General features: G+C 36.0%; 4 protein-coding genes and 1 non-coding gene across 6 annotated transcripts; 4 read left to right on the top strand and 1 right to left on the bottom strand.

The window, feature by feature from the left end:
- Positions 1–2,459: 2,459 nt before the first annotated feature.
- LOC140141803 (CREB/ATF bZIP transcription factor-like) lies at positions 2,460–7,816 on the top strand. 2 transcript variants are annotated; one of them, XR_011857460.1, is made up of 3 exons: positions 2,460–2,521; positions 4,394–4,486; positions 5,599–7,816. XR_011857460.1 is itself a non-coding variant. In XM_072163665.1 (2 exons), exon 1 carries the CDS (start codon positions 3,120–3,122, stop codon positions 3,711–3,713), a length of 594 nt encoding a protein of 197 aa, XP_072019766.1. In that variant the 5' UTR covers positions 2,466–3,119; the 3' UTR covers positions 3,714–4,486; positions 5,599–7,816. The 2 variants fall into 2 exon arrangements, 1 of the variants encoding a protein (XP_072019766.1); XM_072163665.1 differs by having other exon boundaries at positions 2,466–4,486.
- A 10,761-nt stretch (positions 7,817–18,577) lies between these two features.
- Trnaq-uug (transfer RNA glutamine (anticodon UUG)) lies at positions 18,578–18,649 on the bottom strand. The gene has a single exon. It is a non-coding gene; the product is annotated as a tRNA-Gln (tRNA).
- Positions 18,650–19,092: 443 nt separating this feature from the next.
- On the top strand, positions 19,093–70,736 carry LOC140142875 (cullin-1-like). Its single transcript, XM_072164895.1, has 20 exons — positions 19,093–19,234; positions 38,685–39,139; positions 40,486–40,651; positions 42,549–42,716; positions 44,288–44,338; positions 45,244–45,334; positions 46,570–46,733; positions 47,096–47,258; positions 48,340–48,470; positions 49,923–50,030; positions 50,366–50,521; positions 51,358–51,489; positions 53,557–53,751; positions 54,420–54,551; positions 55,898–55,990; positions 56,845–56,892; positions 58,528–58,595; positions 59,826–59,931; positions 60,654–60,767; positions 62,147–70,736. Exons 2-20 carry the CDS (start codon positions 38,997–38,999, stop codon positions 62,225–62,227), a joined length of 2,310 nt encoding a protein of 769 aa, XP_072020996.1. The 5' UTR covers positions 19,093–19,234; positions 38,685–38,996; the 3' UTR covers positions 62,228–70,736.
- Positions 70,737–81,330: 10,594 nt separating this feature from the next.
- LOC140143026 (uncharacterized) lies at positions 81,331–85,537 on the top strand. Its single transcript, XM_072165057.1, has 2 exons — positions 81,331–81,346; positions 84,885–85,537. The coding sequence occupies exons 1-2, from the start codon at positions 81,331–81,333 to the stop codon at positions 85,535–85,537; spliced, it is 669 nt and encodes a 222-aa protein (XP_072021158.1).
- A 14,037-nt stretch (positions 85,538–99,574) lies between these two features.
- Positions 99,575–102,766, top strand: LOC140142835 (uncharacterized). Its single transcript, XM_072164851.1, has 3 exons — positions 99,575–100,615; positions 101,316–102,108; positions 102,490–102,766. The coding sequence occupies exons 1-2, from the start codon at positions 100,093–100,095 to the stop codon at positions 101,825–101,827; spliced, it is 1,035 nt and encodes a 344-aa protein (XP_072020952.1). The 5' UTR covers positions 99,575–100,092; the 3' UTR covers positions 101,828–102,108; positions 102,490–102,766.
- Positions 102,767–116,398: the final 13,632 nt, after the last annotated feature.

The raw sequence follows: 116,398 nt of genomic DNA, 5'->3' as shown, positions 1-116,398 counted from the left end.
ACACGTACAGCCCTATTCGCTATAGTAAAGTGGCACAATTGTGATGTTACCCTTTCGTTCTTAACTAAACATATCTCGAGATTAAAAAGAGCAAATTGAACAGAACAAACGGTATTTGAGAGCTAAGACTGTGTCCGACGTTGAAGCATCATATCACAACGGTATTTTCTAATTGCCAAAGAGGGCGCTTTTCACTTGCACAACTTTTTTTGAGACAGGCTGTATATCAACTTTTACTTCAAATAGTATGAAATGGAATGAATGTTTGCGCACTACGCGCACGTATCTCATAACATTGGGCCGAACAAAATTTTAAATTTTGTTCTTACTGTCCTCCCGACAAAAATTCAGATTTCATCTCTTTACCATTGGGCCCCCAGGATATTTTGCTGACAGGGCCCTTTTCCTTAATTTCCTTAAATCCGCCTCTGGTCCTTTCTGGAATTCCTCAGGGCTCTGTTCTTGGCCCCCTCCTCTTCACCATTTATGCCAATGATCTAGGCCAGCACTTGACCTCTGGTATCGGGCAATTTGCTGATGATAGGCCTACATTTCTTTATCGTGCAATTTACGATGCTAATGATGTAAGGGATTTACAAATGGATCTTGACAAGCTTTCGGTATGGTCGTCTCGTATTTAATTCACTTCAATTGAATCCTATGTAAATTTATATCTATCACTCGTAAACGTACTTCATATCCATCAGTGTACAGTATTAACAACATCAATCTTGATCATGTAAATAATCTTCCGGATCCCCTCTTGGGTGTCATCATCTCAGATAAGCTTAATTGGGATGCTCATGTTAAGGATGTTATAGCAAGAAGCAACAAACTTCTTGGTTTTATTCGCCATGTGGCCGGGGAATCTCCCCCTGTCTGGAGTGCCCCACACAAAGCGTCTCAAAAATGCTCTTGAACGCGTTCAAAGGACAGCCACCAGGGCTATTCTCCATCAGAAGCGTCGCGAGGAGGAAAACAAATTATGTTCGTTTGGAGCGTCTTGACCTCAGTTATTTGTCCCAAAGACGTGAATACATGTCCATTTCACTTGTTTCCAAATGCCTCCTCAATGTTGACTGCTACAATGCGGCCTGCTTTAAATAAAATCCGTCCAAATAGTAGGCATCCCGATCACCTTATTTTTCACCATCTCAAAGCCAAAACTAATGCTTTTCTTTATCATTCCATCCAACGCTTCCCTAAAAAATGGTCTGACCTCCCCCGTCACATCACTGATATTATTTATTTGTGCAATAGCTTTAACTGCTTCAAATCCCACTTGAGAGACTACTTTCAGTCCATTCAAGAAATTTAATACTAGGTGCCATTGTTTTGTTGTGGTGATAGGGGTGGGAGGGGGGCATTATCTCATTATGTTGTGGTGTGTTTTATTCTGCTTGGCTAAGTGCAATATATTGTGTCTCTTGTATCTTCGGGCTTCATACTTTTAATATAGTGCTGTTTTTAAAAAATGTTTGTACTAAAATGTGTTAATAATCTTTGTAATTTTTATGTGTATTTATAGTGCAATACTTTGTTTATTTTCATGACCAGCTTGCAAGGGTGGGGTCCACTCATCTTTTAGATGTTAGTGCTTTATTTGCCACTTTTGTTGGGCCCTGGCAGCCCTTGCTTGCTGGTCTAATTTTGCTGTAGGCCTATATTTTTGTTGAAATGCCTAATGAATAATAAATAAATGAATAATAAACAAAAAATACTGTCGAAACGCTCATTCCAGACCGGGATTCCAGATCCCTTAATGTTATTTATCAGCTTTTTAAAATTTACACGGTTGACGATGGAAATTTATTTAGAGAATGCACGGCGCATACCGGTAGCCTACCATCTGTAACCAACTGCCATATTTTTTATATTTTTATTAATTAAAAAAAATTTTTTTTTAAAGAAATGAGAGAACGTGGAGAGAACCGGACAGTCTTCTGACCTGGACTCACTCAGCCTGACTCACTCTATCAAAGGAACTAGCGCCATCTGTGAGCAGGGTCTGTGAGCAAAGTAAACTAGCGCCATCAGTGTGCAAAGTGTGGAAATTCACCTGTCGCGAAAATCAATCAATTAAAACCGCTGCACAGTTGTCATTTTTAGGAAGTGCTACGCGAAAGCTAGTTTACAATACTTTTTACAAATGTTCACATAGTAAGAAGAAAATGTTGTTATAGGCCCCCCAATTAAACTTTGGCAATCTTTGACGCTTCTCGCTACCAAAATCTCATAAATTACATTAGAACTCATTTTGTTGCGCTCATGAATACTATGGTCATGTGGTTTCAGACGTCGAAATTACGTTTTGGGAAATACCAATGATGTAGTGGGCTATAAATAAACAGCCAATCACCGACTTGAAATTATATCACGTGATAAAAATCCACCAATCAAAAGAGGCATCCTGACCCAGATTTCTGATAGTTCTTACTTACATTTTTATTGCACAACCAAACCAAATTTCAGCACGGAGAGCTACGGAAGCAATCGCCCTGTCGATTCTTTGCATATTTTGGTAAGAAAAGCGAATTGCATATTGTTCTCAGGAGCACTACTGCAATTCATGAATTGTGTAAAAACATTCAAGGGATTTTGAATGTAAATCGTAACTTCTGAGTGAAACTTGCGGGAGATAAACCACTCCGAGTTCAGCTCCAAAAAACTACATATATCGTCGTGTGCAACACGCATTGTCAACGCTGGAAATTGGGAAACGGCACTGACTTTCATTGATTCATGACATTAGTAACTTCAGCAAAAATGGCCAACGAATTGGGGAACATTTTAACCAGTTTTGGCTGCTTCGACGATTCAGATGTACCAAGTCTATTTGACGACTTGGAGACACTGAATAACCTAAATTCTCCGGAGCAAAATTTGGGCGAAACTAACCCGGAAGTGGGTTCATCATCGCCCGATTATGAATCCGAATTGATGAGTATCGGGAGTTGCTGCAGCCCTCAATATCAAGCTTCCAGCCCCGAACCAGATGCTCTTGATCATACATACGCAGGTGGCAAGAACAACCCTGTTATGACGGGGCAGTTTCCCTGAATATGAGAGAAGTCCCTCACGAGGAGGATCGTTGACTTCTGATCAAGAAGAGTCAGGAAATGACCTTCTTTTTGTACTTGATGAATGAAACTGGTGTCAACATCTCAGAAATAGACTCTGAAACAAAGAGAAGTCAACAAAGAGCTACGATATCTTCAGCGACAAACAGCAGAGGGAAAAAGAGACAGCACGTCGATGATGATGATCACGATGTGCAAGAAAAGAATCGCAGAAATGCAATTGCTGCACGTGAGAACAGACAAAAGAAGAAACTCTACATCGAAGGTCTGGAAACAGAAAACAAATCTCTGGCATCTGAAAATGCTAGACTCACCAAAGACAATAAAGGCATGAAAGACAGGGTTTCATCCTTGGAAGCAGAAGTAGACTATTTGAAAAGTGTGCTGTACAATCAGAGTGCTTTGTCTGGACTTCTGAAGAAACTTGGACCTGAATCGCAAGTACGACTATCGTCGTCTTTCCATACGAGAAAGCAAACATTGCAGAAGCAACTTTTGAAACCAAACAGTGGCAGCAGTGGTGGTGTTTGTCTTCATGTGAACGGAAAAGATGCTTCTTTAGAATTCTGTGCACAGTGTGCACTGATGGCTGAGGGGCATCTCATCAGTCTTAAAAAAACTTATTTAAAATGAAATGTACAAAAGTGTATCATATTCATGACATGTGTATATTTTGTATTCAATCTATTCATGTACAGAAGATTGTATAAATTACAACTGGTAAGATGTAATAAGCTTTTGCATGAACAGGATTGTTTTCTGTGTAAGATAATTCTATTCATGCTAGAAAAGATATCTTGGGGAGTGTATTTATGATGCTACATGTATATGAAAATAGGCCATCATTTCTTGACCAGATCAATGATTGAATTTGGAAATTTTGAACGGAACATTTTGAAGAAAAAGGAGCAACTGTTTCTTATGATTTTAGAATATCAGTTCCAATTTTTAGTTCTTGACTTCTACCAAGTCTACTTGAAAAAGCAGCAAGAAGTAGTCAACAAGAGGTCAATGCTCCTGGTCAAGAGTCTTGGATGGTGGGTGAAAACTGGTGAAAAAAAAAGCCCAGACCACCGACCAAGAAATCTGGTATACGGCAGAAGTGATGGTATTGCCGAGAAAAAAAAAGCTGCTTGGGGAACTTGGCTAAGCATCTTGGTAAGTGTGAATAGTTAAAAGTTCACATAGCAGGATAAAGAGATGTGAGTGGTAACTTGAATGGATTGTACATGTACATATTAATTGTATTCAGAACACCCTATACTAATGCACAAAGTGTCGCAAGAGACTCAATATTTTTTTTAATTTTGCAGGTATGCAGAGATGAGACTTTGAAGATGAGAACTAGAGACCTTTTCCTGCTGGCTTGCACTTCCTGCCGGCACTTTCTCTTTTTCTTAAATCTGGTAAGCTAGTCTTGCAAATTTGTGTGTATTATAACATACTTGATAAACATGACTGCATAATTGGTTGCTTTTATTCTGGTGAATTGATATTTGGGATGCACCATTAGATTTTATCGGGAGAGGGGGGCTAGGGAGTTTTCTGGGAAAAAAAACTTTGGTAACTAGTGAGAAGAAAAATCTCACTAATGAAAAATGTTTCCATACTCAACTCTGTATAAAAATATACAGTAAAACCTCATAACGAAATCTGATACAAGAAAAACCCTGTTATAAAGAAGTATTTTTCCAGAAACAAGATAACCAAATTTTTTGTTAATAATTGTTTTTACAACCCTGATATAACACGAAATTTGGATATAAAGAACTAATTTCTCTGTCCCTGACATTCAAATTGAGTGTAGGCCGTTTAAAAAAAATATCCCCCCTCCCACCCTGATAATATCTAAAGGTGTGTCCCAAATAATACTTCTTCAAATGTGATACAAAAGAGGATGAACTTTATTGAAGTCAATTCACTGAACAGAATTAATGTGCATGCAGGCATTTACCACCAGTTGCAGTTGGGTATGAATGATTTGAAATTTATTGTAGATTTGATTTTGTTTAATATTATGCTCATCATTTAGAAAATAAAATAAAGGGGGCAACTTAGGAAATTTCATATAAATTCCACTTAAAAAAATGTTTACTACATGCACAGTGTTCCCATTCTACCAAGTGGAATATTTACGATGGACTTGTTATAATATAAACTTACATGTATAAATGAAATGTGCATATGATGCATTATTTGTTGACTTGATCTAGTTGTAGATAGTATTTGCTTCTTAAAAATCAAATTTTGCATTAAAATGTAATGTAAGAAATACATTTGTACAGTGGAAACTTGTTGACACAAAATCCGTCTGGTATCTTGGAAAGATAGACAGGGCCAAATACCTTGTATTCATAGTACGTATGATAATTTCTGTTACAACACACAGTGAAGCAGGGAAATCTCAAACCCTGATGAATTTTGTATTGACAAGGCTCCACTGTACAGCTGAAATATGTTTAGGAAAATGTACTATTAATTTTATTCCCCATTTTTTCCTACTGGTGGTGTCATGAAGGAAGGAGAGGAGAGGAGTGATACAGGAGTTGTGTTCCGACTAGATGATAGGGACTATACACACTAGCTTCTAAATAAAGGTATATGACAGGGTAAGGGCAGGTTGGATGGAGTGAAGGTGAGAAAAGCAGAGGCTCATAATTATGTTGAACCCACTTACCAGGAGTCTGCATGTATTTGATTTTTACTTACAATGTAGGCTGTCAAAATTTAACGTTTGGGAGCTATTTAAACATTCAGAGAATTTGCTAAACATGTAAACATACAAAAATGGTTGATAACCAAGACTAGGCCCTTTTTTTAAAACATTTTGGAAGTTATGAAAGTAAAGGGATACAAAATTGTCACAGAACTGGCAATAAATAGTTTAAGAATGTTAATGAATAGAAAAGTTAATTATACCCTGTGGTAAACTAAAGTCAGTGCATATTGAACAATTTAAAAGTCACTAAGAATTTTTAAAGTATGGACTGTTCATGAAAAAGTTTTTCTCTTTTCTGGTCCTTTGGAGATCACTGATGATACCTGCAATTTGTATCCCTTAGAGTGATCGAGGGCTATCCTATCATTCAGCTTGGTAGTGCCGCATGCTGTACTTTTACTTTAAAAACAAAGATGACAACCCCAATCAATTCATAAAATAAATATCATGCGAGATTTGGATCAGATTCCTGGCAAGTTGGGTGACATTGACCCCCCTCGGAGAAAAGACTTTGTAAGTGTAAACATGGTAAAGCAGAGCTGGTTTTTATTTGTGCATGAAATTCCACATGTACCATATTCATTCCAATTAGCGCCCACCCAGGGTATTTGCTAAAGGGTGCCATCAATGTTGAAGTGACGGATCTAGACGTTGATACAGTGAAAGAGCTGGAGGACATCAGAAAAGCTACTAGAACGTCTCAGACCCCTTTTATAGTATAAATTTGTCTCTAATAAACGCCCCTAACAAAAAAAAATTAGGCAAACCAGCCGGTAAAAAGTAAGCGACCTGGGCGCTTATTAGAATGAATACGGTAAGTACTCCCCATTCCTTGTTTTTTGGGATTATAAAATATTATCAAGTTCTGCTAAATGACACCGCTCAATCCTAATCATTCATTCAGTACTAACTGGAGATAAAAGAAAAAGTTTTTTGCTAATTTCTTGGAGAAAGCCAAAAAACATGCATTTTCGTTATATTTTCAGACTTGGAACAAGTATTTAGCATTCAAAATTTTGAGTATAATTATGTACATACTGAAATTTTGCTATAATTTTTCTTTTTTAAATGGTTGGTTATAAGAATGAAACATGTCTTTTCCATTGGACTTTGTACAGTAAAACCTCGTTATAACGAAATCTGATACAAGAAAAACCCTGTTATAAAGAAGTATTTTTCCAGAACCAAGATAGTAAGATACATAATTCTTTTGTTATTTCTTGTTTTTACAACTCGAATATAACGAAATTTGGATATAAAGGATTGAGCTCCATTTCATTTGGCACAAGTTGATATATTTAAAAAATTATGTGTATTTTCAGGAATGGGGAGTAGTTCTTGTTGCCCCATTAATTTTCTGTGAGGCAAGCTTTTTTACTTTCCAGATAAAAAACAAGACATGCCTCCTGAATAGCTTTTAAGATTGTGAAGAAAATGAAACATAGAAAGTGTGATACTGTCAAATAAACAAGAGGCAATACATTTGACTCTTCTCATGGTCATCTCAAAAACAAGGTTCTACCCACAAAAGTCTTCTGTCACATTGCTAGAAAAGGACAAGAAACTAAATTATAGTTAGTCTATACTTCTGCGTTGGCTGGGAGAGCCTTGTTTGAGTAGCAAGATGGCGGATCCATGCAAAGAGGGTATTATTGCCCATTGTTTTTTCAGTTCTCTTTTCAGCATGCTACATTTATGGAGATGTTAATGGATTGGTAGCAGAAATTTTACCTCGGTGTTGGTAGTGACATCAGTGGTTTTACATGGTTGTGCTGCAAACGGGCTGACAAACCACCCATGTACATATGTGTGCGTGCTCTTTGGGATTGCGATATCATGCGTGCAGGGCCGGATTTAGCTTTTGGGGGGCCCTGGGCCAGGCCCCCAAACGTGCCATGAGGAAGGCATGGGCACTCAAGTGGCCAAATTTTGATTTACGAATAGGGGACCTAATATAAGATCGACAGTTGCGGATTTGCGGCAGAAGCATTGCAATTTGGAGGTAGAGGGCCACATTTTGTTCCACTTTTCTTTCTTTTTTTTGCGCACAAATTTTTTTCTCAAATTTAGACAATTTTAGTCCAAGATGGAAGGTGAATTTTACTATGCAAAGGGCCATTGTGCGTGAAGCACACACAAATTTTGCAATATTACCATATTGTGGTCCAAAACATGTTGTTTTCGGGGCTAAATTTTGGAGGCCATGACCCATCTGGCCCAATGGTAAATCCGGCCCTGCATGCGTGATTAGATGCTGTGCCCAGCAAAATATGTCACTACCAACTCGAGGTAAAAATATGGCATGTGGTAAAAGGTAGATTTCAAAATGGGGAAATTGTGTGATGAAAAATTAGCACAAAATGGATACTAGTACTTATTGTTAAAATAATTAATTCATTATGACCATGTAAATGCCACATGTTCCACTTCGTAAAAGGGATGTGGGGGATTATGTCACTTTAATGCATGTATGAGCTGATTTAAAACTGAACACCCTCTCTCACTCAAATGGAGTGAGTGGGTGTAACAGTAATGAATGAATAGATAATAATGCTGATATCATTATCAAGTCCCTTCTTGACTCAAAAAGAATGATTTGCTTTATGAGATCCAGAAAGAGTTTCCAAGCAAATCTGGTCGCACAAAAATGTGACATCAATCACAAAAAGGTTAAAAATACAGGCGATTTGACATTTACAGTACAAATTGATATGTCCAGGGGCTGTGATGAAAGGCGCAGGGCAAAAGGTACTTTTACATGTACATACTAATTACTATGTTTGTGCATTTACTTTTGTTTAAAGCAAATAATGCCAAAAATATTATCAAACTTGCTCACAAGCTACAAAATTTCACAGAATTAAAACAAATGTTTTGCAGGTTGGTTTTTGAAAAGATTTGATGTGGTCTGTCTGCCATGTATGATGTATTATTTTGCCCTGCATGAAATGGGGGGGGGTCTGAATTTAAACATGTGATATCATGGGTCAACTTATCTATACTAGATATCCATTTTTTGCGAACGTTTCATGCATCTAAACACTTCAGTGAGCCCTGCATAGCAAGTGTGAAACCTACAAAATAATGGTATTTAATGCAATATGACGAGATTTTGTAATATGAAATCTATTTTTAAGTGAAAAAGTTTGAGTGTTATCAATGATGGAGGACAATTTTAAAACAAGTATTGAGTTTCTTGCGATCACTATGTGCATACATACAATGCATTGTGTAATGGTAAAGGTTTATAGAGTGGTTTTATGAAGCAAAGTTGAGTTCAAAATCTTGTACGGAAAAAAAACATGTGAGAGGTTATAATATTTCAATAGTTGAGGAGGGTGAGGACTGAAAAGCACATAGTTAAGTAGCTAAAATTTAGCACTTCAACCAGGACCTTTAATACTTGGCCAAGTCATCGTCCTGAGTGGGTGACGTGACCGTATGAAGAGTCAACTTTTTTGGTTTCAATGAAACGGAATCACAATTTTGCCTCATAATGCCACTCACACCTTATAACTATCTTGTATTTGTAATTGTTAAAAATTTATAATGTACTTGTATAAATAAATTGCGAAATTGTAGTACTTGACAAAAAATAATGCTGGAACCAAAAACAACTGGAGGCAATTGCAATTTATGCAAACGTTCTGACAAAATACAAGAATAAATGGTGCCATTTGGCAATATCTACATTTTTGGTCTTGAAACAAAAACGCATTGTAACCATTGACCATTTGTTAAGAACTATAGTTGCCTCTAAAATTGTGTACATTTGTAATATAGCCTAATACATACGTAATATTTTTGTAAGAAATTGAAACAAAGCTTGTAACAATTAAAATATCATGAAAAGAAAACATCCTTGCTGTTCGTGTTGATTTCTTGTAGTTGTTGGCATATAATACTTGTAGTCAATTCTGTCATAATTAAGGATCGGTAGACTTTGCCTTTTACTTGAATGCCCTTGTATTGTTTCATGTTATGATATCGTTTCTTCCAAGTAGCCATAATATAAGCATAGGGAAATGCGCTATTTTTGAGAGTAAAATGCGCATGGCAGTTTTTGAAAATGCGCAAACCAAAATGCGTGTTTTGTCTCCCCAAAAGTTCCAAATACCGTGTATGCAATATAAAAAAAAAATACTGTTTATCTTCTATATTTTCTTGTAAATTTTTGGGACTGCCTTATTTTCTATACTTTTTAAACATGGATCGCGTTGCAGATCATGGATTCTTTGATTTTAGTGAAAACTTAGGGTTTTTGAAAAATGATTGTTTTGGGCAAATCTTTAAAATGCGCAGTTTTTTGCGCATCGCGCATTTTCCCTGTCCTTAATTACCATAATATTTGTCGAACCATGAAGTGGTATCGCCCTTTATTAGTGTATGATATACTTCCTAACTCGAACTTACTTACCGACTCTCCTTTTGGTTTGAAATGGACATATCTGGAAGTTATACCCCCCGGTGTCAAATGAATGAAAGGTAAAGAATATAATGAAAATATTTCCCCACCCGGGGTGACACTCGATCATAAGACCTTTTTATATAGAATGCGAAGAAGGTTAGGTATATGACCCCTGATAGATTGGTTCTATTTTGGAAATTACATGTATATTCGCTGTCGTAGTGCACGTTACAATATGACCGTTGCTAGGCCAACTGGATCACGCTTTCTTTGTTATGGACCACTGATCGAAATGATCACAACACAAAGCCTATGGCATATCAAAATTCGGAACAGGTGTATGAGCCCAGGCTTGGAGCAGTAACCAATGGTTACTAACGTGCACTACGACAGCGGGTTTATTGGCCCCCCAATATGATTACCCACCCTATAACGGCCACTATTCGGGTACTACATTTAGTATGCAAAGCTGTATTTGAACCCCGTGACCCTAAAAAAGATAATTGATCATACAGGGGGAAAATTACACGCTTTAAATTCACTAAATAAAAAAAAAGGAATGGGGCGCCCAATGTGAGCTTGGTCGTGATGTGGTGAATTTCATGGTGTTTAGATTTGGTATTATTATCTCTTGCAAACCCGGTGACACCTCATTATAGAAATCAGACCTGTTCATAGGTTGTAAGAGGGGATAGCCTTTTCCAGGCACAAATTGCGCCATATATAAAGAAAGTTTTGCTACTTTGCAACACAAAAACTCAAATGCAAAATGAGATCCTGTAGGTGGCTCCCGAGGGGGCTTAAAAACTAAATGCAAAATGAGGTTTTTAAAAAATATTGTTTTCCAGAGTCGAGATGCAGGTATCATATAACGAAAATGTAATATTTGCGCATAGGGTCGTCTAAACTTAATGAGGCTTAACAGGTCCAAGGTCAATTTGCATGTTGTACAGGGCTGAAAAATTCAAGTTGCTCCAATTTTCGTTAAAATGGATGCAAACTTTATGTTCCAATGGATTTAGATAAAGAATAGTTATCACTATCTGCAATGTGAAGTTTAGAAGAGGGATGATACAGTGGAAACTCGTTAATACAAGCTCTGATAATACAAAAAAAAACTGATAAGACAAGCTTGATTTTCAGGTCCCTGGTAGTGGCACTGAATCCCTATGTAATGTGTGATGGATAACTTTAATAGACAAAATCCTGATTAAGACGTTAGACAAACTAAATTTTGCGCCCCCACAAATTTTGTATTAAAGAGTTTCCACTGTATGTAAATACAAATGCCATTAAATCCTGTGGAATCCTACATAACTCTTAGTTGTGTAAAATGCGAACTAGACATTGCAGATAGTGCAAACTATTCTTTTTCTGAAACCTCCAAGCTAGGCGAACAAAAGTAGCAACTTTTGACTTTTGATGTATACACAGCAAGCAAATTTACCTTTTATGACCCATAACTGCTTAACTATAGATCGTACACGCACAAACTTTACATTTCTGGGATCTGTGGGGCCATGTTGAAACTGTTGTTGGAATAAAATTGATTACTATGGAGTCAAGTTTTTGGGAAGCTTAGAGGGCCATGGTCTCAAAATTTTGCTTGGCATACAACACATTCGAATTCAGCATGTACACGATCCCGGGTACACGATGTACACCCAAAACAAGAAATGTCTTTAAAAAAGACCCAAAAAGACCGTTGGAACGCGATTTTTCCAAAATAGAACGGGGTCAATATTCATATTTGCGGTTCTTTTCATTATGACAAGAAGATATATGACCATCCTTCCCGTGTGGTGTCAAATGAAGATTGTGTAAGAATATAAAAATAATTTCCCCAGCGGGTGTGACTGTTCACATGCATGATAAGCCCTGGGTCCTTTTCATATCTCGAAATGCCAAAAAGTATAACCCCCGAGTGGTGCCAAATGAAAGAGAAAGAAGTAAAAAACGCATTTAAATTATTTTCCCCACCGGGGGTGACACTCCTCGTAAGACCCGGGTCAATATACCTATTTTGGGTCCTTTTTATTATCTCGAAACCCCAAGAAGGTATGACCTCCCGAGTGGTAATATAGAGAACATGCAGAAAGAATAGGCCTATAACTATAGAAACGTCGCGGTTTTCGACGAAAAGCGTCGATTTGGGATGCTTCCACTATGGGGCGATTTAAATTAAAGTGATTTTATAGTTGGGGACCGTTTACGAACACTTGTTAGGGAGCTGATGCAAAACAATTCATCGCAAAAAATTTCAGCCCCCCCTTTACAGTCTCAAAAGTTTCAAACCCCGCCCCCCCCCTTTTTTTTTGTTGACATGAACATTATGCAGTTATGGGTCAACGTCAACCCCATTGAAAAGCATATAAACATATGAAAGGGGTCATTTTTTCAGGGTCCCCTTAGGGGGGTCAAAACTTTTAAGGAAGGGTCCCCTTTTTGCATCAGACCCCTCACCAACAAGTATTTGTAAACGGTCCTATAGATGGTTGATTCTGCTATCAACTGAAGCATTTTGACCAAATACATATTAATACCTTATACTATTTAATCGAGTGGCAATTTTCGAACTATCAACTGTACACCCTCTATATTGGCACATTTTATGGTCAATACGACACGTAAGTTTTAAAGAATTTGATTTTCCAAATATTTTGGGTCACCTTCCTTTAAAATGCTGACCAATTTTAATTCTAATTTTTTTGACAAATTATAAAAATTAATATTTTTTTTGAATTTCTTATATTATATTTAACAGTCCTCGAAGTAAACTTAATAAATCTTAATGATGTACAAGTGTGTGTAGCTGAGATATGAAAAACCGGCGATCAATTGAAAATTTTGACCTTTCATATTGGAGATACAGGCTCATACAGCCTACAATTTCCCCCCAAAATGCCAACATTTTTTGGTGTTTTTGGCAAAAGAAAACTATATCTTCAAATATACGAAAGGTTAACATTTTCATATGATGGGCGGCTTTTTATACCAGCTACATACACTTGCAGTAGGCCTACATTAGATTTATACAATTTACTTTGAGGAATATTTTATTTCAAAAATATCAATTTTTAATCATTTGCCATAAAATATATATTATATCGCGAATTTAAAAAAAAATTGATATCAGAAGGACATTCCTTGTAGTCCTATTCAGAATGCAATTCGATAGGCCTATGTCTGATGTGCTCCCATGTCCCACAAAAAACATCGCTATCCAATGAAAAATGACCAAAGTAAAAATAATGTCCAATTCTATAGCATTGAAAGAACATAATTTCAAATTTGCAACATAACTTGTTTCTATAATGCTAATCATGGGAGTGTACAGAAAAACTCGTAGGTAGGCCTGTATGTGCGGATTATAGGCGGGCAACTTGTGCGCTTGCACGTATAAAAACTTTTTCACCCCCCTGTAAACATGGTAAAATCTTTTTTTTTCCCGACCCACCTCCCTTCAAAGAATGTAAACCTCTTTCAAAAAGTGTTTCTGTACCGGTTTTTAGTTGATGTAGGCATTAGCTATCTGAAGATTATAATAGGAAGTTACGATGTTACCTGACTACTACTAGCCACACCAAAACAGCACACCAAACCAACGAAAATAAAATCAAACCAATTAATCAATAATTATTTTGCTGCAAGTCCTCAGAGAAAATCACATTGGTGATACCGTCCATCACTAAAATATCAATCTTAGACGTGTAAGAATTCTTAGGCGTCTAAGATTTCATTAATCAATAATTGAATACGCCTAAGATGATTGGTTGTTTGGGATTTCTGGTCCTGTGATTCGTTGATTTAAGTCTACCGCAAATTTCTTAGACGCCTAAGATTGCATCTTAGACGCCTAAGAATGCATCTTAGACGTCTAAGATTGCATCTTAGACGTCTAAGGTTAGGCGTATTCTTAGGCGTATTCTTAGGCGTATTTTGAAGGTTTCCGCCATCCATACAGTACAGCTTAGTGCGGTAGTAGGCCTACTATAGGGTCATTCAAAAAGTTCTACCATGTAGATCCCGGAGGGCTGGGGGGGGGAGGAAAAAAATCCCCCCAATATTTTGCCAGGGGTATGGTCCACACAATCATCCCTCCCCTGATAATGGGTTTCTGACCAAATTCGCGCTTCGCGCCCATTTATTCTACTTTTACACCATATTTCATCAGTTTAGCTTCAAAATAGCACAAAAAAAATTCCGCGCTTCGCGCGCAATTGAAAAGGTGCTGGATTGACAATATACTTGAAGAATTTTTTTTCCAACTCCATCCCCGATCCCCCCCAATGTCAAAAAGAAATCTACGACACTGTCCCAACAAACACAAAAACGTTTTAAAAACGTTATATTTTGGCTTTTGGTTTAGGTAAAAACGTTTTTTAAAATAACATTAAAATGTCGGGTTATATAAAGGTCATGAAAACGTTTTAAAACGTTTTGTATGAAAACACACTACAACAATATTTTTTAAATGTTTTCAAAATGCTATTGTAAACTATTGTTGCAAACATATTTTGCCTAATATTTTTTCAACACTTACATAATATAATTTTAAAATATTTGCACCCAGCAAACACGGAAATGTTCTTAAGATGTTATTTTCAAAACGTTTTAATAACATTTAAATGTCGGGTTATATACAGGTCATGGAAACATTTTTAAAACGTTATTGCAAATATTTTGGGCAAACATATTTCGCAAAATATTTTTTCAACCCCAAAGCTAACATTCTGTTTAGAATGTTTTGTATCAAGTTTTCAAAAATGTTTTTGTAATGTTATTAAAACGTTTTATACCCTTTATATAACCCGACATTTAAACGTTTTCTGTAAAACATTTTGTGTTTGCTGGGCAGTAGATTATCATCAAATGTTTTTTAATGTTATGAACACGTTTTATACCCTTAATATACCCTTTATATAACCCGACATTTTAACGTTTTCTGACAACCTTTTATAACCTTTTGCGAATGATGTCGAAAACGTTTTGTGTTTGCTGGGTATCATATCTCTGATATCTTGCATGCCAGGATATTGAAATTACCCATGGTTATACTTTTAAATCTTGGCTACAAAATAAAAGCAATTTGATGAAAATGTGATTTTTTCACGGTAGTGAAATGATGCCACTTGCCCCCACATCTCATATGCACAGTTTATCCCTTACATATCCTGTGTCTTGTTATAGCTATATAGCCCACCAACCCTGTGGTTAAGAGGCTAGGAAATAATTCCTAATATCTCATACCCTAGTTTGTATGCCTTTATCTAATCTTGCCCCACTGCATGACAACTTGCTATTTAGCCCTTAAACCTGACAAAGAGTCTGTTTAGTGTAGGAATTTTTTAGCCTTTTTTATAAACATGTTTGCAATTGGCTTATAGTTATCACATGCTGACAATACACATAACTGATTGGTAAAATCAAAACTAGCAGGTCATGGCCAGGCCTAAATCACAAAGTAAACATATCATCTGTAGGCCTATTAGAAAACTATGCAGCAGGCGATTTACTTCAGAAAAAGTTCAATATAACTACATTGCACAAAACTAAGCTAGTCCATTATCTATAGTACTAGTTAATTGAATGTTTATTGACTCTTGTAATAACCCATGTGTATAAACCTGTATAATATTGGTGTTCATAAATATCCCTGACCCTGACAAAAGTTATAGCAAGAGCAAATGGCTGTGTAATTTGTTTACTTTAGTGATAAGGCATCTTGAATACAATTTTCTTCGTAGTTATATAGCCAAATTTGTTTTTGTAGGTGCATGGCTTAATAAAAATTCCTTTAAAAAAGGAATGGGCGCCCAATGGTCTTTGAGCTTAGTCGTGATGTGGTGAATTTCATGGTGTTTAGATTTTGGTATTATTATCTCTTGCAAACCCGGTGAAACCTCATTATAGAAATCAGACCTGTCGATAGGTTGTAAGAGGGATAGCCTTTTCCAGGCACGAATTGGGCCATATATATGCCTAAAGCAAGTTTTGCTACTTTGCAACGCAATGAAAACCTAAATGCAAAATGAGATCCTGTATAGGTGGCTCCCGAGGTGGCTTAAAAAATGCAAAATGAGGTTTTGGAAATATTATTTTCCAGAGTCGACGCAGGTATCATTATTAAGCCTCATATCACTTATTTATTGTCGAATAAGTGCAGAGTATGTTAGATATGAATCATGTTAGAGTTAGACCACAGTAGCTCAAAGTACATGTGCTACACCTGGTCCGTGAACTTGTCTTTTTTAAAGACAAATTCATGTTTGGTTGTTAAACGGTTACCGGTACGTAGCTTTGGATAATGTCCATAACATGAAAAATGTTTTCAAGATGTGGTTGTTCAACTGCTTACTCAGGATAAATATTTTCGTATTTGAGCTCCCTGTCACAGCTTTGGGACTTCAAAACAAAACAAACGTTAAACATTTTCATGATGGATTGATAGTTCAAGTTGTAGGCCTACATGGTAATTATAGTGGTTGATCGATGAGCGGTGGTATAGTGCACTCAAATATTGAGAATAAGCAGACATACAAGAGGACTTTAAGGAAGGGGTATGAACTATGAACGTTTGGACAGTATTTATTGTGGGACATTAGAGCACATCAGACATATCGAATTTCATTCTGAATACGAAGAATGTCCTTCTGATATCAAATAATTTTGATTTTTTGAAATTCGCAATGTAATAGGCCCTACACATTTTATGGCAATTATTAAAAATTGATATTTTTGATATTTAACAGTACTCGAAGTAAACTTTATAAATCTGATGATTTCTACGTAAAGTGTATGTAGGTGGGATGAAAAGCCGACGATCAATTGAAAATTGTGACCTTTCGTATTGAAGATATGGATTTTTTTCCCAAAAACACCAAAAAAAATTAGGTCTTTTTGGAAACAAAATCCATATCTTCAATATGAAAGGTCAAAATTTTCAATTGATCGTCGGCTTTTCCTCCCAGCTACATACACTTTAAGACTATATCATTAAATTTATAAAATTTACTTCGAGGACTGTTATATCTCCAAAATTTGAAAAATATCAAATTTTAATAATTTGCCATACAATTTGTATTATATCGTGAATTTCATAAAATGAAAATTACTTGATATCAGAAAGACATTCTTCGTATAATGCAATTCGATAGGTCTGATGTGCTCTCATGTCCCACAAAAAATGCTGTCGAAACGCTCAAAACGCTCATTCCAGTTCCCTTAATGCTACATAAATTTAGGTTATAGGCCCAAAGACTGAGATACCAAGGCTTGATCATTGGCTTTATCACTTAAGAAGTAGCCCCCCCCCCCCCACGCTGCACTTTGGCATATCATTGCCTATAGCGTGCTAAAACTGGACAAAATGGCATGGAGTCCAATATAATCAACACTTGGACTCAAAACTTGGACTGTGTTGGATAGGCTCACCCTTTCCACTAAAATTTTGTTTTCTACAATTTTTTGACCAAAACTCATTTTTGACTTGCTTATTTTTGAACAAAATCACCTTATTGACCAAAAATCACACTTTGACCCAAAATCACATTTTTGAAAAAAAATCACATTTTTTGACCAATAAATTTGTGTATTGGGTTCAAACCATCCAATTTTATATCATAATTGTACTCCCCAAAAAAAAAAAAATAATCACCATGATATACTCATGATCACATTTTACAACGATTGTTTAAAATTGCCCATCTTAAGCCATAATGTAGGCCTACTTTAATGATTTTGTTGTTTTTTATTCAAAATGTTGAAATAAAATTAGTAGGCCCTAATAACTGACGGGAAGGATCCATTTTAGGTTGAAATAGCAAGGTAAATTGACTAGAACCCCCACTGGTTATTTTGGCCATGCAGTTCAATGGGAGGACATCTATCATCATTTTTAAATTATGATATGTGAAACTTTGCTCTGTTGACCTAAAAAGACAACAAATTTGGCCGGTTCCATTTAGGTGCAAGTTGGGACATGTGTAAACATTAAAAATATGCAAAAAAAAATCGGGTTTGAAAAAAATTAACCGTAGATCGTACATTATGGCTTTAAGACCGACCAGATGGTTCAAGATTCAACTCAATTCAGTCACTTTTGCTATAATAAGACTATAAATAAGACACGAAAGGGCCAAACTGCATGTTTTGGAACTCACTAGTCACTACACAATTGGCCCTCCCCTTCGCTTGTAGGCCTATTTTATTGACAAGAAAAATATGGGGGGCAAGTGCCCCTTTTCCCCGCGTAGCACCGCCACTGGAGAAAAAAACAGGAAAAAGTGCTTTCCTAAAGAAAAAAAAATTACAAGAAATATCAGCATCTGGGCTGAAGAGCAAGTTCAGAGCAAGAAAAAAAAATAAACGAGGTCCCGCCGAGACTTGAACTCGGATCGCTGGATTCAAAGTCCAGAGTGCTAACCATTACACCACGGGACCGCTGGATGTTGGGCGGCACTTCTTTTGTATTAGTCCAATTTACAAATTTACGAAGAATAGAAACATTGATTTAAACAGTTAACTGTTATTTTTATGATAATTGTGTTAACAAAAACTGTATTAAATTATGAATTGTACCAAGAATGAGAGACTGATGAATTATTTTTTATGAATAAAAGGTTTCTTTTCATTTCCGCTTTCCAACACTTAATCGCTGAGGGCGCTACGCGAATTACGTTGATTCTATTTTTTATCTCTTTAATAGGTCAATAAAACAACTATTTGTTATTTTTCGGGTATTACGTTGTGATTAAGATTTGTTTTCAACTCCAAGTAATGCTGAAATCAAAGATGTATAAAACATTGTCAGCGAAATGATATTTCTTTTACAATCCTGGTGCATCATAATTATGACTTTTTCAAGTGAATACAATGAAGTATAATGAGAAATGGTCGACTACAGAGAAACATGATGCGAAATAATTGAAACTTTGTTGGCCCTTTATTTTATCTTAAGGGTTTTAAATAACCACAAAGATATCTAGTTTAGATGCCAATACTTCAGTTTCTCCTCCAATCGAGCAGGTATGTAATTAAGCTTGGGTTTACGTTATTTGTAGCGTGGTACTAAACCGTAATTTGTTACGCACAATGGACTAGAATCTATTTTTATGCACTGACTGATGCATGTACATGCACCGTCCATGGGCTAGCTGTCTGTCCTTACTGTACATGGTACACTGCCATAACTGCACTGTATTCAATATAATACTGTACTCAAGTACTACTTCTACTAGAAATGTATACGTACATATTTATATGCTTAGTTATGATTCATTCTAAATCAATCATGATATTTTATTTTTATTTTAAATTAAAATTTAATTTAATTTAAATTATTGTAATTTTGTAAACAACTTCTGAACCTTCTGAATGTTTAGTCAGCAGGGCGGTTTTCCGCAAATCGCTAACTTAAAATAACTATAAAATATTATAATCATGATAATCAAATTAAGTATTTCTTGGCCAAACTGGAACTTGATCGAGAAATCTATCTACTATCCATAGAAGATTGCTAGTATAACACGGTCAGTCATCGACATCGTAGCGTCTTCAGTTTTAAAACGCAGCAAAACAATTTTTAGATTGTCCAGTTTGGCTTCAATTTAGCTTGGCTAACATTTATGTATCTTAGCTGAAGTGTTTGCTTACTTTTAAACCAGAAACACAGGCCACGTCTTTAGCGTCCCGTAATAAACTTTTTAGGCTTCTTGTGAGAAACACGCCATCTCGCGATGACCTCATGGCATGTGAACCAATCAAAATCCAGCTACTATCCAACCTGAAAAGGACGTGCGCTTGATGTAAAAAAAAGGGATAAAGTCAATACGTGATTCTGATAATGTGTACGCATGGTGGTGATTGTATTAAAGTATATTGTAAAACGCCGTCGCAAATTCGACGCTGCCAACATTATAGGCTATCAGCAGTTTTTGCCTGCCTGCATTATAACAATGCATAGCAACGATTATGGGACTGGCTCAACAAATCAGATACCGGTACCATAGGATTTAATAAAGTTCAAAGTTCATACAAAGTAAAATCGTTCGACGATTGTCATGGATAAGAATTTACGCACTGGAAACATACATGTAGGCCTATCATAGCTGAATAGCTCTCAAAAATGATGACATGATAATCGATAATTAGCATGATCAAACTCAGAACTGCAAAAGTCAGATATCTGATAGTATGATGCAGCAGCAGGATGTCATGTCTTAATTTATTCTTTATGATTACGATTTAAAAAATAACAACGAAATAATAATTATAATTAAACGATAATATTATATACTATAATGTATAGGATTTTGTTTTAAATTAAAGAAATTATAAACATTTTTTTTATCATAGGCCTAATTTAACATGTTAAATATAGGCCTAGGCCTATATATCATTTCGCAACATCTTATAGGCCACACAAACAGCATGAACATGATGAATATTATAAACTTGTCAAATAACTTAAAAACACTCAGTTGAAAACGTTTGTCATTTTGTCTTTATTTATACAATATTGCTTCTCGTATCATTTGTTTTTGTGTAGTTATTTTAACAAAACAATAGCCTACCAATCCAATTTAGCAGAAAAATGTTATATTAAAATGCGCTTTGCGATATTTGTAGGCCCTAAATTCAATTAAAACGCCATATAGGCCTAACTGCACGCGTTGGTATAGGCTGAGAGAGAAGCTTTTTCAGCCTACAATGAAATTATTATTATTATTATTATTATTTTTGGTTAAAAAGCAGGACAATAAATCTGAAGTGTTTTCCAATTTATACAAATACATTTTTGTAGTAGGCCCTAACCCAGCGAACACAAAACATTAATTTTTAAAACGTTGGAAGCAGGTTGTATTTTGGGTTTTGGTTTTGGTAAAACCTTTAATAACATTAAAGGAGTATTTCGTGATCATAGCACTGATGATCCTCTTTTTATGACAATTTTCAGTATAGATATCCACGAAAAAAGCTTATTCCCAAAATTTCAGTTGATTCCAATTTTGCGCTTATGAAGTTATGCATGATTATACTGCTCCATAGACTGTGTTGTAATTTCGTTCTGGTATACCAGAATGAAATTCATATCTTTTGCTAAACTAATTAATCTGCAAGAATTTTTTGTACATAAACATTATGTAAAAGTCTCAACTTTTTTTTTGAAAATAGTGGGGAGATGATGCTGTGGATCACTTAAATGCCCCTTTAAATGTCGGATTATATAATAGTCATTAAAACGTTTTAAAATGTTTTGTTATGAAAACACACAACAACTATATTTTTAAAATGTTTTCAAAATGTTATTTTCAATAAAAATTCCAAACATTTCTTTTGTGAAATATTTTGTCAACACTTAAATAACATAATGTTAGAATATTTTTGAATGTTATGAAAAACGTTTTATATATCGCCTGTAACCCGACATTTAAACATGTTCTGACAACCTTTTCTAACCGCTGGCGAATGATCTCGAAAATGTTTTGTGTTTGCTGAGAAGGTTGCTTCATTTTAGTAATACGTTTTATTTATTTTCATATATTTAGTGTAGCAACATTGAATAGTATTGTTATTATTTTATATTGTTTTATTAAATTTTGAACTATATATGTTCAAAATCTCACCTTCTCTGGTTCAACTATGGTCTTTCAGACTTTCACATTAAAATGTAGATTATGTGGTATCTTTATACTATAGGCTATATAAATAAATGGCCAATGATTTAACATAAAAGTGGGAATATTTTAACTTTATAACATTAAGTTTTAAAGTTTTAATATTTATTTAATATTATTATTATTGTTATTATTATTAGTGTTATTTTCTTTAGCTAATGAGTTAATGACCATAGGGGTAGATCCCGGGGAGAAGGGGGATAAATCCTCCTAATATTTTAATCATCCCCCAATGTTGTGGCCTGTATATGGGTTTCTAACCAAAATTAACCCCATATTTCGTAATTTTAAACTAAAAAGTGTTAATTTTTGCGCTTTATGCAAATTAATTCGTTTTGTACTATATTTCACCAGTTTAGCTTCAATATAGCAATTTTTTTAAAGGCTTCATGCAAGCATTTGTACCATAAACTTATTTTGTCGGCAAAAGGTGCTGCATTCACTAGACTTTAAGAAATTTTCTCCAACCCCAAAAAGAAATCTATGCTACTGTTAGTGATGTATATTTTGGTTTCTTTTTAGGACATGAAGGGGGATCAAAAAATTTTAGACCATAAAATGGGGAATAAAAAATCCACCTTTTTAGGGGGGATCAAAAAAATTTTTGACGTCCGAGGTTCCAACTTTTCCAACCATCCCCTCCCGAATGATCCCGAATCACACATAAATTCGCCCAGTCCCATTTCCCAAATATGAAAGTGAAAAAAAATAAGTGAATTTCAGTTTGGCAGAGGTAGGACTCGAACATACGCCGCAGCTGCATACAGTATCTCCAAGTCCAGCGCGCTAATCCATTGGACCACATGAGTTGCTGGTAGCCATATTGAATTTTAAACATAAAGCTTATAGGCAACTCCAACATTTCTGGGTAAAGAATAGAAATACAACAATACGTGTATTGTGCTGAGCACAATAGATATTATCAACTTTGACTGCATCGTGCATCATGGTATTGATATATCGGTCCGCATACAATGTAGGCCTATAGGGAATCAGCCATTTTCTGTAGGCCTATAGTCCCCGGAGTATAGACGTTGGGTTTCCCCAGTTTATTCAAGATTTTCACATAGAACCCCAAGATGTTTTTTAGAAAATAGAAGATTAGATTACCATAAAAACGACACAGTAATCTTTATCGGGTTCTATGTAAAAATTACATTAGATTTTTCATCATTTTTGAGCGTTTATTTTCAGTAATTTCAAAAAATATTTTGACGTATATAAAATTGAAATAAAATTCTCCCCCCTGCTAAATAACACCAACTGTACCACAATTGGGTATCACGAATCGTTCTACATGTTGTGCAGTTAATATTCATATATTCCTTTATACATAGAATGCTGCAGTTTTTACACAAAAAATATTTCAGCGAAAACCCGCCCACTCGGCTATTTTATAATGACAATCAGACTTCCTTGGAACGCAATAATTAGCATTAAAACCAAGTTGTTTTTATGCATTTTAAAAACACTGCCGGCTGGGCTGGACGGCTAATGCCGCCTGTGATTCGAATATAGAGTGCTTGCACGAAAAGTCATTAGTTCAAATCATCATCAGACACGCTCCAGAAGATATGCAAATGCATGGAGTACAAAAGAATTACTTTGATCAATACCAGTTAAACAGGCAATTGGTATTGTACTCCATGCATTTGCATGTCTTCTGGAGCGTGTCTGGAGGATGATTTGAACTAATGACCTTCCGTGCAAGCACCCTATAATTATGATAGGGTTAGGCCTGGCATTTTCGGGTAATTTTGTAATTTTTTTTTTTTTAAGTTTTTTATTTTTTCGGTTTTGTAGTGTCTCTGGACCTAGACCTAAATGCCAGGATCATTCATGGTTGACCTAAAAAAAAAAAAATAAATAAAAAAAAATTCAAGATACTTTGTTATTTTTTATATGAAAATTGATAATTTGTATTCATGTCATAGTCTATTAATGATTTCAAAATGTATTGAATTTGAATGCATTTTGAAATCATTAATAGACTATGACATGAATACAAATTATCAATTTTCATATTAAAAATAACAAAATATCTTGAAATTTTTTTTTTTTTTTGAATTTGGTACCGGGAGGGTATTTCCTACCCGGTAATGTAATCTCGGCGGTACCCGTTTATCCGACCGAAAATGCCAGCCTTAGATAGGGTCACGCATAAATTCAGCGCACACTTTAAATTTTCGTCTTGGGTAAAGACTATGCTGCAGGGATCGTTTTAAATGTAAATACCTAAATAAATCATGCAAGTGGCCATATTTTTGGGAATTTGTTGTGACGCACCATGATCTTTTCGAAGGTTGCATTCATAGAACACCTCAATGAAATATGATATGTCCCATATATATGTTTACTTTAAAGTCGAAACTAAAATATAGGCAAAAAAAAATTAAAATTTACTGGCCAAAAATGTGATATTTTTGGCATTTTTCTAGTAACATTTTTATGGAAACAAAAATTACAAAAAACCTCGGTAAATCTGTCAATTTACAACCAATTCTACCACCCGAAAGAAAAAACTGTCTGTGTTATTTTGCTCACACAATAGTTCTTGTTCAAAAAAGCAAAACAGCAGAATGCGTGTTATCTCTAATTTTAAAAGAAATGTTCGGGACTTTTTATCACGATTATCGTAACACGGCAAAAGAAGTACAGTACATACATCCGACACGTAGCATACATCCTTTTGGTCTGATAACATACCAACATAGCACCCGGCTATATGGCCACATAAATTTTTAATTAGTTCGCATCCCAGTTGGAAAAGTGAGGAGGAGGGGCTGTTGATTTATTTATTTTTTTTTTTTTGCTGAATTGTCAAAATAAAGCAGTTTTCATGTAAAATTGACATTGCTAGCAGTTTTCGGGCATTTCAGCATATGCCATGAAAAACGACGAAACCATCATTAATGAGTGGTAAGATCCCTTAGAGTTCCACAAAAACACTAGCAAGTGATTCATGCTGACTAATAATCTTGTTTATACGCATTAACATTTCACTCATGTATTGAAACCTTTTAATGTAATATGAAAATTGAAAAATGAAAAAATATAGACTGATCCCAGAAAGTGAGGAAGGAGGTGGGCGTACAACAAATAATTTTTTTTATTTGGCTTAGCATGGACTAACCGGTGTATGTCTATTATTCTTAACCGTAATGGGGTCAACAGTACATCCGATTTATAGTGATCTACAATCAGTCGCTAAGCTGTGAGTTATTGATTAGCAATCAATCAAGTAAAAGCACTTTCCTACAATAACAAAAGCTTCTAGTCCTGTCTCGCAGTTGAAATCGCAATAATCTTAAGCGACCAGTAAGTATAAACTCAGCGCCATGGGTTGTTCCTGGGATATTATATATAGAGGGAGACATTCCAAACCCAGAAAGATTATCGCTGTAGGACCTATGCTATGAAACACTTGTGAGGCGCTGAAGTACAAATATTATGAGTCCGTTTAATTCTGCAACCTTGCTTGATCAAAGATGTTAACTTACAACTGCCAACTGCGTTGGTGATTAAAGATTTGAGAAATTCCAGTGCTGGGCAAATCAATCCATCTCCCGATTTGCAAAGGTTGACTTCTTCTTCTTCTTTTTGTACAGTTCAACACCCCTGGTGGGGAAGACGAACCGGGTTGTGGTGTGCGCATAAATGTTGAGCTACTGGTAATTAATGACTTGCGTCTTGAATTGTTTAGGGTTTTCTATGTTAACTATCTCCTCTGGTAAACTGTTCCACTCCTTCAGAGTTCTAGGCAGAAAAGAATGCTTGTAACAGTCTTTGGTTGTACTTCAATAAAAGCTTTGCTGTGTGAGCGACGCGTTGTACGTGTGACCGGGCGTAGCAGTGTTCGGATAGGGATGGACAGGTAACCCTGGTATGCTTTCTGGAAAGTTGACAGTCTTGCTATCTTGCGCCTTTGCTGTAGTGACGACCAGTTTGAGTTCTTTAACATTTCAGTTACGCTAGCTCTCTTGTCATAGTTGTTCTTGACTTAAACGTATGGCCCTTCTCTGTACTGCTTCTAGTTGGTAGATTTTTTCAGCAGTATAAGGGTCCCATACTGATGAGCTGTACTCCAGGGATGGTCTAACTAGAGACTGGTACGCTATTTGTTTGATGTCCTCTGTACATGAGCGTAAATTTCTTTTGACAAAACCCAGAGCCCTATTTCCCTTTGCTGCAATGTTATTGATGTGTTTGTTCCATTTTAAGTCGTTGGCGATCTCGACGCCAAGGTATGTGTGAGAATTTGTTTCCTGGAGGATAGTATTTGCAAGTGAGTATGTGTGGGTCTTAGGATTATGAGAATGAGTCATTTTGAGTACAAAACATTTATCTGGATTGAATTTCATTTGCCATTTTTCCTCCCACTCGGACAACCGGTCAAGGTCTGTCTGGAGTTAAATCAGCGTCAAAGTCGTTCGTAATAGTCCGTAAATAACACAGTCGCCGGCGAATAGTCGAACCGTGGAGGTGATGTTGTCTGGTAGGTCATTTATGTATAAAAGGAAAAGTAAAGGACCAAGTACAGTGCCCTGCGGTACGCCTGATTGGACATGTACCCAGTCCGAGTTCTCACCCCCAATGACAACCCTCTGCTTTCTTCGCATTAGGAAGTCGGAGATCCAAGCGTGGATGGGTCCGCGTATACCATAGTGGTCAAGCTTCAGCATAAGCCTATTGTGTGGTACAACATCAAAGGCTTTGCTGAAGTCCATGATGATAACATCAGTCTGTTGCTTACTGTCGAGGGACAGGGCAAAGTCGTGTATTGTCAGTATAAGCTGGGACTCGCACGATCTATTTTGGCGAAAGCCGTGTTGCTGGTCGGTCAAGATATTAAATTGGTTAAGATGGCGCATGATACTTGAAAAAATAACACATGTTCCATAACCTTGCAGCTTATAGACGTAAGGGAAACCGGTCTATAGTTTGCAGGTGTCGTGCGGTCCCCTTTCTTGAAGATTGGAGATATATTCGCACATCTCCAATCATCAGGCAGAATGCCTGTTTCAAGAGAGCGTCTGAAGATGGTTGTGAGTGCTGGTGCGATTTCCGCCGCTCCCATCTTCAAGATACACGCAGGTATTTCGTCCGGTCCAGTCGCTTTGGTCATGTCAAGGTCAAGCAAAAGCTTTGTCACACCGTCGGTACTAATGTCAATGTCAGGCATGGGAGGGAATTGAGTTGAGGTGATGCTAGGTACATTGTTCATATTCTCCTGTGTGAATACTGACTGGAATTGATCATTCATCACTTCAGCTTTCTCTTTGTTTTCAGTGATGTTACAGCCTACTACGGATTTTAAAGTAGGAATGCCAAAACTATCATTTTTCAAACTTTTTATCAGAGACCAGAATTTTTTGTTGGATTCAGCGCAAACATCTCTGATGTATCTCCTGTATTTACTTCTGGTGAGACTTGTCATTGCAAACTGATGGTGACCGTGATACCCTTCCGGTTCTTGAACATGTGAGCCCAGCACTACACGTGTTGATCACCTATTTACAATGGGGACTGCGCGATGTCTGGTAATCAATCACTCGAGAAAAATGGGCACAAAATGATGTTTTTCGTGAGTAAAGTCATGATGAATTGATGAAGGAATATAGCATATGGTGTCACTAAGGTCGTGTTCTCACTACAGACATGGGGTCTCGTACCTAGGTCCGAGTCCACATACAAGTGGACTCAGTCCACATTGATTTCGCGTTCTCACTAACACCAAAATGCTGATGTAGGATCGACTCCACTTACCCGGATGTTATAATATCAATGCATGACGCCACAAATTCTGTTGCAATGCATGTTTTGAGCCGAACTCACAGCACAAATCAAACTTTACTAGACTATCAATTTTGGAAGATCATTTTTTATTTCCAGGCCCCCTGATATATTTCTGCAATCTATGGATATATATATATGTTATTTTGTGATATGTATAATTTGGATCTGAAATAAAACGCTCTAAAAACTATTATTTTATATTAGGCCTATAGGCCTACGTGTAAAATGAGAGAAATACATCGGGTTGTTATTTCTGATTTTGGTCAAGCACACCGATTTACATGCAACACAACCTCTAAATCACCATCAAACATACTATTTTTGATTGGTAATTTTGACTCAGTCTAGCAAAATGTACACCTCAAAAACGAATATACACCTGAATAATATCCTAATAAGTTCAAAGTCATTTTGTTTAATTCTGAAACTGGATAAAATCTGTATCTTGCCGCGATGCCGTTGTTTTCACGCTGCACGAGAGAAGCATGCTGCTCATCAAACTACGGCAAGCATCTCGAACGAACTTCCGTGTATGGCCACTTTCCCCGAGCTTTTTCCACATAAAAAATAAATTTTGTAAATTACTACATGAAATAAAGCCTGGAGAAATTTGTTCTATACATGTGTACTACATGTACCAGCTGGTCGCATGTCATACATGTAAGTTGGGTACAATTTCCATTACATGGTCAAAAATGACAAAAAATGTATTTTTTGATATGTTGTATATATTGACAATCTTTAATAATTAACACCATTTTTAACCTTATCACATGCTTAATTTGTGAGATAATGCTTAATTACTAATTAATTAATGCACAGGCGTCTATGGAAATCTCAATTTTCAAATGCGTTTTTCTCAAATCTGACCTCAATTACAAAAATGACTGTAAAACTTTTATTTTATGCAAGAATGTCATCAGATTTGGAGGATATGTTCTCAATACATTAATGCTTCAATTAAACTATTTAAAATTTTACGTATGTTAATTACATTGTGAAGGTCAATGACCTTTTTACGAGTAATTAGCAAGATGGTTATTCTATTATTGAGGAAATGAATATCAAGAAGAGAAATGTACATTAGCATATTGCTAAAAATACTGAAATTCAACTAGGATTTCATTAAAAATGAAAAAATGGAACATAAATAACCCTTTAAGGTGGTACTACACACCTTGATAAATTTGTGACTATTTTTGCATTTTTTTGACAAAATATATCACACTGGTAACAAAAGTTATGTATAATTATTATAGGGGTATTAAAAGAATCCAGTACATTACTACACTGGAATTTCAGTGACCCAAGACAAGCGGTAAGTTTATTTATGATAAGAAAAGAGGTACCGCTAGAATGTACCTCATTTCTTAAGGGCGTACTACACCCATATATTGGTTTGATTGGTCTAAATAAATATTTTTTCATTTATACCTAGGCGATATATGCACGGATCATGTGAAATAAAAACAAATATGAAAAAAAGAAAAAAAAAAGTGCTTTTAAACAATTGTAGTAAGTCATTTTAGCCCTATATATATTTTGTTTACTGTATCCTAGTTACTCAGATGCGTGTTTCATAACAAACCATGATTTATTCTATTCAACATGTTCAAGTAGGGTACATGAATAGAATACATTAAATCCTTTGTTATACTCTCTATAGAAAATCTAGTGGTGCATGCAAAATATATAAACACTTACACAATGGATCTATAGTCATTAGTCAATAATACTATAATGTGTTGTTAGGAGAAGAAAAGGCTATTAGGTCACCATATGTCAGGTTATAGGTCAATTGGTTCAGGTCAAATTTAAGCATCAATTTTGAATACACATGTGAGAGTTTGTGATATCATAATGAGGAATAATGTTGATATTCTGTCTTTAACTGGATATATATCGAGAAGTGCAAGGTGGATACTAATATAACTTGGGATGTAAATGGTGAGTACAATTTAGAATGCCTAGTTGAGATAGATTTCACAAATAAATATAAAATAGTTACCAAAATCACAAACGTTAAGCTTACGGAAAACTACCCAATATGGTGGTACAGGTGACAAGAAATACAATTTTTTCAACATTGCTGTAGTATGGTTGTGGTAACCTGTTACCTGTGGCTTAATTAAGTTTCGTGAAATAATGTCGCAAGTTAAAAATACAAAATATAGCTCAACATTGAAAATAGAAGCATTTTAACCAGTTCCTTTTTGATAGTTGTGGAGCACCAAGTTCATGAAGTCATAAAAGAAATCAGGAACCACTTATTCCCATTTTACATATCAACTTTATTTCCCTAACATGTTAGCAACACATATCCAAAATTTTAACGAAATCCGTTGATAGTAAGCTTTCCAAAATGAAGTGAATTTAAATCATCAGTGATGTACCACCTTTTGGCTTCTACTTTTAAAAGCATGTAAGCTACGTTGATACCGATGCCACCAATAAAACGAGAAGATTTGCCCTTCATTTTGCATACCACTTTGTCCAATTTTTTTTTTTTTATTTCTTCACAAAATGCAAAAAATGCAAAAAAAAATCAATGGGTGTAGTACCCCCTTAACATATATATGAAACCCTTGTCTTGAATCACCATGACTGAAATTTCAGTGAAGTAATTGGATTCCTTGCCCCTATAATATACATAATAACTTTTGTTACCAGTATGTAGTTACTTTTTGAGAAAAATGCAAAATTGATCAGAGGGTGTAGTACCACCTTAAGTAGTCAGTATTTGTTTTAGTTGTAAAAATTCGACATTCAAAGCTGTCAATACATCATATCCTCCCTAGATTTGAAAAAGTAACCAGTAGTTTTGACATGCTGACTTGTGAATTTCCACATAGGCCCTATTGCACACTCCCGCATCCGCCTGCTCCACATCCGCCTGCTCCTCCACCCCTGGCATTTTTCATTTCAACTGATGTGATTTTTTTACGAAATAATGTATAATTATATGCTTCAGTAGACTGAAAGAGTATAATATTAGGCTTAAAATGAGGTATCAACCACTGCTGTAGGATATGGGGTTACGGAAATCCAATCAAATTTGTATCGCAATTTTCAGAAAAGTGTAATCCCTCCACCCTTTTAGCATACCCAACTTATGACATGCGACCAGCTATGAATGTTTAAATTTTATAATGGAAAATTATAAAATGTAGACTGTATATTGTATAGGCCTATAGTACAACGCCGGCCATCAAGGTCGTGCATAGAGCATTTCCGGTATAAGTTGATCGAGTCCACTTGTAAACGCGTTCTCACTATATGCTGTTTGATACCACGTCCTAGGTATGAGACTACCTCAATGAGGTGGTCTCGATGCTACATCCTGGATGTAGGATCGAGACCACTTATTTCGCGTTCTCACTATGCTTGGAAGTGGACTCGATGTAGGATCGAGTCCACGTCCTGGTATCAAACAGGCATAGTGAGAACGCGCCCTAAGTAATATGTCAAGAATAATATCGTCATATTTTTGAGACAAAACTTGAGGAAGAAGTTTTTATTCATATGCATGATATTGGGACTTGAATGCCAACAATGTATGTACCAAACAAGGTACGTTACATGAGCGTTACATTCTAGGCTAGCCTAGAGACCATTGCATTCAAAATCTAGTCAGATTCGATGAAGCATGACACCGTGTAAAGCAATGGAAGTTCAGAAGTAAACACAGCTGATCACAACAGGTGATTGCATCAAAAGTGTTGCTAAAATTACACTTCAGCAAAATTTTAGACTGTCCAGATTTGGTAAATCTTGCTCTAAAGATACAGTCGACTCATCAAAATAACTTTCATCAAAATTTCAACATTAACAGAATATAAAACCTCCGGTGCAAATAATTGCACCGCTGTCCGAAAAACCACAGCAAAGTACTCTAGCTAGCATCGAATGCGTAACTACATGTATATTGTGTGCAAATTCAACGCTAGGGTTCTTGAGTATGCCAAGAATTTGCTCACCGATAGCTAAGGGTGTAAATTAACGGTTATTTTTCTAACCGTTTAAACGAACCACAATCCGGTTGATTAACCGTGTAAACGTATGTAAAAACAAAAAAATCTAAAGATTATCATTATTATTTTTTTTTTCAAAGTTTACGGCGACTTTGGAGAAAACACTCCCCCTCTGATAAACGCCCCCTCCAATTTTTCAATGAAAAATTGACAAAAATGATGTGTATCATTTCAGTGTATCAACTACATGTACATGTAGGGGGCAATCTTTTCAAGACCTTTAGGTGGGCCTTTGCCTCTACTTTACACTGACAAGGGTTTTTTTTATGTGCTATGGTTTAGATGATTACATATTTTTGAGGAGAGAGTACTTGTTAACATCATTTCCATGCATACAAGGATTTGCATAGGCTTAAGACTTGCCCCTACTGAAATTTAAATGCCATATTTGGAAATATGGGACATTTTCCTTTCAGCAACTGGTAGGGGCACCAAGCCAATTGCCTTCAGTGCCTCCAGTTATTTTGCAACCTCCACACCATCTGGTGCAACATGGTCAGACGTGCTGCTGTTCTTCTGTCTTGAAGAGAAGACCAATTCAGCTCCTGAAGCATGCCGGAAACGTGGGCCTTCCGCTGATAATTCCCTTACACAAAGCGGGCCGCTTTCTTCTGGACTGATTCAAGGTCTGAAATGTGCTTCTTGGCAAACTCTCAAATTATGAGTCCAAGGCTGTAACCACTGAGCCACCGTGTCCTATGCTGTACATGAATATGGTACCGGTACTCCAAGATTGGTCTTACTATAGAAGTGTATGCCTGCTGTTTGATATTCTCTGGACATTTGTTGAGGTTGCGTTGTAAGAAGTTGAGAGATTTCCGGGCTGTGTCTGCGATTTTATCTGTGGACCCCAGTCTAGCTTTGATACGAGTACCACACCCAGGTACGATAGTTATATATAATTTTTATCTCACGCTTTCCATTGATATAATATTGGTGTGATTTTGAAACTTTGTACTCTGGTAATAGCGAATGCGAGAATTTCCCCACAACCATGTGTGTACTCATAACACAGGCGCAGTTCATGCTTACCACCAGTGTTCGAAATAAGCACTTAATCCTCTTGTCCTTTTGTCCAAAAATCACTAGGGACAACCATATTGAGCTATGTACTTATCCCCTGGACAACCACTATATGGATTCTTTGCACTCAAAAACATGACATATATTTTGGGGACTACCAAAATGTTTTGAGGACAAGCAGAATTCATGCTTTAGTTGTCCTTGGGACAACCTCCATATTTTCCTTATTGCAGACACTGCTTACCACGATCGGCATTCGGGTAATGCGGAAGTAGTAATTGCGTACGCGAGTGATTGTTGTGTGAACGAACGATGACTCGTCAAAAGAGAACTTCCCCTGTGATGCATAAACTGATTTTTTTCCAGTATCGAGAGGCTTGATAAAAATAGTTTCAAATTTTAAATATTACCATCGGCTAAAAGATACACATGTATACAAAGGTGAGTTTTGGCTACAGATGTACATGTATGTATGGTTGTCTGGTGGACAACCAAATCAGTATTTTTGGTTGTTCAGCGACTTTTTTAGTTGTCCCGGGCGAACGGACTTGACCAAAATTTTGAACGCTGCTCACTATCACTGGTTCTCCAAGTTTTCTATAGTGAAACTCTTGGTGTTTTGTCATCTTTAGGTAAGGACAGGGAAAATGCGCCGAAATTTGCGCGTTTTGGGTATAATCGCGCATTATAGATCCGAATTTTAAGATTTTCCCAAAATAACCATTTTTCAAGTGCTCAATTCCAAAAACTTTTCAAAAAGTTTTCACTAAAATCAAAGACTCCATAGAATGATCTACAACACAATCCATGTTTTTTTTAAAAATAGATTGTCGCCAAAAAAACTATATTGTGTGCAAATTCAACGTTAGGGTTCTTGAGTATGCCAAGAATTTGCTCACCGATAGCTAAGGGTATAAATTAACGGTTATTTTTCTAACCGTTTAACGAACCACAATCCGGTTGATTAACCGTGTAACGTATGTAAAAACAAAAAATCTAAAAATTATCATATTTTTTTTTTTTTTTTTTTCAAAGTTTTCGGCGACTTTGGAGAAAACACTCCCCCTCTGATAAACGCCCCCTCCAATTTTTCAATGAAAAATTGACAAAAATGATGTGTATCATTTCAGTGTATCAACTACATGTACATGTAGGGGGCAATCTTTTCAAGACCTTTAGGTGGGCCTTTGCCTCTACTTTACACTGACAAGGTTTTTTTTTTATGTGCTATGGTTTAGATGTTACATATTTTTGAGGAGAGAGTACTTGTTAACATCATTTCCATGCATACAAGGATTTGCATAGGCTTAAGACTTGCCCCTACTGAAATTTAAATGCCATATTTGGAAATATGGGACATTTTCCTTTCAGCAACTGGTAGGGGCACCGAAGCCAATTGCCTTCAGTGCCTCCAGTTATTTTGCAACCTCCACACCATCTGGTGCAACATGGTCAGACGTGCTGCTGTTCTTCTGTCTTGAAGAGAAGGCCAATTCAGCTCCTGAAGCATGCCGGAAACGTGGGCCTTCCGCTGATAATTCCCTTACACAAAGCGGGCCGCTTTCTTCTGGACTGATTCAAGGTCTGAAATGTGCTTCTTGGCAAACTCTCAAATTATGAGTCCAGGCTGTAACCACTGAGCCACTGTGTCCTATGCTGTACATGAATATGGTACCGGTACTCCAAGATTGGTCTTACTATAGAAGTGTATGCCTGCTGTTTGATATTCTCTGGACATTTGTTGAGGTCGCGTTGTAAGAAGTTGAGAGATTTCCGGGCTGTGTCTGCGATTTTATCTGTGGACCCCAGTCTAGCTTTGATACGAGTACCACACCCAGGTACGATAGTTATATATAATTTTATCTCACGCTTTCCATTGATATAATATTGGTGTGATTTTGAAACTTTGTACTCTGGTAATAGCGAATGCGAGAATTTCCCCACAACCATGTGTGTACTCATAACACAGGCGCAGTTCATGCTTACCACCAGTGTTCGAAATAAGCACTTAATCCTCTTGTCCAAAAATCACTAGGGACAACCATATTGAGCTATGTACTTATCCCCTGGACAACCACTATATGGATTCTTTGCACTCAAAAACATGACATATATTTTGGGGACAACCAAAATGTTTTGAGGACAAGCAGAATTCATGCTTTAGTTGTCCTTGGGACAACCTCCATATTTTCCTTATTGCAGACACTGCTTACCACGATCGGCATTCGGGTAATGCGGAAGTAGTAATTGCGTACGCGAGTGATTGTTGTGTGAACAAACGATGACTCGTCAAAAGAGAACTTCCCCCGTGATGCATAAACTGATTTTTTTTTCCAGTATCGAGAGGCTTGATAAAAATAGTTTCAAATTTTAAATATTACCATTGGCTAAAAGATACACATGTATACAAAGGTGAGTTTTGGCTACAGATGTACATGTATGTATGGTTGTCTGGTGGACAACCAAATCAGTATTTTTGGTTGTTCAGCAACTTTTTTAGTTGTCCTGGGCGAACGGACTTGACCAAAATTTTGAACGCTGCTCACTATCACTGGTTCTCCAAGTTTTCTATAGTGAAACTCTTGGTGTTTTGTCATCTTTAGGTAAAAAAAAGAAAAATGCGCCGAAATTTGTGCGTTTTGGGTATAATCGCGCATTATAGATCCGAATTTTAAGATTTTCCCAAAATAACCATTTTTCAAGTGCTCAATTCCAAAAACTTTTCAAAAAGTTTTCACTAAAATCAAAGACTCCATAGAATGATCTACAATGTACAACACAATCCATGTTTTTTTTTTTAAATAGAATAAAAAAAAAAAAAGCAAGAAATTAAAGAAGAAAGTAAAATTAAAAAAAATATTTTTAATTAGGCCCCAAAAAAAAAGGTTTGTCTCAAAGCTCACGAGAAATTTAAAACAAATGCGAAATGCATTTTTTTTTTTTTTTTTTTTTTTATTCCGACTTTTTTCATGGTATTTTGAGAAAAAGTCTGATTTTCGCCGATTTTTCTGGAAAAAGTATAAAAAAATTTTTTTTGAAATATAAAAAATTTCGATTTGTTTTTTGTCAAATCGTGGGATTTTACAAAACGCTGCATAAAGCTTTAATTTGAGACGAACCTTTTTTTTTTTGGCCTTATATATACAAACTTTTTGTGGAGAAGTACAAAGTACCGACGCGGATGCACACATTGTGCCGACTTTGAAGGCACGCAGTCGCATACCTCAGCAGAGACACAGCACTGTGCACTGTTTATGCACTGTATACGCGCACGTTGTCACTTTGTACTTCAGAGTGGACAAATTGTAGTAAGCTGTGACTAGGTCCGGGCTATGGAGGATTCCAACAATATCATCAGCGAAATCCAGGTCATTCAGCATCTAGCTAGTAGCAGGATACCTCCTTGACCGACGTGGCATGGGTAGGTAACAATTCTATCATCAATTCCAGAAGTGGATTTCTTCAGAAGCTAGTCTACTATACAAGTATAGGCTACTATAAAGCCAGCCTGGTTGCTTCTCAGTAAAGGATCAATGTGAGGTTGAATCCGTTTCAGAAGAATTTTGTTCTACACTTTTGCATCAACAGACCACAGTATTTTGTCATGAGAAAGATTTTGCCTTTCTTTGGTAGAGGAATGACTACATAATTTGTAACCCACTGACGTAGTGATGTCACGATCATCAGCGTTGAGAATACTTCCATACAGAATTTGAGAATCATATCCATCATGCTATCCCCTCCTTCCTGAAGTGCTTTGACAGCACTGCCATTATAGCACAGGTCAATGCTGCTGCCTTGTTGGTCTCCATATTACTGTCGAAGCACAAGTTCCAATATCTGTGGTTGAAGGTTTAGCGAACTTCACATTTAAAACGTGGACCACTCTGCAATGAGGGACCGTCCTCGGGTTTCTGGAGGTCTGCAAATGACCGCAAAAATGCATGCATAATGTATTTGCGAAATACATCCTCTATCGTTATGAGATATAATGTCCGCATTAGCTAGGTTAAATTCATATACATAAAAACAGATTTGGACGACCATGTTTTGGAGGCGATTACACAATGGGTTTGTGTGTGGGGGGAGGGGGTTTTTGTGTGTAATTTTTCTTGTTCTTTGCTATAATAAATGCAGCCACTTTTTTAAAAACAAAAAATATAATGAAACATAAAAAGGCCCAGCCCATACATGTAGAACTGTGTATGCTTCCACATACACACAGGTTTTAGAGACAAACCCTTCTGTTTTGGCCTAAGGCTAGACACACTCATGCTTTTCCTGTTGTTTTTTTACAATATATTTTTCATGGCCTGATATTTTTGTACAACATGTACCCCGGTATCCAGAAACCCATTTGTGAAATTGTAGTTACTTGTAAAGTTAGTAAAATATAATGTCATGCACACATTTCTTGTGCAGTGCAGAGTTCGGGTTATATGAACTTTGCTGCAACATAATTGTGTGTGAAATGAGATGATTCACAGTGTAAAGTGATCACAGCAGTGTGATGTGCAGATTGGATGACTTATTTTGTTGATGTCAGATGGGGAAATAATTGCATGTTCTTGAATGGTATAATAATGCTCAAATGAGAGTGGTCATTTTCCACATGATCAAAGGAAATGTAATGATGATATAAATAATAACAGAAGTTTTTAAAGCACAAAATACAAGAATTTAAAAAAAAAAATCAAAATTATTTAATATAGGAAGGACATTACTAGTTTTCAATTATGCAATTCAATATGTCTGATGTGCTTTCCAATAAAAAAATATGTGATAACATCGCTATCAGAGCCCTTAATGAAAATCCTAGTTTTGAGCATACATTGTAGGGGCCTAAATAATCCTTCACTGTATATTAATGATATTTATGTTTTGAGTGGACTGCACTACAAGTAATAGCATGATGCACTAGTAAAAGGGCACAAAATACAACTTTGATGCGGTTGTGCTTGTGCCTGAAGCTAAATGGAGAGTAATGTCATAATATTTATGATATGTATCACAAGAGCCGTTATCCGGTTGATGGCCAGAGTTATAATGAAAAATGTAAATGTGTGGGAAGAAGATGTGAGAAAATTATTGACTTTGAGATACTGTAAACAGTGCACAAATTGCAAGTCATTTATTTTCTAGAGTTAATAAACAAGCTGGCACAAACATAAGTACCGGTATAAGAAATGATGGATTGATATGGATCAGCTGCATATAAAATGTATTTATTCATCGAATATATCCTGTGGAAAAAAGACAGAAATTACAAATTAGACTTTGGTCATCATTTCATGTCATAACATCATGACTAAATATAGGATACTGACTCAAGGTAAACCCAAATTGATCGGTTGCTCTGCATTATCAAGAATAAACAATACTATATAAGGCCAAAAGACTGAATTTTGCAAGGTCTTTTTTATGACAAATGCATGCATTTGACATCATTTTTAAGGATAATAAAAAAATGTTCATGTGTACAGTGTATGTATTATGTCCCTGGGATGTAGGTAGATTTCAATTTTGACTTTTGCTGCTAACATTGGATTTCTGGTTGCAAAGTTATTGGCAGTTTGCTAGCTTTAAAAACAAAGTAACATGATTGTTATTATCAATAACTCAACATCAGCATTAGTCACATTAATATTCATTCCTCCTGCAGCTTGTGTCACAGGTACATTGTATAATTTTGTATTTGACATGTTTTACATGCATGCATGCAACAACAAAAAAAGTATGGCTAATAATGATTGTTTAATATGTGCATTTAACTTTAATGTTATGATATATTTTGACAGATTTCCCTACAAATTTATGCCAATGTGTCACAGTGATGCCTTCTGTGACTGTTAATTTAACACTTGTCAGACATTTGACACATAAGTTGCAAAATTTTGAGAAATTATTGAAACATTATTGCTGATTATTATTCTCTGTGTTTGATTTCAGATTCTTCAAGTATGATGGGAGAAATAATTGACAAATAAGCTTTAAGAGGAGCATTTCATTTCACATCTATATTCTAAATCACCAGTGCTGTATTCAACCAGTGCAGTAGCAGTCCAATTTGACAACCTTTTGATGACAAGGGAGTACTCAGGAACTACTTCAGGACATCACTAACCAGCTCAAAGTCCCCATAGAGTATTAATCAACTTACCATTAACTGGTAAATTTCTGACTGTGCCTCCCTGCGAGAGGGATTCAAAAGCAAAACTGTCTGCCAGCGGTCGTAGAGGCGAGAAACGAGGCACGACAGTCATGTCGCGGGCCCCGAATCGACAGAACCCGCACGGACTCAAGCTGACCAGCTTAGATCAGATTTGGGATGATCTTAAATCTGGGATACAACAGGTGTATTCCAGACAGGGGATGGCAAAGAAGAGATATATGGAACTTTACACGTATCCTTGCTTTGAGTGAATTAGACATATATGTAGCCAGAGAAGTGCTAGATAGTGCCACGCAGCACAACATGGCCACTTTCATATATACTATTGTGCTCTTTGTAAAGTCACCAACTGGTGCATCGCCAGGGCTTGAAGTTCCTGGAGGCCACACAGGCCCTTACCTCCATTGCCCTTAGATTTGGCTTAGTGCCCCACACTTTCAAATTGTTTCTTCAGTACATATTGGCCTTTGTCACTGTGCCCTTTGCTCACCGGCCTTGAAGTGAGGGCCCTTTAAAATTTGAATTTTGAGTCCTGTTCATCACGCCTTGCTATCATAGTTGGGCTACTTCTTGCATGCTTTCTGACAATGGGTCTTCTGAACAAAGTACATTCCATCATTATGCTGGAATTATTCTCCTGATCACACTTTAGGCAAATGACCATCATCTGCATTTTTCCAATTGTGTGAAGTTGAACACAGAAAACACATTTTGTATAATTATATTGAATGTGTTGTAGTGCTATAATGTACCCAGCAATGCTATAGTTTTTGGGCTAGAGATGCTTCAAATTTTACACATACTACCCTGTAGCCCATGACCTTTGACCTCTGGGGTCGAGACTACCCTACGAAATTTTTAGGGGCATGGGCTATCGTTATACCAAGTATGGGCCCTGAGGCTACTTTTAATTCTTAAGCTAGAGGAGGGCAAAGAAGTGGTCTTAAGAAGATGAAGGAGGAGAAGAAGTCGAAGACTAAACACAACAAATACAATATCTATGCCCCGTTGCAAGATTAAAGAATCTAAAAAGTTGGGTGTGACAAAAAATAATTTACAATCAACTATTTTAACCTAATTTGATATTGCAATACACAGGCATGAAAATTTTCCTTTTAAAAGGACCCCCCCAAAAAAAAAAAAATCTGTTTTTATTTCTTTTTAGCCTCTTTTTGAGCATTTTTTCCATATTTTATGTGCCTTTTCCTTTTTTCCCAGAATTTTCGTTTTTTTTCATTGAAATGTATTCTCATGCCTGAATACAACTTCCTATGCCCATAGCAAAGCAGATTTAACATTTTTGATACATTATAATTTGCCAATGAGTGCATTATCATACTAACAATTGCTTACTTTTAGCCAATAAATTTAGACATTGGGGTGTCTTACCCCATATAACCCCCCCATGCTACGATCCTGCAAAAATCTTTGCGAGAATCAATTCATGGATCATCTCCAAAATTCTAGCCCTGAACTATAGAGCTTCAAACTGCTGTCTTTCATTTGTTTTGTATCTTTCTCGAACAGTTACATACTTTCTTTTATTCAGTTCCATTCCTTAATCTGAACCATATTCAGACATGTATATAACTACTGCACAAATGTCCACCAATTACAACAAGCCAGAAACACATCAGCAAAGAAGAAAGGCGGCCCCAGTCAAGGCGGAGCACAGTTTGTAGGGCTGGAGCTATACAAACGGCTCAAAGATTTCCTCAAGACATATTTAGTCAACCTCCTCAAGGTAAGAACTTGCAGATATTGGAATCTAAACCATTTGCAGCAGGGTTCAAATTTGTTAAGTACTTGTTCGTTAGCCGATGAGAGTTGAAAATGCAGCAGGCAAATGAGAAAATTAATGTTGATTGGCTATGCATCTACAATCTACATGTAGTTGAAAACCTGAAGGTAAAATCTCAACTAAATGCATTGAAATCCAGTGGTGAACTGTACCAAAGTTTAACATTTTAACTGTATATCATTGTACAGGGTGTCCCCAAAAAAAGAGGCCCCTCAATGCGCCCTCTTTTTTGCCTATTTCTAAAAAGTTGATCAAATATATTTTGGTATGTAAAGAAACCTTTAATTGTTAGCTTTAATAAACCAAAGCAATTATTTCAATCGGCTCACAACTTTTGAAGATATGCCCTTTTAAAGACAAGTACCTGTTTTTCACTCTGTCCACGGATAGCAAACAGAGTGGTTGGGATGGGTCATGCTGTGGAGTAGCCTGCAAGATCACCAGACCTCACACCACTTGATTTCTTCATTTGTGGCAAAATCCAAGATCTTTGCAAACGTATTACTGCTATATTCGCAAGTATCCGGCTCAAAAGGTTGGTACGCAACGCAATGGATGGACTAGGGCTAAAACCTGTATTCGTCAAGGAGGCAACCAGGTAGAGGGCAGAGCAGCACAGTAAACTCACTTCAAAAGAGCCAAAGACAAACTAAACAGCCCTTTTCAGGGCTACCTTTTATTCCAAAAAGAGAAATGACTTATGTTGTCAATAAAAAGAAAGCAAGAAACAATAAAGTAAGAAACACAATAAAACAAAAAGGCATAAAATAACCGAGAAAAACATAAGTAATTGCAAGTATGAAAAGAAGTCCCATCCCACATCAATTTCGCCCAAATTAATGACACTTAAGGTTATTAATTATTTTAAACTGTTGTGATTTGGTAGTTCACAGCATCTTACGAATGGTAGTGAGCTTTGGCAAAAACTGCATCGCTCAATTCGTAGCGAGCGTGTAGAAGAATTAAAATATCACATATATAGTTTTATAGGTGCTGCGGTTCTTGAGTTACGTTGTAAAGAGGGCTTAAACAACACTTTTGTAAAACGTACATAACTCATTAACAACAATAAATTAAGTAAGTTTGCAAAGTATACGATTTGTAGAATGAACTTTTGCAAAGCATCAAGGTGTTAATTTTCAATAATATATTGATCTAGATATTAAAAATCGATTTTTAGGTTGCTTCGACCAACAATACCTCGTCTACCCTTAACAAAATCCATAACCCATAAGCCCACCTGTAAAGCCCATTCCCTAAAATAAAGTTGTTATTTTATAAAGTTATCATCGAGGAATGTTTTATATTCATACATGGTCTGTGGACAGAGTGAAAAACAGATACATTTCTTTAAAAGGGCATATCTTCAAAAGTTATGAACCGATTGAAATAATTGTTTCAGAGAAAAGAGGGCGCAATGAGGGGCCTCTTTTTTGGGGGACACCCTGTATTTGATATATTACCACCGTTCCTTTAATTAATGTCCTTGTAGTGTGGTCATTGAGTTTCAATGGCTGTGAAGTTCACAGTTCATATTTCTATTTTATGAATTGCAATATCATTTTTAATGGAAAAGGTCCATTTTGACTTTCAGAATACATTAATTTGAAAGTACCACCTTGAAATGCCCCATGGGGCTCTTGAGGTCAAATTAAATACGTCTAATCAAAGCTCATCTTATAAATAGCCATATTAATAAATTGACCAATTCCACATTGTACGTCATTTGATTTCAACAAAACAACAATTACCACCAGCCGTATATTCTAACATTTGAGTACAATAATATTCCCAGTGGCAAGATATCGATGTGTTAACTTTTTTTCTCTTCACTTCTCAGGATGGGTCTGACCTTATGGATGAGAGTGTCCTTGTCTTTTATACCAAGCAATGGGAAGATTATCAATTCTCCAGCAAAGTCCTGGATGGTGTGTGTGCCTATTTGAACCGACATTGGGTCAGAAGGGAATGTGACGAAGGTCGCAAGGGCATCTATGAAATATACTCGGTAGGTTGTCAGAGCACCATAAAATTGAATGTGGAGCCTCTATACTATGATTGGCTCGTAATAGGCGGGAATTGTTCGTTTTTGTTACTGTGCATGTTAATTACATAAGTCCCAACTTACGCTCACATAATTTTACAAATTTAAGTGCGAGTCAATTATGCAATACACTTTGCGTGGGTGCTGCACCCAACTGCATGAATGACATTCAATATCAATGCATGATGTTAGCCTAATGCGAGCTGAGCAATGTATAATAATGAATCACAAGTCAAAACCAAATTGTCAGCCTGCTACGCTAATTGCCCAAGTCATTTTTTGTAATTTTGAGAACAAAGAACAAAACTGGTTCAAGCATGCATCAGTTACATAATCACCCTAATTATTTCGGATTATTCTCTTTCATTATTATCATTTTTTCTTGTGCAAAGATTGGTGAATAATGCATGCTTGAACCATATTTTGAATGTTCTTAAAATTTAAAAAAATGACTTGGGTAAAAAGCATAGCAAGCTGATGAAATGACTCAAAAGCAAGGGTGAAATTACCAGCTTTGCTTCCAGGACTTAGTTTTAGGAAAAATTGAGTCCTGCTTCACCAGAATTTAGTAGGACTCAATTTGGCCTCACCAGGACTTTATTTTCATACGTAATATAAAGTATATGTTCACATGACCAGTGTTGGTCCACATTACCTGTAATAGTACACATGAGTGTATAATGATCTGCTAAAATGCTTTCAAGTTCTTTCGAGTTCAAATTCTAATCTAAATACTTATCATTCAGACTAAATACTCAATATTATGTGAATCTGTTAAACTGGCATTTGTAATGGGCTATTCCAGTTGAAATCCATACGCCCCCTGTTGGAGACATGACCTTGATCTTCCACACAGGAGTGTGAATTTCAAAGGGGTTACTTATATGGGTTACTCCATTTGAAATCTACACCCCATGTTTGGAGAAGGTCATGAATGTCTTCCATGTCCCTGTATATGGATTTCATAGCCCAATTGAGCAGGCACAGTGAAATATTTGGTCACAAACAGCTATATTCAGTTTTGGCAGTAGAAATTGCTTGAAAACATGTAGGCTACTGAAAGATGATTTGTAATGAGGAAGCAAATTTCCTTTTAGGCGTAGTACATGTAGACATGAAAAGGCGATTCTTTTTCCATCTCATTAAATTCTTATCAATTCTGGCAACCTGTCCGGCCGCACAATAATACACACTGGCCACTTAAAAGTTCTGTATGCCAATGAATTGTAGTTCGTATAGGTAAAATAACTAATTCTCGATTAGTGGATGCGTCAGTGCACTTTGTGTAGAATAATGATATCGTGCGACCTACATGACCGAACCTTGACCTTGCCTAGCAACGACCGTGTGATTGGTCAATTCTTAAAAGCTGTGTTTGCGCCACAAGCCCTGGTCTTTGCGAAGTATGCTCGAATGCAAATACTTGTGCGTACCCAAGTTGACTTTCATGATCGAGAATTAGATATTTTCCCTAGAAAGATTTCATGACTATATCTCAATAACTCTATTTATTGTGTCTATTTTCCATCTGATAGTTGGCATTAGTGACATGGAGGGAGCATCTATTCAGGCCTCTAAACAAACAGGTAAGGAAAGCAACTACATCATGGCTTCTCAATTATATAGACCACTTGACATGTGACGTCATTGCCAGGCAGTATGCACTCAAATTATGGCAATACCATTGTTCTTTGCCCTGCAGTGTGCATACGCATCGTAGTTTGCTCAGCGCACATGCATTTTAAACAGCGATCAAATTCGACGGTATCGCATCGCAAAATGCGATGCAATTTCCATCAACTGCTATGCACTTTTCCAAAATGCATAGCTAAAAGTGCTATACTGCTATGCAAACATAGCACAAACTGCGATGCAAAAAAATTGACTGAATTCGAACCCTGATTTTAAATCGCCCACCACATTTCATATAGTACGAGTAAGCCATGAACAGTGTAGCAGTTCAGTAAAGCATATCGATAGACCAGTCCCTCACCTTTGTTGATAAACAATGATGTCAAGTGATCTATATGCTCACACCATGGATGACCAACATAATTTCACAAATTTGTGTTTGAGGGACTAATATACTTGTAAAATACTGTACATTTAAGATGTTCAAAGACCAGCCACAGTTAGTCAGCGGGCCCGATATGGCCGCCTAATGAGCTCCCCTACACTACATGTAGGGGATCTTGCCAAGTACGGACCACATATGGTAAAAGCTGTCATAAGTCTGGTAACTCAGGGGTGAAGTGTTATTCCTGTATTGTATTAAAACTGTCATGTAGCTGGTAAAATGTTTGTGTTTCATGTTCACATGAACCCCATTACCCCTGCAAATTGACAACTTCTTTAAACTTCCTTAAAAACTTTTCACCTAAGACTAAATGAGACTTGGCACCTATCCTTTTTGATTGAAGGAATATCAATCATGAAGACCCTGACTAACAAGCTCATGTTCAACTAATACTCACCTCCCATTATTTTTCAGGTGACCAATGCAGTTTTAAAATTGATAGAGAAAGAAAGACATGGGGAACCTATCAATACTAGATTAGTCAGTGGTGTTATCCAGTGTTATGGTAAGTGTTATTTAATTAAATTCATTAAAAGGATATTACTAGATTAAATTTTGTGTGTTTGACATTGCAAAATGGATTCCTTATGAATTGTTCAGATCACAAAACCATCACAAACATATATTATTAGACCTAGTTATTACTCTCTCAGTATTCCAGAAACATACAGCACTATTTTTTTGGGTTAAAACAATATTACCCTGTTTTTCGGAATGAAATAGAGCTAAATCTTATTCCTTTAGATCTAATAATTTTGGAAAACAGATTTTCTAATTAACCTTTATTGAAATTAACATAAAAAACTAAATTTATGAGCCTATGAGCTCATTGCCTATACTCCAAATTTATAATGCTTAGACTTGTGCAAAGTCTTTGAATTTTGTGACTGCAATTGTAAGAAATTATGCAAAATTGCATGTTTTTGGCACATTTTCAGTCAAATCGCAAAACTATTAAAATTTGATTTTTATTGTCAGTTAGAACTACAAAGAGTAAGACTTGGCTATGTTTCATTTGTCAAAACAGGACAATCCAAAAACATTAGTTTTGCATTTTTCTAGAATAGGGAGTAGGCAATTGTGTGGGATACAGTTGAGTAAATCGCGAGTTGAGAATAAATTACGAATTTATCATACCCAGATGAAACAGAATCTCACAAAAATTCTTTCTGGGGTTATTTTGGTAAATTCTCTTGTAACTTTTTCCGAAATGACGCTCACATTTGACAACTACACAATCTAAAATCATGCAGTGAAGTCACTACGAGGTGAGAAGAACTGTAGTGTCAAAGCCTGGTGTGACTGTTGGCCTGTGTTAAGGGGGTACTACAGTAACTACACCCCTCGATAAATGTTTGCATTTTTCTCAAAAACTAATAATACAGTGGTAACAAAAGTTATGTATATTATAGGGGCAAGGAATCCAATTACTACACTGGAATTTCAGTGACCCAAGACAAGTGGTTTGTTATTTATGATAAGAAATAAGGTACCGATAGCATGTACCTCATTTCCTATCATATATACTGAACTGCTTGTCTTGAGTCACTGAAATTTCAGTGTAGTAATTGATTCTTGCCCCAATAATAATATACATAATTTTATTACCAGTGTGTTATTATTTTTGAGAAAAATGTTACCACAGGGGTGTAGTACCCCCTTAATATCAAAGTGTGCCAATATATTTTACAATGCATCATTATTTACAAATTGATATATCATTTTCCTTTCCTTTTCCAGTTGAACTTGGTCTAAATGAAGATGAGCCTACCAGTAGGGGACCAACACTAACAGTGTACAAGGAATCTTTTGAAAGCCAGTTCTTAGTAGAGACAGAACGCTTCTACACAGCCGAAAGCACAGAGTTCTTACTACAAAATCCAGTCACAGAGTATATGAAGAAGGTCAGTTGAGGCCAAAAGAATGGGGGAAGTTTTAAATGCTTATTTAAAAATCAAGATGCAAATAACTTTATTATTGCAAACTAAATCAAAGGACTGGAATTGAGGAAGAAGGCACAGATTGTGAGTAGTTGCTAATATATATAAAAGAAATAATGAAAACAAAAAAAACCTACACCCAGAACTGTAACTTAGCACCCACCAGCATGCTAGTGGCGGGTATCTTTGCTGCCCCCATGGGTAAAATTTTAACTGACTCCTGTAGTTGGGCTGGCAACTTTGTCAAATTATTGATCCGACAAGCTATCGTCAAAAAAGCAGGTGTGACAATCAATAATCTTACCGTTCTCCTTGTGTATTTACAGGCGGAGCAAAGATTGATGGAGGAGCGGAGAAGGGTTCAAGTGTACCTCCACGAAAGCACCCACGACGAATTGGCCAAGAGATGTGAGAGAGTACTCATAGAAAAACATCTAGAGATATTTCACTCGGAATTCCAAAATCTACTAGATGCCGATAAGAATGAAGGTAGGTCAACTGGTCAAAAGCCAAGTTAGTAGAGTATTATTTAAAACCATGACAGAACTCCATAGTTCCTTACATATATGGTTGGTTTGACAAGAAAGGTTATTATTATGTAGAGAAACAAATATCTTGTCAGATCTGATAGTTACCTGAAATGCTACAGAGCACCAGCTAGAGGAGGAAAAAAATGAATGCAAGTCCAGGATGGTTGGTGAATGGTGATTGTTTCCTCCTGTTGTTTTTTTTATTTAGGCCGTATAAAATTTATGTTTTGGTTCTTGTTCCCTCACTCCTAAATTTCTTGGAGTTGTCAGATTTATTTTAGATTTTTCTTAATTTTGTGACATGATCAAGGGGAATGAGTCCGATGTCGCTAATATTGTTAATGAAATATTGGCAAAACATTGTTCAAATTCTTTTGTTTTAATATTGTTTTCAGCCATTGAAAAAGTGCTTAACTCAGTAACAAGATGTCCAATTTTGATGGGGTTTGCATCAAAATGTAGCATTTGTAAACTGCCAGAAAATGATGTAAAAACCTTCTTATTGAAAATTGCCGACATGTGACTCATTCCCCTTGATCATGTCACATATACTTCAGGAAAACTTGATGCATTTAAATAAGTTTATTAGGGAACATGGATCACTTCCAAGACTTTTTGTGGTACTCTAGGGGTTTATCCCTCATAATCTCACATTTAAAAAAAGAGCCTCCTCTCCTCCAGCACTGTTAGAAAAGACCGAAAACTACTAACAATGGTAATTTTACATTAAAAAACAAACAAACATCCTCCCTCATCAGTTCATGAAAATCCTCTGGACGAGAACCAACACATTAATTTTATTCGGCCTTGTGAAGTTTCAATATGTTAATCTGTACTTCGTGGTTGTTTTCTTCATACATTTATGAAACATCTTGCATTGCTCTTTTCTTCTCTTCAGAGAGGTAATGAAAAAGGAGCATCTTCAGAATAGCGGAGGCCACCCTGAACCATTATCCAAATTCTAAGCACTAACTTCATTAACCTTCAGTTTTTCTCTTGTACTATGTCCTGATTCTTTTTTTGCCTTGTCTTGCCAACAGATTTAGCCAGAATGTATAGTCTTGTATCTAGAATTCCAAATGGCTTAGGTGAACTGATGACACTATTAGAACAGCACATATATAATCAAGGCTTGGATGCCATAGAAAAGTGTGGGGACACTGCAGTCAGTGTAAGTATATATGTGACCTGTTCGGACAAAACCAGGAACAAGTCGCATTTTTGACATTTCATGATTTGAATAATATGCACAGGACGATAAGGTTTAAAATGATACCAAAATTATATACATAGCATCAATACTTTTCAAGATATTATTGATAATTTTGCAAATGATAGCTTGATATATTTGGTCAATTGCTATTCTGAGTAAATAGGCAAATTAGTTTCCTGCTTTACACTGAATTGAATAGGGATTATCATTGTTCAACTGTCAATTATTGATTATATAAACCTCTTTTTAATAAGTACTTTCCAGGTATTTGAAAGTCCACTTAGTTCCAAGGTCAAATACCATGAAATTAAGAATTCCATTATGGGAATGCCATGTTTAAAGGCCTATAACTCAAAAACATGCCTGGCGACTTGTTCCAGGTTTTGTTGGAGCTGGTCACATTTGTGACATGATCTGGTCCATGGAGGCCAAAGGCGGCAATGTTGAAATTGAGATAAAGGCAAAAGTATGGGGTAAAAAACAATAAAATACTTAAGAAAATAGACATTACAAAACTTTATAACTTTAGAACCCAAGTATTCTAGACCTGTGTTGTTTTCAGCATATGATAGCCTAATGTTTGTATAAGGTAATAATTATAGTAACTCAATTTTCAAAAATGCCTCCTTTGGCCTCCATGGACCATATCGTGTCACATATTGCGATTATGGACTTTGCAGAGAAGGGACTTGGGTGGATCTGGCATTATGTTGAATGGTTTGAGCATATGAACTCATTTTGAGTTGCAAGAATTTAACGAGGAGAAAAAAGAATCACAATTTCAAAATGGGGTTATATATGCATGGTCTGGACTTTAAAATGGGGTTGGCCTGTTATAAACAGTGAAGGTCATACTACAGCCTTCAGAGCTCAAGGCTCTGATAGTTTTTCCTGCAATTTTTTTTAGATCTTTTTGACCCACACCCAGTAAGTGTATGAAAGGGTTGAAGTACTTAGAAATTACAAATTTCAATTGCTAAGGCACTGGACTCGTGTGTGACTGTATGAGTCGCGCCCAGTGTGCAGTTTCATGGTAAACATTGAGCTAGTTTGAAATTCCCTGGGATAAGGAATTACTGTTAATTGTGCAGGTTTACTTTTATGAAACTTGTTAAACTGATCCTGGCTTCATTGGTTTTACTAGATGTAGGCTGATAAGAGTACTGCACATGTCTTATATAACTATATCCCAGAATTGATGCTAGAATGGGTTATAGTGTGTCGTGGGCCAATGTGGTCAGCAACTGTCTTTAAAGCAGGATGAACTTAAGAAATCCATTTTGTAAATCCATGGCTCGTTGTTGTTGTTTTTTTTTGGGAGGGGGGAGTGTACTTTTGTTTTGTGATGTTTCATTTGTACAGGGTTTTTGTCAACTCAAGAATAATTTTGATTTTTATATTACTCTGCAGGATCCCAAGATGTATGTGCAGACTATATTGGATGTACATAGAAAATATAATGCCTTGGTGCTCTCTTCTTTCACTAATGATGCCGGCTTTGTGGCTGCTCTGGATAAGGTACGTACCACCAATGGGTACAATTGTATTCAATTTCTTTTATACCCTTGTGGTTATTACACCTATATTGGTACTGGTATGATTACATGCCTCACTATATCGCATATAGTCACCAGCAGAGATATACTTGGAATGTTGTGTCTGACATCACCTTGAGGGCTATGGCAAGTTTGCGCTCAATGGATGCCACACATATGGTGACCCAGAATGGTGATAATTTGTTGAACATAGAGGAAGGACATAACCAGACTACTAAAGCATATAGAAATTGCATATTCATACGTAGTTGTAATAACTAATTATGACTAATCATTATTTGATGTTTTGCATTTCAGGCATGTGGTAGGTTTATCAATAGCAATTCAGTTACAAAGATGGTGAACTCATCAAGTAAATCCCCTGAATTACTGGCCAAGTACTGTGATTCCTTACTGAAGAAGAGCTCGAAGAATCCAGAGGAAGCAGAACTTGAGGATACCCTCAATCAAGTGGTAGGTGCATGCCTCTTAAATCACAGCCATCTTGTAAAAAGTGACCTACCAAAGTTCCCCTGTTTTATGATAAACAGCCACACAAACCAACTTCACAGATCAAATTGAAAATATATTAAAAATGGGGCGGGTGGATTGGAGAATATATCAAAGTGTTGAGCTGTGTTGGAGTGAATTTTGGCTAAATTTTAATGGGTTAGGTTTCTTTCTTAATATTATTAATATAGTATTATATAAAGAATACAAAATTTCAGTCCTCTTTCCTTCTGTGATGTGAGAAATGAGTGAGAATACCGAGATTATCGACATATTACATACTACACATTGTGTTCACCATCCCCAATTCATGCGAGTGCACACGGTATATGGCCTGCATTGTTCATCATTCTTAGTTTTAATTAATATTTGATCGGATCGGTTCTGGAAACGGCTGGCATGGATCGGGATGAGGCTAACACATATTCGGATCGGCCGGCCCGGTGTGCCAATGAAATATCAAATCGGGTGGGATCTTTCCAAATTGTTCAGGACGGGTCAGACCGGGTATGTATTATTTGGGGAATGCCCGGGGTGCCCAGAGTAGACCAAACACACCTACAATCCAGGAAAAAAAAATGTTGGCACACTTGTACTAAAACAATTGAAAAGTGTGCCCTATCAAAATAGTGAGGCGAGTAAAACATGCATGCAATTATGTGAAGCACAGACTCTCCCCTGTATCTTACCCTTCCCCACTCACTTTTCAATGTTGGAGGGTCTCCCGGACCTGCTGACACTATGTTTTTGTAAGATATGCATTAATCAAATTGCTTTTTTCTCTTTTTCTTCCTACGTAGATGGTAGTATTCAAGTATATAGATGACAAAGACGTGTTTCAGAAATTTTACAGTAAAATGCTTGTTAAGAGGCTAGTGCATCATAACTCGCTAGCGATGGCGCGAGAGGCCAGTATGATTTCTAAACTTAAGGTGAGTCTGGTGTAATTTTAGGTTTCAAAAGAGGCTATATTTCACACTAGGTTGAAACATCGAACTACGTCATCCAACGATTCCATTGGCTGAGAGATAATCCTACTGTAACTTGCATAAAATCAATCCTGCCTGAGTAAAGAGGGCACACATAAAACAAATCCTGCTCGCAGAGTAGGCATACCAAACAAACAAAAAGGTATATGAATCGTTGACCATACAATATGAATTGTGCAAAATAATGACAATGAAACTTAGGTATTCTCTTGTATCTTTCCTGGTCCTCATTATCATTATTGTCACTGTTTGAATCTTGATTCAACTTAATAAGGACTTGTTCAATGTCATTGTCACAGACATGAATGTTATCATTCAACCAGTAAGATTTTTTTGACATCAATTATGTGTCTAGCCGCATTTACCTTTTAAATCTTTCCCTGTGACGTTCTCTACTACCTGGTCAAATAATTGCTGAATAGATTATTCCCTGTGACTTTTTCTACTGCCTGCTGGTTAAATAATTGGTGGATAGACATTTTAGATTATTCCCAGTGACATTTTCTACTGCGTGGTCAAATAATTGGTTGATAGCTGTTCGGTTTTTGCTTGTGTTTTACAACATAACCTTCAATATTGGCCCAAATTAATTCCTCCAGATTCAAGTCACAATGGTAAGGAGGCAATCTCACAATTTCATGTCCATGTTTTTGGTCAAAGCATTGTTTCTATATTTTTGATAACATGGGTTATACATCTTAATCAAATTATACAGCTCAGGTTTTTTAGACTTGCGGAATATGAGGTGTTATTTGTTGTGAGCCATTCCTGCAATTCTGATTTCTTGGTATTTGAAGTGGTAGCTTGTGTTGTCCATTATTGAGTCTTTGGGGGAAAACATTGTTTCCCATCCATTCCTAAAATGAGCAGAGTTCATCTCGTTGTTGTAGTCACCAACTGGTGTTGTTTTGTGAGTCCACAAAGCCCTTTTCACTTCCAGCATGGACAATTTTTAAGCGTTGTCCCTTCCTCAAAGGGTTTGGAAAACCGCTGTTTCCTTTATTGTCGACCCAACATTTGCTATTATTGTGGGTTGTTTTGATCCAAGTTTCGTCCAGGTATATGATATTTGATGATTTAGATTGTCTTCTTCTATATATTGGTGATGCTGCAAAACTATTTCAGGTCTTTCAATGAAGAATTTGAAGCCTGTTGATTTTAACAGTTTCACTGAGGTTGGTCGGCCTCCAATAAAGTTAATATCCTCACAGAGAAATGCCAAAAGTGTATCTTAAGTAGGAAATTCCTTTCTTTGATGAACTAATATTCACATAATTGCTTTTTTTTAAGTCATCAATTGTTATCAATGTAATTTGGTGCAGAACTGGTGACAGTTTTGGGGTATCTATAGCTAGAATTCTATACATCGAGACCTTTCATACTGGTAGCAAGCTTCATTCTTTCCATAACATATAACATTACATGTATACGTAAAGGCATGCAACGCCGTGCATAAGTTGTTAGACATGGGCAATAGAATGATTGGCCCTCATGAATATGCAATAATTGGGAGTGTTGGGTGCTATTTGTACCTCTTTAATATATGGTTGTGACTATTTCCAGGTCATCACAGTTACAATAATTGTAAGCAGCATGCTCATGGTGCCTATTTCTGTGTCTCCTTTATTTTGTATGAAGATATTAACAGTATATAATAATATATTATTATTAGTGAAATTACCACATCGTAATACAAATTTGTTTCGTATGGATGGTTTCACCCATCCACACTCGTCAGTTGCAATGTGTAAAATGACAAAGAATATGTCATGAGTTTTGATGCTTGTGCAGAAGAGGAATTAACATAACCAGCGTATCTTAAAGTTTGCGCCCAACACAATACTGGCGTCTTAAGTGCGTATCCATGTCTGGGCCTACTTATTGCTAAACATGCTAAAAGAGCGACTTATTTATAGTTACACAGTAAATGTTTTTTTCTATGCCTGCAGCCACTTGCTGCAGGCATAGACATATATAATAATATATATGTCTCCCATTGTATCCCAACAGCAAGCATGTGGTTTTGAGTACACATCTAAGCTACAGCGTATGTTCCAGGACATTGGGGTGAGCAAAGACCTCAATGAACAGTTCAGATCACACCTGCAAAACACAGAGGCTCTGAACATAGACTTCAGCATACAGGTGTTATGCTCTGGATCATGGCCATTCCAACAGGGATGTACTTTCAACCTACCGAGTGAGGTATGTGCAGTTGAAATATATGAAGGAGCTCTTGTTCTGATAAATCACTTGCATAAAAGTATCCAGATTTCCAACTCAACACTATAGTATTTTCAGTTAAGTAAATTGAATCCTGATGTTGATTGTGATCTGACCCCTTGCTAGTGCTGAACTAAGGCATAATGCAGAAAATTGGAATTACCAGATAGGGTAGAAAAGTAATGAACCAAAGTCCCAGAAACCATATCAAATTTGCAGTAAATCATGGAAAAGTTACCAGACTCATGATGAAAGTCCTGGAAAAAGTCTCAAAATGGGTATCAAATAACGAAATAACTTTGGGAGAAGGACATTGTGTATTTTTTATTAACTTTAGATCCCACATAGAGGCAATTTTCATCCAATTGTCCAGACGAGAACAGTAATAATTTTGTAGTTGGACTGTGAACTGTTTTAGAATTGCTAGTCTGGTTTATGAAAGTGTCAAAGAAGTTTTAAAAGGTTCAGCCTTGAAATCAATACTGGCAATCAATGTGCTTGATTTTGATTAAACTAAATTAGATTAAATTAAATTGAAAACCATGATTTTTAAGGTTAGAGTATCAAGTAGCTCACATGCACACCCATGTGCAAGTTCCACAATGGTATTTATGATATGTATTTATTTGTGTCTGTCCCCATGTGTACAGTTGGAGCGAAGTTATCAGCGCTTTACCACCTTCTATGCAAGTCAGCACAGTGGCAGAAAGCTGATGTGGGTGTTCCAGATGTCCAAGGGTGAACTGGTGACCAATTGCTTCAAGAATAGATACACACTACAGGTATGTGGGGATGGATGGATAAAAGTTAGAGAATAAGCGATAGGAATTTTTATTTTGACTATCCTCTACTGTGTAATAGACGACAGGCAGGTCCAATATTTTGAATAGTGGATGCCGGCGCAGCCAGTATCCACTACAATAAAAATATTGGACCTGCCTGTCGTCTATCATAGGTAGAGGATAAAAATTCCTATCGTTTATTCTCATTCTTAGATAAGCAATTTTTTTAAGCAAAAATTAAGTTACCGTCATAAAAGCTCCCCTTTTTCTAAAATGAACGAAACTTGTTTACAACTTCACATCTTTTGTTGCGTGTACTGCTAGTGAGTGCGAGTATTCCGCTTTGCGTCTATGCATACAGCATAATACATACGCCGCACCTCTATGAGCGTGTTACGTGTTATCAACACTCATGATGACGTGGGGTCGTCTACGGCCTGATAGACGACACCCAAAATCATGCGATTGTCCAATTAGATTATGTGTTGACGTAATAGACCACTCCCACTGACTAAGAATGGTCTATATTCAGCAGGAGTATGTATATTTCATGTCACAGCCCAACAGTTAGTTCTTGGGATTTTTTTAAAAACCTGTGAATAGTGATATAGTTCGTATTCTCAAACTGCATTCAAATAATTTGTGATGGGTGCACTTGAAAGGATACTCAAAATATTTTTGAGTACAAACTTATGACAAGCTTATTTCATATATCATTGAAAATTCAGATAACTCCTTCTCAAAGTGTTACAATAATAATGAAGATTTAAATAAGATTTGTCCATCAAGATGCTCATGTCGCACTTTCATTGCAAAGCAAAGAACCATGTACATTTTAAATGCAATTGAAAGGAATGATGGCTTTTTGTGATCATTTGATTTTGGCTCTCCCCAGTATCAACTGCTCATTCTCGTATGCTAACCATGATTTTGAACTTATTATTAAATTTTTCACATTTAACTATTCCAGTTGAAATCTATACACCCCCATGGAAGATGTGACCTTAATCTAACAGGGGGTGTAGATTTCAAATGGAGTCGCCCATTCAGGTAACCCCATTTGAAATTTACATTCCCTGTGTGGAAGATTTAGGTCATGTCTTCCATAGGGGTATGTGGATTTCAACTGGATTAGCCCATTTATTTCAAATTTGCCATTTTCAAAACCATTTATGGTTTATTATTGCATAATATAATTTTACGTATTCTTTTCAAAAATGTCCAAATCTGAATTTGGATGAATGAAATCATTGATTGTTTCTTTAATTAAGTACATTTAAGTAGATCATTTTCCACTCAAATTTTGTAACCGATTTTGTGTTGTTGTTTTTTTATTTATCGTGCAGGCATCAACATTTCAGATGGCAGTCCTGTTACAGTTCAATACATCCAACTCATACACGATACAACAGTTATTGGACAACACACAAATCAAGCCGGTACAGTACAATTCATTGCAGTATTCTTGTTTTTGTCACAGGAAGCCATAAATTAAAAAGTAACAAAAATAGGAAATCTACTTGTTACATTTAGGTTGGACAAAAATATTTTTGTGTTTCCAATTGCCAGACCGACTATGTCCTCGGACTGCGAATCAAAATGCTAGAACAAAAATATTTATAGGATTCTGGTTTTTCCAACCGACTTAACTTCTGAATGCTGACTTAGACATTATTCTGGGGAAATTCCACAAATATTTTGTGTGAATTGGAAGATGGTTTCATATTTGGTTGTCATTTTGCAATATTGCCTTGGTTTGCTACAATTTGTGATACAGTATTGGAAATATTATTTTCTCAAAAATTTGTAAAAAATTGCAAGGAATTCGCAATTTTACATCAAGTTGTGGAAGTCAAAATATTTATGCAAAATAAATAACCCAATTTTTTGACGGCATATGACCAGAATTCAAAATATGTTTTTGTATTTAAATATTTTGCTGATCAACTAGTCCCAAAACACATGTAACCCGAAACGCATAATAGTTTTGTCCATCCGTGGACTTAAAAGTTTAAAATTGCTCCCCCAAAACAACATGCTCTAACAGGAAATATTTTTGAAGCCTTATATGTGACAATGCACGTGAATTGGCCAATAGAATAGGAATACCAAGATTAATTGATCCTTTCCTTGAATCAACCAGATATGTTATTATTATTATGATATCTCTATTTGATTATGTTAACAAATGACCCTAGTGACGTCACTGCTAACCAAGACTCTGAAAAAAGCAACTTTTTAAGTAAATGCCTAGTTATTTTCTTATTATGTTGTTTTTTTTTTCCATTTATAGGATATTCTGATGCAAGTTGTACAAATTTTGGTCAAGTGCAAGTTACTGGTAAGTAAGCTGGTGGGTCTGTAGGATGATGTGGCATGCACTGATCTGGAAAAAGAATGTGTTTGCTTATGCTCACACTGATGGTGAAAAAAAGAGAAAAAAAAGGGTTTTTAAACATTTACTTCACTTCTAAACTATTTTAAAATATGAATTAAGGGATCTGGAATGAGCGTTTCGACAGTATTTTTTGTGGGACATGAGAGCACATCAGACATATCGAATTGCATTCTGAATACGAAGAATGTCTTTCTGATATAAAATAATTTTCATTTTTTGAAATTCACGATATAATACAAATTTTATGACAAATTTTTGATATATAACAGTCCTCAAAGTAAATTTTATAAATCTAATGATATATTCTTAAAGTGTATGTAGCTGGGAGGAAAAGCCGACGATCAATTGAAAATTTTTACCTTTCATATTGAAGATATGGATTTTTTCCCCAAAAGACCTAATTTTTTTGGTGTTTTGGGAAAAAAATCCATATCTTCAAAAATCAAAATTATTTGATATCAGAAGGACATTCTTCGTATTCAGAATGCAATTCGATATGTCTGATGTACTCGAATGTCCCACAATAAATACTGTCCTTAAGGGGTACTACACCCCTGGCCAATTTTGTGCCTATTTTTGCATTTTTCTCAAAAATTATAGCACATTGGTGACAGGTAAGATATGTATATTACAGGGGCAAAGACTACAACTACTGCACTGAAAATTCAGCAACTCAAGGCAAGTAGTTATTGATTTATTGATCAAATATTGGTTTTCCCGCATTTTAGACTGTAATGTAACTCCACAACTGTTGTCTGTGCTGAAAATTTTTTTCCAGTGCAGTAGTTGTAGTCCTTGCCCCTATAATATACATATCTTACTTGTCACCAATGAGCTATATTTTTCGAGAAAAATGCAAAAATAGGCACAAAATTAGGCAGGGTGTAGTACCCCTTAAGTGATAGAGAAATATCCAAAATCACAGCTATTTAGGTATTTTTGTTTTAATTGAAAAGCTAATTAGGCCTATACTATTGACATATACTAGCTGTTCAACCAACCGGCCCTGTCTTCCAGAGAGAGTCTGAGGACAAGCAAACAGGTTTTTTTTCTTTGCCAGGGAAAAACATAAAAATTAATATAATTCAATATTTATTTCATCTCATCTCATCAATAATATTCAAAAATAATACAATTCACATTATAATGGAATACACGGTGAGGCGTGGACACCACTAAATGCAGAGTGTGATGCCCATAACATAAGGGGTTAGGCTAAGCAAAGCCCGTTATTTTTTACATGTTCCCTATAGAGAGGTTACATACTTTAAGTGTGAAAATGCTGAAAATGTTATATCTTTTCTATTACCCCTTGTTAAAAAGAAAACTTTTCACAGAAAGAAATCGAAGTTGATTCATTTGAAAGGCAACATGCACACAGCATAAGGCACGGTGCGTAGTGCAGAAATTTAATGTGCAAACACAGGCAATGCTTCCGAGTTGAATTTTGAAAGAGTCACACGTCATTGCGATTTGGGTGCTTATAATTATTTAGCCCTATGAACCAATCAAACAATTCATATTTGAATAAAATTAACAATGAAATATTTCTTTGACACACGTTTGCTGTTTTCCTAGGAATGTGACGATACAGAAGAAGAATTGAAGCCTTCATCAGAGCTCAGGTTATTCTTGGGATATAAAAAGTAAGTACATTAATAGTACATTATAAAATGATTGACACATGAGTCATTTTCAAGAAATATTACAAATATAAAATTGATTTCATTTGAAATGTTAAGAATAGCATGCAATTGAAATGGAATACAAGTATTACTTGATCTGTTGATTTTGTTGGAATTTGTCATTGTATTTTGGAGATGATGTCCTTTGAAGCAATTTGATACTACAAATTTGACTCGCAGCACAAAATAAGATGTTCACTGCTTTCAAGATTTATTACACAATGTTACTGTACCAAGCAATACAGGTCATTTTTGTACTTGGTCATAATTTTGTCTTCATTTGTTCAAACAATGTACTACACTGAAATATTCTACTAGGGCTATAAACATGTTAAAATCCAAAATTTGTATTAATTCTTGATCATTTGACTTGGCGTTATGCCACCATGCCAGATTTGCAAAAAAAATCATGAAACAAATTTCAGCAACATGATTTAAAAAAGAATAAAATAAACTATTAGAGAACAATTTTTTTTAAATCTTTGTTTCACCATGCAGTATGTCCCACACTAATTGTTGTATGCATGTAAAATCTGCTGTTTGGGACAAAAAATAGATTTATTTTGGCTGAAAATTTGCCAAAAATACTTACATATTTTATATATCATTTGCTAACAGTAGCGTAGCTAGGGGAGGGTAAGGGAGGGCACATGCTCTGGGCGCCATCTTAGGGGGGTGCCTAATGGACCAATTTAGCATCAGTTCTGCCCCCTCCAAGTGGTGATATTCAAGCACACATTTCAGCACAAATAGTCATTTGAAAAATCAATTTAAGACCGAAATTCAACTTGATTATACCCAAATTGCTGGTATTTGTGCAAATTTACGTGCGCTCCGTGCAAAATTATTACTTGCCCCCTGGAAATTGCCCGCAGAACAGGGTTGGGGTTTTTTTTTGGGGGGGGGCTTGTTATCTGAGATTGAGACAATTCTGATTAAGCAAAAGTATTCACCTATTGCATGGTTCCGCATGTGCGAGGAGAGCCTTGATCTGGCAGCATACATGAATGGGAATTGAACCAGTCATATAACATTGTGTAAAGCTATGTAATTCATCCTTTCATGTCATGCCAGTTGGAGGCTCTCCTTGCATCATGGCAGAATTGTGCAATAGGCAAATTGCATTACAACTCTGTACATCTTTGAGAGTGTGCAAGTAACAATGTTGATGTTTTAATTTTATTTTTTCAGCAAAAAGCTCCGTGTAAATATTAATGTACCTATGAAGACAGAACAGAAACAAGAGCAGGAGTCAACCCACAAACACATTGAAGAAGACCGCAAACTTCTTATTCAGGTTGGTGTCAAATCCTATCAACCTCTAACTATTTTCATTGGTTATAAAGAGGGTTATATCAGTGTATTAAGCCAATCAGAGATATGTTAAGAAAAGTCAGTCAGGCTGAAGGGATTCGACACAAATTGCTAAAAGATCTAAAAGCTCTACTTTGATTGGTTACTCGGATGAATATATCATGAAATTAGCCAATCAGACGCACTGTGAAAAGACAGAAGTGCCCACGGGGATAAACGCATAATAATTGAGTGCAGACTGTTTATTTATTTATTGCCATTTTATTGCTAAAAACATACAGCAATTGCAAAACACAAATAAAAAACCTTTGTGTGCGACTGTGCCCAAATAGAAAATTTGAATCTTGAGGGCTTATTTGGCTCCCGGCACTGATAAAAAACTTGTTTTTAATAATTACTATTCAATTAGCCTGCTTTTCTGTTGGAACAAGGGTCAGCAGGTAGTGGCTTTGAACTTGGTTAATTTGATTGGTTTCTGGGTTTCTAATAGCTTAGTAGTAGATGCTACTCAAAATCTTTGACACCATAGATGACAGTAAAAACACAAAATCCTATCTTCATTCTCCAAGTGGTTAAGAAATTATAAATGTTGTTGGAAATCTGTGATAGTGATGTCCACATGAATGGCCAATATGCAATGTTTAGTTTATTTCTCAGCCAAATATGCCAAAGATGATGAATTTTCATTTTTGTATTAATTTCCAGGCTGCCATAGTGCGTATCATGAAGATGCGCAAAGCATTACGGCATCAGCAGCTCCTAGGAGAAGTGCTAACACAGCTCTCAAGCAGGTTCAAACCTAGAGTGCCTGTTATCAAGGTAAGTTTTACAACAACTCATATTGGCATATTCAGTTAAAATCCATTACACCTCCTATGGAAGACACAGCCTTACTATCTCACACAGGGAGTGTAGATTTCAAATTTAGTAACCCATTCAGGTAACCCCATTAGAAATTCACACTCCCTGTGTAGAAGATTAAGGTCATGTCTTCCATAGGGGTGTATGGATTTCAACTGGAATAGCCCATTTATTTTCACTCACTGATGTGTGCAGCCCTCCAACTTTTTTCGTTAGCTTAAATCTCTTGCTGCTCCTGCCCAAGCTGTTGTACTCATGAAGGTGGTGATGTTATCTCACCAACATCTTTGTCGTCTTTCTTCTTTTTCCATTTCTTGCAGCAGCGTTGCCAGGTTTTTAGTGTGAGAGGGCAGAGCCAAATTCTCATCCCCATGTGTCAATTTTTTACCCATTTTCAGTCATTTTAATTACACTTTACTTTTTGCCATCCCCTATTTTCATCACTGAAAATTGCTCCCTCCGCTCCCCCGGGCTGCGCCACTGATTCCTTGACTTCATTACTCAAACTGTGTTACAGCCCGAAATATAAATAGGACAACATCTTTGACCAAATCTGGAAGAAAGCTTATGCACATAATCATGATGTGGTACCAGGTTTCTAATGTTATATATATATATATATAAAAATTGGAGCAAGTTGAGGCTGCGGATTACAAATTGCCCCTTTAATTCGGAAAATAATATATGTAAAGAATTTTATTTTGTGGATAATATTTTTTGAATCGTTTCTTTCTGGCAATACACCTTTGCCAGGATGAAGCATTATAGGGCTTGTCAGTTACCTGATGCATAATTTCCATGCTTACACACGCAAGACCCCAAGCAATATTTGTCTCTATAGTCCATTATACCTTCCTCGAGGCAGTAATTTAGACATTGTTTTTTATTATATCTCTAAAAGTAATGACAATAAGTACAGAAAAGTATACATTTTCAGAAAGGAAATGACACAAGGAGTTCAACTTGCATAAAAGTATTCTTCAAAAATAAGCATTTTTTGAGAAAATCTCCCAATTTGATTTTACTTTGCTGACTCAAGGAAGCTATATGGAGATTAGAAATGTAATGCAGTATGAGTTGTTTTTTTCCCCAGAATGTTTTTTTTCAGTTACTTTTGGACTTTTGATGATCTTGCTGGATAATTTCTTCAATTTTGTTTTTTAAAAAGATGAAAAAATATTTTGTGTGTGATTTTATGACGTGTGCGGGTGGCCAGATACAAACATTTTTTTGGCCTAAACAGAACTTTGAAAATAGCAGATGTGTAGGTAAGTCACAAGATCAATCAATCTTTACACTAACATACCACTACTTGATTTATTTGATTTTGATTTCAGAAATGTATTGACATCCTAATAGAGAAGGAATACCTTGAGCGTGTAGATGGGGAAAAGGACATGTATAGCTATCTAGCATAACATGATCAGCAACCTTAACACAGAGAGATGTCACTCAGGCTGGTTATATACATACCAGCAATTACAGCATGCATGTATGGTAGGCAGTAGCTTCTTGGCTGGCTGGCTAAAATGGTCCGATTTGCAGCAGAAGTTCTAGCTAAAGTAATCTGGAGATTTCTGTTGGAATATGTTGTTAGTTTTTCATTTCCATCACAAGGGATCATTAAACATTTTTTGCAATTTTCCCATGCATACAAAGTGTATGTATGAGAGGAGGAGGGGGTAAAAACTAACTCTACTATTTTCCACCCTGCTGTGGCAGTGACATTTGTGTGCATTTCATTGGGTGCAACTACAAATCTCTAGTGTTTGCTTAAAGCTCTTAAAGTGCTGGCAAGTGTGTGACTCACACGCTTAAAGATGCTCCATAGATGCGTGCGCGAAACAGCGGCCTCAACGCTTTGACGTCACTGCCACATCAGGGTGAAAAATGGTATAGTGCGTATATATGAAAGAGAAATTAATTTTTGTTAGTTGTGATTTCATATGACTAGTCCAATAAAATATCATCCACTTACTTGCAGACGTTTCGGAAACTATCAGTTTCCTTTATCAATGCTATTGTTGTAATGACAATCTATGTACAGCTGATGTTGACTGTTGCTTAGCAACCGAGTTGCCAGTTGATTTTCTGTCAGTTATCAGATCGTCAAAACCGTGACTTAAGTTGTACTTGTACAGCTTCCGAAATGTCTGCAAGTAAGTGGATATTTTATTGGACTAGTCGTATGAAATCACAACTAACAATTCTTCTATGAACAGTACTGATGAATTTGTTCAAGAAGAAATTAATATTGTTAGTTTTTTCCACAGTTAAATGATGGCATATTCACCATTTTTTATGAATATATATCTTAAGGTGTGAAAAAATATGTACACTTCGTACATTTTGGAAACTGGCAAAAATGTTGAACACCATCTAATCATATATGTGTAAATATAAGTGGGATCCTAATTGGCAGACTGAATCAGGACATATCCAAACAAGACTGGCAGAACTTGTACTTTGTAATAGCCCTATGGGTTTGTAACGTTATGGGAAATGCGCAATATTGAATTGGCACTCACAGATGTAAAGATAATTGTCGTCTTTATTGCGTGAACATTACAAAGATTCTCACGTGTAGCGCTTACTGTGGTTTACTAGCATAATGCATTGCACGTAGCTTGTAAAACAAGCAGGTATTTCAGTTTGACTGGGGCATGGGGGGATTATGTGAGGGAAGTACCCCTTTCCACTGCATGCGTGACATGCTCACATAATAGTCTCATTCAATGGGCATGACACAGGCTGATGTAGCAAAGCCGCAATTCTGTGACTAGGTCCTTGAATCATGATGACCTCCATTTTTACCAGTGGGAAAGGTCTATGACTGGAAAACTAAAAGCTTATACTCTGATCAGCTCATAATAGAAGTGGGACTCAGTACATCATGGATTGATATAGAATGGCGTACTCGCAGCTGGGCGCAGCACCTATGCGCTGCTCTTTGCTTTGGTGAATTTATGCAGGACTTAATATTGACTTGCGCAGTAACAAAAACTGAATAATTCTCGCCTATTACGAACTGATCATAGTATAGACATTAGAATTCTAGACATAGGGGTTCATGTTGCAAAGCATGAGTGGAAAAATAAAAAAATGTTGCAAAGCATGTAACCAATTACCCCATTGTTAAGTTGCAGTGCTCCTCACTTGCCATACATTTATGACAAGATTTTATGTAATAAATCTCTATTATGCACAGCAAGTTATTCCTGATGCATATTGGTCAAAGACCATCTTTGTCAAATTGACACTACAGAGTGTCGTAATCCTCAACTGGATTTTGTGCAAAGCATTGCAAGCCTTTGTGAAATGCAGTTCTGGTTCTGGTTTTTTGGACATTTCTAAAACATATGAACACAGAGCGAAATTTGCTAATTGATTTGCATATGATCACCTAATAGCTGTGGAATGAAGTTTGATTGTACATGGCCCAGTGTAGGTCTTTACCGTAAATTTTATTCCCAGTTAAGCAGTTAGTTTTTGAAAGTGATTGCAAATAGACATCAAGATATTTTCTGTTTGTTATCTAGCAGATGAATTTTTGAATGCTTTTTTTCTCTTTTGAAAAAGCAGCTTAGTGACACGATGCGCAACCTATATAGCAGATCTTTTAATAATTATAATAATCAATGCAAGGTGGTTCTCTTAAATATACAGGGTTTTTAAGAGACATGCAGAGATATTACAGTTGAAATCCATAAACCAAATGGAAGACATGACCTTCATTTCCCACACAGGTGAAATTCAAATGGAGTCACCCATTCAGGTAACCCCACTTGAATTCACACTGCCTGTGTAGATGATTAAGGTCATGTCTTCCATAGTAAGTGTATGGATATCAACTGCAATAGCCCATAGTGTACAAATTGTTTGCCTTGCTGCTTCAATCAATTAGCATAAATAGGTCAGTTTGAGATATGATGATCATTTTAAAAGGTTTCTTCCTGCTTGGGGAATATTATATCGTCATTGCATTTCTTTCCAGCTTATTTCACACACACAAAAAAAAACCCAACAACATTTATTCCTACATGTGGATGGAATATATGCCCATTGGCCACCTTATGGACAGTTTTGCAGTCCATGTATTAATGTAAACCTTGCTTAAAAGAGAGAATTTTCTTGTAAAAAAGTCAACTTGCCAATTAGGCCCATTATGGTGAATGGTCACAAATAAGCTGTTCTATGTCTTGATACCCGACAAATAGTGACCGCTCTTTCTGGCTTTGGTGGTTAAGAGAAAATTTCCATAAAAGATCTAAAGTTACATGTATGGTTTAAGCAATGTCTTCAAGAAATTGTACTTGCAGCAAACTATTAACAACCATAGAAGAGCTTAAAAATAATTCTCTTTGAACCTCTAGTGCAATTTAATCACTCAAATTGTATACAAAAAACTTAGATAATCATAGTTGGTTCAGTGGTTCTTGAGATGGCCTTTGTCATTACAAATGAATTAAAAATAAATACTGTAACAATGATTTTTTTCACATGATTACTTTGTAGCTGTGCAAAAATGTTATACATTTTGCTTTTATTTTAATTTCACTTATTTCAAATTATCTACATAGGCAAACTCACTACATTTTTATCTTGCGCCAGCTTTGAAAAACATACAAAGCACAAAACTTTATAGGGTGAAAATTTCCACAGAAGCTGCTTTTTGTTCCATAGACCTATGACCATGCGAAAAGCAATGCATTTCTCAAGCTATATTGATAATCAAAATTACTGAATGGGACTTCTAAACTGCAGTGTGGTTAACATTTTTTTGTAAATAAACCCAAGTTTTTCAGGATTGATCCTGAATTCTGGATTTTTTATCTTCCCTTCCCTGTACAAAAAAAGGAATATTTGAAGCGCCACAATTTTCAGGAAACCTCTTCTTCATAAATAAATATTTAAAAAGTTGAGACCTTTACCATTGCATTCAATAATCAATCTGGCATTCAAATGTATTAATTAAAGGCAAACAAGGTATTTAACACAACTGCTTTTCTATTTTTCCTGGCAGTTGGCTAAAATAATCTTAAAGCGACAGGCATAGGTCTTGTCTCATAACGCTCTTTTGTACCAAATGTAAAATTGAACGCCAGTGTAATAAATGACCTTGCATAAAGATAAAAGCTGTATTGGTCTATTCCAGTTGAAATCCTTACACCCCCTGTAGATGACACGACTTAATCTCCCACACAGGGAGTGTGAATTTCAAATGGGGTTACTGAAAGGTTGTCTCAATTTGAAATCTTACTACACCCCCTATAATGGGAGATTAAGGGTTTTCACAGGGGGTGTATGGATTTCAAGTGAAATAGCCCATTTCTTTTCCTCTCTTGTTCTTGCTCTTTGGTAAATATATATAAACCACTTGGAAGACATTTATAATTTTACTGTATCTGTGTTCAGTGTGCTTGTACACGCATGTATACAATGACTATATTAAACAAATCCTTACTTTTTTAGGGGATACCTTTTCTACATGTCTGTCGAAGACAAAATATGAAATTTAAAAGATCTTAATTTAATTATATGAAAGATTTATAAATATGCTCAAAGCAAATGTTTTGTTTAAATGTTATAAAATGATACCTTGTAATTGAATGGAACCCAGTTTTATGTTGTACTATACCAAATGCAGTCGTAATTGCGATCTTTAACGGGGGAGTAAGGATGTATAATAGTTATTCTACACAGAGTGCAGATGTCGTATTCAGCAGTGGGGAATATACGGGTCATCAAGTGTGGGGCATTACCCTGTTACGCCATCTGTGCAGTATGCCCATATCCACATTGTAAATTAAACAACATAACTGTCTTGATGTATGCACACAGACAGATAAAGTTTTTTGTTTCTCAGTGTTAAAGATACTGACTGAAGATCTACAGACAATCTGGTGTTCATTGGGTACGAAATATAATTGCAAAATTTTGTTTGTTAGTTTGTCAAAACTAAGTGAAATTTTTATTCGCTGTCAGTATTTTGTATGCCTTATTGAAGGACTATCCCAATAGAGACCGATGCATTGGGCTATTTTAGTTGAAATCCATCCCCTATATGTCCTTATATGGAAGGCATGGCCTCTATCCCACATTGGGGGTGTATATTTCAAATGGAGTCACCCATTCAGCAAGGGTGAGAGAGTTCTTCTTTTCAGCTGATTTCCTTGTTTTTGGTTGGCAAAATTTATGTGTTTTCTTTTATTTTCAGCCCATATTTGGGGCTTTGCCATGATGTTACGCTGTTTTTCAGTGATTTTCCTCATTTTTGATCTGTGGCCTCTCACACCCCTGATTCAGGTAACCCCATTTGAAACATACACATTAGCCCAATTTATGAAGAGTAAGTAAGAAAGTTGGTAAAAAGAAACTAAAATTTTGATTTATCAACAAACCTGATGAACCTATAATTTATGTTTTCATCAGGTTTGTTATCACATGTAAGATCGAATGTAAGTCTGTATAAAATAAGGTCAATTTGAGGTCAAATGATGGAAAAACTCAATAACAAGTTGATTCCATCTTAATCTGTTGAAATTCTGTTTTTGCACCTCTGCTGTGCAGCAAACAGGTGTTGACCAATTTTACCATCTCTTGCCAGTTATCTGTGTAAGCATACAAAGAGATAGTAAAACTGGCAACACTGGTCTTCGCCATAGCAGAGTTGCACCAATCTTATGAAACCAGTAGTTGATGATGTTCACCTTATAGTTTGAATGGGATATTCTAGTAGAAATCCTTACACCCGCTATGGAAGACATGACCTTAAGCTTCCACACAGGGAGTGTGAATTCCATATGGGTTTACTTGCACAGGTGACTCCATTTAAAATGTACACCCCTTGTGTGGGAGATTAAGGGGTGTATGTATTTCAACCGGAATCGCCCAATAGGGTTCTGTATTTTAGTGTTTCAGCAGTGACTACTAGAAACTGCCTGATGTGACATTTCTCTGTAATTAAATGTTGAAAAGATGACAACCCTTTGAGTGTATTGATGTTGCCATGGCAACTGAATCTGAAACAAAACGTTTTGTTTCACTCGGGAGCTGAAAATATGGTGATGCAAACTTGACATCAAGTACATGTTGTGCCAGAAAGACGTCTATACATTACACAACATGTGCAAAGATACTGGTGTACAGTTGTGAGGTAGTATTAAGTTGATTCATTTCCTCTAACATGTCCAGTAATTTAATGTTCTGACCAAAATTCTGAATCTATTGAAATCAATAGTACACTCTTTGTGATGGTGATGTATAGTCGGTCTAGTCTAAAAGTAGGAAATAAAGTAATATAATTGCAGGGTGCAGTTGTGCAATACAGATTCCTGCATCTTGGTTCAAAGTTGCAGAAGTATTAAATACAAAGCTGCCTATAACAAGTCGGCAGCATCAACAACAGGGGTGTTGCTCCCTATTTCCAAGCCTGACTGACTATAGCAATACTAGTAGTAACTCGAATTCATAGTATTGCTTTGTAACATGTATAATGGTTATTCAGAATTGAACATGTATATTAACGGAGAATGTGTATGCTGCATGTATTGTGAGTCGGGAGTGCTTATGAAAGAACCTGAATCTTTCCCAGCTTTATAAACATACAATACCATTATTGAATATGCGGGAAACTGGGAAAGATCCAGCTTATTGCTTGCCTATTTGCATGTCAAGTACTCAATGTGTTTCTAGATGATTGGTTATGCCTTTTGCATGCCAAGTACAGTGTTTCTAGATATTTCTGTTGTGATTTCCCCCCTTCCCGTCCCTTGCAATTAAATTATTCTCTAATTTAAGATATCAATTGTTTTTGTAATGACATCAACTTGTCATGTGATTTGTGTATAATCTGCAAGGGGTATTATATTATGATGAGCCCCAAACAGAAGACTTGTTATAATTTTATTTTGTGGGGGGAAGATCCATATGGATAAGTAGCATTATAAGTATTGAGTGACGGAAAGGTTGGAATAAATCCAGTATGTTCATAATTAAATACTTGAGTATAAATTTTGTACACATTTTAAAAGACATTGTTAATGATATTTTCAGGAAGTGAAAGGGTGACGGTCTAAAATAGATATATTTAATTGGCATCTATAGACTACTACTGGCACGCTTCAGCTTTATGTGGGGTAAATTGGCACGCTTCGGCCACAAAGCAAAACAGAGGTCAAATTGTTATCACATGTTTTTTATAATCTTATGATATCCTTTATAAAAACATGATAACAATGTGTCCTTGGTTTTGTTTTCATTGTATACTGCGCCAATAAAGTATCCTTACACTTGGAAAAATAATCACAATTTCCAAACTGAAAAATATTGTGGTAAATTTGTTTTTTTAATAGATGCACTATCTAATCCTGCACATTATGACACAACATTGAATCCAATGTGCCTTCACGAAGCAAAGTTACAAGCATTTGATTAGACGAAGGTCCAGTTTTAAAAGTGACAAATTGGCCTATTCAAAACTCCACAGACTAGACATCTGGTTTGAGAGAGGTGAATGGCTAATTTATGCGTTTGGCTTTAATTTAAAACAAAAGGAACAAAAGAAAACTGGAACAAAAGAACTGACAAATAAAATGAAAGTTAAGAAAAGTACAGAGAAGTAAAAACTGAAATAAAAACTGCTTTAAATAACGCTTTATTGAAGAAACTGTGTTGTTTCTTTGTTTCGCTTGTTGGAATCTTTTTGCGTCTTGTATAGGCCAGTTTGTCACTTTTAAAACTGGACCCTCGTCTATTCAATTGCTTGTAACTTTACTTCTTGAGGTCACATTGGATTCAATGTGGTGTCATAATATGCAGGATTAGATAGTGCATCTATTAAAAAAACAAATTTGCCCCAATATTGTTCAATTTTGAAATTGTGATTGTTTTTCCAAGTGTAAGGATACTTTATTGGCGCAGTATACTTTTTACTTTATGTGATTATCTGTGTCAAGGCTATCTACCCCTATATACATGGCTGAAGCATGCCAGTTGGAAGGATTGTGTAAAACTGGTGTGCTTATATAAGACTGTACAAGGTCTAATTTCGTAAAGGTAATAAAATTTGTTAACACAAAGTTAAGTCCCCTGGGTATGTGTTTATATAAAACCTGGTAACACAAACTAAAATCATCAGACCGGGTTACTTTTTGTTATGAAACTTTCACTGTAATAACATCTGAAGTGCCTAAAAGTAGGCCTATATAACTCCATATCCATTGTAACTTTGCATTGGATTTATAAAGGCCATGGGTACTAACAGGGCAGTGCAAGCCTTTATGAAATCGACCCACAAACAACTCTCCTGAACAATTTGCTGTAGAAGTAGTGATGTAACGGGATTAATTACCATAGCGATAGGGGAAAACAAGTATTTTTGAATGTATTGCCCTGCACTATAAGTAGGCTGCCCTCATCACCTGTCGTGTTTGTGACTGCAATCATAAATTGATAATCAATGCAGAGTTACAGCATACATCTAGTGCAGGTCAATAAATTCAAAACTTGTTTTCACCTATCGCTATGGTAATTAAGCCTGTTATATCGCTACTTCTACGGTACATACAAGGTATGGTTATGAATATTAAAACAGAAATTGTATTTATTAAGCAAATCAAAAAAATGTATTAAACAATACAAAGTATGGTTATGAGTAATGAAACAGAAATTGTATTTATTAAACAAATGAAAAAAAAGTATGACTATGATGATACTGGATTTTTGCTAATTTTAGACTTTTCCTCTCAGTTTTTGTTATGACTTTTTTTATAGCGAGAAACATTGTACAGTGCTTGTCTGGATTATGGGTCTGCTGGGGTAATACGTACATGGTACATACAAACTTACACACACATTATTATATACATACAAAGTTTGTATAAATCCTAAAGGATATGAACTATTAAAGTACTTGTTATCATCATATGGGTGTGTTAGCCAGTTTGTTCTCTGACTCAAAGTGTGTATAGCATTCCAGCTCATAACTCAATTATGATATCAATTTTTGTGTAATTTTTCCCCATGCCTTAAAGGAATGAGTTCCAGCTAACAGTAGTTCTAGTTTCATTTGTTTATAGGCCTATGATACTCTAAAAATTTTGTTTTCCAGAGAGTCATCCTTTCTTGTGTGAAATATGCAATGAATATTAACAAGTTTATTAGCACCTAGTACACTACAAGATTCCATGCCGCTACTTGCCTAAAATTGAGCTACTTCTGTTAGTATCATGCCACGGCAGTTATGTAATTAGACGTGTTTTCCTTTCAATTTAGCCTATTTATAAAGGTTTTGAGTATCTCAAGCTCCAAATTGCAATTTTGTAACCATTTATAATTTAGTCTGTAACTTTCCATTTTAAAAGTACGAGAAGTTTTTAAGTCGAGTGCTTTTCCGCCCAATTTAGTGATTTGTGTTCTAAATTTGGATAAATCCGCCCAAATATCTGGCATTGGTCGCTTTTGGAAGCTTAAAAATTGGGCTACTTGAGAATCCTTTACTGCAGCAGCTTTGGCGCTGACAAGTTTTGGCAATGAGTACTATGCTACTACTGCACAGGTCCTATACTCTGGTACTCCATGCTGTACCTTTGCATGCAGCTGCAATGTAAGATGACGGCTTATGTACACACATGAACAGAACGGACTTTCACCTTCATGATAAACTGTCACTGTGCTGTCACAGATACTATCAGATAACATCAAATGAACCAGTTGTGCATGCCGAAGTAAAAGGAAGTATATGCCTTGTTAAATACAAGCTCATGCTTTGTTTTTACTTGCAGAGCGGATTGATTTAGTCCTGTAAACAAAAGTAGTGTGCTGTGTTATTGACTGATACTGCATTGGTCTATTCCAGTTGAATATTCCATTCCCGGGATTCCATTATGATACATCCCTATGGAAGACATTATCTTAATCTTCCACAGGGAGTGTGAAATTTAAATGGGCTTACCTGTAGGGATGACTCCATTTGAAATCTATACCCCCTGTGTGGGAGATTAAGGTCATGTCTTCCTTAGGGGTGTATGGGTTTTAATGGTAATAGTCCAATTTTATGGGAGCAGACTGATTCCAAACACCTGCTTCACAAGTAAAAGGGTTGTATCTGCAGTTTTATTTATTGACACATACTGGAATCTTACAGGAGAGAGTAGAATTATTAAGCAGTGTACTTTCTTGCTTTGAGTTCTCAAGACCATTTAAAGCTCGTTGATTAATGTCAAGGGAGTAACCATGAAATGTCTCTTTGTTTTGGCGAGTCTTATTCTCGCTACCGAGACATTTCTAGTATCTAAAGATTTGACTACAGAGGATTCCATACGAGGTTATTACCATGCTTGGTGGAGTATAATACCTCTGCCAGTACAAACGGTGCGTGACATGCTGCCTGGTGAGTTTATTACAAAGTTTGATCAAATTCACAGTAGCTTGTTAAAAAGTAACCACTAGTGAGGATCCCGAAGTTATCACTATTCATCCCTGGGTGATTCTATTGAAATGGGGATATGCTCCTGACGCTCTCAAGTATGACGGGTTGCAATCTTGATCAAAATCAGACATTAGGATCCAATTTCTGAAAGCTTGGCTAGTGATCAGGCTTCCTAAGCCAGCAAGCTAGCCCTACTACTGAGGATCCATTTCATTGATTAATCTTTCTTGATGATGTACGATGTAAAATTGTAAGCACTGGTATATTGAATTTAAGCCTGGCGGCTTAGGAAGCCTGACCACTAGCCAAGCTTCGAGAAATCGGAGCTTGGTGTTTATTTCTTACACTTGGATGTTCATGCGCAATCCTACACAATGAGAATGGCACAATTATTGTCAATTATATTTTTTATATAATTTTTATTACAGTACATTGTTTTATAACATTTTTTTAATAACATGATAAATACATACAATATTAATGAAAATGATATTTGGAAAATGAATATTTCAGTGCACACATGGTGTACAACATCGACATAGGTAATATCACACAAAAACCAACATGCAATCTAACATGTATGTCAAGAATTCAAAGTGACTAGACAATTATTTTATGTTTTCCCAGGTTTAGCGCATGATGTGTCAGTATGCATGGTTAAGAGCTAGAGATAAATAGTTGGATGCACGTATCTTAGCTTTTTATTAATAAAGTTTTGAAATGTCACCCACTGTGGTTCAATGTTGAAAATTCAACCGGGCGTACATTCAACAGTCACCACTTTGAGGCTGCTACTAAGTCATATACCACTACACATTCTCTCTCTCTCTCTCTCTATCTCTCTCTCTCTCTCTCTAGTCTTGGTCTTAAAGAAGTATTTCGTGATCCTAGCATAATCTTTTTATGACATTTTTCAGTAGATATCCACGAAAAAAGCTTATTCCCAAAATTTCAGTTGATTCCGATTTTGCGTTTGCTGCTCCATAGACAATGTGTTGTAATTTTGTTCTGGTATAGCAGAACGAAATTCAAATTTCACGATACCTTTGTTAAACGAATTGATCTGCAAGCAATTTTTTGTACATAAACATATGTAGCGAGAGAAATCCAGTGATATAAAAAATCTCAACTTTGTTTGAGAAAAATGGGGGATGATGCTGCTGTGGATCACGAAATGCTCTTTTAAAAGCGGGATTTTCTACATTTGGACATCTTAGTTATGGTTGATAAACAACTAGAGATATGATTAAAATGTGAAAATGGTTGACATAATCCCGTTACCATGGTTACACCCGTTATCATAATTGTACTGGTGCTGGAAAGCTCAATTTTTATGGGAAATTCAAACTATAAAATTGCTTTTTGGTGGGTTAGGAGAACTTTTCTCAGAATTTGCTATGGGAAATTGCCATAATGCCCTTATTATAAATGTTAGATTAACAACGGTTAAAAGTACCATAGGCATATTTGGATGCTATTACGAGCAGTGAAAAGGACAATGAGAACTTAATATTTGGGTAGGCCTAACTATTATAGCATGTTGGATTTTCATGATACATGTATTACCCAAATGTATAAAAACGAAAACAATTATACAAATTCATTATTGGTGACGGTGGGACATTTGAACTAAGGATAATAACAAATAGGGTATGTGTCGGGGCGTTTAAGAATCCATCTACAATAATTAACAGGGGGTTTAAAATTAATATCGGGGTAAAGTGAAGGGGCGTTGATAATACAAAATGTGATAAAATGGGTTAGTGGCATTAGTGTGTCTGGGGTGTGGGCGTGTGTGAGGCTGGGTGAGAAACACGTTGATAGGTTGCCGGGGGTCATCAGGTTTTTGGTGCTGTGTTGAGAGACTCTGAAATGAAGAAAAAATGACGAATTTAAGTTGTATCGCTTAAATATTTACAATAACTGACTATTATGTGTTTAACAATAAGGCGGGTCAAAGAGCATGACCTAGCGGTTGCACAGATGCACTCAGATATTTTAATATCCTAATGTCTTAAAAGACAAGTAAAGCTGAACTGCTAAATAATGCCATTATTCTCAATTTTGATAGAATTATGGAGAAACTCACCTGTACAAATGTTGAATTATATCATTGAATGTGGTATCGGTTAGGGATTCTAAACACTCTTTAGCAAATTCAAGGTTGTAGGTTTTGTTTGCTAAAGATGTTAAAAGTAAACGAAAAGAAAATGTAAAATGAAAATTCAGTGAATTATCAATGGTGTCTGTTCGGTGAACGAGTTCATGCTGTCTACATACATCGGTTTTCGTTGATTTCAGTTTAAATAATATTAACCAAGATTGTAAAATATAAATAAATAAATAAATAAATAAGTAAATAAATAATCAATGGTGTCTGTTCGGTAAACGAGTTCATGCTGTCTACATACATCGGTTTTCGTTGATTTCAGTTTAAATAATATTAACCAAGATTGTAAAATATAAATAAATAAATAAATAAATAAATAAGTAATAAGTGGTAATTTCACTAATAATAATATAAATAAATAAGTAAATAAATAAAATAATTAATGAATTAATTAATTAATTAATTAATTAATTAATTAATTAATTAATTAATTAATTAATTAATTAATTAATTAAATAATTAATGAATGAATGAATTAATTAATTAATTAATTAATTAATTAATTAATTAATTACAGCAGTTTGTGATAACTTTTTTCGTGTAAATAAATAAATAAATAAATATATAAATAAGAAAATTGAATCGTACCTTTGAAATGCTTTTCTATAGCCTTTTGCATTCTCTTCGGGAGAATTGGCTTCTTTCTGCGTCGTACTAGTTTTTTGGTAGTGGTTGTAATCACGTGGATTTTTGTTGCCTGTAGCTCAATTTCACCTGTTAAAATATTGACAAAAACTATGCTTAATTAAATTAGGTATTCGTTTATAGCCAATATTAATACTAAAATTAATATTAAACTTTGTCAACATAGATATCAGCAGGTATTTAATCAAAACATACGCCGTAGAGTACTTTATCTGTCCTTACAAATATTAGTAGTAGATAGCTACTTCACCACCAACAACATCAACAGTAGATAGCTACTTCATCAATTCACGTCAGAAGTAGATATCTACTTCATCAATACGCATATCGCCAGTAGATAGTCACTTCATAAAAACACATATCAGTACGGTAGTAGACAGCTACTTCATCAATACACATATCAGTAGTAGATCGCTACTTCATCAATTCACTATCGTTAGTATAGATAGCTACTTCATTAATACCACTATCAGCAGTAGATAGCTTCTTCATCAATACCACTATCAGCAGTAGATAGCTCCTTTATCAATACCACTGTCAGCAGTAAAAAGCTACTTCACCAATACCACTATCGTCAGTAGATAGCTGCTTCATCAATACACATATCAGTAGTAGATCGCTACTTCATCAATTCACTATCGTTAGTATAGATAGCTACTTCATTAATACCACTATCAGCAGTAGATAGCTTCTTCATCAATACCACTATCAGCAGTAGATAGCTCCTTTATCAATACCACTGTCAGCAGTAAAAAGCTACTTCACCAATATCACTATCGTCAGTAGATAGCTACTTCATTAATACCACTATCAGCAGTAAATAATTAATTCATCAATATCACTATCAGCAAGAGATAGTTACTTCATCAATACCACTATCAGCAGTAAATAGCTACTTCATCAATACCACTATCAGCAGTAGATAGCTACTTCATCAATACCACTAGCAGTAGTAAATAGCTACTTTATCAACTCACTATCGTCAGTATAGATAACTACTTCATCAATACCACTATCAGCAGTAGATTTATCAATACCACTGTCAGCAGTAGAAAGCTTCTTCACCAATACCACTATCGTCAGTAGATAAATCATCAATACCACTATCACTGAACAGTAGATAGCTACTTTATCAATACCACTATCAGCAGAAGAAGGCTACTTTATCAAAACCACTATCAGCAGTAAATAGCTACTTCATCAATACCACTATCAGCAGTAGATAGCTACTTCATCAATACCACTTTCAGCTGTAGATAGCTCATTCATCAATACCACTATCAGCAGTAGATAGCTACTTCATCAATACTTCTATCAGCAGTAGATAGCTATATCATCAACACCACTATCAACGAGCAGTAGATAGCTATAGGTTCTACCTAAGTTCTCCCTAACACTTTTTAAAATTAGTCAAAAAATATTTTACGAAATGTAAAAAGGTATGTATAGCCCTATTGGTTTTGCATATGTGGACCAATTTGTAGCGTCACACATCATTGCGTTCAATCACAATGGTTAATTGTGTAAGAAAAAAAGGCCGTTTTAAAAGTTGCACCTGAGTGCATTGCAGTCAGGGTTCTTTAACAAACACATGAATAGACATGGCTGACTGTATTGTTTGAGAGTTGAATCCTATGGACTCAGATGCAACTTTTAGCACTGTTTAAAACGGGGTTTTTTTACACAATGAACCATTGTGACTGAACGCAATGACGTGTGACGCTATAATTTGGACATTTTACATGTTTGCATTTCTTCAAATATATTTCGATTTATTCTAAAAAGTATTTAGGGGGGAACATATAACTTGTGGACCCTATACTTCATCAATACACCTATCAGCAGTAGATAGCAACTTCATGATCAATACCACTATCAGCAGTAAATAGCTTCACCAATACCAGTATCAGCTGCAGTTAGCTACTTTATCAATTCTCATAGGTGCTAGATAGCTGGTATTTTATCAATACCATTGTCATCAAGAAATCTGCTGATATCAAAAATTAATTATGGCTTTTTTAAAATTAGCAAAAGTAGAAGTAAGTTTATCTATATCATTATAACCAAAATGAACAAAATTCTGAAATCCACCTCTACCAGGTATAAACGATAGGCTTACCTTCTACTAACTTGGTAACGTCCCTGCTTAAACCCGATACCCTGTATAGGCCTTCAACATCGAGACCTGAAAATAAGATCAATGCGATGGGGTTTTCATTTTGGCAATAAGATGTGCATGCTATCATAACTTCTCTTTTATGATATCTGAGTTATTTTTTATGATTAAGATTTATCACGCGTCGGGATAGAATTCGTTTATAGAATGTCGGTGTTTTGGTATTGTATTTTCTTCTGTGCTGATAAAACGGAATCAGACTTACAGCAACATTGATGCCAAATATGACAGTATTTTCAAAATATTAACTACAAATAATATTTCATAATGGTAAAATATCGCTAAAACTCAATTTTCACTAGGCCTACTAAATAGTAGACATTTTTCCCATAATTATGTTCAAACCAATTTCAGATTTGTAATCAGCACATAGGTGCCTATGAAAATGCATTGAGTCAAAATGTTAGGGAATTCTATGATTTCGGTCAAATTTTAATTTTTTTCATTCTTGCCATAATTATTACATAATATTAGTAAAAGTTACAAAGAGGTTTTAAGTTAAAATAATGATGTAAAATTAATGGGAACCTCTCTTAGCCGCCTTTAACATTTGTTTAAGCGGCTATTCCTAGGTTTAACTGTGGCGCTCTATGAAGGAATTTGCGAATAAAACCGGGGATCCCCAGTTTTAATTATTGTAACCATTTATTCGAAGATCTGATCTGAAGAAATGTTGTTGACTCAAATCATAATATTGACATCTTCCTGATGGATGAACCATAAAATCAGACGTGGTTTTTTTCAGAACTCAAAGAGAAAGCCTATTATATTTATAGGTTTTTCAAGGTAGGCCCTACCAATTTAATTTTCCGTTCTTACCTTTGAGCTCAATGTGTTTCATACAGCTCTTCATTAGCTCCATTTCTTTGACATCATCAACGTCCTGCAGGAAAGTGAGGGGTGAGTGAGAGCTGTGAGGGGTGAGTGAGTGGGGGTGGGGGGAGTATGAGTGAGGAGTGAGTGAGTGAGTGAGGGGTGAGTGAGTGAGTGAGTGAGTGAGTGAGTGAGTGAGTGAGTGAGTGAGGAGGAGTGAGTGAGTGGGGGTGGTGGTGAGTGAGTGAGTGAGTGAGTGAGTGAGTGAGTGAGTGAGTGAGGTGGTGAGTGAGTGAGTGAGTGAGTGAGTGAGTGAGTGAGTGAGTGAGTGAGTGAGGAGTGAGTGAGTGAGTGAGTGAGTGAGTGAGTGAGTGAGTGAGTGAGTGAGTGAGTGAATGGGTGAGTGAGTGTATTCAGGAAAGGATTGGCCTACCTCAACTTTGTCGTCATTCTCTTCTCCAACATGTCCAAGGCAACATACTCTCATCATGAAAGAGATAAACTGACTGCATAAAAGAAGAACAAGAACAAAAACAATCACGAAACAGCAAACAAAATGTTCAAATCATGGGTACATGTGAATTAATATATAGGCCTACATTATCATTATTATGCAGGTTAAATATATCACTAACTTAAATTAGAATAGAACCTCAGATCCAATTGATCTAAATCCGGATCAAAAAAGAGCTAATCTGATTCCAGATTATTTTTCCAGATCAAAATTGTCATTGTCAGAATCTTAATCTTAATTATATTCGATTTGATTCGAGGTTTTAAGAAATAAGATCAGTTTTCTTACCTGAATTTTGATTTCTTCTATAATCAGCACATGAAAAAAGAAAAGTAAAACATGAATTGACAATAAACACATAAACAGATAAATGTGGCATCTTTTACCCAATTTATAGGTAGTGTTCAGTCTTATCACTTGCAACTTATATGTTGCAAGGTATTTAGGCCTAATATTTTATTACTGCTCGCTCATTCTACAAAATCCGGTGCCAATAGCCTTTTTTCCATTCTTTGGTCCACAAACACTTTGTCGAGCATTTAGGGCATCAAACATGTTGTTTTTCTGGTAGAACTCAACGAGATCTACACGGACACATATAGTTTTCCATATACTTTAAATGCTTTCTTCAAAAATCGCTAAAAATGCTTTTCCACTGCTCAAGTGTCACATCTAACCCTGAATATTTTCTTTGAATAAATGCGATTTCTTTACATATATGTTGTTTTTTAATTAGATAACGCACCATCATATTGTTTATCAACATTATTTTTTAGTGATTAAAACGTCTTTGTGTAATTCTTAAATAAATTGCACTTTCTATCAAAACGCTGTGAGCTACGTTACCCTTTTTAACACACGTTATTGGAAAGAAGTAAAACAGAGGTATCAATGTAATTTGCGGTTTTTGAAAGGAAACACTCATAGGTTTTTAAAAATCACAGTAAAAATCGTGATGCTGTAGCATTTTTGGCATAGAAATGTTGTAAACATTGAAATTTTGACCGACCATGTTAAGATTGGTGAGCTACGTTACCAGGATTCTATAGTATGCACTTGTATTTCATGTACTTCCTAATAATATGTGAAAGCTACCAGTGGTCGAACCCCATTTATATTAGAATTAACCGACATAACGTTCTAACGTTCGCAAATAACATTAAAAACCAGTGAACACGTTACTGTGAGCTACGTTACACACTCATTTACGCATCTTCAAAACTTCTATGAAATGGTGAAATCTGTTTTACATTTCACTCAAGTGATCTTTAGTTTGCTTTTTATGACCTTGAGTAAAACCAGCCCATTTTGTAGTCGGTAACGTAGCTCACATTACATTGCGCTTTGGTGTTAAATAACATCATGACTTCCTGAAAGAAAAATATGCAAGTGGTGTTGGCAATTTTGTACATCTGAAAGTAGTGATACATTTACTCTTAAAAAACACAAAAAGCAGGTCTTTTTGAACAACTTTTATTTTTTCAATTTTTATAGTGGATTGGCACCGGATTTTGTAGAATGAGCGTCCGAGGGACACTACTCTGTGATTAACTATTGGGGGCAGTACAGGAGGGCCAGATGGGCCACCCCCCATATTTTTCCAAAGTTTTCCCCCACCCCATTTCTAAGCAAAACTTTTGCACATTTGTGCAAAATTTGTTGATTTTGCCTCCTATCCTTGAAATTTACTTTTATGCCCCCCCCCTCCGAAAAAATTCCTGGTTCTGCCACTGTGATTAACACACTAAATACTCTTTACAAAAATGCACAAATCCGATTTTCGATGCTTTTTTAGGCCTAGTGTCTGACAACTGACTTTATGCTGTCACAATGTTTTGCTTAATTTTCTGTTTTTAATAATGCGGTGTGTTGTTGATCACCAAAAATCAGGTTTCTTTTATTAAGAAATATTGAACAAAGTTATAGTGATTTATTAATAAAAAGTGGTTCAATGAATTTGTTCTGGTTCTAATGCATATTTTCACCTCATTTTTTGTTTTCGCGTACTTTATGACTTTGTATAGGCCTACTTGCATGCTCGTTTGTCTGGGCTTGCACTCACCGAGCACTACTATAACGATAACTTTTATACGCGCGTATAAAACAACGCGTAACGCGCCATATATTATTACGTCATTTATCGCATAGGCCCTATGTTGTAGTCAATGGTGACGGAGCCAAAACGGGAAAACACTGTTATTTTAATATTTTTTTATTCACAAAACAAAGATTACGTTTCATCCTGTTAAAACAACTTACCTTGTTTGCTTGTCCATCGGGATTATTTTACACACATTCTAACTAAAGTTTAAAAGTTTACCTCTAAAATAAAGTCAGTGGTAAACTCAATAAAAAGTCTTGAGGCTAGAATTGATAAGCTTACTACTTTTTTTTCCAGAAAAGCAATAAAAACACGATTTTTCCAAACATTTCCATTTAAAGATAAAATTTAGATATCTTACCTCTTTCTTCTCCATTCTTCCGTTCCTCTTCGTCATCTTCCTAATTAATTTACTCAAATTATACTCAAAATTATCGCTAAGTAGAAAATTTTATCTTACTCTCGCTACTCTCTTCCAACAACTAACTCCGTCCGTCGTCGCGGTGATTTTCCTCAAACAAAAACCGGCGATGTGCGCGCGTAAATTGTTGTTACTAAGAAACAGACACACGTCTGTGCGCGGAGTGAGCGCGGAAAACTTGAAAACGCAAATAGATAACGCAGCACCTGCGCAGGTGCAATTGGGCTGAGAGATATCAGCTACAGAAACGATGACATCCTGTATAAGTACTTGCACTATTGAACAGAAAAACCTGTTTTTTCGTCGATGTGACCTGGTTTTTCGATCGAAAACCAAGTTTTTCGGCCGAGACATCTGGTTTATCAAAAACTATGACAATCGAATACGAAAAACCTGGTTTTCGATTGAAAACCAGGTTTATAAAAAAAACCTATGACAATCGAATTGAAAAACCAAGTTTATCGGCGAAACACCAGGTTTCTCGGTCGATAAACTTGGTTTATCAAAAACAATGACAATCATATTCGAAAAACCTGGGTTTTCTTTTCGATTGAAAAACCAGGTTTATAAAAAAAACCACCAACATGGCAATCGAATTGAAAAACCAACTTGGTTTATCAAAAACATGACAATCAAATTCGAAAAATCTGGTCTTTCGATTGAAAAACCAAGTTTATCGATTCCATTGTCATAGTTTTTGATAAACCTGATTTATCAGCTGAAAAACCAAGTTTATCAAAAAAAATCTGACAATCAAATCGATAAACCTGGTTTTTTGATTGAAAAACCAGGTTTTTCAAATCGAAAAACCAGGTTCATCGACGAAAAACCAGGTTTTTCTATTACAGACTTGACATTTAATATGGAATATTTTTTGCAAGATTCCACGACTGGTCTGGACGGAGTCTGCTTAAACCGCACGGGCCAAACATTAATTGGGGTATGTCGGGAGATGGTGTAAAATAGTTGTTTGATAGAATGTGCTTTCCATAACTTAACATTATGGTGCTCTAAATGTAGCGAAGTTGCCTAAAATGGCGAATTTAGGAAGGCTGAATTTGAGCTTTGTGGGGGACACAATTTCGGACTTTATGCAACATTGTGCTGTTATTATCAAATTTATAGGGGTTTGAGGTGATATTTCTTAAACTTTGTCAGCAATTGGTATTCACCACTGCTGGAATACACTTGTAATGTACCAAATTTTTTAACATGGGAGGAGCTTAAAAATAGGGCTCTTCAAAGTTGTACGTATTCAGAATTTTAAATGGCCCCGCTGGGGTTAAATGTTATAAACTTACGGTACAAAAGCAACTGGGCTGATTACTGGTTGTCCAATGAACTCACACTGTTTCTTTGTGTATAATTAGTTTATAGCATTTGGCCCCAGGTGACCATTCAAACTTCCAGAGTGCGTTCCACTTTTAAGAGCCATATTTTTAAATCTCCTCCCACTTTCAAAACTGGTAGATCACAGGTGCATTTCAGTTCAGACGAACACTTATTGGTATTTAGGCTCAGTAAATATCGCCTCAAACCTCAATACATTTGATAATATCAGAATAATGTTGCTCAAATTCAGAAATTTTACCCCCACAAAAACCAAATTCAGTATCCTTAAATCCGCCATTTTAGGTTAACTCACTACATTATGAGCGCCATAGTGTAAACTAATGGAGAGCACATTTTCTGTCAAACAATTATTTCACACCATCTCCCGACACACCCTTACTAATATTTAGCTCGTGCGGTTTATGTAGACCCCTTCCAGACCAGTCTTGGAATTTTACGAAAATATATTCCATATTAAATGTCAAGTCTGTATATTGTGCAATATACTTATACCCGTGTAATATTTGTGTCTCAAATTTCACAAATTGGTGGTGATGCGGGTGACTTTTGTTTTTGCCCGAAGCTTCGCCGTACATATTAATAATGATTAAGTTTAAGGCTTTAGTGATCCCAGCGAAAGTATAAACAAATTGAAATAATGTATAATACATTTCCTAAAAGAAAAAGAGAAGTCATTCAAATTGTTATTAGATATTTTTGAAATGAACAATTTGGCAAACAACGAGGAAAACAGCAGCATTGACAAAGTTGAAACCCCATTCAAATACATGTATATATAATTTCTCTACTTAGTACGAGGGGCAGTCAGTATGTTTTAAGAGTTGACTCGTGACGTCATTTGTGGATCGTTTTCATGGCATTTCTCAATGCTTACATAAACACTGTACCTTTGTCTTTCAAACAACACATGTAAAAATTATATCACACACATGATTACGTAACAGCATTAGCATACAATCAATGGTCTAGAGTCACCTGGTGAAATTGTGTCGTTTTTGTTAAGGGAAATAAGAGGCCGAAATGAGGTATTGTTGTATTTTCTATATTTTCTCGGGAATTAAAGAATGGAGAATGCTGCAGTTTGGAACAGTAATAGAACACAACTACCAGTTCATTAAACCATGTTTGTTGGGCTGTAAAGGTTTTAGTTTATTTAAAATGCGTGGTCAAATATGTCTTATTTTTGACAAAAACAAGGCTTTTCTTTCTTTAAAAATCTTGATATTGCCAAAAATAGCAAACGTGGAAATTTAAATTTTTTTACCAGTTCTGTTGACTAATCTCTAAACATTTAAACGGGAGTCTCCCTAGAAAATATTTGAACCCGTGATTAAAATATAACTCTTATTCTACCATTGTTACATTTATACAAAAAGTAGTGGTACAAAGAGAGAGACCATCGTTTGAATGAGAAATTAATTTTTTAAACTTTTCTGTTCATTTCAGGTTGAGATCATCCATAAAAATTCATATGAATATTTAAATTACAATTTTCATAGCATTTTGTAATATTTTAGGCCCTATTTACATGGAATTTTGCAATTTACGTGCATTTCCACCATGTTGTATCGGTCATCCCACCTACGCATGCGCAGATTGTTGTTTGATTTGCACCAGTTATCATCGCACTGAGTACCAGCTCTCACACGTGACCAGTCATTATATTTTAATATGTTTAATTTTGGAGATAATTGATGTCATTTGTAATAACTGCTTTTTCATTTTCGCCATTTTTGCAGAATAATTTCGCTTCCATTCAAGCCCTAAAGTTGTTGAAGTTTCCAGACGTCCCATTTCCACCAAAGTTTAATGACAAGTCTCATATTTTACCAAATGCAAACTGAGGAACTACTGTTTATTCCTGCCCAAAACTGGCCATATGCACCTTGTAATTTTGCTGTTCTCGGACATTGTAAACACGTGTATTTTCTGTAATTTAAAAGGCCCGCCTTTTTGCGTGATTTGGCAGTGTCCCTAGACTATTGATTTTATGCTAATGCTGTTACGTAATCATGTGTAGGATATAATTTTTACATGTGTTGTATGAAAGACAAAGGTACAGTGTTTATGTAATCATTGAGAAATGCCATGAAAACAATCCATAAATGACGTCACGAGACAACTCTTAAAACATACTGACTGCCCCTCGTATAATAGAGAAATTACAGATTCGTGTAAAATGTCTTACTTTGTCTTTAATATACGGCTTTCGACTTGACCATAAACAATAGTATTCAGGCTATGTTAGCACATCTCTATGATGCCAAAATCTGAATTTTGTCGCCCCCTAGCGCAAGGAAAAAAGAGGAAAAAGGAGAGAGAGAGAGGAAAAAAGAGAGGAGGAGAGAGGAAGAGGAGGGAAAAGAGAGAGGAGAGGAGGGGAAAAGTTTTGACATTTTACGTAATTTCATCAACAATTGAAATCGTCTGAATTTTGTTACTATCTTTCAGGTAGTGGTTTTGACCTAGCAGACGTTTCAATCCCAGAATTCCCTGCTGGCCAGCATCCTGTTTTCATGGAAATCGGCTACGAGACAGACACTGGACCGATAGGATTAAAACCATTCTGGATGGATTTTGAGGAGTTCAAATACGACATACCATACGTGAAGGCTCTGGGTGCGAATCCCGAAGCTGACGTTTTTCCATTAAATTTCAAATCCGTGCTTTATTTGCCGACGTTTCTGTTAGCAGAATCGTCGCGATTGTCGTACAATCTTAATGCAAGCGAAGCGGACATTATAGCAATGACCGACGTTAGTTATAACATCCAGAAAGAAGGCTCGAAGTTCAAAGCCGATTTTAAACCTGATGGGGATTGGGAAGCTTACGGACCACGATTTGGCATTATTGAAAAAGTCGTCTCGCAAAGGTGGTTTGGAAGATGGGATTCGAACTCCAGATCTTGCGCCGATCACCATTACGACTTCAATACAATCAAATTCCGGTCTGCTACCGGGAACATTCAAGCTGATAAAGAAATAGTTTCGCCGTTTTTTCCCTCAGATATTATTAAAGTACCAAGTCTAAATCAGATTCCGTATGGGACGGTTGAAGTTTTTGCGAATTTCACAATCACGTCCGCTTTTGATTGTTTACCTTAGAGGTGAAAGTCGTACTTTGGGTAAAAAGTAGTCATGTGTATAAAAAATGATGAAGCAGTTCGCAAAAACTATTTACGGGTAATGAAAATATGTATTTTAAAGCAAATTGCATATTAATTATTATATATTTCAAAATGACAATTGAATCAGTTCGAATCATGACGTATATCGTTTCCTGGAAACTATTTTAGTGGAAAGTGTTTTGTTGGCTTAGTATATTGATATGGTGTATAGTATTCTGTTTGAGTATTATTCTGAATAAATCCTAATTTAATAATTAATTGAACTCGAATTGATTGCCGAAATAACAGTTTATATACCCTGCAGGCTGCAGCAAGTGCTTGCAATTTGGCAGGGCAGTTTGGTATCAAGCATTTACGCCCTCTATACCAGCGCTATCTACTGAAGATAGTAAAACATGTGCGGTAATAATACTTCTTATAGGGCCTAGCCTAATTTGTTTAAAGTGTTCATTTTAAACATGTTCTGTTTTTAGATGTTTGTAGCGATGAACTAGTTCACTACTAAAACTATTTTTGAATAATATGTAAAACTATACTAAAGCACGGTGGCCGAACGGAACGGGCTCCGACTCATAATCGGAAGGTTGCGGGTTCGAGCCCCGGCGACTCCATCCAGGTGTATAAATGGGTACCGGCATTCTTAAATGCTGGGAAGGTAACAGACTCGCTGTGGAGGAGGTGTAGCGATCCCCCTATAGCAACATTACATGGACTTGGTCTGGGGCGGACATTTTAAAAATGAATTTAGGAGAGCAGCAACGGCATCACTTGCATTACTTTTCAGATGTTAAATCTACATCATATGCAAAATTTGAGGAAATTCGCACGAGTCCGTTTTATTTTAGGGCCATTTGTCTATAACTGGTCTTTACATGTAGCCCTATGGAGAGAGTGCCCGTTGAGGGCGCTATAACCCCATTTTAGGAACAAAATGTGATTTTTTAAAAACGGACTCAAAAGTGCGAATTTTCTAAAATTTTCAGAGTATGTAGTATGAATATGTAGAAATATAATCAAGTAGTTGCCCTATCTGCTCTCCTCCAAAAAAATAAAAAGTCCTATACCTCAATGATAATGAAACCTAGGTGCTAGGAGTCTGGCCCAATCGCCAATGAAAGAGAGATGGGCACTCCGATCACTGTTTACAGGATCGTCTCCTTTACTTACCTTTTTACCTTATACTAAACTATAGTTACAGAAATAGTAGCGACTTATCTTGGAGAATTGAGGTCATTATTGTTGTGGCAACATTTAAAACCCCTGAAATTATGGACACTTTCGGGCCTCATAACTGCTAAATTGTTGGTCTAAAGTATATAAAAGTATACATATTTAGAATGGTAAAGACTTGATAAGTTCATCTGTGAGGTCAAATTTGGGCCAAAATGCTATTTTTTGGGCAAAAAAAAAAAAACTTCTTTTTCGTACATCCTACCAAAAAATTTTGTTTTTTTTAAATTAATTTTAAAAACTAGATAAAATATCTAGGAGCCGTTTTTTCATTTTTTTTTTAAATTTCGACCAATTTTCGAAATTTGCACCAAAAATGCTGAATTTTCAAAAAAATCATAAAAAAGCTCCTAGATATTTTTATCTAGTTTTTAAAAATTGATAAAAAAAATTTTTGGGTAGGATGTACGAAAAAAAGAAGTGGGCCAAAAACAGTTTTTAGATTTTGGGCCAAAATGAGCATTTTGGCCCAAATTTGACCTCGCAGATGAACTTATCAAGTCTTTGCCATTCTAAATATGTATACTTTTATATACTTTAGACCAACAATTTAGCAGTTATGAGGCCCGAAAGTTTCCTTAATTCCAGGGTTCATACCAACCTTGTATGTCGGCATAATTTCAAAATAAAAATGCATATTTTATTTCAGAATGACAATTGAATCACCTGTTCGAATTACGACTTATATATCGTTCTTTGGGATCCATCTTGGTTGGCAGTGTACAGATGACTTTCAATGTGAAGTCAAGTATCGTGAATACTGATAAATAAGTCACAAATATGTCAGACTCTGAACTCGAATTGATTGTTGAAATAGCAGTTTGGTAACAAACATTACGCCCTCTATATAAAAAAAGAAGCATAATTATCATGTGGTGCTATCTACTGAAGATAGCACAACGTGCCATCCGACTTGTACCATTACGGTATATATTTATCATTAATTAAAGTAACTGATTCCAAATCAATTTCAAATGATTCAATATTATTGAAATAAAATTGACTCTTTTGAAAACTGTTGTCAATCATGAATGAAACCACGGGTGAGTTTAGTGAAGACACAGGCAATGAACTTATACTCAGTCTTATTGAGTGAAAACACAGGCTTATTTTGCTCTTGTTGTCTTGTTTGCTACCGAGTTTAATTTCAACTTACTACTAGTTCTTACTTGAATTAAAAGTTTATATGCTCGAAAGTTCGAAACGTCGGCCCTTTTTTGTCTGTTTGGTTTATACCCCTATTGGCTCTGGATTTGTGCAATTTTTGGTCTTCGAACTTGACTTGAACTATTATGTACCTCCATTTGTTATTCCTTGTCATTGGTTCATGTGCATAGTGACTCTCATCTCATATTCGAGTACTTTTTTGTACATGGCCGTGTGTTCTGAACTCGCCACCCTTAGCGTTACATGACAATTATGAATTTTTACACCAACCGGGTTTCTAATTAGATTATCTCGACAATCATCAACCCTAAACTAGCAAAAGTATACATTTTTGGAAAGCTGCAGGCATAAGCAATTCAAATATATACATTTCAACTCATTATACAGGTGACCTGTAAGTTATACAGGGTGGAATAAAAAAGATTTTGATAAAAAATGGGTCACTCAATGCATTGCTTATTACCAACTTACAGTAATAAACTGGAAGTAAACAACATTCATTTGGTTAGAGGATATGGAGAGCCAACTGACTTTGGAAGAAACCAAAATCACACCTGTTTGGTAATCTCGGAATATAGGGTGTCCCAAAGTATGTTAGATTTTTTTACAATTCAACATATTTTGAACCTAAACATTTTCCCCCAAACCCATACAGAAAATATAATGTCCATATTTAGATTCCTCGTCAAATTTCCCTTCAGAAAATCTATACTTTGACTATGATAGGATAAGTCATTAAAATTTTACAGTAACTTTTAGATTTTGAAGACATCTGCATTAGGCCTACTTATCGTGTTTAATATGACAACGGGTAGTTTTGTATGGAAAAGTTTGTATTTTCTAGACTAAACCAATCATAAATGATTAAAAACAATTAGTAGAATTGTTTAGCTGTAAGGCCATGAGTTTTTTAGATGCTAAATAGAGTCCAAATCCAATTTACAGCCTTTACAGAAGCTGATTACGCACTAAAAATACCAATCCCATAGAGTTTGTGTGTACCACATCCCCCACCACCACATCCCCCACCACCGCCACCCTGCCCATTCTGAATTCTATGAAGCACAGTGTCAGTATTAAAAAGTTCAAGTATTTCTTTTTACAGGGTTGAAAGTGCATTTTATTTAGCAATAAAATGAGACCACAAGCATGACAATAACTTCTTGCTTGACACAGAGATATCATCATTTGTTTTGAGTCGACTTTGGCAAAATGTAACGAGCTCAAGACACACGACCATATTCATGTTTGTTCCTGTGGTTTTTGTATATTTATATTATATTAACACTTCTATGGGCGGTGGAATTGGTCATTTTTGGCTATCAAACTTAAACTATACTTCTGTGCCTACATTTGTAGTCTCCCCTCTGCTTACCGTTATGTATTTTACTTTTCCCCACGACAAGTTGGTGTAACTTGCTCTCCTTTCAGTTGTTTGCCTATGTACCGTCTTGTAACATTTATTGATCCTTACGGTTTTGTGTGTGGGGGTGTATGTGTGTCCTAGAGCTTCACCGTTGGATTCATCATTACCAACCTTTTTTGCTTTTTGCTCGTATTATATTAGTCTGGTGCTGAAATAGGATATTTTGTCTTGACTCAAAAGTAGCGTCCGCACAATAATGTTTTTTTGGTGTTTTCTATATCTCGGAGACCTACTGGTTCAGAATCTGGCGAATGCCACCCTGGTACCCTTGAACATTTTGAAATCAATTACCCCAAAATGACCCCATAGGGTTATACAGGGGTCAAAAATTGAAAGTGTTCAAATGTTGCTTCAAGGTATATCAAATTATTCGTCTAGGCCCAAGGATCACAAATATCTTTTTTTCTCAATACGACCTTTGGTTCAGAAGTTATGTGCCGCAACAGGTCAAATGTCACTTCCCAGTTTGCATAGGGGTCAAAAATTAAAGTTGCTCCGATTTTCAAGTCGTAGCAAATTGTTCGTCTACCAAAGGGAATTCAGAAACAAAATAGTTTGCACTATCTAGCCTACAATGTATACCGGTAAAATTATTATCAAGATAGACGATAACCCCGGGGGGGGGGGTCACTCACTACTTGACTTGCTACGCACCCGTGTCCAAGAAAAACGTCTAAAAGGGTATGTTTTTCACCACACGGCGTCGTCGACGTCTTTTGAAAAAGGGTACTTTTTCAGAAGGCATCGCCATTTAGGGGTCCTTTTCAGCCAAATCCTTAGACGTTTATAGGGTTAGTATTATTATTGTTTGAGTGAGTTTGCACTAATTTGATAAAAATCACCACTTTTTAATTGATTCTTGTTACTTTTGTGCATGTTTTCTTCAGTATCTATTATGTCTGCAACATCAAAAAGACACCTTGGGTGTCAAATTAGCTCATTTCCCTGTTTACGCCACTTAGGGTATCAATATAGATATTTCTCAGTTGGCGCCATTTAGGGTATGGTTTTTGCATGTGCTACGCCATTTAGGGTAGGATTTTGCATGTGTTTCGCCATTAAGGGGTGCAATTTGGTTATGTGATGAGTGACTCTGTTTGAAATCCACATTCCCTGTGTGGAGGATTTAGGTCATGTCTTTCATAGGGGGTGTATGGATTTCAACTAGAATAGCCTATTTTGGAAATATTTCCAGTAAAATATGAAATACTTTTCTTCAAATAAAACTGCCTTGTCAACTCGAAATGGAGGAAGAGGGGCTCACGCGATCACGCTCATTGTTCAAATTATGTTTGATTTTAGATTAATTTAAACTTCAGAAGCCGGCGAGGAATGACTGATTTATGACGTATGAATCAGACATGTAAGTGATAATCTCTTTCAATTCATATGTCAAAATGCAATGATAATCTATTGCATGCAGTGAGCATGGTGAAACAAGCGGGTACAGCAAGATTATAATATCAACATCTGCGTAGAGACGAATTTTAATTTTCACGCAAAAATTACATTTTGGCAATTTTTTGCGGGTAGGCGTGAAAACAAATCATTGTTATAAATATGTATTTGCTTTCATGGTAATGTTCACTATATCGTGGATATCGTGACTTTACGCCATTTAACAAATCACATTTAAATTTTGTATAAACAAAATTGCACAGTTTGCAGAGACGTTTCCTTGCAGGTCCAAGGCTCGGTTTAGTTTCAGATATCGCTCCCTTACTCACTTACTCACTCACTCACTCTCCCACTCACTCACTCACTCACTCACTCACTCACTCACTCACTCACTCACTCACTCACTCACCTACCACCCACTCACTCACTCACTCCCCCGCTCACTCACTCACTCACCACTCACTCACCCCCTCACTCACTCACTCACTCTCACCACTCACTCACCACTCACTCACTCACCCACCCACTCACTCACTCACTCACTCATTCATTCACTCACTCACTCACGCACCCACTCACTCACTCACTCACTCACTCACTCACTCACTCACTCACTCACTCACTCACTCACCTACCACCCACTCACTCACTCCCCACTCACTCACTCCCCCCCCCCCCTCACCCCCCCCCCCCCCCCTCACTCACTCACTCACGCACCTACTCACTCAACTCACTTACTCACTCACTCACTTACTCACTCACTCACCCTATCATCTAACATTGTCTCTCATTTCGCAAGCCTCTAACATTCTGTCTCTTTCAATATTTCATTAATTCTACACTGTAAATATCTCATTTAGAGCATTAAGAACGGGTATAAGTAATTAGGATGCGTCTAGATACAAATTCAAAGTGTCATAACTTGTAAACCAAACCGGGGACGGTGGTGTTACAACATTTTTATTTTTACTTTAAAAAAAAAAGTATGTATATGTTTAAAAAGTGTTACAGCTGGACATTTAGGACCTATATACCTCTTTATTTTCGTAAATTAAAGTTTTAACTTCATCACTACACTATTTTTTGCTCACCTGGAACGTTTTCACTAGTCCGACTGGCGTCTTCAGCAGATGCTGCTGTGACTCATATCTTGTCTACAATCACTCTGCTGAAGACGCTAGTCGGACTAGTGAAAACGTTCAGGTGAGCGAAAAATAGTGTAGTGTTGAAGTTTAAACTTTAATTCATTTTATCTACCGCTACGTATGAATATCCACTCGTATACTCTTTATTTTCCCCTCACTTTTACCTCCTGCATATAATAAGCAATATAAAGTATTCAAATGTCGTTTTACCCGTTTCAGCAATAACCATCATTCAGATTTTTATTTTATTTATTTACTGAAGTTGTATTGTGCATATAATGTAGACAATCTAGGGTTTAATTTACTCTCTCTCTCTCTTGCTCTCGCTCTTTCACTCTTTCCTTTCACTTGTTCGCGATATATTTTGCTTCGCAGCTCAATCTCGGTGTCTCTCCCCCTCTCCTTCTGTTCCTGAATTGTTTGATAAATTAAACAATTACGCATCAAATGAAACATATATTTAAAATTTGATCACCTTAATCAGTTCGTCAATACAGCGTCTTTTTTCTCATTTAACGCTTGATATAGTTCCAATATGATTTCCATTCAAACTACCATTAATTGTGTACTTCTATTCAAATCCGTAAAACGACCTTATACGTTTTCTATTTCTCCTCTCCATTTCTCTTTCATTGTGCGCCTTAGCCCGTGAACTCCCTTAACTTTTCCTTTTTTATACCCGCATGCGAAGCATGGACGGGTATATTGCCATCCTGTGGTTTCTTCTCCTCCTCCTCCTCCTCCTCCTTCTTCTCCTATCAAACACATCATTCTGTCAAGGCTAGCGCTAAAACTACACGGGCCCCAGGGCCCATATGTGGTACACTTATGGGCCCTACCCTGTAGAAGTGCCTTTTGCCCATCTTGGCCCCAGAGGTCAAAGGTCACGGGCCCCAGGGGCCCAAATGTAAAAACACAAACCATGCCGTTTCTCATCAAATGAAGCAGCCTCAGGGCCGTGTGTTGGTACACTGATAGCCCCAGGGGTACTCTATATTTACAACTATACAAGAGCCCCATATGTTATATATTATGGGCCCCAGGGCCCCAAATGTTAAAAATAAGGGGCAACAGATTGACAAGGCTAGCTCTAAAAGTACAAGATCACTAGGGCTCATATGTGGCATATGTATGGGCCCTAAGTTGTAGATGTGCCTTTTGCCCATTTTGGCCCCAGATGTACAAGGCTGGGGCCCCAGGGGCCCTAATGTCAAAACAAAGGGCCGGCCGTTTCTCAGCAAATAAAGTAGCTACAGGGTTCAGATTTGGTACACAGATAGGTCTTTTAGTATTATATTGTCATGTGTATATATAACCCCCATATGTCACATAATATGGGCCCCAGGGCCCCAAACGCTAAAACATAGGGCCGGCCGTTACCCAGTAAATAAAGCAGCTACAATGCCCAGCTTGAGTCTGCTGATAGCACTTGAGAATCATACTTAAACATATGTACATGAGCCCCATAAGTTATATATATTAGGCCCCAGGGCCCCAAATGTTAAAACAAAGGGCCGGCCGTTTCTCATCATATAAAGCAGCTTTATGGCTCAGAGTTTGTACACAGATTGCACCTGAGAATTACATTGTTATATGTACATATGAGCCCCATATATCACATAATATTGGCCCCAAGGCCCCAAAGGCTAAAACATAGGGCCGGCCGTTACTCAGTAAATAAAGTTGCTACAGTGGCCAGCTTGAGTCTACTGATAGCACTAGAGAATTATATTTCAACATAATTATGTACATGGGCCTCAAGTCAAATATTATGGGCCCCAGGGCCCCAAATGTATAAAACAAAGGGCGAGCCGTTTCTCATCAAAGAAAGCAGCTTCCGGGCTCAGAATATGTACACAGATAGCACCTGAGAATTATATTGTTACTAACACCCACACACCCATCCACCCCACACACGTAGGACTAAACAGACAGATCGTATTATATCATAATACCAGCGTGAAGCGTTAAGGCTGTTCCAGTAAAATTACATACCCATTGGCTGTTCCATTTAATTTACATACTCCCTCTGAAATGGCCCCCAAAAGGCTGTTCCGTATAATTTACATACTCCCTCTGAAATGGCTGTTCCATTTAATTTACATACTCCCTCTGGAATAGTTTCCCCTAATCATATTGCATAGCCTCACTGTGAGTAAGAGATACTGACAACAGCAACATATGTAGAGTAAGAGAGACGACTCCCCTGGGAGGGGGCTTTTTACAATTTCTTTATTTTTAGTGCTACTACAGTGCAACCTACATTCAATTAAAGCTTGTGACTTGGACTTTCACTTTTTACACATTTTCTGCCCAATTGGGTGACTTTTTACAATTTCTTTATTTTAAGTCCTCAGCAAATAAGGACTGTAAGTTTGGGTACAGCGATAACATGCGGGTATAGCCGTATTTGTGTACAAATATATAGCCTTCTAGTTCAGTTTAGTTACTCTGTGCGTTCATTTTGAGACCTAATTCATCAAAATGTCATGGTGTCATTATAGTACTTTGTTGTGGCCGAGACGTTCCAATTTTCATTCGTAATCTCTTGCTAACGTTATACCTGACAGGGCCATTTTCTGATCAATTGATACATGTCTAACGGGTCGACAGGGTTATGCGATATAATAATAAAGTACAGGATCACAATTCGGTACATTTTTACAATATAACTTAATGCCTTTAAGGCTTATGTGTGTTTGAGTTCGGGAAGAAAAATTGTTCAAAAACTTGCGGTCTGTGATATACTATATAACATGCCTTCCAATATTCCATTTGGGTTCATTATTTTCTTTACGTTATTTTTCCATAGCCACTCCCTATTCATTATTACTTTACAATGGTGGTTTCTGTTCCACAAAATACTTTAGTTCAAAATGGGAGAACTGAAATAGACCGCCGCGTAATTCCTTACATTGTTGCTAGTTGATCCCTGCTGCATTTGGAAGTCAAACCGATTCAATTATGTGCTCAGGTCATGTTGCGTTGCTTTTTTGTAATTCATGTATTGCTCTTTATACCATACACGCTTTCAGAAAATAATCACATACATTATAAATCTAACTAGGCTGTTCCGTTTGATATCTGTATACCTTGTGGAAGATTTAAGAAAAACGTTCCACAAGAAGTGCATACTCCACCTGTATAATGATTTTACATCTCTTCCACAACTGAAGTATTTCAAATTGAAGTTAACCCAATTGTGTATTCTATTTCAAACCCATACTCCCTCCGTGGAACACTTTAGCTAAAATCTTCCACAGAGGGAGTGTGAATTTCAAGTAGAATAACTCATTCTTACTATACAGCTACATGCACCACCTGATCGTCTTTACACCATAACACATTGTTTGATAATATAACATTTACTATAGTTGAAAAAAAAAATGAAATTACAGTGATTGCTCACAAATATACAATTTCTTTATCTGTTTACCCTATGGGAACGAAATTCAATTGTAATAAAGCAAGTGAAAATGCGTCTTTTTCATCTCACGATCCCGTAAGGTCTTGTCGTTTAAGTCGCCAGTTTGCAGGTGATTTCATCCACCGACTTTACATGCAGGCTTAGACTTGATTATTGCAAGTGTACCTAAAACAGTTTCTGCTCAATTTCTGCAGGCATACCTCAATAACCATTGAACCAATACTAGGCATGTTTGCACTCATTTTAATGCATTTTTCGTGTACATTTTAAATGTGGTTACAAAAAAGTATAATCCGAAATTTTTGGTAATTATTTTTATAGAATTTTTACCACCGGGGATACTACACCCGATATTCGCATGTTGAAGGTTAATATTCAATCGTTTTATAGAATCATGAAAGCTTTCTTCCATGATAGAATTGAGACACTCCCCCTGAAGTGGTCTTTAGAGGTTCAGTTACGACTAAACCCACCCCTAAGACAACCCTTCAGCTATTATATTACAAAATCGCAATCTTAAACCTGAGCGCGTTTTAATTTGGCGTTGCTTTGTGTTCCGTAACAAGTATATCAATGCCTTTACACACAAGCGCAAATAAGACCACGTGTCGGGCTTTTCAGTGGTTGTTTTTAGGCATGCCTTAAATTTCGCCTTTTTGTTATAATACTTTTTGAATTAACCTATAGAAAAAATGCCCATGTGATAACGATACAATGTTTGATTATAAATTGACCACAATGTTGGAAATCTTATAGGCAAACATTTTGGATGGAAATCTATTATGAAATGTGTATGTTTTATTTAATAAATAAATAAATATTGTTATCCTATTTTATAAGTATCATTATTTAAGCTTGAACTATTAAGCCATGTCACGATTCGTAAAGCGATTTTTACAAAAAATGACACACTAAATCATATTAGCAGTGCAACAAGTCATAGTTCAAACAGCAACGGCCGGCCGGTCCATGAGCTTAAGAAAAAGTTAGTATTTTGTGTTCAGGTTTTGCTTTCTACTGAAGATACCATTTGGTGGCTGATTATATTCACTACGTCTAGCCCTGTTCTTTTGTCTCAACCTCAAACCAACTAACATCTCACCAGAACGACACGTCCATTATTTCTGGTAATCATGGTATAAATGGTCTGTTTCTCACCCTTTATCTAATACATAGCCATGGATATAGAACGGATAGGTAAGAGGGCTTTTTACGAAAAATGACAGCAAACGACATAAAAAGCAAGAATTGTAATAAGTCGGAGTTCAAACAGCAACGACAGGGCCATGAAAGTATCTGAAAGAAGTTAGTATTTTGTGTGCATGTTTTACTTCCCACCGAAGATGATAGCATTTTGCTGGCTGTAATAAATTTGTTAAATCGAGGCTAGACATCTATGAATTAAATGTAACTGCATGTAAAACATTAATCATGTTAATAATGGTTTGGGAGCAGAAGAGACCAATTACCACTTTGATCTAAAATATGCCATCTAAAACAAGGCCACAATTCGTTGACCCCACATGTTTGTAAACTCGTAGATTGACCTTTGAATATATCGGGTACAGAAACTCATCTCCACAACTTGAGGTCAACTGTTGAGCTATAAAGGTTTATTGAACTGTGCCATTAGAGATTCGATCATTCTGGATCATAGTGCTTTTATGCCAGAAGACGAAACATTAAAGACGAACATGATTAAAAAGAAGTCAATTATACCACATACAATGACTCGATTCCCCTATTCGCTCGTCAGCCGATAAATTCGATAATTGGTGCTGACAAAAGGAAAAAAAGAAGATACCCAATTATTGCCCTAAAAGCTCTTATCTTCAACTTTATAAGAACATGAATAGGGTATCACTTTAATGAGGTAATTTTGTCGATTATGATTGCTTGGTATAATTACAGCAGTTGTAAACTATACCCCACAGAAATCGTGTCACCGTATGTGACGAATACAGAAAAGTGTTAACAGGGCAAGTTAATGAAAATTCGATTTCTTTTTTGTGAGCTAGCTCAGACGGAAAATGACGGAGCGAAAAGAATGAATAGAATTAGACATTTATCTGTTATTTTTCATTATGGTTATTTATTATGTGTCATCGATTTTGTTTTCAAGGATAGGGACAGTGATCTGTGAAAGGTTACATGAGGTTAGAAGCGAGCATTGTAGATATTTAGATGAGGAACTATTATACCGTTTGCTAAATTAGTCGCAGATGCTTTTGATTCTTGATTATACAAACATGATTAATGTTATTTGATTTTAAGGTAAAATATAAGCCATGTTTCTGTCCATTCCCTCACTCTTTGTCAACTAGCTGTTTTCTTCATCCCCTCATATCCGTTTTCTAAAGACAAAACAAATTAATTAACATAATTAAAGGCAACGCACTTCTCATATATAATGAGAATAATAACTTCATAATATTGTTTACAAACGCTATTATATTTGAGAGACACATCTGGTGTATTTATGAAATGAGACAATGTTCATGTCCGTACAAACAATGACATTTTGTTAACCAATTGGAACAAAAATGCTGAATCCAGAATGATGGCCAATTCATGATCAGGAATTTAGAAAGCATTTATAATAACCATTGGTACTTATTCATAAGACGACCAACTGTATGTCATGTAAAATCAACAGATTAAGAAGAAACCCTGGGACATTTGCGGTATTATCATAATTATGTTATAATCAGAATATCGTGATTTCTGCATGTGCTAACGTTATACATATGGAAATGAATGAGAATGCTATACATTCTGTATAAACTAGGCCCCTATCTGTCTGATATGATGGTAATTATATGTTTAATGTATAATGATTACTTTAATATTCTTGTAATTATAGATAATGTCACATAAATCACTTGCATTAAATTGGAAGATGTTCACATAAAATTGTGTATGAGATCTGTTCATCCATAATTCATCACCAAACTGAGGTAAATATCCAATTTAAAAATATCGTAACTTTTTTAAGCAAGGAAACAGATGAAATCGCTTCAAAGTGTAAAAAATGCACCAGGTAAGTTGTGGATTTCACTTTCTGCTCTCACCATATTTTTATTTGTTTTACATTTTAGTTTGTATATTTATTTATTTGAAATTCCAATCAGTTTTACCAACCTTAATAAACAATATTGTTTGTATATGTTTATTGTAATTGATTGTTTTCTTTTTAAAAATCACAGCCCGTTTCACTATGCAAATGCTATAGCAACCCTATAACAAACACATACCCTTTACACATACCCTCATTTCACGCTCACGGACCTTCACTTTACCTCCATACACACTCTTCTCACCAGTAAACATACTGACCCTATGTAAACCTATATATGTACGTGAAATACGGTCAATTATTTCAACTCTATTGTGATAGACCTTTAAATACACGCAGGTGAGGGGTACATTGAAGTGTGAAAAGACATTATGATTTCTCTACTTGCAATTTGTTTATCGTAATTTTAATACACAGATCTCATTGTATACTTTAGAAGTTCTGCATGGCAGTGAACATATTTCAAAGCGAAACACTAATTTATATATCACTTTTGATTACGACTTGTCTTGAAACAGCTGCACAAAATTGATCTTCATGGGCTATTAAGACACAATGAATTTGTTCATGGCTTTTAGTAGTCCGTGACCGCTTTGACTTTAAAGGTACTATAACGCTCCATATGATGGAAACGTAAGTCAGGTATGATAATCTATACGTCAATTTAGCACTGGTAATTAATCATGCCGAAAATAAAGTTTCCTTTAGTCAGATCTCCACCAGCTACATGTCACGATCGTAACAATCGACCCGAACTTCATTCTGAAAATTGGACAAGTCGTAAGTCTTCATATAGCAAACAACTTATTTTGTCACCCGTCAATATGTTCATCTTAATGTCTAGTCGAATTCACCAAGATCAATTTTATGTCACTTGGCTTTTTGTGTCCATCACCAAACTAACTTCGACGCGTGCCCGTTTTACTTCTGATTGAAGGGCTTGTTTACAAACTGACATCTCATTGGTCAAACAAATCATATTATTTTGTTGTAAATTGTAAAGCAACCAATCGGGAGAGTTGATCTATTTGACAACGTGTATGTCGTGCCATGAGTCCCGCCTTTCCAATCATCAGTAGTTACGATTAGTGAAATAACGTATTCTTTGATTTATGTTAGCTTATTAGGATATAGTCCATTCTTTGCCTGACCATTTCACTGTGCACCCAATTACACCTATTGGGTGATTTCACCATCTGAATTCAGAATACTCAGCTCTGTTTTATAATTGACACGGTATTTTTTTATGCGCAAACAGACCTGCTACCTGTTAAATTGGCAACGCTCAAATAGCAGTGGAGATTTTTTATGTATAATATTTTGTGCATAGATATGAATGGAAGGTTTCGTCACTGGTATGGCATTGTTGGCAGCGTGCAACAGCCTGCAGCAATACTAGAAACAATCAGTGAGCTGTAAGAGAGAACACAACTTGTGCGGTTTACTTGCTGGTGTCATTTTTTCATACACTGTAACAAATCAGTTTAAGTGGGCTTATCAGAGAGTGGACTTGTGTTTTTTAAAGGAGGTACAACTACTCTACAAGTGCACCCTTGTTATTTTAGCGGCAGTCCTATCGACGCGCCTTCCCTGGATATTTTACGCAGCAACAAATAGCAGTGCATACTTTCCTGATCCGGCACCGTGGAGCGGCACGGCTGATATGCAGCAATTGCCGTCAACCACGCAACAGAAAACTACTATGGCGTTTACCGTAGATTCTCTGATAGCTTCATCGTCTCCAATATCAAGACCACCTCTAACATTTCCAGGTTTCGGAAGCTTCTTACCACCACCGCCATCTCACCATGCAGCTTCAGTCTTGCAAAATGGACTTTTTCATCACCATCATCACCAATCTACCGTACCTTTTTCAATGAACATACGAAACTCTATCCCGCTAGTGTCGTCTGCTACGGCGCTAATGTCTGCTGATTCTGCGGGTTGTGCCGCGGTGTTTTCATCGGCCAGTTTACCGTCTTCGTTGTCTGTATCAGGGTTTCATCCTCATTCTCATCCAGGTTTAAGGACACACCAATATAGTCCTCCTCCTCCGTTATCTTCGATAGCATCTCAACATCATAAAGACTTATTGGAAACATCAGATACAAGTATCAGCCCAACTACCGATAACGCACCGACACTGAATGACAACGAGTTAACTACAGAAGTAGCTTCTTCACCAGGTAAGCAAATACAAATGTTTTTGTTATTGTGTAATTTCTGTACTATGTTTTACCGTATAAAATATTCTTGTAATATATATTTATAAATACAGCTGTGTTTTCTTAAGTAGAAGATTGTTACAATTGAAACTTTAAGGAAAATTGTGAATTATCTATTTAATAGTTGCCAGAAAAATATAATGTATGTTTTCAAAAGGATACAATAACATTGAACACCAAAATTAACATTAATTTGCATATTCATGTCTTTTACAGCATTAGCCTAATTCAATTAGCTTCAAGTGAGCCATTTTCAAACAAAAATTCAATAAAAAAGAAATATTTGATGCATAGCTATTTCATATGCTAACAAGATCAGAGAGAAGAGCATTAATTATATTGCCTGCTGTCTTGAAGGTGGTGCCGGGAAACGGCAAGACGACATTGCATATTCAATTGACTTTACATTAAGATCCGCGGCAACAATCGATGTTGATCATAAAATGTAGCACCAAGAAGCTCTTAATTCTTTTAAATGCTATTGTTATTGAATTTAGGATGTCGGGTGGATTATATGTGCATAAACATTGATCCTCTGGCCTATAAAACTATGAAAAAAGCAAAAGCAGATTCAGGTAATAAAATGAACAATAGAAATAAGTCAATGATTTCTTATAATGTATTCATATAGCATTTTATTATTTTTTATTTTTATCTCCAGATTCCGAAGATAAATTGGATTCTAACGATATTCAAAAAGACACTTCTCTTAGCGTTGACGATGACATGTTAGACGATTCCTCGGACGGCGGTAAGGGAAACGGAGGCGGCAAATCACGGCGACGCCGTACAGCGTTCACCAGTGAACAACTGCTTGAATTGGAAAAAGAATTCCACAGCAAAAAGTACCTGACGCTAAGCGAACGATCTCAAATCGCTCGCGTTCTTCAACTCAGCGAAGTACAAGTGAAAATATGGTTCCAAAATCGCAGAGCGAAATGGAAGCGATTGAAAGCTGGAATAACTGGTGGAAGAACTGGTAGCAACCCTGCGAATTCCAAGCTTGTTGTGCCTATACCTGTACATGTAAACAGATTTGCCATTCGCTCGCAACAACAATGCAGGCCACGTTTGCCTGAACCAAACAATGTGATGCCAACATTAGGCGGACAAATGGGACTTCATTCGCATCATTTACCAACACATTCTTTCACGGGTAAAAGTGTGACTTAACCAAGCACTAAAATAAAATCAGTTTTTTTCTAATATGTATAGATTTTGGTGCTGGAAACATCTCAATTTATATTATCAATGTGTGCTGACTATTTAAGACGATTTGGAATGATTCTGCACTGCGTTGCATGCATTTACTAAGTAAAATGGCGTATCGTCAATATACTGTGCCAACAAGAGACCTGTTAAAACTGAAGGAAAGTATTACACTAAAGGCACGTAAAGAACACCAAAAACCTTCAAACTGATTATGGGGAATGTGCAACAATGAAATACGTTAGGCCGTGTAAAATTAATATTTTGGTTCTCGTCCCTCCCTCCTCAATTTCTGGGATTTGTCAGATTTTTAAATTTTTTAGATTTTTCAATTTTTTAGACTTTGGAATGATTTATGAAATCTTCATACATATAAATAAGTTTATTAGAGAACAAGCATCACTTCCAAGTCTTTTGTGGTACTCTAGGGGTTTATCCTCAGAATCTCACATTTGGAAAAAAAAAAGGGCCTCATCGTTTCCTCCAGCACTGTTGGAGAAGACCGAAAACTACTTACAATGCTAATTTTACATTGAAAAAAACAAAACAAAAAACACCTCCCTCCCTCATCAATTCATGAAAATCCTCTGGACGAGAACCAAAACATTAATTTTATACGGCCTTAGTCTTGATGATTATGTTTTTGTGTTTTTTTTATTTATAAACCCACCGACATGTAACACCACCTTCTTAAATCTTTCATTTGTCATGCAAATCATGTCACTATGAAAATTACGACATTAATTAAAAAGATAATTTCAGTTGCACTGAATAAAACATTCAAAATGTATATCTTTATAAATCTGGTAAACAGAACACTAAAATTCCACTACATGCAAAATCCTTGTATATTGTATCAAACACATTTGTCGAAAAGCATGGAATAAAAAAATACGATTATAATTATGTTATGATAATAATTTTCGTCTTACTTCATTTTACAGGTGGTTTTATTCCTTTCTATAGGATAAAGATTTTCAATCTATCACGTTTTGTTATTCTTGTTCTTAAAACATGGCGTTTTTCTTTCTCACATTCGTGACTCACTCGAAACGATGATATCATAATATTGATGAATTTTCTCAACGACATTTTTTGTTGTTGGGTTTTTCGTCGTTCATACAATGTGGGTCGCTACTATTCATGGGGTCAGGTTTAGCACAGTTTCCTTTGGCGATCGAATGCTATGTATACATACAAACACTAGTGGTTAAACAACTCCCGTCTGATACGTGGTATGATGAAAAAAAAGTGTTATAAGAAGGAAAAAACATGGTAAACCAAGGCATCGAGCGACTGCAGTCATAGCCGGCCATCTCGGGTGAATTGGTTTTCTATGAGCCGGATCGAAGAGCCAGTTACAAGGCAATGCAGCTTCAGGGCTCACACGTGTATAGGGAGCACTGATAATTGAAAAATGAAGTGTATAGATACTGTATCACACTCGCAGGCATAAGCTGCAAGGCGATACTCGTCTCATGATCTTATTTTCAAAAACATCAACGATTTGTTGGTTAATATCCAAATTTGGCTTATAGAAAACGATTTCACTACTTAAGAGTTATCTTTGTTTAGTGTGCACGCAGTAGTCGATGTGCTAATCTGAATCAAAGTGATTGCATTAAATGTTAAAGTCGCAAGTGCCAAGTCGAGGGGTTGAAAACAGCATATTGTGAACGTTAAATGACCCTTAAGTTTAAGCAAATTACAGCGTTGTTTGACAAAGATCTGTTAAGTTTTAAAGCTCTCAAAATTGCCTTTATTTGAAGATTTTAATCAAGCAGGATAATTTGCAACACCTATTGTTTGCACGAACCCAATTTCGTTTCAATTGTTAAAACGAAACAATTGTACGTAGCCAAATGGCCATAATAAGCTCGTTATCGCTGCCATTTCACTGATTACCTTTTCTTAACCTCAGGGCAGATCGCCCTATACAAGAAAAAACTGCCACGAACATTATAGTTCAACACCTCTACATTGTTGACTGACTGAAACCGATAAAAATATTATTTGTCCTAAAAAGTAAAATAATACATTGTTAACATTATATAAACAATAATTTTGTAATTTATCCCGAAAACAATAATACCGCATTGTTCCAGCATGATTGGTACTGATACCTTTAAGTTTTATTTTCTTGTTTCCTTTATAGAAACAACGACATTGTACTTCTTGATACACTCATAGACAAAATGCTATCACAAGGGTTCTCCGGGGGTAGGCCTACCTTTAAAGGTTGTTCAAATATCCATGTTCTCCAAACGGGTCTTTAGAACCCCTATTGTTTCTATATGAAACGTTATTTGGTTCTTGAACATGTAAAGAACCATTGGATAACCCTTTTTTCCCGAAGGTGCTCCTCACGGGACAAAAAGGTTCTAAGTTGCACTTTTTTCTAAGAGTATTATGCACAGACTTGATTGTCGGTTTATGTCTTTACAAAATTATGGTCACAAATCTAAATTCAAACTATTGTAAACTATTAGTCGTCCACTTTACCAGTAATGTGGTGGTGTTTTAAAACACCCTTTATACAAAGACAACAAGAAACAATTACATGAGAATAGTTTATTATAGCTACTTGTAACTTCTCTCAAGAACGAGAACGTACCGGTATACCTATAAATTCGATTTGTTTATACAACGTCGGTATATCATGTATAGACTATCGAGTTATCATAGTTTTAGAAAAACTTGTAAAATGTACCTATTTAATTTCATTGCAGTTCAGATTGGCATTAAATGAAGTGTAAACGTTTATTAAAGTCAATGTCAATATTTAAAGGACGCGAGTTTACTACAAAGCTGAAAGGGAAAACATTATAAATTTAAAGTTTTTGTTAAATGAAGTGGAAAAGCTTAACATACTTAAGTTTAAACCATCATGAAAAGCATACTCCAAACAGAATTGAACAAATCGACAAAAGATATGTTTGTGTTTTTATGTCCTCCAATGGATATACGTCAAATGCTGATACAATCACAAGATTCAATTATCAACAAAAAACATTTCTATATTCCCATTTGATATTGTTATAAATCTTCTAAAAAACAAACAAATGTTCTATAAGTATAAGGTAAAATGGCCTTATGATAAGTTTAGTATACTACGTTTAAGCTATTATCCTTATTACCATGATTACCTAGCGAGGATGCAGTAAGGCACTTCTACTGTTAATTATCATAGTGGCAAAACAGGAGGGGCATGACACATGCCTTCCGTCAAGAACCTTGCCATATATACCCCCAAATGAACTGGCCATTAAAATTCCCCCTACCCCTTACCACCCTACCCTCCGTGACACTTGTTCACCCTCCTCCACACCCTCGAATGCGTAAGTGTTTACTACTGTGAATGACCGTTTATAACCACTCTGTTCAAAATAAATGTCACCACGTTTTGCACATGCAGGTAGTTTTACACCGTAAAGAAACAGTTGACAAAGAAAATACAATGGAATAATGCTTGTAACATAAACAAACGTGCAAGTACAATATTATAATCTTACACCACGTTGTGGAAATTGGAATTAATAGTTAGGTGAAACGAACAGGACCATTTTTACTTTGAAATTACAATGTTTATAAAATAATAAGCTGAGATATCTTGGATTCTTGCTTAGCTTACCATTCCTTTCTCATCACAAAGTCGACCGCTACCGGTATGATATATTATGATAATGGCATATGATCATGATGACATATGAAATGATATGATATGATATGATATGATATGATATGATATGATATGATATGATATGATATGATATGACATGATATGACATGATATGATATGATATGATATGATATGATATGATATGTGTGATATGATATGATATGATATGAAATGATATGCTATGATATGAAATGATATGATATGATATGATATGATATGATATGATATGATATGATATGATATGACATGATATGATATGACATGATATGATATGATATGATATGAAATGATATGATATGATATGATATGATATGGTGTGATATGATATGATATGATATGATATGATATGATATGATATGAAATGATATACCGGTATGATATGCTATGATATGAAATGATATGATATGATATGATATGAAATGATATACCGGTATGATATGCTATGATATGAAATGATATGATATGATATGATATGATATGATATGAAATGATATGATATGATATGATATGATATGATATGATATGAAATGATATGATATGATATGCTATGCTATGCTATGATATGATATGATATGATATGCTATGCTATGATATGATATGATATGATATGATATGATATGCTATGATATGATATGAAATGATATGATATGATATGCTATGATATGATATGATATGATATGAAATGATATGATATGATATGATATGATATGATATGAAATGATATGATATGATATGCTATGCTATGATATGATATGATATGATATGATATGCTATGCTATGATATGATATGATATGATATGATATGATATGCTATGATATGATATGAAATGACATATGATCATGATGAATATGATATGATATGATATGCTATGATATGATATGATATGATATGAAATGATATGATATGATATGATATGATTTAATATGATAGGATTATGATACTGATATGTGGTATATGAATTATGACACGACATTAGTTTTTAAACAACAATTTGTATGAAAAATTGTAAAAACTAGTTCATATCAAAACAAATTCACAATGACTTATGTGAAATTATGTGTGTTTATTAATTAATAATGATGCCACCTTATATTAGCATATCTCATAAATAATATGTTTGCTGATGATGGAAAGGTTCTCTATGCTGCGACGAAAAAAATGACTTGTTGTAACCTCTACATAACTCCATGTTCTTGATGCATGATGACAAGTCCTATATTGCACGAGATTCCACGATGTTTCTCTGAATTCTCTGGTCTTTTGATCGTGAGATGTAGAACGAGAGCACAGTTTATCATTATGAATCTAGGGTATCATCTCTTATTGAAAACGCTGCCAAATACTAGCAGTCAGTCAAAATTTCATATTTATTTCATAAATGTCATACGCAATACACCTAGTTTCGGATGTATCATATAATCATATCAAACATATTATAATGCAATAATGCACCGTCAATATGAAAAGCTATAGAATCCTTAAAATCATAATGATTTCCTATACTTTGTACGAATTCTTGAGAACATGAAAAGTTACATTTTGTCGTCGGTAAAGTCCGTTTATTGTTTTAAAAAACGTGTTTAAACAGAATATTTCGTATAAAAAATAATGCAAGTGAGCGTGCAAAAATGATTCAGTGAATTATTATGCTATACGCCAAGGAGTAAGCTACGACAAAGAACATGAAATGCATATATCAACTTATCTCTATTATCAATCTTTTTCAATAAAACATTTAACAGTTCCCACTCACTGTGGATACAAAAATAGCTCAACATTGGAAGCTGGTTGTTCTGTCCTCCGGAGACTGGAGTACTGTTATAAACATTGTTGTTTATTTCATAACACATGATAATTGAAAATACGAAAGATTTTTCTCGCACGTTTCTATAAACACTGGATGCTCTTCAAAATGCTATAACCACACATGCATATAATTATGCATTTATATGATTTTGTTTTCAGATCCAATAACTTTCCAGCATTTATTTTCATTTTCGTCCTTTCTCCTTTCATTAATTTCAAATAAGATATACGTGTCGTTGTTATTGTTGGTTTATCTGTTTTCCTCAATAATTGACAAATATATTTTGTCTATTCTACACATCATCCTCAATCAATAGCAATGTATAAATGTGTTGAATTATTTTCCATATTCATATTTTAGTCAGGAGGCACATGTCACCAAACTAGCATTACTTCAGAAGTTGTGCCAAGTTTGATTTTTAACTTTCATGTGTTCAATAACATCATAAGGAATAACTTCCAACTTGGTTTGAAAATCTCACTTTCTTTTTTCAACTGATGAGGGCGCTTTATAAAATGATGCATTTTTCAAGGAATCTATTTAAGAAAATGCCGATATCATGTTGTAGTGAACTTTGTTTTGGCCAAATTCAGTCTTATAAATTATATTTTACACTAGGAATACCTAATGTGAATGTTTGTCAACCATTTTAAGGGGAAGCTGCACCAGGATTGTTGTGAAATAGGGGTATTTTAGTCTTTTTATGTTTTTTCTAAATTAAAAATCTATAGAATTTGGGCCTTTATTTGCTTTTTTATTTCATTCAAATCGGACATTTGGTTCAGAAGTTGCAAGTAATCAAAGGTAACAACGTAACGAAAAAAAGTCGCGAATTGAATTCTGTCCTATACTAATACACGTAATGTATTTCTTATGTATTGTATTGTTTTCAAGGGGCGATATTTAAGGAATTTCCAGCTAAAAATTAATTTCTGAATAATGCAATATATATGTTTATTGTCTATAAAGAGTGCTAATAATTAGTATAAATGTTATTGTTGTCAGAAACATGATTTTATAACATTTGATATGCATAATTGCTGCCTAATTAACATATTAAGTGTTTCTAGACTTAAAATGCCATTTTCTGCCAGATGTTGTTTGGCGTCATTTTTTACCTTGCGCGTCACTTTTCTTGGTAATGGTGTATCTGTTTGAGCTTATTTTTGGCAAATATGTTGGACATACCTGTATCTAAATATTTGTAGAAGGAAATTTTGAAAAACATCTGGTAACCATGGAAACGACCGTTTTTGTAAATTTTCCGCCAAAATGCGCAAATTTACCAATTTTGATGCACCGTAGCGTAACCGTACAACCTTTTTTTGAAAATTCCCTCTATACATTTTTTAATTAGACCTAAATTTGTCAAATAAAACAAATTTCAGAAAAAAATACCAAAGAACGACTGAGAAAAATGACGCGCAACGACATCATGTGAAAATCCAACATGGCCGCCGTTACCATGGCAACCGTTATAACGCCGATCATTTTTTTGGCTGGAATCGCTAAGTTTGATCAGCACACACATTCCCACCAATTTACAAGTGCACAGGTCAAATACTTTAGAAAATCACTTTTTTCAGTGCAGCTTCCCCTTAAGGGGTTTAAGGGCCAATTCGATGTGTTTAAGGTGGTACTACACCCCTTGATAAATTTGTGACTATTTTTGCATTTTTCTCAAAAACTAATAAAACACTGGTAACAAAAGTTATATATATTATAAGGAATCCAGTTACTACACTGGAATTTCAGTGACTTGAGACAAATAGTTATTGATTTATTGATCAAATATTGGTTTTCCCTCACTTTTGACTGTAACTCCACAACTGTTGTCTGTGGGGAAATAAAATTTTCAGTGCAGTTGTTGTAGTCCGTGCCCCTATAATATACATATCTTACTTGTCACCAATGCGCTATATTTTTTGAGAAAAATGCAAAAATAGGCACAAAATTGGCCAGGGGTGTAGTACCACCTTAAGGGGTCATAAACCGGTTAAATTTGGTTTATATAGCTAAGTCAAAGGAAAGACATGCAAGTGGTGGCATTTGTCCAAGCATTAACAGAACAGGAGTACAAATACACTAGATCAGGGAACAAGACAAGCAAGAGTTGCCCTACATGGTCAGCATTTAATTCCCTGATTGCAAAGAAGGCACTTTTATGGAATGTTGGTGTTGCGGCTCCGCTTTATAGAAAAAGCCCGACAGAGTGGTCCGTTCTTGTAACTATACTGATGCAAGCACAGAAGATTAACTGTGTAACCGCTGGGGAATGCTGCAGGCCAATTATCACCTTGGATGGTGATCTACCGGTATATGACCGTGCCGTTAAGCTCAAAAACTATAAAATACGCTGGTGTATTAGACTCGGGGCTTTGCACACTATAATGGCAGCACTAAAATGCTTAGGCAAGAATGTTGAAGGAGTGGTATGGATACAGCATGGGAGGGATCTGGTCTGTATGGTTCGGCAACAGTGAGACAGATTTTGGAAGGACAGCATGTATATAGGTGCATTGAGGCTCATACACTTGCAGCTCTGCATCTTCTACTGTTGGAGGTAGTTTTTAATGAGACAGAGCTCAGAGAGAGAAGAAATTGCACAGCAAGTTGAGCAAACTTAGGTACCAAATCCAAGACAAAAGATGCGCCGAATCCAGAAGCAAGTCAGTTCAGTACAGGAGAAACTTTCTCAAAGCAATCTCTTTGGACGTATCACGGATTGGGAGAAACTTGCAAAGGTATCAAAAAGCTTATGGTCAACTACATGAACCAGGTTCAAGTCCTACTAATGTTTATGTTTATTGCTGGTACAAGAGGGGCAGATTAGAAGCTACATTTGGCCAAATTGGAAGAATTACTTCCCTATTTTCATGCCTACGACCAGTACAACTATGGACGGTGGGGACCTTTATACCTAGCAGACATGCTTGAAATGGAGATATCTGATACAGATACTTGGGAGTTCTTGGATGAAGGACATTTTGCCATCAGTAAACACCCAGTACCCTTCACAGCAATTGACCCTGATCATGCAATTGAGCATGAGCATAGGAAAATGAAAGTTAAAGGTGGCTTCATAGGGATTACAGGCAATGAGTTGGCACTTGAAAAGTACTTCATTATAGCTCCAACATTAGCCAGACTCGTCCAAGACTTCAAAGAATATGCTGGCATTGAACCAGGCAAGAGAGCTCCCTACATCATGAGGTAGTAGGAGGAGAAAGTGTCAGGCTCTTCAAAAATGCATCAACTTAGTAACCTTTGCTGCTCCATCTTGTAAAGTGAGCCAGTCAATTGAAAGCCGCGACAAGCTAGGTAAAGAAGCATTGGAGCAGTTTGTTTCAACCAGGATGATTGCCAAGTCAGTGAAGTTTTGGGATCCACAGAAGAGAAACAACTTCCTCTATTTCAAAGATGTTGGAGCTGTGGTGAAAACCCCGGTTAAGGGTAAACTAGTTATCATCAAACAGGAAAGAAAGCTGTTATCCAGGCTGTTAGTTGTGGCCAAGAGCAGACCAGAATTCGTTGTCAGGGATGCCATTGGCAAGTATGAGGTCAACAACGCTCCTCAATCCAATTTCCATCCAGATGGTTCAATTATAATGCTCACTGGCAAATCCCAGTTGCTGAAGTTTGTCATGGATCTGCTTCTACCAGAGAATACTAGTGCAGCTTCACCTGAAGAAGGCAGTACATCGACCACAATATCAGTCCTAATAATAGACGCAATGTGCGTTGTTAACATGGTAGAAAAGAAACATGATAAATGTAATGGTTCAGACTTTGCCAACCAATTCATCAGCATGATTGACACCATGAGTGCGTCATATAATGAAGTTCGTATAGTCTTCAACCAATACTTGTCAGGACAAAAGCACCCCATCCATGTAACCATGTCAATGATAACACCGAAATAAATAGTCTGAAGTCATTCTTGTCTCACATAGAAACCAAAGCAGAGCAGACTGAGTATCTGGCAGCAAAGGTACTTGCACACTACCATAGCCAAGCAAAGAAGGTTCTTGTAATGCATCATACAACCATGCAAGCCAACTACCCACTGTCTGACATCATTGCTATGCCAGAATTGAGTGGTGGCCGTCATACATTAGAGGAAGGTGATCAACTTGTTCTTCTTAATGCCTGTAATGCGAAGCTAAAGTATCCAGATGCTAAATTGGATGTGTTCTCTGTTGACACAGATGCCTTTGTTCTACTTACAGGTAGTTACCCTCTACTGCCTGTCATGACTTCACTTCTAAAGAAGAAGGGGGGGGGGAGAATACATATTATGGGAAAGTTTCCATAAGCTTGGAAGACAGAGGGCAGAAGCACTCATAGGCTGGTACTCATTCAAAGGCACAGACAACACAGGATCGTTTACTGGTATGGGAGTAACAGCACCGTTCAAAGCATTTTTAAAATGTGATGAAGAGATGCTTGACGCATTCTCTTTGTTTGGATTAGCCCAAGAACTACCAGATGGGGTTCTTAGACAAATGGAAAGATATGTATGTACACTGTATAGCACTGGGAACATCAGAGCAGACAATGTTGCCGAATTGCGATGGTTGCTGTTTGCACAGAAAGAAAAAGAAGGACGCCAATTACCATGATTACCTCCAACTCTGGGAACTCTCAAGCCTCATGTGGAAAGGGCATACTTTATGTCACTGGTCTGGAAGTCATCCTTTAAGTCATGTCTAATTATTCCACCAGCATCATACTACTCCTGGAAACTAGAAACTAGAATATGGTCAATTAGTTCCTGTTTTCTGCAACAATCCTCCTGCACCCAAAGCTCTACTTGAACTTCGTCGGTGTACATGCAATGGCTCTTGTAAGACAAATCACTGCGGATGCAAGAAAAACAACTTCCTGTGCACAGATGCCTGTGAATGTGGTGATGCATGTGAAAACACACAAGACAATGTTCCGGAAACAGATGATGCAGAGTTACCTCTTTGACATGGTACTTCTAAAATGACATATACCAGCTATTATATCACATCCAACCATTTATAAGATGGTACATCCTGCCTTTTTTTGACAAAAGTGGAAATTTTGTCCACCAACTGTGTCAAAAATGCCCATTATGTCTGCCAATTGTGACAAACAATGCCAATTGTGTCTGCCAATTGTGACAAACAATGCCAATTATGTCTACCGATTCTGACAAACAATGCCAATTATGTCTGCCGATTGTGACAATGCCGATATATGTCTGCCAATTGTGACAAACAATGCCAATTATGTCTGCCAACTGTGACGAACAATGCCAATGTCTACCAAGTGAGTGGAATAATATTGTCAACCCAATTTAATACCCATGCCAACACATTTTGCCAATGACCGCACGTTTGTCTACAGTGGTAAACTGCAAATGTATAAGCATTTTAGCGCTCAACATTGTATACAATAAGTTGCTTGGTATCAACTGAAAAACAGAACATGATAACTTCTGTGACATGATATCCAAAGGTATATATATAATGTCACTTTACTTCCACAACTTTTGTTGGCTTTAAAGTACACTAGATCAAGCCAACTTGCAATAGGTGAAGTGTTCCAAGAGATTTAGCAATGTTTTTAAATTAACAGATCGTTTAACCATTTAGAGCAGTTTATAATTGTACAGCGATCTGCATACTGGACTTGCTGTAAGAATTATGCGGTGCATGTTCGGCTTCAAATATTGAGGTGTTCAGTTTCTCTTCGATGATAGTTAGTATATAAAAGTATTTAACACTGAGATATAGAGATACTAGTACATCTTACATGATCTGCATCATTTATATCCACAGTAATCTCATTTAAAATTTAGCATGCTATACACTACTTTTTCAAATCTGGTAAAGCTTTGTCATTCAGGCGGTCATTTTGAAAAAAAAGCGCCCTCAGTATTTGACATCAACTTGAACAACCGCTAATGGGTTCATTACCAAGGTCTGCATACTAAATCAGACTTAGCAACATTTCTGAGGCAGTTTATACATAACCTTTTGATTTTTTATAGCCTTTTTTTATCATTTTGGCAGCCATTTTGAAAAAGCGCCCTCAAGTGATGAAAATTGTCACTGAGAATTTCAAACCAAGTTGGAATCAACTTCTTATGGGTTCAATAACAAGGTCCATATAAAAAGTCAGACTTGGCATAACTTTATGAAGTAGAATACATGTGCCCCCTGACTATTTAGAGCTATGACATTTTCATCTGCATCTCCATTGGTTGTGAGTTCATCCGCAGAGTACATCCAATCGGAAGATGACTTTTGCTAAGTAATTTGAACTTATTTTGTAATTTCTATCAACTTTAATTTATTTTTTGTGTCATATATGTATTAATAAAAAGTGCACTTCATATCAACAGTCTTTCACCAATGTAAACCAGAATTACTATAATGCGCTAGTTGCAGTAATCATGGTAATAAGCGGTCCAGTAGGCGAATCAAAAGAGAATTATTAAAACATCAGACTTACTTAAAGTTATATCGACATAGATATTGTATTCCGCGGTGAATATATAAATTTGAAATTAAAATGGAAATATTGGACATAAAACTGCGGATGTGTAAGTCTGGATAGTTAAGACCGTAATTCTCTGTGTAAAACATATCGCGGCTATATTCATTCAACATATTTAAATACATATTAAAGTAAACCACTTTAAATCCAGTTCAAATACGCAGTAATAATTATGTGACGCACAGGGCGCGCATTTTGAAACATGCATGCAGTTGGGCCCTACTAATACGTGAAATTGCACTGCATCTTCTTCATATTTGGATCAACGGTGACTCTCAGCGTTACGCGAGTTATGGCCAACACAAATCCATATTAAACCGGTTTGTTTTGAAGTCAAAATAACAACGATGACGACCCATTTTTGGTTTCAAAGTTAGTAAACCCCTTAGGGACTGGTTTGGGATGTTGAAAATTGACAAACTGTAATGAATAAGGTTATACCGCTGGCAACAAAATCATCGAAAGGGATTTTCATAGTCGCTGTCACCAGACTTGTGCATAAGTAATATATCCTTTTATTGTTTCTTCAATTGCTTGAAAGATTCATGTTTAAAACATCGCAGATTTGCTTGCTAAAACTAGGACATTGCGTTTGGTTACTTCAAAGATAATAATGTCGGCAAATTATGTTTCAAAATATCTCAAGAATTCATTGTGGATCATCACTGATCATGGTTACCATGACAACGATTGGGAGACATTTGTTAAGATTTACCTACATCCTTAAAGCAATGAGGGTATGGGTAATTGGGCGTTATGATTTTCGTACCATAAAATAGATCTGTTTAAATAATTATAATAAACATCTCAAAAAAGTAACTCCCTTACATAATGGCCATTATTATGATTATTCAAAAACGGACGATTGTATTACAAATCTGTAAAATGCGTTGGAAGCAGAATTTATTTCTGCGCATTTTGACATCTCATTTGTAGCAATTGTCTAAATATTGACATCACAGTGTACATTTAAATCAATGTAACCCAAGATTTGAAAGTTGTAGTAAATTCTATTGATTTGTATTCAGTATAATGGAAGGAAATCTGTGTAATGATATCTAACTGTTTTTGTATTGTTGTAAGTGCAACTTTCAAATCTGGACCTCACTACATTAAATTGACCGATGTTTTCTGTTTTCTGAGCTATCGTATCAAATGAGGTGTCAAAATGCCCGGAAATAAATTCTGCTTCCAACGCATTTTACAGATTTGTAATACAATAGCCCGTTTTTGAATAATGGCCATAATTTAAGGGGGGTTGGTTAATTTTTGAGATGTTTATGTACAATGCAAACGACAGCCACTGATATTATACAGACGTTTGGGTTAGTAAGATCTGCTTATTGAGGTTTACACCCAAGGAGCTTTTCTCTAAACAGGTATAAACTGCAAAAACAGCAGAACAACACTGAATAAACACTTGAACACTTTAATGGCTAAGGTTTGTACAGTGTAGGTATAGGGGTGTTAATTTATAAACACTAAAACACGTGAAAATGAAGATGTTTATGTTTTTTTAACACAAGATAGTATTAAAAGTGAACTGAGGTATTTTAGACAGATTCTGCAGAAATTCCACCGGAAACACTCAGGTAACATCTACAAACAAATTTATAAAAAAACAAAAACAAAAAACAAACAAACATGTAAAAACAAACACCCCCCCCCCCCAACAAACAAACAAACAATAACGGCATTTCACCTATAGGCTACCATTCCAGATTCCAGGTATCACACAAGAAGATGCGATGTTCATTCCTGTGGTAAGGTAAAAGGTAAAGTCATGCCGGATGGAGCGATGCTCATGTAAAGTGGTTCATCTCTATGTCCTTGGACATACTACACTGAATTAACTTGTTGTGGGGGGGGGGGGTCGCCATTCTTCCTACATATTTACACAACAAGTATGTGTTACCTTCCCAACACTATATTACCGTATTCCGGTACCCATTTATACATCTGGGTGGAGAGAGACAACAGGGGTTAAAAGCCTTGTGTAAATGCACAACACACTACCGTCGGGATTCGAAACGGAAACCTTCCGATTACGAGTCTGAGCCGTACCGCTAGTCCATAGTTCCCTTCCTATACAACATTATCATCCACGTTTGGCTTCCTTATATATATTTTGTATGCATGTTATATGTCCAGTTTTCTTAAAACGTGTTTCGCAAGTTTCTGCTCTAGCGTGACAAAACAGGTTGGAACATAAATCGGTTGCTGTTATATACGAGATAAAAAAAACATGTTCTATGTACTCTTTGGAAAAAGCAGAAATAATATAATCTTTTTTGTTTAGTATATAAATTTCAGAAACAAAAGATGATCTTGATATCTTTTTGCTACAATGTTTACCTTTAACTTTTGCCAAATCAATAATTATTATATATACTCAATGTTAAATTTATTGTCAAGTCGACACTCGTCAGGACTTGAGTATAATCATGATAATGATCGGAAATGATATATTTCATGTCCAAAACCAAGATGCTCACTTAGACTATCTAAAGGCCTATT

This window comes from Amphiura filiformis, chromosome 20 (genome assembly GCF_039555335.1).
Source record: "Amphiura filiformis chromosome 20, Afil_fr2py, whole genome shotgun sequence".
NCBI classification, from domain to species: Eukaryota; Metazoa; Echinodermata; class Ophiuroidea; order Amphilepidida; family Amphiuridae; genus Amphiura; species Amphiura filiformis.
This window is presented reverse-complemented; position numbering and strand designations above follow the sequence as displayed.

Bases quoted from the DNA above. Each gene is read 5' to 3' on its own strand.
- LOC140142835 (XM_072164851.1), top strand. From the start codon at position 100,093: ATGCAGCAATTGCCGTCAACCACGCAACAGAAAACTACTATGGCGTTT. The intron at 100,616-101,315 runs GTAAGCAAATAC...TTTTATCTCCAG, and splicing joins AGAAGTAGCTTCTTCACCAG to ATTCCGAAGATAAATTGGAT.
- LOC140142875 (XM_072164895.1), top strand. From the start codon at position 38,997: ATGTCGCGGGCCCCGAATCGACAGAACCCGCACGGACTCAAGCTGACC. The intron at 53,752-54,419 runs GTATGTGCAGTT...CCATGTGTACAG, and splicing joins CTTTCAACCTACCGAGTGAG to TTGGAGCGAAGTTATCAGCG. The intron at 60,768-62,146 runs GTAAGTTTTACA...TTTTGATTTCAG, and splicing joins CTAGAGTGCCTGTTATCAAG to AAATGTATTGACATCCTAAT.
- LOC140141803 (XM_072163665.1), top strand. From the start codon at position 3,120: ATGACCTTCTTTTTGTACTTGATGAATGAAACTGGTGTCAACATCTCA.